This window comes from Mobula hypostoma, chromosome 7 (genome assembly GCF_963921235.1).
Source record: "Mobula hypostoma chromosome 7, sMobHyp1.1, whole genome shotgun sequence".
In the NCBI taxonomy this organism is placed as follows: Eukaryota; Metazoa; Chordata; class Chondrichthyes; order Myliobatiformes; family Myliobatidae; genus Mobula; species Mobula hypostoma.
The window spans coordinates 134,136,460-134,280,638 of record NC_086103.1 but is presented as its reverse complement, the minus strand read 5'-3'; the positions used below and the strand labels follow the sequence as shown (position 1 = coordinate 134,280,638).

At 41.6% G+C, this 144,179-nt stretch overlaps 2 protein-coding genes across 2 annotated transcripts; both read right to left on the bottom strand.

The window, feature by feature from the left end:
* Positions 1-1,634: 1,634 nt before the first annotated feature.
* Positions 1,635-9,327, bottom strand: LOC134349952 (high-affinity choline transporter 1). Its single transcript, XM_063054904.1, has 8 exons — positions 9,144-9,327; positions 8,116-8,229; positions 6,753-6,908; positions 6,362-6,510; positions 6,087-6,230; positions 5,657-5,810; positions 4,440-4,657; positions 1,635-2,270 (listed from the first exon to the last, which is right to left on the bottom strand). The coding sequence occupies exons 1-8, from the start codon at positions 9,325-9,327 to the stop codon at positions 1,635-1,637; spliced, it is 1,755 nt and encodes a 584-aa protein (XP_062910974.1).
* Positions 9,328-44,223: 34,896 nt separating this feature from the next.
* On the bottom strand, positions 44,224-95,153 carry LOC134349951 (high-affinity choline transporter 1-like). The gene is made up of 8 exons (XM_063054903.1): positions 94,970-95,153; positions 93,614-93,727; positions 81,125-81,280; positions 78,565-78,713; positions 78,314-78,457; positions 52,730-52,883; positions 50,984-51,201; positions 44,224-44,856 (listed from the first exon to the last, which is right to left on the bottom strand). Exons 1-8 carry the CDS (start codon positions 95,151-95,153, stop codon positions 44,224-44,226), a joined length of 1,752 nt encoding a protein of 583 aa, XP_062910973.1.
* Between the last annotated feature and the right edge of the window lie 49,026 nt (positions 95,154-144,179).

Genomic DNA, 144,179 nt, shown 5'->3' with positions numbered 1-144,179 from the left:
TCTGTTCAGGGTGGAGATTTCCACTGTCAGATCCAGACTCCAACTTCTCGACAACAGTTACCACTTAAAAAGAAGTTGTAAACTTCTGGAATTAAGTCTACACCAATTTTTACTAATGCTGGATTGTTTTCCAAGGTGTCCAATTGTTTCCCTCTAAAGCAGGTATAGAGGTCTGCTGCAGATCCTGAGGAATTTAGCCCCATGTGGCAGAGAGAAAGGAAAGTAATACTGCAAAAAAAAATATGATCACCTACCAGGTGAAAAACACATCTACATTCTGTTACCTGCTCCAGGTGGCCAAAAGACAAAACATTATTTCCATTAAGCTTTAACAGATTATAAAAATATATGAAAGTCCAAATCCTGCATTACATTTACAGCACTTGATCTGAAATATTTTATTTAAATCTCATGATAGAGTGTGAAGTAGAAAAACAAATTTAAATAAATAGTCTATGTATTCAATTCCCTTAGCCTCAGAAAAAAACATGTTAATAATGTCTTAGAAGAAATTTCCTGCCCCTCAGTTTTTAAAATATCTCTAGGATTGCTCTTTAATTGAACAGTGGCCTTCACAATTAGAACAATAAATGTAATCTAAATTATAGTTTGATTGGTACTGCAGATCTCAAAGATGCAGATAGTATTGAAATCTATCTAGTTTCATAAATAAATTGCTATTCTAATCCTAAAGATTAATGACAGTTCATTGTTATAGTCATGTCATAATGTAGATCCTTATGTCACTTGTACGAATATCACTTTGGTTATTGTAAATGAGAAATAAATTTGCATGATTCGCTTTTAACAAACTATCCAAATGTGATGAAAGAGAATCTAAGTTATCAATTCAATGATTAATTAAAAGAGTACTATGGGGGAGTATCATTAAATATTTTGATACTTTATTAGTTACAAACAGCCAAATACTAACTGACTTCTCAGCGCTCATTATTTATGTATTCACATTGATTATTGTTGTTGTTCCTTTCCGTGTCTTGTGGCGCATCGGGTGGCTATTGCTATTCCTTTAGAATTTGTCTGTTTTTTTATGAGGCCGAGTTGCTAGCTGGGTGCTCAACCCAGCACATGCAAGAAGCCGCCAGATTCAAACCCAGGACCATTCGCCTCGAAGTCCGGTGCAGATGCCACTACACCACCGGCCAGCTACATTGACGTATACTCAAACCTACTTTGTATATAAAAATGTATAGGGTGCATGGAGGTGGGGAAATAAATGGACAAATAAATTGCATCTGTAAAGATTGAGATAATTATTTCGATGGATAAAATGCAGGGGGAATGAATTCATGATTCCGCGTATATAAAGCCACACGACACCGCTCTATCCACATAAATGATGGTACTATGTATCTGCACTATAGCAACATAAAGTTGCTAGAGTCCATGATCTAACTAGATTTAACATTTATAGCTCAACTTGATTTCACATGTATGAATTAAAACAATACTGTACAACAGTATTTAAGGGAATAATTATCAGTAAAGCACTGATATAAACAACCTTCCTTGCTAAAAATACCAATGCCTGCTAAAATGCTAATTTAGTTTATATTATTGTCTTTGATTGCCTATAATTGCACTGAACACTGAACACATGAAAGGGTGTAGTGTCAATCAATGTCTGACTTAGAAAATTCAGGAGTTGTCACAGTGTCTTCAAATGCTGCCTTATTGGTGAAAGCAGCATTAAGTGAAGCACTGTTCTTTGCATTAACACGTACCAGCTCTGACAAAGTAATATTGTCATGGTTCACCAACAAGGTTTTGTCCATGTTTTCCTTACTGTGTTGTGACACAACGCTGTCAAGGAAGTCTAATTTTTGCGGCAATATTCCACTTTCGAACAGGTGCTTGGCCAGATATGAAACAGCAACGTTGCCCAGGAAGGAGAATAACATGGCCATAGTTTTAAAGGGAAATCTTTGAACATAAACAGGATCAGCTCCAAATGTATGCTCTAAGTAACATCCAGGGTAACAAATAAATGGCTGCATATGTAAATACGGTTCACCACCACTAATTCGAAGCAAGAAGCCAATGATATATCCAGCAATGGAGCCGTAAGTGTTTGTTCCCTTGATGAAGAGCACTGATATTAACTGAGGGAAGATAATAACGTAGACAAGATCTGAGCTCAGATACCAGAGGCCATAGATTGACTGGGCCAACAGTGCCATAGATGTTGCAGCTCCTCCAAATAGGAATATGGTGATTCGCATTACCCACACTATTTCTTTGTCTGTGGCCTGCAATAAATAATTATTTTGAGAAAAGAATATTAATTACCATGACATGACTGTAAGAAATTAAAGTAATCTGGGTTTCCCAGAACTGAATTCACAGAGAATACAAATGAGGTGAGTATATTGCACCATTCTCTTTACCAACCTAACATCACTGAGGATTACAAGTCCCTCCCTTAATCTCTGTGAGGAATAGGATTTAACCTAAAAAACAATAATTGTTGTACCATTTCCTATTTTATTGTACAACTTCATGTTTAGCTACTTTGTACAAAAGAATCATAACGTGATGTAGCATAGCAATAAGCCTTTCGCCTTTGGGAGCTCTTTAAAATAATTATTTATACAACGGGGCCCTGTAATTTATTTCACTGAAACTATTTATTCACTCTCTTCCTGCAAGTTATTAATAAAGTTGCTTCCACCATTTTCAGGTAATGCATTCCAAAAATTTACGTCACATGGTTTTTTCTTTTGCTAATTTTATTAAGTTTGTGATTCATTTCATTTGATGTTTGGCACTCGATCATCTACAGTATTTTTCTTTTCTAGATTCAAGATGGTTTACTGTCATTCCCTATACACAAGTGTAAGGAAAATGAGATAATTGTTACTCCAGACCTGATGGAGCACAAAAATCCACAAAAGATAAAGAACACAATAATACTCCAAAAAAAGTGTTTGCACCTCCATGACATGATGCTAGTTTGTATATAAGGTGACCGATGAGAATTAATAAAGTTGTGGTGGAGTTAGTGGGTGGAGGCATTGATCAGTCTTATTGCTCGGGGAAAGTAAATGTTTTTGAGTCTGATGGTCCTGGCATGGATGCTACGTAGCCTCCTCCCTGATGTGAGTGGGACAAATACTTCATGAGCAGGGCGTGTGGGATCCTTCATGATGTTACTGGCCCTTTTCTGGCACTTCTGTATGTATATATATATTCTTGTTGGCAGATAGGTTGGTGCTAGTGATGCGTTGAAAAGTCTTGACTACCTGTTGTAGCACCTTTCCTACTTGCTGCAGTGCAATTTCTGTACCAATCAGTGATGCAGCTTGTTAGGATGCTGTCTACTGCACATCCGTAAAACGATGTGAGTATGGTTGTGTGAAGTCCAGCTGTCTTCAGTCTCCTCAGAAAGCAGAGGTTTTGGTGAGCTTTCTCGAAAGTCTAGGATGTATTCTGGGACCATGAGAGGTAGTGTGTGATGTGCACTCCCAGGAGTTTGAAACTGCTTACAGTTTCCACTGCTGTGCCACTGATGTAAAGAGGGGGTGTGTGTGACGTGAGCTCTCCTGAAGTCGATAACCATTTCCTTTGTCTTTGACATTAAGGAAGAGGTTATTTGTCTGGCACCAGGCCTTAAGCTCTTGCACCTGCTCTCTGTAGGCCATCATTATCATTGTTGGTGGTGAGCCCCAGCACTGTCTTGTCATCAGAAAACTTGATGATGTGATTGCCTGGGCGTTTTGGCCATGGGTGAGCAGAGTGTACAGCAGTCTGCTCAGCACACAATCCTGGCCGGGGGGTGCGGGGGGCACCCGTATTGAGGATGATGGGGAAGGAGAGGCCGTTGTGCCTCCTGACCGTCTGAGCTCTGTTTGTTATAAAGTCCAACACTCAGTTGTACAGTGGTGTATTTAGACCAGGGAGTAGGGGTCTGGTTACCAAGGTCAGTGGGACGGTCGTGTTGAATGCCAAACTGAAATCCAGAAACAGCATTATGACGTAAGTGCAAACAAGAGAGAATCTGCAGATGCAGGAAATCCAAGCAACACACCTGGAGGAGCTCAGCAGGCCAGGCAGCATCTTTGGAAAAGAGTAACAGTCGACATTTCGGGCTGAGACTCTGTGTATTATGACATAAGTGTCCTTGTTTTTTAGGTGTGTCAGGGCCAGGTGAATGACAGATGCCATAGCATCTATTGAAGAGTGGTTCTGTCAGTGAGCAGATTGGTCATTTCTGACTTTGAATATCTTTTTTCTTAAATCTCTTTCCCCTCCCCCCCCACAGAAACCCATTTCATTCATTTTGGAGAAAATATTGTTTAAATAGAAAGAATATGATGCAAGAATGTATTATGTTTTTCTAAATCTTAAAAGCACAAAATAATCAGCGATTCCTTGCTTGTAAGAAAATGAATTACCACTGTATTGAAATCTAAGCTTACCTCTTGTCTGAAAGCAAGATGGTAAATATTCCGAGCGAACATAGAACTTGCTGATAAGATAGAAGAATCAGCCGAAGACATCACTGCAGCAGAGACTGCACCAAGGCCAAAAAAGGACACGTAGGACGGGCACAGATGCTGCAGCACTATGGGCAAAATCATGTCAGTCTCGTTCCTGCTCTTAGGATCTGGCAAGCCATAGGAAGTTTGATTCCAGTCTAAAAAAAAAGGAAGATCTTCATATAAATGACACACAATCCATAAATATCTGTGGGCAAAAAGGAATGCATTCAAATATTTGATTCATATAAATTGTAGCAAGAAGAATCTTCGTGATTTGTAGTTTAGATAAACCTTTAATTTGTCGTCATGTAGTAGCAACATGGAAATAATATGTGTTCAAAACATGAAGTTGATAGCCTTTCAGTATAATCAGTGAGGAAATAAAGACTGTAAAACTTGGTTTACTGTTGTATTTTAAATGACTACATCCTTTGACAGATAATTCCTGCTAAATATAACTGATACAAGCTAGTAAAAGATAGTGCTTTGCAAATGGTTTAAAAGATTCATCTATTACAATTAGACCGTGTGGTTAACTAGACAATGAAGGAGTAAATGCTCCAATTAATCAGTTGCATAGCTTGACTGACGCTGTATGTGGAGGGCTCCCATTTGGTTGTCCTTCGGTATCATGAAAATGTTTGAATTTTCAAAAAGATATATATTTAAAATATAGCTATATATATATATATATATATAGCTTTTTCACCCATTAACCGGTTATAAATAATGACCAAGTTCAATCCTTTTTAGGCTCTTTGTAGGCTAGCTGTGAGTTCCAAAAATGCCTTTCAGTGATTTGCCTTTGTAGATCCATAAGACGCTGGCATACAGTGGTGGGACACTTAAATGTGCTGGACAAACATGGACATATTGCTTGATGTTTTGAATGTTCAGGGAGCAGTGAAAACTTTAAATTCGAAGACCGATTCGTCATACAAAATACATGTATTCAACTTCAATAAAATAAGCAACGTACAATAATTGCAATAAAATGAAACAGAATGGCAACATTCTTAAAATCTCTCAAAGGATACAGATGGCAATATTATGGGGAAGAGATTAAAGAAAGCGATTTACTGCAGTTATTCAATGGATTGAATGGTTCAGATGTAATGGGTCAAAGTGATACAGTGCGAATGAATCTGCTTTACCAGTAGATGCTCCTATTGCTCCGATTAGTACGGACGGGATGGCCATTACTACGCAACCGAAGGCAGCCAGAAAGGAGAGGACTTGTGCATAGGTAGCAGAAGAAGCAGAAAGGACTCTCTGAAAATATACCTGCCATGGGATTCCACCCAGCATCTGAAAAGATTAAAATATATCATAAAACAGAATAAATTATTCACCAAGCCAGTCAACATCAATGGGATAGTGCTGTGTAATTCCAGCATCTTCCGTTAATTCTGATTTCTGGCATTCAAAGGAAATGCGTCTTTTGATATAGATTAACAATGAGCAATTTAATCACTTTAGCACATACTTTCTCATTTACTTTCCTCGCCGATATTCAATACACTGAATATGGCCCTCACCAGGATAAAGACCGTTATGAAGCGCTCGATTATAAAAAGGCCATACCAGTAACAGGAAGTTGTCTATCCAGTTTAAAATGTCCTTAGGAATGATCGTTCCCATCCAAGGCTCCTGATGAACTTCATGGCTTGCGGTCGTGGTAATATCTGTAACTGCGGGATTTAACATGGCGAACGGTATACTGATCCACTGAAATAAAGAATTAATGTGTTGAAACGCTGGCGTACTTATCTCAAGTTTAAGATTACTGTATATTCGCGCTCCCATTCGTTTGGATTCCGATTGAAACTCGTACAGCGTGTTTTCGCCTTAAAGCTTACCAAACCCAAGAAGATGCAAAACAACTGGACCACATCTGTGTATGCGACCGAGTACAGTCCACCGACCAGAGTGTAGAATATCGCGATCAGCGCCGAAATAATCACTGACAGGTTTATATCGATGTCCACAATGACGCTTAAAGTTGCACCTGAAAAAACGGAAGTTCAGTGCCTTAATATTGTATTTTTAAAGACTGTATTCTTTCCACCAAGTACTTGCTCCACCATAGAACAACATCTCGCACTTTGAACATCGAAACGACCCGTTTGCTTATTTCGCTATATAACCCAAGTGGTATCTTTTCCTTTGAAATGTAAATGAAAAACGCATTGACTTTGCAGCTATTCAAACTGCGATTGCCCTCAACGAGAAAGCACTTTGTGGAGTTACCTAGCGCGGAGAGTACGGCTGCAGACCAGAAGATTTCTCCCAGGAGAGCGGGGATGAAGAGCAATCCCCCCATTCGTTTGCCGTAGATCTGTTGAAAAGGGTCCAACATGGTCACGTAACCCCGTGAACGCATGGGTTTGGCGAAAAACAAGCCGCCTGCAAGACACAGAAATCTTCGGATCTAAATCAGAACATAAACAGCAGCCTCAGTTATTACAATGAAAGAATGCATTTAACTTCCTGCTCTCTGGATTCTGTTAATGTGACGTCCAGCCACCGTTCATGCTAGAATCGGAAGCCCAGTGTTTATTTCAACCAAGCACACAAAAAAATTCTGTGATACTGGAGTTCAGAAATAAATCATGAAATGCTGCAAATGTTTGTGGACCAGACAGAGAGAGACGAGGCTTTGTGTCAGATCAACACTGACCTGAAACGGCCACAGACTCAATCTGACCAGCGGTGCTTTTACTATTTGTAGTTGACTACGTATTGTCCTATAAATACATATGTTATATTAGAATCTGGACGAAATTTCTCTACGTAATATCATAATATCCACGTAATTTATATACTATTTAGAAGTCGCTTCGTACTTAGTAGGTTTAGTTGGACATGCTTTGCCAATTTATATTTTAATGCCTATGAATGTTCTTTCTCGTTAGCTTGCCAGTCGTAAAGGTTGCTGACTATTACATCCCAGCTTGAATGCTATACGAGTCGTTACGGTAAGAATAAAGCGCTGGCTTGACATTCCTTCAGGTGACACAATCCACCAGTGATAAAAGTACAACGAATGAAAGTTATGCTCAAGTGTTAAGAATGGAGAGTTAAACCCAGATTATTATTTTCTCATTATTGCAAAAACCCCTCTCTAAAATGATTACATTTTGTAGCATGAAATTATAAGCGGGTTTACGCGATGCAGATTTTCTGGCAATTGAAATATTACCGATTTTCCGGCAAATGGATTAACTCGACATCCGTTCTCATACCAATCTCCCACAGACTGGCGTACGACTTGTACATTTGAGTAATGCACAGAATCCTCCAGTAAGCATCAATCAAATCTATATCAATATCTTCAAAACTGATTTGGAAATTTTAATTATTGAATTAAGACAATAGTTAAATTATTGTTGCGTGTTAACCAGCTCTACACTAGTTTGTATTGAAGGACTACGTGATGAGTTTTGAATGAATCGCTTTCTGGAACTGATAGCTTCTCAGCGATTGTGTTCGTTAAATTTAGTGATTACGGACAGCCTGCTGAATAGGCGTGGGCTGGCTGTGTTGATTGCTGAAATAGCGGAAGCCTACAATTCTTTTAAATTGTACAGTCCCTTGTAGTGTCAGTTCATACCTACAACCAGGCTGAGTGCGTATCCGAAGGGAGCCTGTGCCCAGGCTAAGCCGTAGCCAGGGACATAAACCGCCTCTGCTGTGCCATTGATATAACCACCGCCAACCCAGGTCGCTGCCATGGGAAAAAGAAGGGTTTGGTTAATGAAATAAATATACAGCGGCAGTCCGACCCAGCGGTAGCATTCTAGGCTACCACTTCCAATTGTTGTTCCAACATTAACAGATTCGAGGGATCTTGCTAAGAGGAAGGCATTGCAGAGTATTTCTAATCCGCCCGCCATTAAATTCTGCACGTGGAGCGTGATTTACTAATACATTCTGGGAACTGTTTGTGAATAAACTACAATTATGGTGAGTAATGTATTTAGAAAGACCAGTGCCGTGACTATAGTTAGATACCGGCTTCCTTTTTTGTGAAGCGGCAGCTGTTTTCAATGTTGGACCGTTCCCACTTCGACCAATTTTTAATGGCGGGATGTGACTTTGATGGACAGCAAGCCATTCTTTTTAATTTATGCTTTATTTAAACTTTTTGAAGATTTTAGAGCTTTGTGATAAGAAATACAGCAGCCGAACACTTGGCAGTTCCTCTTCCTGTGGGTTTAGAAGGTGCCAAAGCCTCGATGTAGTTGAGAGCGTACCCAACACTATTTGTATTTGACGACGACGGCACAGCTTAGACGACCCGGAGAAAAGGAGCCGACGTCTTTCAATTAATCGCGCCTGCTCAGACTGAGCAATAGCGGAACTATCCCCGACAACTTGAAATCGGAGCAAATTTTAAAGAACAAAAGTCCTGTGTGGGGTGGGGGTGGGGGTGGGGGCGGTCAGCGTGGTCGGGCAGCATCTGCGAAGGCAGGGGGATGTGATAGTCGACGTTTCAGATCCTGCCGCAGGATCTCGACCCCAAACGTCGACAATCCCTCTACCTCCACAAGATGTTGCTGACCCACTGAGTTCCTCCAATAGTTTTTTATTGCTCCGAGTTACAAAATGAAAACGGGATGACAAGCCAGCAACACTCACCGGTCATGGTGAACCCACCAACCAATAAACCGATATCCCTTTCCCCGATCATTATGGCTTCACTCCGATCGATTGCTCCATCCGAAACTGAGTTCTTACTTTTCCAAGCTGCCCATAATCCAACAAATAAGATTAACAGGTAAAACAGAACGATCGCCACGATCCCATCGACGTGAACGGTCATTTTCCTCTTGTAATGAAGCGAGCAGAAACCTGCAATAGGAAGAAACATCCACATCCCTGTTACTTGGAGTACTGTACATGGATTAGTAATAAAGAACAAACACATAAAGCACTCCTTAAGGACACGTAACCTGCTGCAATGGTTGTCGTCTGCGCTTTAATTAATTGCCAATGCAGACAGCAATAAAAAGGTTTCTTTTTCAATAAGCCGTGGTCATTATCATTCGGGTGTGGCCAATTTCCCCGATGGGTGCAATTCTCGGAAATCCGCCGCTAAAACACCGCGGTTAGTGCGTCCTCACGGTGTGTAGGTTGAACGATCCAGACAAGCAGGCGAATGGGGCATGGGCGGTTTGCGAAGACTGCCTGTCTGAACATCTGCGGCCACCCAGCAAATCTTTCATTGCTGGGAAGGGTGCACACATCACCAATTCCCTCGTTTGGTTTATGAGAATTAAGATCTACTTTCCTGTTGCCACTCCCCGTGATTGCCGTTTCTTTACGAACCGTGCCTACTTCTTAGACATGCCGGCGACGCAGATAACAGCCGCGTAGCGATTAAACAATGCCTTCTCAGTAACGAAAGTTAAATCTCACGGTTACACCCTAGGCTGGTCAGTTTACTTTCACGCAAATTGGACCATATTTAACTTTTTTATTCTGCACACAGTGAGCAGATAAGGCAACAGGGATTGACAACTGTCAACGGGGATTGACAGCTAACCTGTACGGACTCTTCCTCAGAACTGGATCCATAAATGAAGTTTGTTCCCCCCCACAAAGCCAACTAACTCGACAGCATCGTTTAGTTTTGTGTCAAATGCCCTATACCTGCAGTTACGAGTCCACGATATTTCAGTTGGACCGGAATGGTGAAGAGGCAAAGAACTGTTAGGACGTTAAAGCATTTATCGTCTTACAAGCGTACAAGGATGCCCACGACGAAGTAATGCTGATACTTTCCCCATCGCGGCATTTTGTTGGGAAGCTAATATTAAAACGGGCTGCCCAAGCACAGGCACTTTCTCAGCCCGGTCTTCATTTGTACTTTAAAGATGCGGGGCCGGAGGAAACAACCTATCAATTCTTAACACGTACACAGGCATGCATTATTATCTTCACAAAGTAATACAACGAACCTCCTTCTGTAACCGTGGCTTTCAGTCCATCGACCTACCTTGCCTTAAGACTGCGAACGCAACGTGCTACGTGTGACTCCAGTCCGGAGAAGGGTTTATGAGGATCAACGCGACCACAGACTGTGGATGCCTGGATCGTCCTTAGACACTTTTCACATTCGTTTATAGAGGCGAGGTTTTCGTCAGCAGCTCCGGATGAGGAAAGAGACGAACGTCATCTGGATCGGAAAGAAAGCCCCCTATGAATAATTTGGATTTGTCAGTTTTGATCTGAAATCCGTTAAACTCAGAGGGCGGCGGGCGGGCAACACTGGAAATAGCTTGACACAATATATAGTTTAATTAGTTTAATTAAGTAAAGATAAAATATATTATTCTACGTGATGTCTTTCATTTTCCCAGCATATGTATAACTTTGAGTCTATTTATGTTGTACACGTACTTCCTGAAAACCCAGGAGGATAAAATGACTTCCAAGAAGAATAAATCATTGGACATTGGCTTATCCATGGGCTGCTGGTAGTTCACCTTCGAAGCTTTGTTATTTTTGAATACAAAAGACTATTTGCAGAATGTCTAAGAAATGGTTAATGAAAAGGTTGTTGGTGTAAAAGGCCATCAATACCAATCACCATTGGACCGAAGGCAACGAAATTCAATTTCCAAACAATGTAATAACTTCGACCGTAGCAGAAATTCCTGAACATCACTGGCTCTTGTGAAAATGAGAGGAAGTAAGTGCAGTGATGTATTAGAAGAAATTTTTAAAAAAACAAAGTGGCTACTTCCCGCCGGGTTGCGTTTAGGGCGCGGAGCCAAATGTGAGTCTTGGTCAGATAATCAAAGGAATTATCCTCGGATCCCTCACTATATTTGTTCTTCAGACTTCAAGAAATTGTGGAATAAGTTTAAAGGTGCCTCGAAGACTAACATTCCTGAATTATTCCTAGTTCCATGCAGAATGATGAAGACAAGGACCAATGGGTGATTGGAGAGCAAATACAAGAGAGCTCCAATTCTTGGTACTTTGGGACAATTTCTTGGACCAGAGGTAACTCTTCAGAAATGACAGTTTGTACCTTAACTGGGAAGGGATCAAAGGCCTCCTGGAGAGGCACAATAAGTGGCTTTAAGCCAAATTAGGATCATCTTGGGTACCAGCATATAAAAGTAGGAATAAAGGAACAAAGTGCATAAAGATGCAATAATATCCTCAGTGCTAAAGAAGGAACCAGTACTATGTTTAATTGGGTAGACCTGAAAGGGTTTCAATGAATCCAAAAGCAGGTTTAAATCTATGTGTGCAGATCCACAAACTATGGCGAATAACAATCACACCTAGCCACAAGGAAACATGTACTGTAACAATGAAAAATTGATTAACAATGATGAAGCACTTAATGTTTATTGTACACAAGTGTTCAGAAAAGGTGTCAATGTTGGTTAGGGAACAAATGCAGTAATGGAAAGAGATTGTGTCCTTGAGGGGATAGGGACAAACTCCATTTGATTAGCTCTGAGAAGCAAAATGGTTTGATCACAATACCTGGTATTTTATAAACTTCTGAATTCTGTGTGTGTGTGTGTGTGTGTGTGTGTGTGTGTGAGAGAGAGAGAGAGAGAGAGAGAGAGAGAGAAATGTACTGTAATTCTGCAAGGAAATCACGTAAATATCCAGGTGTAGTTACAGTGAGGGACTTTTGATCGTTTGTATAATGATTGGTGCAATGCTAAAGTAAAGGAAACAACAGTGAAAAATTTCCAAAATGTGTTTTAATGAACATCATTGACCAGTATGTCCTTAATCCAACTTGGAAGAAGACCTTGATGGACCTTATGCTACAGAATGAACCAGCATCCATGGAATAACACTTAAGCAAAAGTAATATTCGTATGAAAAAGTTTGTTAGTACTATGAACAATCTGAATCAGAGGCTTTTAATGGAAGAGTGATATCTTCCATGGAATAAGATGGCATCTAGCCAAGAAACTGTGGAACCAAAATATCAAAGGCAAAACATGTGACAAGACAGGAGATGTTCTTGTAAAGGCAATGTACCTCCTCAAAATAGGAACTGATTTCAGGACATATTGGATGATTAGAGATTTTAGATGTATTTAGACTGGAGAAGCTTTGCATTTTCTCTTTAGGGCAACTGAAGATTAGGGAAGGCTTGACAGATACACAGGATTATGGCAGTCTGTGTAAATCAAAGTTGCTTGTACTTTATACTTTATTGTCACCAAACAATTGATACTAGAACGTACAATCATCATAGCGATATTTGATTCTGCGCTTCCCACTCCCTGGATTACAAATCGATAGTAAATATTAAAAATTTAAATTATAAATCATAAATAGAAAATAGAAAAATGGAAAGTAAGGTAGATGCAGGTCTGGATATTTGTAATAAGGGAAAATAATGCTAAGAGGACTAGGGGACACAGATTTCAGGTTTTGGGTAAGAGATGCAGGGGATGTGTGAGAAAGAATCCTTTTAGAATATGGTAACATGTACATACTTTGATAATAAATTTACTTTGAACTTTAAACCAATAACTTGCTGCCTATCAGGATGATGAAAGTGGAGATTATCAATAATTTCACTAGGAATCTCAATACACTGAAAAGAAATAGATTTGCAGGATTGTAGGGAGAATGAGACTTATTGGAATGCTCTACAAAGAACATGCAAGGTGTTAGTTGACCATATTGCCTCCTTCTGTGCCATGATGACTCCTTGACTGAGTAGCAAATGAGTGGTTTATTGGTGAAGGAAATTATAGGCAGTTGAGGAGAAACATCACTACTTCAACCTCACCATTATCAGCTACAGATGTGTCTGTGACACACAATTTTGGCTCCAAGCGCTAATTTTAGTTGAAAGCATTGCTGTGTGCTGCAACACTGGTAGATTTTCTTCACATGTGCTTCTACTCAAGAAACATGTCACTAATTATTAACCATAGAAATAAAGAAATAGATTTTTGTTGATTATTTAACAATAGTTACTCACAGAGGTTTAAGTCTATATGCATGTATCCATATGAGATGTGTTGAACAGATTTTTATTTAATGTTCAGAAAAATGTATCAGGCCACACGTGGATTCCATTACCAGATGTGTTTAGTGGCCAGCAGTAATTCCAGAGCAGCAGACAAAGGGATGAGGAATGCATGGAGAGTAGTGTGGAGGGTTCAATATCTTAACCACTTCACTTTTGTGAGTGGGAATATGTAGTTGCTGCATATACTTTTAAATAACTACCTAAAATAGAGTCATAGCACAAAAGGCCCATCTAGTCTGTGCCTTGTGATCTGTTAACATTGAATTAATGTTATTCAGCTCAGTTAGTGCAAAAATAATTCCAATGCAGTGGTATAAATCTAGTAACATGATTCCACACAGTTCCACATGGAAGGTTAGTTAGGAAGGTTCAATCATTAGGTATTAATATTGAAGTAGTAAGATGGATTCAGCAGTGGCTGAATGGGAGATGCCAGAGAGTGGTGGTGGATAACTGTTTGTCAGGTTGGAGGCCAGTGACTAGTGGTGTGCCTCAGGGATCTGTACTGGGTCCATTGTTGTTTGTCATATACAATAATGATCTGGATGATGGGGTGGTAAATTGGATTAGTAAGTGTGCAGATGATACTAAGATAGGTGGTGTTGTGGATAATGAAGTAGGTTTTCAAAGCTTACAGAGAGATTTAGGTCAGTTAGAAGAGTGGGCTGAAAGATGGCAGATGAAGTTTAGTGCTGATAAGTGTGAGGTGCTACATTTTAGGACATACATGGTAAATGGTAGGGCATTGAAGAATGCAGTAGAACAGAGTGATCTAAGAATAATGGTGCATAGTTCCCTGAAGGTGGAATCTCATGTGGGTAGGGTGGTGAAGAAAGCTTTTGGTATGCTGGACTTTATAAATCAGAGCATTGAGTATTGGAGTTGGGATGTAATGTTGAAATTGTACAAGGCATTGGTGAGGCCAAATTTGGAGTATTGTGGACAGATTTGGTCAGCGAATTATACGAAAGATGTCAACAAATTAGGGAGAGTACAGAGAAGATTTACTAGAATGTTACTTGGGTTTCATCACCTAGGTTACAGAGAAAGGTTGAACAAGTTGGGTCTTTATTTTTTGGAGTGTAGAAGGTTGAGGGGGGACTTGATAGAGGTATTTAAAATTATGAGGGGGATAGATAGAGTTAACGTGGATAGGCTTTTTCCATTGAGAGTGGGGGAGATTCAAACAAGAGGACATGAGTTGAGAGTTAAAGGGCAAAAGTTTAGGGGTAACATGAGGGGGAACTTCTTTACTCAGAGAGTCGTAGCTGTGTGGAACGGGCTTCCAGCAGAAGTGGTTGAGGCAGGTTCAATGTTGTCGTTTAAAGTTAAATTGGATAGATATATGGACAGGAAAGGAATGGAGGGTTATGGGCTGAGTGCAGGTCGGTGGGACTAGGTGAGAGTAAGAGTTCGGCACAGACTAGAAGGGCCAAGATGGCCTGTTTCCATGCTGTAATTATTATATGGTTATTTTGGTAGGACTAATCAAAATAGGACATACATGGTAAATGGTAGGGCATTGAAGAATGCTGTAGAACAGAGGGATCCGGGAATAATGGTGCATAGTTCCCTGAAGGTGGAATCTCATGTGGATAGGGTGGTGAAGAAAGCTTTTGGTATGCTGGCCTTTATAAATCAGAGCATTGAGTATAGGAGTTGGGATGTAATGTTAAAATTGTACAAGGCATTGGTGAGGCCAAATTTGGAGTATTGCATATAGTTCTGGTCACTGAATTATGGGAAAGATGTCAACAAAATAGAGAGAGTACAGAGGAGATTTAATTGAATGTTACCTGGGTTTCAGCACCTAAGTTACAGAGAAAGGTTGAACAAGTTGGGTCTTTATTCTTTGGAGTGTAGAAGGTTGAGGGGGGACTTGATAGAGGTAGTGAAAATTATGAGGGGGATAGATAGAGTTGACATAGATAGGCTTTTTCCATTGAGAGTAGGGGAGATTCAAACAAGACGACATGAGTTGAGAGTTAAGCGGCAAAAGTTTAGGGCTAACACGAGGGGATCTTCTTTACTCAGAGAGTGGTAGCTGTGTGGAACGAGCTTCCAGTAGAGGTGGTAGAGGCAGGTTTGATATTGTCTTTTAAAGTTAAATTGGATAGATATATGGACAGGAAGGGAATGGAGGGTTATGGACCGAGGGCAGGTCGGTGGGACTAGGTGAGAGTAAGAGTTCCGCACAGACTAGAAGGGCTGAGATGGCCTGTTTCCGTGCTCTAATTGTTATATGGTTATATGATCTACTCCAAAGTCTCCTCCTCTATGGCCAGTTTCCTCTAGCGCTCAATTCCACAATCTTTCAAAACATTTATCTACTTGCACCTCAAATACTTAAGCAGCTTCAAAGCCATAGAAAATTCCAAAGAATCAGCATCATCAGTGAAAAGATAGGAAAATGGTGAACCACAGTGATGTGTTGTGGGCAGCTTACAAAACTTCTAAATATATTTCTTCCAAATTACTCTCACTGCAATCGGCAGCCTGCAATTTCTCTTTAAGTAAACTACTTTTGGACCTTCTTAATGAACTATAGATTTCTTTTAAGTGGATGAAGGTACATCACCACAGCTAAAAGAGAGGGAGGAGAGAAGGACTCCAAGTCAGACTGAAGTGCCGAGGTATGAAACTTACTCTGCCCAGCATCTTGTTAGCAAATCTACAGTCACTGGAGAACAAGATTTAGGACCTCAGGGCAAGATTGCTGTATCGGAGGGAATTGCTGCGTTCTCTCTCTTTCACGGAGACAAGCTTACTCCAGACATGGCAGATACGTTGGTAAGACCCGAGGGCTGAAAGAGATGAACTGGATGGCTGAATTGGAGAAAGCAAAAGGTGGGGTCTGTGTCTCATGATAAACTTTTTGTGATGCTCGGAGACAGCGCTCTTGTCTTACTCTTGTTCCCCTGGCCTGGAACATCTAATGATTAAGTGGCGAGCTTTCTACGTACCAAGAGAATTCACCTCCATGATCCCGACCACAGCTTACATACTGCCAAAGGCCGATGTTAAGCAGGCACTTGAGGTACAGAGTGCTGCCATCAGGCCATCAACAAACAAGAAACAGTCTGCCCAGATGCCTTTCAAATCATTGTTAGGGCCTTCAGTCAGGCTTGTTTGAAGAAATCTGAGCCAAATTATCATCAACTTGTCACCTGCAGCATCCAGAGTCCAAACACACTTGATCACTGCGATTCTGCAATTTGGGGAAGTCCAGAACGAGGGGTCACAGTTTGAGGATAGAGGGGAAGCCTTTTAGGACCGAGATTAGGAAAAACTTCTTCACACAGAGAGTGGTGAATCTGTGGAATTCTCTGCCACAGCAAACTGTTGAGGCCAGTTCATTGGCTATGTTTAAGAGGGAGTTAGATATGGCCCTTGTGGCTACAGGGGTCAGGGGGTATGGAGGGAAGGCTGGATTTTGAGTTGGATGATCAGCCATGATCATAATAAATGGCGGTGCAGGCTCGAAGGGCCGAATGGCCTACTCCTGCACCTATTTTCTATGTTTCTATGTTTCTATGAAATAGCTACCGTTCTATGCCTAGACTGCATTTCAGGAAGTTAGCTGTTTTCCTATCTGAATACAGGCAGAGGCTAAAGGTCAAGGCTCCAGAGAAAAGGACAACAAAGAGGTGGTGATGGAAGGCAGAGGAGTGGCTACGGGATTGCTTTGAGTTGGTGGACAGGGCAGTGATAAATGACTCATCATGGGATCTGAGCGAATACACCACCATTATCATGGACTTTATAAAAACAGACGTAGATGAGTATGTCCCCACATAATTATTCAGAGTCTTCCCCAACAGAAGGCCTGGATGAACCATGTGATCTGCAATCTGCTGAGGGGCAGAGAAGTGGCATTCAGGTCTGGCACCAAGTAAGATACAAGAAGTCCTGGTAGATCTCCAGAAAGCCATCTCACATGTGGACTAGCAATTCCAGACCAAGCTTGAATCACTGCAGGATGTTTGATAACAGTGACAGTGTTTGAATACTATCACCTCCTACAGACTGAAACCAAGTGACATAGATGACAACATGGCTTTGCTCCCAGATGAGTTCAATGACCATCAAAACATGGAGGAATCTTCATAAACTCTCACAGCCTCCTATGATCCTGTGACTTCAGTCTCTGAGGCTGACGTGAGAGCATCAAGTTCAAGCTCAAGTTTAATTGACATTTCAGCCAGTGATGAATACCCATGAACGCAGCCCAATGAAACAGAGTTACTTCAGGGTCAAGGTGCAAAACACTGTAGCAACAGTCACACACAGCACAAGGCACATGTCACACTTATAAAGTAGTAAGCAGGTATAAGATATCAGTAAAATACAGTCACGCAAAAGAACATGGTCCAAGGTACTGAATCAATGAATGTTGTGGAAATCAGCCATCGACCACAGTACAGCTCGTCTAACGCTGAGCGAACACTGGAGCTGAACATCGAATCTGGTTTGGATGCCGCACCACAGCACCTCCAGTGGAGTGCTCCGACTCCGAGACTTTTCTTTTTGGTGGATGTGAACAGGCAACGCCCTGGTTTGAAGCCTAATCCTCACTACAACAGAGGCGCCTCACCCTCCTGCCGTCCGCCAATAAAACTGTGAATGGGACTTGCAGCCTTCCACATGAACAATGTCCAACAGGGTCTTGCGATCACAAGAAAAGCAACTGAACCAATCACTCGCTGTTAGGCTGCACACCACCTTCGTGCACAGACTCCTCTGATGCCTCTCTGACACAGCACTATCTGCACCGTCCTGATCCTTCAGTTTCTTCACCAACGAGCAACTCGCCGATGGGGCAGACCTGCAGTACTTTAAGTTCTTAATGTCCAACAGGGTCTTGAGAGGAGGGTGAATCCACTGAAAGCATCCAGCCCAGACGGGGTTCCTGACAGAGTACTAAAGACCTCCGTGCTTTGGGAAGCTGGTGATGAAACTCCTGTCTGAGAAGCAAATTGGATCCACTCCAGTTTTCCTGCCATCACAACAGGTCCACAACGGTTACCATTTCATTGGCTCTTCACTCAAGCCTTGAACATCTGGACATCAATGATGCCTACATCAGGAAGTTCTTCATTGACTACAGCTCAGTATTCAATACTATCACACCCTCAAGTCAATAAGCTCCAAAACCTTGGCCTCAACACCTCCTTGTGCAAATGGATCCCCGTAATTTCAGATTGGCAACAACATCTCCTCCACAATCACCATCAGCACAGGTGCACCACGATGCCGTGTGCTTAGCCCCTCCTCGACTTGTTTTATACTGATGACTGTGAGGCTAAGCACCGCTCCAATGCAATATTTAGGCTTGCTGACAACATCACTGTCATTAGTCAAATCAAAGGAGGCGACGAATCAGCATATAGGAGAAAGACTGAAAATTTGGCTGAGTGGTGCCACAACACCAGCTACTTAATCAATGTCAGCATGATCAAGGAGCTGATTATTGATGTCAGTAGTAGGAAAGCGGAAGTCCTTGAGCCAGTCCTCATCAGGGGATCAAAGGCAGAGAGGGTTTGCAACTTTAAATTCCCAGGTGTTATCATTTCAGAGGATCTGTCCTGGGTCCAGCATGAAAAAATCATGGTAGTGCCCCTACTTTCTTAGAAATTTTCAAAGAATTGGCATGCCACTTAAAACTTTAACAAACTTCTATGGATGTGTGGTGGGGAGTAAGCTGACTGGTTGCATCAAAGCCTGATATGGAAACACCAACGCCCTTGAACATAAGAGCCTATAAAAAGCAGTGGATATGGCCCAGTTTGTTATGAGTAAAGCTCTCTCCTGCCATTAAGCACACCTGCATGGAACACAGTCACAGGAGAACAGCATCCATCATCAAGGATCCCCACCACCCGGGTCATGCTCTCTTCTTGCTGCTGCCATCAGGAAGAAGATACAGGGGCTTCAGAATCCTCACCATCATGTTCAGGAACAGTTATTACCCCACAACCATCAGGCTCTTGAACCAGAGGGGTTAACATCACTCTACACTCCTCCATTACTGAACTGTTCAAACAACTGATGTACTTACTTTCAAGGACTTTTCATCTCACGTTCTTGATATTTATTTATTTGTTGTTTTATTTACTACTTTTTGTATTTCCACAGTTCGGTGTCTTGCGGATTATCCTTTCAGGGATGGTCTTTCATTGATTCTATTGTGTTTTTTGTATTTACTGTGAATGTCCACAAGAAAGTGAATGTCAGGGTCGTATATGGTGACATATATGTAATTTGTTAATAAATTTATTTTGAGTTTTGAATACATTTCAATGCACCTCTATTTGAAATGACCATACCCTTATCTTGAAACAACATTACCTTGTTCGAGATTCCGAGAAGTGAAAACATTTCAAGATCCCGCTATAATGCCCTCTCAGGACCTTGTCTCAACAAGGTCTCTCTCTGTCTCTATATCTCTCATTTTCTCCGCCACCCCCACCCATCCTCCTACCACCAGCCAACCCAACTTCTGGACTCTAAGATCAGAAAGCCTCTATCCCTGTTTTCCCTTCGTGGCATGTTTACCTACTTATTGTTCAAAGGCAATGCTCTGAAAGTTTATGATTTTCAAAATTTTCAGCATGAAACTGTCAAAAGCTAAAACCAATACAGACGTAAGTGAAAAGGAACTTAAACACACTGCAGGTCAGACAAAATCTGTAAGATGAGTTAATGGTTCATACCTACACTCTTTGTCAGATTGATACCAGCTCTACCCAAAATGTTAATGTATGGAGGGTTATGGACTGAGTGCTGTCAGATGGGTATAGGTGAGAGTAAGCGTTCGGCACGGACTGGAAGGGCCGAGATGGCCTGTTTCCATGCAGTAATTGTTATATGGTTATATGTTATATGGTTATATAGTAACATTGACATTAAAAACACTGGTTTTGAGACCAATGAAAGTTGCCAATGATAAATAGCAGTTTGCAGTGGTTGACTTCAGCTGCAGAAGTAACTTTTACTCAGGTTCAGAATGGTTTGATGATTTGCATGATCACAGAAATAATGGCTCCACCAGAACTTGAAAGCTCAAGAGAATGGGGCATGTTAATTAAAGTCACTAGCATCAAAATGGAGCAAAGTGAATCTGCAACCTTCTTTATGTTGTGCCGAACTATCCTCTTTATCCTTAATTTGTCTTACTTAAAGCTTTGCGTAGAAGATTATAAGGGAAGAAGTACTGCCTGAGCAGTACACGGTGTCGGACTCCAGCCTGGCTGTCTCCAGCAGTCAGTACCTTCTTCTGGCAGCAAGGTTGAAAACTGTCTCTGCCGGTGATATCAGTATCTCTGTGAAGGAAGATCTGTTCTTGTTCTTGTGTAGAAGTTTCTCCCAAGACTGGATACATGTTACCATATGTCCTGCAGGAGTGTCTAAGATGTAGACATATGTAGATAATGCTTAATGTTCAGCTATCTTTTCCAGTTGGGAATTCTTTCAGGGTACTGAAAGGGAGAAAGGGACCTCTGCTGTTACTAGCTTGGTTTATCAGTCCTGTATCCTCAATATGTGAGAATTTGTATCCTTCGTTGCTATTAATTTTCCTGCTACTCAAAAATATTAGAGTCTTCTATATACAAGTGCCTATCCATTTAAAATGTTGTGATTTTAACTCAGTCTCCCTTTAAAGCTTCTTAACCTCTTAATTGGTGAGATATTTATTAAGAATGGAATTATTACTGGCAAATTCCACTGAAAGGCCCTGGATCATGATCTATCTGACTAACAGCACAAGTGCCACCTCTGCTAGAAGGATATAAACTATCTACCTCTCTCTGTAATTGTAATTGATGCAAAGAACACTAGACATCCATTAGCCCTGACTAGACTGACAATGAGCACCTTATTTAGAAAGATGATGCCTGCTGGACCGTTTGAGCTCTCATGACCTATTACTGCAGTTATACATTAACTTCATTGTCTATTTACAAGAGATTAACAGTGTATTTTCTACTTTTACAGCTAGGAATTGGAAGAACTCTAATCCATCGATACTGTTACTAAGAGAAGTAAAAGATTTCATAAATACCAACTCCATCTCCCAACAATGACCCTACAGAAGATTTCATTCACTATAAATACTATCTATGTTTCAATGTCAATGGAAAATAATGATGCTCATCAGGTGATAAGCCTTCCTGTCATGGTCCAAGTCCATTGCTGCCAGCTAATTAAGACCAACATATCTCCTCACAGTGGCTTTGTTCCGAGGCTCATTTCAGCCCATTGGAGTGCACGACAGTGCGCTTTCCAGTACAAAACATGAAAATGAAATCTAAGAAACGAATCAATTACAAAATCAGAGCCCACCTGATGCAAACATTATATAAAAACACATTATTATACTTATTTTATTTTACAAACTTCACTGCATGAAATGTTAAGGTTGATATGGGAGAAGGAGGTTTGAACTTGTGTGACATTGACACCAGTAATGTGGAAGGAAGGAACTGATATGATGGGATGGGCTGTACCCGAACCTGAACCATGCAGGGATCAGAACCCTGGTGAATAGCCGAACTACGTCCATGGATAGGGCTTTAAATTAAATAGTAGAGGCAACAGCTTGGAAAAATATGGATAAGTAAAATGGAAGGAGAGTGCAGGTGAGGTTACTGAAGTCTCCAGAATAAATAATAAGACAAAAAGTTTAGAAAGAGATATGAATTTAACTTAAGCAACATAGAGGCAAAATTGAAAAGAATGCAGGACTGAAGATGTTCTGTTTAAACACATGTAGTATATGAAATAAAGCAGATGATCTTGTAGAAATTGGCAGGTATGATTTTGTGGGCATCACAGAGTTGTGGTTGAAAGAAAACCTTAACGTCCAAGCATACACATTATATCAAAAGGACAGGCAGGTGGGCAGAGAGGGTGGGATGGCTTAGTGGTAAAAATCAAATTCTTAAAAAGAGGTGACATAGGATCAGAAGAAGTAGAATCTTCATGGGTGGAGTTAAGAATCTGCAAGGGTAAATAGATTCTGTTACAAGTTATATACAGGCGAACAGGCAGTAGCTGAGATGTAGGGTTTAAACTACAATGGGAGATTTTAAAAAGGTAGGTAAAAAGGGCAATCTTATGATAGTCATGGGTGGTTTCAATATGCAAGTAGATTGGGAAAATCCAGTTGGTGCTGGATTCCAAGAGAGGAATTTGTAGAAAATCTCTGAGATGTTTTTTAGAGTAGCTTGTGGTTGAGCCCACTAGGGAAAAGGCAATTCTACATTAGGTATTGTGTAATTAACCAGATTTGATTAGGAAGCTTAAGGTAAAGGAACCCTCAAGAGGCAGTGATCATAATATAACAGATTTCACCCTGCAGTTTTAACAGGAGATAAAACTGTATATATTATTGTTGAGTAAAGGTGACGACAGAGAGAGGATCTGGCCAAAACTGAATGGAAAAGGACACAAGTAGGGATGACAGCAAAGTAGCAATGGCTAGAGTATCTGGGAGTAATTTCAAAGATGCAGGATCTGTTCATCCTAAAGAAGAAGAAACATTCTAAAGGGAGGATGAGGCAACCATGACTGACATCATAAATACAGCATAAAAGCAAAAGGACAAAGGGCTTAATTAGGAAAGGGAAAAAAGATTATGAGAGAAAGCTGGCAGGGAACATAAAAACTGACTGTAAAAGCTTCTATAGATATGTGAAAAGAAAAAGATTGGTTAAGACAAATGTAGGTCCCTTATAGTCAGAAACAGTTGAATTGATCATGGGGAACAAGGACATGGCAGACCAATTGAATAACTATTTTGGTTCTGTCTTCACTAAGGAGGACATAAATAATCTTCCAGAAATAGTAGGGGACAGAGGGTCTAGTGAGATGGAGGAACTGAGGGAAATACATGTTAGTAGGTAAGTGGTGTTAGGTAAATTGAAGGGATTAAAGGCAGATAAATTCCCAGGGCCAGATGGTCTGCATCCCAGAATGCTTAAGGAAGTAGCCCAAGAAATAGTGGATGCATTAGTGATAATTTTTTAAAACTCTTTAGATTCAGGATTAGTTCCTGAGGATTGGAGGGTGGCTAATGTAACCCTGCTTTTTAAAAAAGGAGGGAGAGAGAAACCGGGGAATTATAGACCGGTAAGCCTGACATCGATGGTGGGGAAAATACTAGAATCAGTTATCAAAGATGTGATAACAGCACATTGGAAAGCGGTGAAATCATCGGACAAAGTCAGCATGGATTTGTGAAAGGAAAATCATGTCTGACGAATCTCATAGAATTTTTTGAGGATGTAACTAGTAGAGTGGATAGGGGAGAACCAGTGGATGTGGTATATTTGGATTTTCAAAAGGCTTTTGACAAGGTCCCACGCAGGAGATTAGTGTGCAAGCTTAAAGCACACGGTATTGGGGGTATAGTATTGATGTGGATAGAGAATTGGCTGGCAGACAGGAAGCAAAGAGTGGGAATAAGTGGGATCTTTTCAGAATGGCAGGCAATGACTAGTGGGGTACCACAAGGCTAAGTGCTGGGACACCAGTTGTTTACAATATATATTAATGACTTAGACGGGGAAATTAAATGCAGCATCTCCAAGTTTGCGGATGACATGAAGCTGGGCAGCAGTGTTAGCTGTGAGGAAGATGCTAAGAGGATGCAGGGTGACTTGGATAGGTTGGGTGAGTGGGCAAATTCATGGCAGATGCAATTTAATGTGGATAAATGTGAGGTTATCCACTTTGGTGGCAAGAATAGGAAAACAGATTATTATCTGAATGGTGGCCGATTAGGAAAAGGGGAGGTGCAACGAGACCTGGGTGTCATTGTACACCAGTCATTGAAAGTGGGCATGCAGGTACAGCAGACGGTGAAAAAGGCGAATGGTATGCTGGCATTCATAGCAAGAGGATTCGGGTACAGGAGCAGGGAGGTTCTATTGCAGTTGTACAAGGCCTTGGTGAGACCACACCTGGAGTATTGTGTGCAGTTTTGGTCCCCTAATCTGAGGAAAGACATTCTTGCCATGGAGGGAGTACAAAGAAGGTTCACCAGATTGACTCCTCGGATGGCAGGACTTTCATATGATGAAAGACTGGATTGACTAGGCTTATACTCGCTGGAATTTAGAAGATTGAGAGAGGATCTTAGGAGCAGGAAATATTCATATGTGTTCTTCACTCTCCTTTTTGTATTTTTAGTTGCCTACTGTTGTGTTTTAAAAGCTTCCCAATCCTCTACCTTTGCACCAATTTTTGTTGTATTGTATGCCTTCTCTTTTAGATACATACAAAATTGGTGCAGGAGTAGGCCATTCGGCCCTTCGAGCCTGCACCGCCATTCAGTATGATCATGGCTGATCATCCAACTCAGAACCCTGTACCTACCCTCTCTCCATACGCCCTGATCCCTTTAGCCTCAAGGGCCATATCTAACTCCTTCTTAAATATAGCCAATGAACTGGCCTCAACTGTTTCCTGTGGCAGAGAATTCCACAGCTTCACCACTCTCTGTGTGAGGAAGTTTTTCCTCATCTCAGTCCTAAAAGGCTTCACCTTTATCTTTAATTTTATGCTTTGGCAACAGATGCTGTATGAACTGCTGAGTAGTTTTAATTTTTTTCACAATTCATTTTCCATTGATATGTTTAAATTCGAGACAGACCACTCACCTACTCTAGCTTCACAAATAAATTCATGCACTTCATCATCTAGATTGAAACAAAAGGAAGTGGTAGAGAAATGCAGCATTTTATTAGTAAATAATTAGTTATGGAGAAAATAATGGGATTGAAAAGCAATAAGTTCCTAGGATATGATAAATTCCATCTTAGAGTTTTGAAGGTAGGAACAGTTGAGCTGATTAATGCACTAATTGTTATCTGCAAACTTCCATAGATTTGAGATTTGAGAGTAGTTCTCACAAATCCAAATGTAGCAAATAGAGTATAACCCTTATTATTGAAGATAAAGAAAACAGGGAGAAAACAGGAAACTGTGGCCCAGTTAGCCTGACACCAATGGTTGTGAAAATGTTGGAACCTATTCATAGGATTTTACAGAGTCATATTTGACGAATCTGTTTTGGAGATTGTATCTATCAAAATGGATAACAGTGAACCAGTTGATTGTGTATTTGGTCTTTCAGGAAGCATTCAGTGAGATGTCACGAGAGAATTTTGCACAAATGTAGCACCAGCAACCTGAGTTTGATTCTATTGCTGTCTGTAAGGAAACTGCATGTTCTTCCACATTCCAAAGAGTACAGGTTAATAGGTTATTTGGTCACATGGGGGTAATTGAACAGCACGGGCTCATTGAACTGGAAGGGCTTGTTACTGTGCTGTATCTAGATACAAAACTAAAATGCACAGTAGTGGTGTAACATTATTTTATGAAGGTTGGTTAACCGATAAAAAGCATGGGGTATATGAGTAGATGGATTATTTTTAGCTTGGAGTGGTGGTTTATGATTGGTCAGGTGTTTCAGAAATCAGGGTCTCCTGTTGTTTACTATCATGTACAGAAAGTTCATGTAATATATTCAACTTATCTAATTATGCAAATCTAGGTGATTTTGTGGGTTATGAATTGGATGCAGAGAAACTTTAGGCAGATTTAGATAGGTTAAATGAATAGTCAAGAACATAAAAGATGGAATATAATATGGAAAAATGTGGGTTCATCCACTTTAGTTGAAAGAAATACAGAAATATATTGTTTTTATTTATGAAAGCTAGAAATGTGTTGGCATTCACAGGGACCTGGGTATCTGCACATGAATCACAAAATGCCAATGTGTCAGTAAGGCAAACCATTTGAAAGGCAAATGATATTGCAAGAAAATCTGAGTCTGTACGAATTCTTTTTTTAAAAATTATGATGGGACATAGCGATACTGCACGTGGAATATGATGTGCATGTCAAGTCTTAATATTTATAAAAAAGGAAGTATAGTGAAGTTTCACCAGATTGATTCTTGAGATGGTGGTTTTATTGTATGAAAAGACATTAGACTGTTTGGGTCTGTACACTCTGGAATTTTGAAGAATTAGAAATGTTTTTTTTATATACAAAGGGGTCTTACCCAACAGTGTTTCCTCCAACATGTCTAGAACGGGGTCACAATCTCAAATAAGTATTGGTCTTTCAGAAATTTCATTACCCAGACAGTGATTAATATTTGGAATACTCCAGCTGAGTATAATCAAAACGAAAATTAACAGTCTTTGAGATAGTGTCAGAAGTCCAAGAGTAATACAGGATGGAAACAGCCCAACTTGTCCTTGTGGACCAAGATTCCAATCTAAGCTAGTTCCATGTGCCAGCACTTGACTTATATCTCTAAACCTTTTCCTAGCCCTGTACAAGTATATTTTAAATGTTGCATATTTAGACAATCAACAGAATATGAGGACAGTGCAAGAAAGTCACATTCAGCTAAGTGATCACCATGATCTTATTGAATAAGGTCAGGTATAAGGGGCCATATGGCCTATTTCTGATGTTTTTGTTTTCATCTTAAAGTTGACTTCTCATATGATGGCACTCAGAAGAGTCAGCTTCGGGTTTGAACTTGGGCACAAGGTCAATGCTGACACTCCAGTGCTAATGGAGAAGAATTACTAAATGATGTATTCTCATGACCAATGTTGGAATGTGATGCTTAGTAGATATATGATAGGCTAAGCTGGAGTTCTTCAGTCATAAGCTAATGTTTTGATGACTGTCATTATGCATCTTTTTCATTAAGCATATTTAAATTACTATCATAACATTAAAATGAAAGTAACTAACTATATATTAGACACCGTAATAAAATTAACTAACACTTAACCAGAGCATCTTTTAAAACTTCAAATATGAATTTTGTGTTTTAATGTAATGCCAGTCACACTGAAAATGCTTTATTGCTTGATGATTTGTAAGATGACATGATGTACTGTATCTTTTTTTTCTCACAGTTCCATTAGCTCTAATTCATATGAATTTCTGATTGGTTTTTGACTTTCAAACAAGTGAAAGACACTGAGTACCTTCCTACTTGATCGGGTAATGTTATAACCTATGACTCATGTATTACTTTGCTTTGCTCAGCCATATTTCTCAAATGGGAAGAATAGCTATAAGAGGAAAAGCAATTCTTCTTATTACATTACCCTTGCTCTTTTCCAAGCAATTACTAAATTTCTTACCCTTACAATATTCATCTCTTCAACCCCTATATAGGTCATCTGGACTGCTTCCAAATGCTTTTCTATTTAACCATTGCGGATAAGCAAGGCAAATGTCAAATTCGTGTGTAAAGCTTATCAAGTGCACCTAGTAAAATGAATATTTGTGGAATCCACAGTCATCACGAAGAAAAAAAATTCTGCTTACCAACATTTTACAATTAGAATATTCAGAATATTAGAAGATGTTACTTCAATCTGTGAATGGTACATTAGAATTCCCAACCTCACAACCTCTACCAAAAAGGAGAAATGTAGCAAAGTCATGGGAATGTCATGATTTGTGTGGTTCTCTCTAACTGCGCATCATTGTGACTTGAATATATGCACACACATTCCTATAGTGCTGCTGAATCAAGGGCTTGACTTTTCTGGTCAGCAACAAAAGGATGGCACTATGACAATCCTCATAGAGGGATCAGAAGTGGAGAGAGTGAGCACTTACAACTTCCTGGGTGTGAAGATCTCTGAGGATCTAACCTGGTCCCAACAAATCGATGTGTAGTTATAAAGAAGGCAAGACAGCGGCCATACTTCATCAGGAGTTTTAAGAGATTCAGTATGCCAACAAATAGGCTTGAAAATTTCTATAGATATACCATGGAGAGCATTCTGACAGGTTGTATCACTGTCTGGTATGGGGGGGAGGCTACTGCACAGGACTGAAAGAAGCTGCAGGGAGTTGTAAGTCTAGTCAGCTCCATCTTGGGTACTAGCCTACAAAGTACCCAGGACATCTTCAGGGAGCGGTGTCTCAGAAAGCGGTGTGGGAAAGCTGTTGGAAAAGATTCTTAGAGATAGGATCTATGGGCTTTTAGAGAATCATGGTCTGATCAGGGACAGTCAGCATGGCTTTGTGAAGGGCAGATCGTGTCTAACAAGCCTGATAGAATTCTTTGAGGAGGTGACCAGGCATATAGATGAGGGTAGTGCAGTGGATGTGATCTATATGGATTTTAGTAAGGCATTTGACAAGGTTCCACACGGTAGGCTTATTCAGAAAGTCAAAGGCATGGGATCCAGGGAAGTTTGGCCAGGTGGATTCAGAAGCTTGCCTGCAGAAGGCAGAGGATCGTGGTGGAGGGAGTACATTCAGATTGGAGGGTTGTGACTAGTGGTATCCCACAAGGATCTGTTCTGGGACCTCTACTTTTCATGATTTTTATTAACGACCAGGATGTTGGGGTAGAAGGGTGGGTTGGTAAGTTTGCAGATGACACAAAGGTTGGTGGTGTTGCAGATAGTGTAGAGGATTGTCAAAGATTGCAGAGAGACATTGATAGGATGCAGAAGTGGGCTGAGAAGTGGCAGATGGAGTTCAACCCGGAGAAGTGTGAGGTGGTACACTTTGGAAGGACAAACTCCAAGGCAGAGTAAAGTAAATGGCAGGATACTTGGTAGTGTGGAGGAGCAGAGGGATCTGGGGGTACGTGTCCACAGATCCCTGAAAGTTGCCTCACAGGTTGATAGGGTAGTTAAGAAAGCTTATGGAGAGTTAGCTTTCATAAGTCAAGGGACAGAGTTTAAGAGTCGCGATGTAATGATGCAGCTCTATAAAACTCTGGTTAGGCCACACTTGGAGTACTGTGTCCAGTTCTGGTCACCTCACTATAGGAAGGATGTGGAAGCATTGGAAAGGGTACAGAGGAGATTTACCAGGATGCTGCCTGGTTTAGAGAGTATGCATTATGATCAGAGATTAAGGGAACTAGGGCTTTACTCTTTGGAGAGAAGGAGGATGAGAGGAGACATGATAGAGGTATACAAGATATTAAGAGGAATAGATAGAGTGGATAGCCAGCGCCTCTTCCCCAGGGCACCACTGCTCAATACAAGAGGACATGGCTTTAAGGTAAGGGGTGGGAAGTTCAAGGAGGATATTAGAGGAAGGTGTTTTACTCAGAGAGTGGTTGGTTCGTGGAATGCACTGCCTGTGTCAGTGGTGGGGGCAGATACACTAGTGAAATTTAAGAGACTACTAGACAGGTATATGGAGGAATTTAAGGTGGGGGGGCATTATATGGGAGGCAGGGTTTGAGAGTCGGCACAACATTGTGGGCCGAAGGACCTGTACTGTGCTGTACTATTTTATGTTCTATGTTCTATGTTCTAAAGGCAGCATCCATTGTTAAGGACCTCCAGCACCCAGAGCATGCCCTTTTTTCACTGTTACTATCAGGTAGGAGGTACAGAAGCCTGAAGGCACACACTCAGCGATTCAGGAACAGCTTCTTCCCCTCTGCCATCCAATTCCTAAATGGACATTGAACCCGTGAACACTACCTCATTCTTAAAATATATACTATTTCTGTTTTTGCACGATTTTTCATCTATTCAATATACAGAAACTGTAGTTTCTTTCTTTCTTTTTTCATCTATATTATGTATTGCATTGAACTGCTGCTGCTAAGTTAACAAATTTCACAATCCACATGCTGGTGATAATAAACCTAATTCTGATACTGCCTTCAAAAAAACCCACTATGTGGTAAGTTTTATTTTTTTCCCATCAGATATGCTGCCACACACTTTTTTGTAAAAGATCAATGAAGTCAATGCAATCAAAATTTGCAAGATGATTTCAAAACACATTTGCAATTATAGGCATGTTTGGCACCTCCGCATTCTGTATTTGAAGCCAATTCTGAATGTTTGAATGGAAAGTCAAGGGTTCTTGACATTGCTGGGTATGTAATATCACCTGGTCCCATGGTTTGTGCTCAGATCTGAAGAGAATACCCTTGAGCAAGATTCCAGTGCATGAAGTGTAACTTTGAACCAGTCTTGCATTTCACTACAACCTAAATACAGATAAAACACCGAAGTACATACACTACATATTACACAAAGCACTTTTTGCTGAGATTTGCATGTCAATTCTGACAGGAGTAATGTTTTGCAAAAGGTTTAAAACAAGTTTCTAAATTCAGTGAATTTGAAGTTGAGACAATATGTTAAATGAAACAGATTCCACACTCATAAGAACATAAGAAATAGGAGCAGGAGTAGGCCATCTGATCCATTGAGCCTGCCCCGCCATTCAATAAGATCATGGCTGATCGGTCCATAAACTCAGCTCCATCTACCTGCCTTTTCCCCATAAACTTTAATTCCCCTACTATGTAAAAACCTTTCTAACTGTAGCTTAAATACATCTAATGAAGAAACCTCAACTGCTTCCCTGGGCAGAGAATTCCACAGATTCACCACTCTCTGGGAAAAACAATTTCTCCTCATCTCCATCCTAAATCTTCTCCCCTGAATCTTGAGGCAAAGTCCCCTGATTCTAGTCTCACCTACCAATGGAAACAACTTTCCTACTTCTATCTTATCTATCCCTTTCAAAATTTTGTGTGTTTCTATAAGATCCCCTCTCATTCTTCTGAGTTCGAGATAGTATAGTCCCAGGCTACTCAATCTCTCCTCATAAGTTAACCCCTTCATCCCTGGAATCAACCTTGTGAACCTCCTCTGAACTGTCTTCAAAGCCAGTATATCCTTCCTCAAGTATGGAGACCAGAACTGCACACAGTCCTCCAGGTGCAGCCTCACCATTACCCCATATAGTTGCAGCATGACCTTTCTGCTCTTGAATTCAATTCCTCTAGCAATGAAGGCCAACATTCTGTTTGCCTTCTTAATAACCTGTTGTACCTGTAAGCCAACTTTTTGTGATTCATGAACAAGCATTCCCAAGTCCCTCTGCACAACAGCATGCTGCAGCCTTTCACTATTTAAATAATAATCTGCTCTTCTATTATTCCTTCCAAAGTGGATGATCTCGCATTTACCAACGTTGTATTCCATCTGCCAGACCTTGACCCACTCACTTAACCTATCTGTATACCTCTGCAGACTCCCCACATCCTCTGTACAATTTGCTTTTCCAGTCAGTTTAGTGTCATCAGCAAATTTTGCTACACTACACTCAGTCCCCTCTTCCAAATCATCAATGTAAATGGTAAACAGCTGCAGGCCCAGCACTGACCCCTGCAGCACCCCACTCACCACTGACTGCCAACCGGAGAAACACCCATTTATACCAACTCTCTGCCTTCTATTGGTTAACCAATTCACTATCAATGCCAATACACTTCCCCCGACCATGCATCTGTATCTTATGTATAAGTCTCTTGTGCGGCACCTTATCGAACGCCTTCTGGAAATCTAAGTATACAACATCCACCTGTTCCCGCTATCCACTGCACTCATTATGTCCTCAAAGAACTCCAGTAAGTTTGTCAGAAAGGACCTGCCCTTTCTGAATCCATGCTGCGTCTGTCTAACGGAACCACTCCTTTCTAAATGTTTTGCTATTTCTTCCTTAATAACAGCTTCAAGCATTTTCCCGACTACAGACGTTAAGCTAACTGGCCTATAGTTGCCCGTCTTTTGCCTACATCCTTTTTTAAAAAGTGGCGTGACATTTGCTGTCTTCCAATCGGCCAGGACCTGCCCAGAGTCTAGAGAGTTTTGATAAATGATTACCAACACGTCTACTATAACCTCCACTAGTTCCTTCAGCACCCTGTGATGCATCTCATCAGGACCCAGGGACTTATCTACCTTCAGGCCCTCCAGTTTGCTCATCGCTATCTCTTTAGTGACAGTGATTTTATCGAGGTCCTCACCTCCCATTTCGTCCATAACATCCTTCTTTGGCATATTAGACGTGTCCTCCACTGTGAAGACCGACACAAAATAGTTGTTCAATGCCTCAGCCATTTCCTTATCACCCAATATCAATTTCCCCTTCTCGTCTACCAAGGGACCTACGTTGACTTTCGCTTTATATATTTATAAAAACTTTTGCTATCTGTTTTTATATTTTGTGCTAATTTACTTTCATACTCTATCTTCCCTTTCCTTATTTCTTGTTTAGTTGTTCTTCATTGCTTTTTAAAGTTTTCCCTATCCTCCAGTCTCCCACTACTCTTTGCGATTTTGTACACATGAGCTTTTAATTTGATACTATCTTTTATTTCCTTAGTTATCCAAGGCTAGCTCTCCCTACACTTACTGACCTTACTTTTGACTGGAATATACTTTTGTTGAGCACTGTGAAAAATCTCTTTGAAAGTATTCTACTGTTCCTCAACTGTCCTACCTGGTCTATAGATGGTTTGATTTGCCACTTTGGGTGAACTGGTCACATTACTTGTGATCCCCTGTAAAACTGATTGTGTCCTTTTGAGGCAGGTAGAATCTAGAGCCTTAGAGTTGGGCCCTGAGTTATTTTTATTCCCAGGTGAGGTTTCAATCCGTTGTCCCCATTGTTGAAACTGACTTCAAAGGGTTATCTGATAGTGTATGGGAAGTAAGATCTGATGGATTGGTGCACATATTAGCATTTTAACAAGTGCGTTTCATGTATCTGGGTACTATTGTTAATTGAACTGGAGTGATGTTAAGGCAACTGTTCAGCTGTTGGTATCAACATTGCGAAGATTTTGTTGTTCCTTATTTAGCTGTTTTACCTTTTCTGGAAAACCATCGTTTGAATCTCAAAGAATAACTCCTAATCTATCACTTTAGCATGGGCTACTTGGTAGCATAGTGGTGAGTGTAACGCTTTACAGTGCCAGTGATCATGACAGGTTTCAACTCCCACCATTGTCTGTAAGGAGTTTGTACTTTCTCCCCATTACTATGTGTGTTTGCTCCCATTTATAGCATCAGCAATCATGTCAGGTTGAAAACTCCCACCATTGTCTGTAAGGAGTTTGTACCTTCTCCCAGTGACTAGTGTATTTTCTCTCACATTGCAAAGATGTACAGGTTAGGGTGGGAGGCTGCGAGAATGCTATGTTGGCTCCGGAGGCATTGTTGACACTTGCTGCCTGCTGCTAGCACATCCTCAGACCCTTTTGGTTGGTGATGCAAACAACACATTTCACTGTATGTTTTGATGTACATATAACAAATAAAGCTCCAGTAATCTTGCTTTTCATCACCATGTCACTGTAGCAGAGCCAACATTCACCTTTAAATCTTTATTAGAAACTGCCCACTGAATCTTTCTATCTGAAGAACTTAAATTTCTAATCCTTGTGTTTCAATCAAACTTTTGGCCATAGCACAACAAGGCTTATTGTCAGTCTGTGTCTGATGTTCCTCATTAGGACATTCCTGCATATTAAAGGTGGTTTACAAATGCAAATTGTATTAATTCACTGAGGAAGACATCAGCAGTATACCGGACACTCAAGAGTGGTAGGGAAGAGAAGAGAAGAGAAGTGTGCGCAGTCACAGTTATGACAGAGAAAGTACTCAGGAAGCTGAATAGTCTAAAGGTAGATAAATCTCCCGAACTAGATGGAATGCACCCTTGTGTTCTGAAGGAAGTGACTGTGGAGATTGTGGAGGCATTAGCAATGATCTTTCAAAAGTCAATAGATTTTGGCATGGTTCCGGAGGACTAAAAGATTACAAATGTCACTCCACTATTTAAGAAGGGGGCAAGGAAGCAAAATGGAAATTATAGACCTGTTAGCTTGACATCGGTGGTTGGGAAGTTGTTGGAGTCGATTGTCAAGGATGAGGTTACAGAGTACCTGGAGGCATATGACAAGATAGGCAAAACTTAGCATGGATTCCTTAAAGGAAAATTCTGCCTGACAAACCTATTACAATTTTTTGAGGAAATTACAAGTAGGCTAGACAAGGGAGATGCCGTGGATGTTGTATATTTGGATTTTCAGAAGGCCTTTGACAAGGTGCCACACATGACGCTACTTAACAAGATAAGAGCCCATGGAATTATGGGAAATTTACATACGTGGATAGAGCGTTGGCTGATTGGCAGGAAACAGAGAGTGGGAATAAAAGGATCCTATTCTGGTTGGCTGCCGGTTACCAGTGGTGTTCCACAGGGGTTCGTGCTGGGGCCGCTTCTTTTTACATTGTACATCAACGATTTGGATTATGGAATAGGTGGCTTTGTGGCTAAGTTTGCTGATGATACAAGATAGGTGGAGGGGCCGGTAGTGCTGAGGAAACAGCGAGTCTTCAGAGAGACTTGGATAGATTGGAAGAATGGGCAAAGAAGTGGCAAATGAAATACAATGTCGGAAAGTGTATGGTTATGCACTTTGACAGAACAAATAAACGGGCAGAATACTATTTAAATGGGGAAAGAAATCAAAGTTCTGAAATGCAGCGGGACTTGGGAGTCCTCGTACAGGATACCCTTAAGGTTAACCTCCAGGTTGAGTCGGTGGTGAAGAAGGCGAATGCAATGTTGGCATTCATTTCTAGAGGAATAGAGTATAGGAGCAGGGATGTGATGTTGAGGCTTTATAAGACGCTGGAGAGACCTCACTTGGAGTACTGTGGGCAGTTTTGGTCTCCTTATTTAAGAAAGGATGTGCTGACGTTGGAGAGGGTTCAGAGAAGATTCACCAGAATGATTCCGGGAATGAGAGGGTTAACATATGAGGAACGTTTGTCCGCTCTTGGACTGTATTCCTTGGAGTTTAGAAGAATGAGGGGAGACCTCATAGAAACATTTCGAATGTTGAAAGGCATGGACAGAGTGGATGTGGCAAAGTTGTTTCCCATGGTGGGGGAGTCTAGTACGAGATGGCATGACTTAAGGATTGAAGGGTGCCCATTCAGAACGGAAATGCGAAGAAATTTTTTTAGCCAGAGGGTGGTGAATCTATGGAATTTTTTGCCACGGGCAGCAGTGGAGGCTAAGTCATTGGGTGTATTTAAGGCAGAGATTGATAGGTATCTGAGTAGCCAGGGCATCAAAGGTTATGGTGAGAAGGCGGGGGAGTGGGACTAAATGGGAGAATGGATCAGCTCATGATAAAATGGCGGAGCAGACTCGATGGGCTGAATGGCCGACTTCTGCTCCTTTGTCTTATGGTCTTATGATCTAATTAGTAGCTTGCTATGTACAAATTCACTGCTGCCTTTGCCTGCATTGCTACAAAACTTATGCTGTTAGAGTACTTCAATTGTAAATTACTTTGTGATATTGCAACACTATGTAATGTGCTGTGTCAGTGCAAATACTCACCGCTTTTACAGAGATTTCTTACTATCTATTGAACTACTCGTCTCCATTAATGCCTTATTTGTAGTGTTTTCAACATTTGTGCTTCCTATCCATCTTGTCTTATCAACTGCATATTTTAAGATTTTATTGAGATTTGAGTCTATGTAATGTTGATGCCAAGGTTTTGAGCATAATGCTAACATAAAAATAACTAAAGTTAACTTTATTTCCACCATCTTAAAATATCTCATCTGCTATGTACAATTGATTCCCATCCTTCAATCAATTTCTTATCGATTCCAAGGAATAGGTTATTGCTTGAATTATCCTTAAGTTCCTGCACATATTGGCTTTCATAAACATCATTCAAACTGTGGATGATTAACACCAGTTTAACAGTAAAAATGGTGGTGTGCCTTTAGGAAGAGAGGTTTTAATATGACTTCATTCTTTATTCAGCATGGGTAGAAATGGTTATCTGGCTAGGTCAAGGAGACTGTGTGTAGAGCAATTGTTATTGGTGGTATGGGGGAGGGCTCAGCAAATTTCTTCAGTAACCACTGTGGTAAAATTACATCTCCTCCTCCTGTTTTGCCTCCAAATGCTAAATGTCTAGAGGAAAACTGGCACCTATACAAGCCTGGCCACCATCACTATATGTAAGAGATTGACAACTTTTAGTATTGTGAGTGTGAAGCAGGAAAATGACTTTTAATACAAATAAAATAAAGAAATTATTTCTTGATAATAAAACCCTATTGCTTTAAGATAGGCATTATTAAAATGATCATTTTGAATTGTCTATGCCCTACAGGGATGAGATGAGGGAGGGTAAAAAAAAATCCTTGCAACAATCTATTGCGCTCCACATGGCATGCCTCGTGCCACTTTAATAGGTACATTCTTGCCAGCAAGTAGGACTACTACAGCAGCTAGCCGAAATTCGTGTCAGAGGATGTCGATGGTATCGAGACTCTGACCACGTCTTAACGCAGAACAGCCTTGATCATTAGCTGGGCTGCAAACTTCACCAGGAGTGTAGGCTTCAGGAAGTAGCTGGTCCAAAAGCAGGCTATAGAAGTAACACATTTAATGTTTTGGATTGTTTTTTTGTGGTCAGAAATGATCTTCAAAACCCCAGAAGGAGTTTCTTGCTATCACTACTTATCAACTTGTATCCCACAGTTCAGCTTATGGTTATGTTAACCAAACTCTCATCTAGTGACAGACATTGGAACATTTAGGGCTGAGTAAGATAAATAACAATCTAGAATAATTAGAAAATAGGACCAGGATTAGCCCACTTGGACCCTTAGGGTCCCATATGATAAATGAGATTTGCCCCAGGTTTCATCTCCTCATCTGTGCCAATTGGCTATAGCTCTTAATCTCCTGTTCTTTCAAAAATTGTATTCTAGCCTCCACAACCCACTAAGAAAGAGATTTCCAGAGAATTTAGAGGATTGGGAAGTTTTCAAATACCTCAGAAGGCAACTAAAAAAGTCATTAAGAAAGTAAAGATGCAATACGAAGGAAAGCTCGCCAACAATATTATAGAGGATACCACAAGTTTCTTCAGATACATACAGTGTAAAGGAGAGATGAAAGTGGATATCTGACCACTCAAAAACGACTGCTGGAGAGTTACTAATGGGAACAATGGTCTGAAGGTAGATAGGTTACCTGGACTAGATGGTGTACACTCCAGAGTCCTGAAGAGATGACTGAAGAGATTGTGGAGGCATTAGTAATGATATTTCAAGAATCACTAGATTCTGGAATGGTTCCAAAGACTGGAAAATTGCAAATGTCACTCCACTCTTCAAGAAGTGAGGAGGCAGAAGAAAGGAAATTGTAGGCCAGTTAGTCTGACCTCAGTGGTTGGGAAGATGTTGGAGTTGTGTATTAAGGATGAGGTCTCAGGGAACTTGGAGGCACATGATAAAATAGGCCATAATCAGCGTGGTTTCCTCTAGGGAAAATCTTGCCTGACAAACCTGTTGGAAATCTTCGAAGAAACAACAAGCAGGATAGACAAAGGAGAATCAGTTGATATGGTGTAGTTGGATTTTCAGAAGGTCTTTGACAAGGTGCCACTCATAAAGCTGCTTGACAAGCTATGAGCCCATGATATTACAGGAAAGATTTTAGCATGGATAAAGCAGTGAGTGATTGGCAGAGGCAAAGAGTGGGAATAAAAGGAGGCTTTTCTGGATGGCTGCCGGTGACTAGTGGCGCTCCACACGGGTCTGTGTTGGGACCCATTCTTTTTACATTGTATGTCCCCCTTCGCCCATACCTCAGCGAGTTCCGTGTTCGCCACGATGCGGAACTTTTCTTCCGCCGTCTCCGTCTCCGAGCCTACTTCTTCAGCAAGGACTCTCCCACCCCCACCGATGACCCTTTCTCCCGTCTTCAACCCTCCTCTTCTTCATGGACACCCTGCTCTGGTCTTCTGCCTGCTCTGGATCTCTTTATCGCTAACTGCCGACGGGACATCAACGGTCTCAACTTCACCGCACCTTGTCCCTATTCCAACCTCACTCCTTCGGAACGCTCTGCTCTCCACTCCCTCCGCACTAATCCTAACATTATTAAACCCGCCGATAAGGGGAGGGTGCTGTTGTAGTCTGGCGTACTGACCTCTACCTTGCCGAGGCACAGCGACAACTCGCAGATACCTCCTCTTTTTTACCACTCGATCGTGACCCCACTAAGGAGCACCAGGCCATTGTCTCCCACACCATCACCGACTTTATTCGCTCAGGGGATCTCCCATCCACTGCTACCAACCTTATAGTTCCCACACCTCGCACTTCCCGTTTCTACCTCCTACCCAAGATCCATAAACCTGCCTGTCCTGGCAGACCTATTGTCTCAGCTTGCTCCTGCCCCACCGAACTCGTTTCTGCATACCTCGACACGGTTTTATCCCCCCTTGTTCAATCCCTTCCTACCTATGTTCGTGACACTTCTCACGCTCTTAAACTTTTCAATGATTTTAAGTTCCCTGGCCCCCACCGCTTTATTTTCACCATGGATGTCCAGTCCCTATATACTTCCATCCCCCATCAGGAAGGTCTCAAAGCTCTCCGCTTCTTTTTGGATTCCAGACCTAACAAGTTCCCCTCCACCACCACTCTGCTCCGTCTAGCGGAGTTAGTCCTTACTCTTAACAATTTCTCCTTTGGCTCCTCCCACTTCCTCCAAACTAAAGGTGTAGCTATGGGCACCTGTATGGGTCCTAGCTATGCCTGCCTTTTTGTTGGCTTTGTAGAGCAATCTATGTTCCGTACCTATTCTGGTATCTGTCCTCCACTTTTCCATCGCTACATCGGTGACTGCATTGGCGCTGCTTCCTGCACGCATGCTGAGCTCGTTGACTTTATTAACTTTGCCTCCAACTTTCACCCTGCCCTCAAGTTTACCTGGTCCATTTCCGACACCTCCCTCCCCTTTCTAGATCTTTCTGTCTCTATCTCTGGAGGCAGCTTATCCACTGATGTCTACTATAAGCCTACTGACTCTCACAGCTATCTGGACTATTCCTCTTCTCACCCTGTCTCTTGCAAAAATGCCATCCCCTTCTCGCAATTTCTCCGTCTCCGCCGCATCTGCTCTCAGAATGAGGCTTTTCATTCCAGGACGCGGGAGATGTCCTCCTTTTTTAAAGAAAGGGGCTTCCCTTCCTCCACCATCAACTCTGCTCTCAAATGCATCTCCCCCATTTCACGCACATCTGCTCTCACTCCATCCTCCCGCCACCTCACTAGAAATAGGGTTCCCCTGGTCCTCACCTACCATCCCACCAGCCTCCGAGTCCAATATATTATTCTCCGTAACTTCCGCCACCTCCAACGGGATCCCACCACTAAGCACATCTTTCCCTCCCCACCCTCTGCTTTCCGCAGGGTTCGCTCCCTTGTCCATTAGTTCCCCCTCATCCCTCCCCACTGATCTCCCTCCTGGCACTTATCTTTGTAAGCGGAACAAGTGCTACACATGCCCTTACACTTCCTCCCTTACCACCATTCAGGGCCCCAAACAGTCCTTCCAGGTGAGGCAACACTTCACCTGTGAGTCGGCTGGGGTGATATACTGCGTCCGGTGCTCCTGATGTGGCCTTCTATATATTGACGAGACCCGATGCAGACTGGGAGATTGTTTTGCTGAACATCTACGCTCTGTCTGCCAGAGAAAGCAGGATCTCCCAGTGGCCACACCTTTTAATTCCACATCCCATTCCCATTCTGACATTTCTATCCACGGCCTCCTCTACTGTAAAGATGAAGTCACATTCATGTTGGAGGAACAACACCTTATATTCCGTCTGGGTAGCCTCCAACCTGATGGCATGAACATTGACTTCTCTAACTTCCGCTGATACCCAACCTCCCCCCGTATCCCATCCGTTATTTATTTTTATACACAGATTCTTTCTCTCACTCTCCTTTTTCTCCCTCTGTCCCTCTGACTATACCCCTTGTCTTTCTCCCTGGGCCTCCTGTCCCATGATCCTCTCATATCCCCTTTGCCAATCACCTGTCCAGCTCTTGGCTCCATCCCTCCCCCTCCTGTCTTCTCCTATCATTTTGGATCTCCCCCTCCCCCTCCTACTTTCAAATCTCTTACTAACTCTTCCTTCAGTTAGTCCTGACGAAGGGTCTGGGCCTGAAACGTCGACTGTACCTCTTCCTAGAGATGCTGCCTGGCCTGCTCTGTTCACCAGCAACTTCGATGTGTGTTGCTTGAATTTCCAGCATCTGCAGAATTCCTGTTTTTGACGTAATGTTGATACATTATAAAACACTGGTGAGGCCTTCCTTGGAGAATTGCGATCAGTTTTGGACACCGTATCTATGAAAGGATGTGCTGAGAGTGTTCAAAGGAGGTTCACAAGAATGATTTCAGAATTGAATATGAAGAGTGTTTGATGGCTCTGGGCCTGTATTCACTAGAATTCAGAAGAATGAGGAGTGACTTCATTGAAACCTATCAAATGGTGAAAGGCCTTGATGGACTAGATGTAGGGAGGATGCTTCCCATGGTGGGAGAGTCTAAGACCAGAGGACACAGCTTCAAAATAGAGGGACGTCCTTGTAGAACAGAGATGAGGAGGAATTTATTTAACCAGATTGTGGTGAATCTGTGGAATTCTTTACCATAGGCAGCTGTGGAAGCCAAGTCTTTATGTATATTTAAGGCAGAGGTTGATAGATTCTTGATTGGTCAGGGTATAAAGGGATATGGAGAGAAGGCAGGAGATTGGGGCTGAGAGGAAAATTGAATCAGCCATGATAAAATGGCAGAGCAGACTCGATGGGCCAGATAGTCTAGTGCTGCTCCTACATCTTATGGTCTTAAATTCACCACCCTTTGCAAAAAAAAAGTTCCTACACACCTCAGTTTTAAATAACTTTCCACTAATCCTGAAACATTTCAACATCCACCTTGTAATGCATCCTGATGATCTTATGTCTCAATGAGATCATCCCTCAGACTTCTAAACTCTAAAAATATATACATAGATTTAATTTCTTTAGCTTCTTGTGATAGAATAATCCCCACATCCCCCGAATCAAGCCTGGTGAATCTCTGTTGGACTGGCTCCAATGCTAAGATATAATTTCTTAAGGTAGCTAAAAGAGCACACAGTACTTCTGATGTGACAACATTTCCATATTTCTAAACTCCAACCTCTTTGCAATAAGGGGCAATATGCCATTTTCTTTTTACTTCTTAACTACTTGCTGCACCTGTTTGCTAATGTTTGTAACAGAGTACAGGAACACCTACATCCCACTGTATTTTAGTCACTTGCAGTCTGCCTTTACATTCCTCTAACTGATGCATACAGTCAGAACACGGCAGCAAAGAAACATGCCCTTCAGTCCATCTAGTCTGTGCCTAGCTACTTATCTGCCTAGTCCCATCAACTAGCACTGGACTATAGCCCTCTATAACCGACCCATCCATGTACCTATCCAAATTTCTCTTAAATTTAAAATCGAGCCCACATTCACTACTTCCACTAACAGCTCAATCCACACTCGCACCACCCTCTGACTGAAGAAATTATTCCTCTTGTTCCCCTTAAACATGCCATCTTTCATCCTTAACACATGACCTCTAGTTCTAGTATCTTCTAACCTCAGTGGAAAAAACATGCCCGCATTTACCCTATCTATACCGCTCATTTTTGTATACTTTCATCAAATCTCCCCTCATTCTTCTATGCTCCAGGGAATAAAGTCCGAACCTATTCAGACTTTCCCTATAACTGAGGCCCTCAAGTCCTGGCAACATCATTGCAAATTTTCACTGCATTCTTTCAGTCTTATTGACATCTTTCCTGTAGGTAGGTGACCAAAACTGCTTACAATACTCCAAATTAGGCCTCACCAACATCTTATACAACTACAACATAACATCTAACCGTTGTACCCAATACTTTAATTTATAAAGTTCAATGTGCCAAAAGCTTTCTTTATGACCATACCTACCTGTGACACCACAGGTGTAGTCACAGACCTTCTGTACTACCACACTCCTCAATGCCCTACCACTCACTGTGTAAGTGTACTCCTATCTGTCCTCCCAAGGTGCAGCACCTCACATTTGTCCTCATTAAAATCCCATCTGCTGTTTTCCATCCCATTTTTCCAGCTGGTCCAGGTCCCGTTGCAAGCTTTGTTAGTCTTCCTTACTATCCACTACACCCCCACTCTTGGTATCATCCACAAATCCAAAAACTACATTTTCCCAGATTACACTCCATTTACCAAGGTTTCACCAACTCACTCAATACATTTTTATCTTTTTTCAGTCCTAATATCACAAGATGCTCTTCCAATTATTTTAGTGTCAAAATGTCTGAAAGATAAAGCGATCCACACCACATTGATAAGCGCTGGTGAAGTCTAGTGCAGACACATCAGTATTTTATCTGCACACCATTTACATGTACTGATGCACCCTCTATTGGTGAAATCAGGCATATTCACCAAAACATCCTTGAGAAATTTGGGAGCAGGCAATACAAATCAGAACCTGCAGAAAGAATTAGTATCCATTTTACCTCTGTACTAATTCACAAATTTAGCCACATTTAACATATAAACAAAAACAGAATGTATTGTATAGGTAAAGGAGCAGATATCACTGGCTGGATTTTTGTAGGTCCTGCACTCAGCACCATTGATAATATTGTGGTATAGCTGTATATATTATAAATCAGCCAATTTTCATCATTTTTTGACCAGTCACTTTTGGGTTACCTCGAGCAAATATTAATCCATCCGATTATTGGTGAGCGTTAATGATCAGTTGATAATAAGGATATTAAACCCTCAACAACTGCAAGTAATTTGATAGAAGAGATAATTGAAAAGTTAACATAAATTTTAAAAACATCAAGAAATATCACTTTATTGAGAGAGAATTGGTGTGGCAAAATAAATCATAAATGAGCACCCAAGAATATCAATCTTCACCTGAATTGAAGCTGAACTGAACACTTTGAAGCCTATAATGCTGATGCAGAATTTTGACCCCATTTACTTTTTATTGCAAATACTGCATATTTGTAACATCACACACCTCCGTACAAGAAGGTTAGTTATCTAACTTCTGGAACAGGTTATTCCAATGATATTCTGGTCAGTCTCTCCTTCACATAAAGCCCAGCATGGGCACTGTCCACATTGAACCATGCACCTCGTATTGGTCTATTCACTCAGCAACATGCGTTCCTCATCCTGCTTTGGCTCTTGGTCCAGCAACTTACTGTTCTTAAACATGTCATGCTCGTGTGAAATTCTACCATATTCTTGCCCCCAACTATGTCTCATCGCTATTTCCTACAGTTTTCAGTATTCCTTCAATGTTGGTTCCATCTACCGCTACTTGCTTCAATGTTTTTCAGATCTAAACCTGGAACTTCTCCTCTAAACCACTCCTTTCAGAAGCCTTTCCATCAGGAATATGTCACTAAGATCTTTGGATTAAGCTTTTGTCATTCTTCAGCGTATTAGTAATTCTATAGGTTTTTTTTTCCCTAGTGCTCTTCTGGAAAGTAGGTTGGAGCATTTTCTGAGGTTACAGGTGCTATATAAATTCAAATTATTTTTGCAAACTAAACTGAACAATAACTGGCCGAGAAACAAGAGAAATGAGGGGTCTCGGCATGAAACGTTGACTGCTTTCTCTTTTCCATAGATGCCTCCTGGCCTGCTGAGTTCCTGCAGCATATTGTGTGTGTGTTGCAATAACTAGCTGACAATGTCTAACTGGTAATAACTGACACAATTGGGATTTTTAGTCCACTAGTATAAATGTATTCCAGAGAGTTGTGTTTTATTTATTATTATAATCCTGCTAACCAAAACTACTAGGCATTTGCACCAGCTGTAATACATTTTTGTAATCCATATTTAAAGATACCTACAGCAGAGTTAACTGTTAGTTATCTGTTTTTAAAATCACTGGATCCAAAACTTCATTGGTGGCTGGCTCTTCACTTGGATAATCAGTGTCAGGATGATCATTTGCTTCTTTATCTGAAGGTTTTGCTTCGTGTACATCACTGTCATCATTTGTCAGTGGCTCTACTTTATTTTCTTTTCCTTTCACAGACTCTGTAACAAAGTTTTCAAGGAAGTCCAGCTTGGGAGGCAACATTCCATTATGAAAAAGATATTTGGTCAGATATGAAACGCTTAAATTCATCAATAAGGATAATAACATCGAGACTGTTTTGAATGGAAATTGTTGAACATAAATTGGTCCACTTGGAAACTCAATATCCAAATAGCACTTTGTGAAGCAGAAAAATGGGTTTAGACGTAGATAAGGTTCTCCCCCACAAATACGCAAGGTGAGACCAATAATGTAACCAGTGATGCAGCCATAAGAATTAGATCCTTTGATGAAAAGTACTGAGACCAGTTGTGGAAAAAGAAGAACAAAGATGAGATCTGAGCTTAGATACCACAATCCGTAGACAGAATTAGACAACCATGTCATTCCTGCTGCCGCTCCTCCAAACGTGACAATGGCTGCTCTCATGACCCATACCAGTTCATTATCCGTGGCCTGAAAAAGACACAATTAAGAAAAAATGGACTAAATGACAGATATTATTCTGCATATTGAAAATATTATTTAAAAAAGGATCATTTCAAAAAAGGTCGGTTTCAAATTTCCTTCAGCTTATGAGAGCATTGAATCCCATTGTGCTGAGCAAATTGGTCAGACCCATACTACCTTGCTCAAATAATTATTCTTCATCTGTGAGCACAGACAGCAGTTGGCAATAGACTCTTTAATTACAGACCCAAGTTGAACTTAATCATTATCTAAATACATGCAATTCCTGGCAAGTGTAATCATGGTATTAATTCTGCCACCAAGCCGCAAGTCAACTAGCTCCCCATGGAGGACCATTATACCTATGGGTTCATGAAACAGGATCCTACAGTAACTTTTCAAATGACTGGCAATCAATAAATTGCCTGATATTGAAAAAGACACAGCACTGAACAGGCCATTTGGCACAGAGTTTTGTGCCAGTCCTGATACTAATTTATACTAAGTCACCTCCTCCCACCTATCATCGATATCCCCCTATTCCCTTTATACTAATGTGTCTATCCAAAAGCTTCCTAAGCTCCATCAACTGCCTACCCTGCTACTACACTTGGCAACCCATTCCAGGTACCTACCACTGTGTAAAAAGCTTGCCTCGTGCATTGCCTTTATATTACCTTCCTCTGACCTTAAAAGCATAACCTCTGTTTGACATTTTTGCCTGGGGAAAAGATTCTGAGTGTCTAATCTATCTGTGTCTTTTATAATTAAAAGCAACTGTCATATTTCCCCCTAATCTCTGATGTCATCGGGATAGCATTGCAAGTTTGTTCATCTTTTCCTTACAACTCCTACCCTCTAATCCAGGCAGAATTCTGGGAAACTATTCTGCACCCTCTCCACAGTATCTACCTATAATGGGGTGACCATAACTTCACACAGTACTCCCAGTGTGGTCTGAATAAAGTATTATGTACCTGAAGCATGACTTCCTTACTCTTACCACTACCAATGAAGGCAAATATTCCCTATGCCTCCTTTATCCACATGTAGCTATGTTCAGTGAATCATGGACCTGGATCCCAAGATCCCTCTGTATCTCAGTGCTATTGAGGGCCTACCATTAACTGTTACCTTTTTCCTTCATTTGACCTCCCAAATTGCAACACTTCACAGTTACCCAGATTAAACTCTATATGCCGCTTCCCTAACTGATCTATATCCCTCTGTATTCATGTATAGTCCTTTACACTATCTACAACTCCACCATCATGATGTCATCCACAAAATTGCTAATCCACCTATCTACATTTTCATCCAAATCATGCATGTATATAATTTCACCGACAACAGAGGTTCCAGCATCAATTCCTGCAGAACATTACTGGTCATGGGCTTCCAGCCAGAAAAAAAGCCAGTTTCAATACAAACTTGCATTTCACCCTGGATCCCATACACCTTTATTTTCTGATCAATGTTCCATGACAGAGTGTATTGTCTACTGCCTTACCCTCTTGAAGCACATGTGTCACCTCCTCAGAAAACTCAAATCAAGTTTGTAAGGCATGATTTGTCTCACACAAAGCCATGTCAATTGTCTCTAAGACGGCCATGACTTTCCAAATATGCATAAATCCTATCCTTCAGTATCCTCTCCAATAGCTACCCTACCATTGATATGAGCCTCTCTGGCCTATAATTAACAAAATTATCCCTATTTTCTTTCTTGAACAAAAGAACAACATTTGTTGCTCTCCATTTCTCTGGGACCTCGTCCGTTGCTGATAAGGACAAAAAGATGCCTGCCAAAGCCCCAGCGATTTCCTCACTTGTTTCTTTCAATATTGTTGGATTTATATAATCTGGCCCTAGGGGCTTATCTATCTTAATATTTTTCAGAAGACCCATGGCTACCTCCTCTTTAATCTCAAAATGCCAAAAACATTCACTTGTTTTCACTAATCTCCAATCCCTTCTCCTCAAGAAATACGAAAGCAAAATATTTATTTAGAATCTTGGCCCTGCTTTATCTGGAGTGGACCTTCTCTCTCCTTAGTTATCCTCTTTTTCTTAATTATACTTGACCCTGCTCACTAAGGACATTTCATGGCCCCCTTTGGTTTTCCTAATTGCCTATATGAGCACCTTCCTGCTACCTTTATATTCCACAAGAGCCCAGTTAGAGTTTAGCTCTTTAAATTTGATTTACGCTTCCATTTTCTTCCAGACTACTGTATATTTAGAGCCTCTCGGGTCATCCAAGGTTCCTTTACCTTGCTGTCCTTGTCCTTACTCCATCCAGGAACCTGTCAATCCTGAGCTCTACTCAGTCAGACTTTAATTAACTCTCTCATGGACTTGTCTGACAGCAGCAGCTTCTGATCAGCACCCGTTATCTCCTGTCTTATCCTGTTGTAATTTGCCCTCCCCCAAATTAGTACCTTCCAGCTAAATCCAATTGTATCCTTCCCCATAACTATCTGAAAACATAATGAGTTGTGATCACTATTCCCAAAATGTTCACCCACTTTGAGATTTGTCACCTGGCCTCGCCCAACTTGTTTCAAAATAACTCTAAAAACATATAAAATGTTACTTTTGGCTGTATTGAGACTAATTTTGGCAATTATGCAGAGCATTACTATTTCATTAATATTGAAATGGAACATTCCTGGAGCAATGGCCATTTATCACGTGTGATACAGGCCGCTACTGTCCATAAGGAGTTAACTGATCACTGCTGGGACCAGTCCTCTTCTTACCTAACATTCACTTGTGCACATTGGTATTGAATAAGCAGGAGAGCAGTATCTGGCGTTCTGTCCCTCTCCAAGACCACTCAGGTCTATTGCAGAATCTTAGCATTTGGCTATCAGTCTCAAAGTAAACGATGCATAAAAGCAAAGTGCCTTTAACACTATTTGGAGCAAGAACATCCAGCATTCCAGCAGCTCCAGAGTTTTCCAGCGAATATTCCATGCTAGTCATTGCCTACATCCTGCCAAGTAGCTATCTGCACAAACTGTGGCGTTTGGGTAGATCCATTGACAATCTCAGGATTCCACAGCCAGGTATGCTTTGGCAAAATCTCACAAGTGGAACAAGGAAGCCTCAGCCAGTGGTGGCTGAATTTGCCCCAGGAACCTCTGTCACTGCCCCAGATGTTGCCTGTCACAGGCATTTTATTTCAACACATTGATGAAGACCATAGGTGCTTTATGTACATGTAGAAGTGACGGGTGGCAGGTTGGAGATAAGTTGTAATGCCCTCCACTAGCCTACAGGGTAGAACCTGCTTAGCCCCTGATCAAGGTCACGTGAAACCATGGGATGATCATATGAGCAGCTAGTTTTTACCCCAAGTCCTGGTTATATGATCACTGATGCCAGGCGGATAATCTCTAAAGAATATTGATAATGGCTGGGGTCACCTGTCTTGTAAAGACACTGCCCAGAAGAATGCAATGGCAAACCACTTCTGTAGAAAAATTTGCCAAGAACTATCATGGTCATGGAAAGACCATGATTGTTTATGTCATACGGCACAGCACATAATGATGGGACAATGTAAAAGTGAAGCTCCTGTCTACAAGCACTGACAATAGCAGAAGGGTTAAGTCTAGAGTAAATGGTCAGTGAACCTGTTCAATTTTACTTCTGGGGTCTGCCTGGTGTCTATTGGCAACAGGGAGTTAAAATTCCCACTTTGCTATCAACAATGAACGTTATTGTATCTGGTGCAGAAACAGTATTAAAACTCTCTTGTTTAATAACATTATTTCCAATGCCAAGACATGATGGAAAATACAGCAGGTTCCAGTTAATTCAGCCATTGTTAATCGAGGCAGTTCCTTATTTGGGACAACAAGAACAAAAACTATGCAAGAAAATAGTCAGGATTCCCCTTGTTTATTTGGGACACCGTGCTGCTCAATTGGGACAGGAGACTTGCCGAACTTTTCTAACTAGTGTCAGTTGTGTGCACTTGTGTGGGCTGTTAGACAAGACATCGTGCTTAGAGTGAACAGTTTTTAAATGGCATCATATCATGTGCTTCTGTTATGTTATCTGATTGGGCCAATGGGTGCTGATTCAAAAAGTGGTGATTCTTGATCATTTTGCTTTCTATTTTGACTTTAAAAGATTTCAGACCCTCATCTGGATGCCAAAAGATGACCCAACTGGAGCAAATTTAATGCTATACGCCTAACACCACTCATCATCAGCTGGCAGAGATAACTCAAGTGCTGAAATCTACAATTGCACACTCAATACATTTGTAAAGTAAACTCTGAGAAGAATGGGCGTTATGCGAGGGACAACAGGAACATCCCAAAGATGAAAGTGTGAAGTTAAGGATCCAGATATTGAAAAGGACCTCAAACAATGGTTTTCTATTGTAACTTAGAGTCAGTGGACCAATATTAAAAAAAATTAGAGAAGTTAGCTAAGAAGCTGGTCACGAAGATTTTAAAGCAACATATAGTTGTTTATCTCAATGGAAATGTAGGCACCACATTCAAGAAAGCACATTGTGAGAAAGGTAGTGCTGATGGTGTAGGTGCAGAAACATGGAAATCTACAAAACCCCCCAACTTGCTTCAAAAATTTTGAGCAGATGACATCTACAATGCCAATGAAAGGCCTTTTTTTATCATGCCACAGTGATTAGTCTCCTTGGCTGCAAAACATGTGACACTATCAGGTTCAAAGAAAGCAATGGATCGACTATCTGCACTAGGTGTCTACGATGATTTTGTTCATTTGCAATCAATCAAAAGAACACAGCAGCATACACTGGATAAATTCTTCTGTTGATAAATTTTAGAAACTAATACACAATTTTATAGTACTGTTGTAGTTTTGCTAGTGTTCTAATTATTTTGTATTTCATTTAAATTCATAATTTGTTACTTAATTGAACAGTAGTTTGTCTTTTGTATACCTTTGTAACAATTTCCATGGAACTAACTGGGGCAGCCGCTTAATTGGGCCAAAATGTACTGGCCCCAATGCGTCCCAATTAACCCGAATCCACTCTATTTTGTATTCTCATCATTTATTGTGTTATCCCCTCTAAGATCATGGGTGTTGGTGGATTGATAGAAACGTATGAATGTACTTTTATAGGCAGCAGAAGAGGATATTTTATCCTACTTGACTCCTTAGGATTTGGGAAAAAAAACTGAGAGATTTAAGTTCCTCTTCCCAGCGTAGGCTGGATGGGAATGGAGACAGAAAACTTTTCCATTTCTGTTGGGAAGCTGGCCAAGTGGTTGATGGATGTGTCCACTGGAACTCCAGTGTATATTTCTAAACACAAATAACCAGCTCCATTTGGTACTTGATTCCTCCCTTACAGCTGATTTCTCTGTTAAAGAAGAAGCAGGAGCTTTATATGGCATTTGTTAGTCAACTGTTGGACCAAGAATTACTGAATTGCTTCCATTAAGAAATCTTTTCCTCTGCTCTCTTTGTTCCCTTCCTTCTCCTAATCATAACAGTAGCCCCTTGGATTACAGCTACAAATTTCCGATCGATGTATTCACAAAAATGTCATCACACAGTCTCACACTTCCTGAGACTTCAGCCCATCAGACAAACCTACATTCAATTCATCTGCAGCACTTTTATAACTTACAAATTAAAATAAATCAAATACTTTCACTCTGAATGATGCTTCTCGAGGTCATTGCAAAAATACCACCACACACTCCTGAAGAATTGAAACTGCCTGTTCTCACTACTTGAGACTATCCTGATAGGGTGGACCGTGACCCAACTTTAACCATTTTCTGGCAGAATATTCCAATTCTTCCTTGAGTTTCAGGGTATAATCTATATTGACTGTGGCCAAATCAGGCTGGGGCTCAGTCTAGGGATGCATACCCATTGAGAATTTAATTTAAATTTTTAAAAACATAACCTATATTGATGTAGGCAGCAACAATAGTCAACGTATTTTAAAGCATGATTAAATTGAATTAATTACCCTTATTTAAAGGAAACAATTGCTGTCATTTGTTCAACTTACTGAAAATATATCACTGCATAAAATATATGTAACATCACAGAAGAAAATAAATATGTGCAATACATAAATCTGAAGACTTGTAGGTTAAGGCATGCTCACTTCATGCCTAACTGCACAATGATAAATATTCCGAGTAAACATGGAACTTGCTGATAGGATGGAAGAGTCAGCCGATGACATCACAGCAGCAGTGACAGCTCCAAGGCCAAAATATCCAATGTATCTTGGACAAAGGTATCGTAGCATTAAGGGTAAGATCATCTGAGACTGATTCCTGTGTGATGGGTCTGGAAGACCATAGGCAGTCTGATTCCAATCTGTGTTAAAATTTAAAAAAATCAAATATAACAATTAAATTACTAACAAGTTCAGTCTTCCATTTAGTGATGTCGCAAGTGTCTGATGGTCAAAGTATTACAAATTCAAACTTTTATCATATGATCTTCCAGCCTTAATAGCTGAAGACAAAAATACATGGCCAGTTCTTACTGAACTTGACCTTCAGCACAACTACAAAACTATCTGCACTAATCTCTATAACTGAGATTTAGTTGTCCAGGTGGAGTGGTCTGCACTAAATTTTAAGGCCATTCCCTAGAAGTAGCCCTGAATTAAATTTGTTTTTACTTTCTTTATTTTATAAAAGAATACCAGAATTTCAGAATACCAGAAAATTATTTTAAAAGTATTATGGAAAGTAAAATAAAGAAATAAGAGCAACCATTTTATTCGACATTTTCCTCAGGGTCAGCAATTCCATGCAAATAGATGGAACAACTGAACGGCTGTGCAAAGCACTGAACATCTCAGCTCAGAATATTGATGCTCAACTGCTTCTAGGCTCATTTATACTTGTGCATACTAGCTTACGCCGCAGCCTACGCAAGTGGGCAACGCCGTTGTGAGCATTTATACTTGTGTGTTGGTGTGTCTGCATCGCTCTGCAATTCACCGCCAAAACACTAGGCGGTAGAGTTTCTATGCCACTGTGTTGAGATTCTTCGTGAAACTCAACACGAAGAAACTCAAACTTCAAACAATTCTGACGGAAACTGAAAGAGGGTGAATTTTCTGTGCTTGTCCGGCCACTGAGAGACATGAACGAGGAAATGCATTTCAAATATTTTCAGATGTTGGCAGGTAGATTTGACGATTTAGTTCATCGTCTCCAACCATTTATTTCGCACAGTATACTCAGAGACTGGCAATCACCATTCAAGTTTTAGCTTCGGGTAGAAGTCAACAGGCTGTAGCCGCTAGCTACAAACTGGCATCAAGCAGAAGGTCCTCCATAATTTCGGAGGTCCGTAAAGCTTTATGGAAAGTATTGCAGCCAGAGTTCCTTCCCTGTCCTTCAGTCACCCAATGGCAAGTTATTGCAGCGTAGGAGGAAATGCGATGCTACCAAGCAGACCAATCACAGTTGTTGCGGTCTGCGACGCCACAACGCATAGTTACATTTTGGGAGAGGCGCACGTTAGGCTACGGCGTAGGGTTCAGCATAGATACAGCGTAGGGTTTGTGGCTACGCCGTACCTACGGCATACATTTGATGCACAAGTATAAATCAGCCTTAATGGTGGAGTAGGAGATTGGCATCTGACTTCTGACCTACCTCATTTCAATGCATGAGCTAAGCAGTCAGGAATGAATGCACAGCAAAATAGTTGGTGTTCGTCAATAGAGCTACTAGCCAGACTATAACTTGGGCCATTGCTTACCAGTAAGCAACTTAAAATTAATAAGTGCTAGATCTTTAATAATTTTTCAGTATGTAAATGTATAACTATACTGTATATTTAAATATACTTGACAAAATAGCCATTATATAAAAAATCACATTACCAGTTGATACTCCTATTGCACCAAAGATTACAGACGGGATAGCTAGTATTAGAACGAATAAAGAAGCCACAATGGACATCAGTTGTGCTCGAGCAGCTGTGGAGGAAGAAAGTACCCTCTGAAAATATGCTTGCCAGGGGATTCCTCCTAAAATCTAGACATGAAATAAAAATATCACAGTTTAGGATTAATTTAATACTCTTATTTTGCATTACTATTTTATAGTATATAAATATGTAATCTGTGAATACCTTTACTTAGAGAAATGTTTTTAAAAATAACATGATTACAGGTATATTAAGAGCAAATACAGGTATATTAAGAGCAAAAGGATTGTAAGGGATAAAATTGGTCCTCTTGAAGATCAGAATGGTCGGCTACGTGTGGAACCAAAGGAAATGGGGGAGATCTTAAATAGATTTTTTGCGTCTGTATTTACTAAGGAAACTGGCATGAAGTCTATGGAATTAAGGGAAACAAGTAGTGAGATCATGGAAACTGTACAGATTGAAAAGGAGGAGGTGCTTGCTGTCTTGAGGAAAATTAAAGTGGATAAATCCCCAGGACCTGACAGGGTATTCCCTCGGACCTTGAAGGAGACTAGTGTTGAAATTGCAAGGGCTCTGGCAGAAATATTTAAAATGTCGCTGTCTACAGGTGAGGTGCCGGAGGATTGGAGAGTGGCTCATGTTGTTCCGTTGTTTAAAAAAGGATCAAAAAGTAATCCGGGAAATTATAGGCCGGTAAGTTTAACGTCGGTAGTAGGTAAGTTATTGGAGGGAGTACTAAGAGACGGAATCTACAAGCATTTGGATAGACAGGGACTTATTAGGGAGAGTCAACACGGCTTTGTGCGTGGTAGGTCATGTTTGACTAATCTATTGGAGTTTTTTGAGGAGGTTACCAGGAATGTGGATGAAGGGAAGGCAGTGGATGTTGTCTACATGGACTTCAGTAAGGCCTTTGACAAGGTCCCGCGTGGGAGGTTAGTTAGGAAAATTCAGTCGCTAGGTATATATGGAGAGGTGGTAAATTGGATTAGACATTGGCTCAATGGAAGAAGCCAAAGAGTGGTAGTAGAGAATTGCTTCTCCGAGTGGAGGCCTGTGACTAGTGGTGTGCCACAGGGATCAGTGCTGGGTCCATTGTTATTTGTCATCTATATCAATGTATCAATTTGCTGATGATACAAAGATTGGAGGTGTAGTAGACAGTGAGGAAGGTTTTCAGAGCCTGCAGTGGGACTTGGACCAGCTGAAAAAATGGGCTGAAAAATGGCAGATGGAGTTTAATACAGACAAGTGAGAGGTATTGCACATTGGAAGGACAACCAAGGTAGAACGTACAGGGTTAAAGGTAAGGCACTGAGGAGTGCAGTAGAAGAGAGGGATCTGGGAATACAGATACAAAATTCCCTAAAAGTGGCGTCACAGGTAGACAGAGTCGTAAAGAGAGCTTTTGGTACATTGGCCTTTATTAATCAAAGTATTGAGTATAAGAGCTGGAATGTTATGATGAGGTTGTATAAGGCATTGGTGAGACCGAATCTGGAGCATTGTGTTCAGTTTTGGTCACCAAATTACAGGAAGGATATAAATAAGGTTGAAAGAGTGCAGAGAAGATTTACAAGGATGTTGCTGGGACTTGAGAAACTCAGTTACAGAGAAAGGTTGAATAGGTTAGGACTTTATTCCCTGGAGCGTAGAAGAATGAGGGGAGATTTGATAGAGGTATATAAAATTATGATGGGTATAGATAGAGTGAATGCAAGCAGGCTTTTTCCACTGAGGCAAGGGGAGAAAAAAACCAGAGGACGTGGGTTAAGGGTGAAGGGGGGAAAAGTTTAAAGGGAACATTGGGGGGGCTTCTTCACACAGAGGGTGGTGGGAGTATGGAATGAGCTGCCAGACGAGGTGGTAAATGCGGGTTCTTTTTTAACATTTAAGAATAAATTGGACAGATACATAGATGGGAGGTGTATGGAGGGATATGGTCCGTGTGTAGGTCAGTGGGACTAGGCAGAAAATAGTTTGGCACAGCCAAGAAGGGCCAAAAGGCTAGTTTCTGTGCTGTAGTTTTTCTATGGTTTCTATGGTTTCTATGATATTTATGTAATGTAAGGTTTAGTGCTTAACAATTCAATGATGGCTTACTTTTGGTTGCAGAACATGTTACATATTTATGGCTTTGTTATACTGTGGAGAGCATTCTAATTGGGAGCATTGGTGTCTGGTATGGAGGGGTGACTGCATAGGTTTGGAAAACGCTGCAGCCAGCTCCATCATGGGCACTAGCCTCCCCAGCCTCGAGGGCATCTTCAAAAGGCAATGTGTCAAAAAGGGGGCATCCTTCACTAAGGACCCCCATCATCCAGGGCATGCTTTCCTCTCATTGCTACAATTAAGGAGGAGGTGCAGAAGTATAAAGACACACACTCAACATTGTAGGAACAGCTTCTTCCCCTCTGCCATCAGATTCCTGAATGGAGCATGAACCCATATACACTACCTCAATATTTGTTTTATTTTTTGCTTTCTATTTGCACTACTTATATCATTTAATTTTTAAAAATATATTTCTTACTGTAATTTATAGTTTTTTTTATTATTATCTATTATAATGTACTGCTGCTGCAAAACAATAAATTTCATGACATATGCCAGTAATATTAAACCTGATTCTGATTCCACACTGTACAAGGTTCCTAAATGAACAGTGGATAACTAAAAATGTGCAAGTGCTATCTTCTCAATGGAAATGTAGGCTTGCAATGCATAGACAACATAGATCCTTACAGTTCATTCATTCTGAGATAAAAGCTATACTTCAATCTCATAAGAAATTCCTTCTGACCTGCTTCCTCTAATTTGATCAATCAGACCTATTTCTTTCTCCCTTGTGGTGTTATCTTGCTACCTCTCAAATGTACTTTTGTTGTTTATCACAGCTAGTCCATGCAGTAGAGAATTCCATGCTCTTGCCATTCTCTGAGCTAGATTTTGTTTTATTTAGTCATTTTTAGTATTTAGATATTGCTGGGAAGGCCACATTTATTTCCCATTCATTATTTCCTTCAAGTGCTTCAATCCTTCTGGTGAAGGTACCTTTACCATTTTGTTGGACAGGTGGTTGCAGAATTTACATCCCGTGATGACAAAAGAACAAGAAGAAACCATATGTAGAAGGTGGTGGTGGGCAAAGCAAGAAAAAGACTTCCATAGGCTCCTACCCCCTCCCCAACTTTCTCCTCAATCTATCCTGAAGGGATTACTATCTTCCTGACCTGTCCTCCCCCTGCCTATCTCTGCAGCCCATTCTTTGGGAAAGTTGCTCACCCCTCCAGTCCCATATTCTCCCCTTCTGCCAATTGCTCCTCCACCTTTCTCTTCCCATCTATCCATTGCTGCTTCTCACCTGCTTCATCCTGCTCACTCTCTCTCTCCTGTCCACCTATATCTGCTCTAACTCCCCCACACTCCTATTTATTCGGCTTCCTGATTACCTATCTTCAGTTCTGAAGAAGGGTGCTGGGGTGAAGATATGTTCATTTCTACCAAAGAACGTGTAAGGTGCTCTTTCCCTCCACTAGCCAGCAGGCCACTCCTGGGCAAGTGTAGCACCTGCTTAGCCACCGAGCAGGGTCATGTGAAGCCATGGGAGGAGGTGATGGATGGTCGTATGAGCAGCCGGTGCAGATCGCAAGTCCTAGGAATGTGACCACTGACGCCAGGCAGACAATCTATGAAGAGTTTCGAAAATGGCTGGGGTCACTCATCTTGTAAAGACACTGCCCAAAGAAGGCAATGGCAAACGACTTCTATAGAAAAATTTTCCCAGAACAATTGTGGACGTGGAAGGACTCTGATCGCCTACATTATATCACATGGCGCGTATTGAATGAATGATCCCAGCCTGAAACAATGACTTCCTGCTTTCCTCCAGAAATGCTGCATGGCCTGTGGTGTTCCTCCAACTTTTCATTTCATTTTGAATCTATTTCCAGCATTTACAGTTTTTTGTTTCTCTTATCTCTTGTCAGTTGCCTCATTACTTCCCATAGGTTCTGTCTCACAGCAAGACCCAACCAGTTACATGATGGGGATGCTACCAACTCACACTTGGTGACGAACATTGAAGGAATGGATCTAATTTAGACGATGTCCTCGATGGTCTTAGGATTTCTGAGAGTATCATTTGCATGGACAAGCATCTATGGGGTAGGAAGGAGGTGATGAAAGGCAAAAGCTGCTCTTGACCATGACCAGAGGCAAAGGATGGGGCAGTTAAAATGACAAAGTTGTTGAGGATGTTGTGTGATAGCATGAGTGTGAGAAGCTCACAATTCGTTGGTGCAAGTCTGAGTTCTAACTTGAGCATGAGGGAGTAAAGTAGCACTAACAAAATGTTCTTGATGAGATCTTGAAAATCTTTGGACCAACAGACTACAATTTTCTACAATTGGCAAAAGTTGGGACTTCAGATTAAGTAAATCTAATGGGTTATTACAATGATTGGAAACTTCATAGTGAATAGTACTGGCAGTATTTTTGTTTATTCCACATTAGTTAAATATCTAATTAAAGTTCTCCAAAAAGTGCTGAAATTTAAACTGATGCTTCTGGATTATTAGTTTAGGCCTCTGTATTAATATACAGAAAACTATCTATGTCTACATGATGTGTAGTATGTACAGCCATTAAGATTCTTTTGACAATGACAAGAAACAGCCTCGTTCTTAACTCATTTGCTATCCTACATCCTGATAAGAAATGAAAAGCTCTTTGGGGTAATTTAAAATCTAAAGTATTGTGTTGATTAAATATAATCTGTTTTCTAAAATAAATATTATTAAAATATTCTTATCTATATTTAAAACAGAAACAAGAATATGTTGATAACGCTAAATAAAATAAATACAGAACCTGCTCTTCTGATATAATTGGATGCTTGATCAGAAGTATATTTTGATTTCTATTATTCCAGTAACAAATAATCTGCCAAGCATCTGCAACCGTGACTTCATTTTGAGTTTGGTACTTGAGTCTTGGTACCATGCATCTTTCTAGCTTTGGATTCAGGAGCACCTGATGGCTGAGGCCCATGGGCTGATTCACTGGGATGAAACTGGGGCAGCAGTGATCTATGTTATTATTACAGAGTCAGGAAATTCCCTCTTCCTTCTGATCTCAGCAATAAACAAATGTGAATGGCGATTCTGTCAAATTTCTGACTGGAGTAACGGTGTATATGAATAGGTTGGGCCTGTTGAATTAGAATCAGAGTCCCAGCTGCCACGTTATGGTGATAGAGTTGCTGGCTCAGTACTGACCTCTGGTGCTGTCTATGTGGATCGGCACGTTTTGCATGAGCTTTCCTCTCGGTGCCATACTTTCCCCCTAAATCCCAAAGATATGCTGGCTTGTAGTTTAATTGTCTGCTGTAAGTTATCCCCTCCCCCACTGTATTGGTGAATGGAAAAGTCTAAAAGAAGTGAAGAAAATATGGAGAAAATTAAAAATGGGATTAATGTAACAATATTGCAAATGGTTGCTTTATTGTCAGCACGGACTTAGTGGGCCTGTTTCTGCGCTGTATGGCTCTGTGACTCTTGATGACACCACTACCCCAGATATACTGGAAGTAAGGACTTGTTGTAGGCAGCTGTTTCCTCTGTAGAAATTACAGACATGATCATGGTTAAACTGTGACTGTCAGGTTACCAATCCTGCCTTTGTTGCCTATTATCCTCCATAGACAAATTTTCTCATCAGCTCTGTATTGGTGCTCTAACCATTCATAATGGATTTGTGAGGGAGGGCAGTAGGGAGCTACCATGACAGCCTAGTTGGTGCACAACATGTGGCTGAAAGGAAAATCAGGACAGGAGGAAATTAGAGCAAAAGATTGCTAAGTTTTTCAAATACATATACACCCATTTTGCAGCTGTGCTAATGTTTATCTGTACATCTTATTATGTCATTCAGAAAATGTGAGTAATACACCACAGACCAGTCAATTATCTGTAAGAGAAACATAGGTTTACATTTTGGGTAGAGCTGGTATCAATCTGACAAAGAGTTTAGGTATGAACCATTAACTCATCTTACAGATTTTGACTGACCTGCAGTGTATTTAAGTTCCTTTTCATTTACATCTGTATTGATTTTAGCTTTTGACAGTTTCATGCTGAAAATTTTGAAAATCATAAACTTTCAGAGCATTGCCTTTGAACAATAAGTAGGTAAACATGCCACGAAGGGAAAACAGGGATAGAGGCTTTCTGATCTTAGAGTCCAGAAGTTGGGTTGGCTGGTGGTAGGAGGATGGGCGGGGGGGGGGGGTGGAGGAAATGAGAGATATAGAGACAGAGAGAGACCTTGTTGAGACAAGATCCTGAGAGGGCATTATAGTGGGATCTTGAAATGTTTTCACTTCTCGGAATCTCGAACAAGGTAATGTTGTTTCAAGATAAGGGTATGGTCATTTCAAATAGAGGTGCATTGAAATGTATTCAAAACTCTAAATAAATTTATTAACAAATTACATATACGTCACCATATACGACCCTGACATTCACTTTCTTGTGGACATTCACAGTAAATACAAAAAACACAATAGAATCAATGAAAGACCATCCCTGAAAGGATAATCCACAAGGCACCGAACTGTGGAAATACAAAAAGTAGTAAATAAAACAACAAATAAATAAGTATCAAGAACGTGAGATGAAAAGTCCTTGAAAGTAAGTACATCAGTTGTTTGAACAGTTCAGTAATGGAGGAGTGTAGAGTGATGTTAACCCCTCTGGTTCAAGAGCCTGATGGTTGTGGGGTAATAACTGTTCCTGAACATGATGGTGAGGATTCTGAGGCCCCTGTATCTTCTTCCTGATGGCAGCAGCAAGAAGAGAGCATGACCCGGGTGGTGGGGATCCTTGATGATGGATGCTGCTCTCCTGTGACTGTGTTCCATGCAGGTGCGCTTAATGGTGGGGGAGAGTTTTACTCGTAACGAACTGGGCCGTATCCACTGCTTTTTATAGGCTCTTATGTTCAAGGGCGTTGGTGTTTCCATATCAGGCTTTGATGCAACCAGTCAGCTTACTCCCCACCACACATCTATAGAAGTTTGTTAAAGTTTTAAGTGGCATGCCAATTCTTTGAAAATTTCTAAGGAAGTAGGGGCACTACCATGATTTTTTCATGCTGGACCCAGGACAGATCCTCTGAAATGATAACACCTGGGAATTTAAAGTTGCAAACCCTCTCTGCCTTTGATCCCCTGATGAGGACTGGCTCAAGGACTTCCGCTTTCCTACTACTGACATCAATAATCAGCTCCTTGATCATGCTGACATTGATTAAGTAGCTGGTGTTGTGGCACCACTCAGCCAAATTTTCAGTCTTTCTCCTATATGCTGATTCGTCGCCTCCTTTGATTTGACTAATGACAGTGATGTTGTCAGCAAGCCTAAATATTGCATTGGAGCGGTGCTTAGCCTCACAGTCATCAGTATAAAACAAGTCGAGGAGGGGCTAAGCACACGGCATCGTGGTGCACCTGTGCTGATGGTGATTGTGGAGGAGATGTTGTTGCCAATCTGAAATTACGGGGATCCATTTGCTCAAGGAGGTGTTGAGGCCAAGGTTTTGGAGCTTATTGACTTGAGGGTGTGATAGTATTGAATACTGAGCTGTAGTCAATGAAGAACTTCCTGATGTAGGCATCATTGATGTCCTGATGTTCAAGGCTTGAGTGAAGAGCCAATGAAATGGTAACCGTTGTGGACCTGTTGTGATGGCAGGAAAACTGGAGTGGATCCAATTTGCTTCTCAGACAGGAGTTTCATCACCAGCTTCCCAAAGCACGGAGGTCTTTAGTACTCTGTCAGGAACCCCGTCTGGGCTGGATGCTTTCAGTGGATTCACCCTCCTCTCAAGACCCTGTTGGACATTAAGAACTTAAAGTACTGCAGGTCTGCCCCATCAGCGAGTTGCTCGTTGGTGAAGAAACTGAAGGATCTGGACGGTGCAGATAGTGCTGTGTCAGAGAGGCATCAGAGGAGTCTGTGCACGAAGGTGGTGTGCAGCCTAACAGCGAGTGATTGTTTCAGTTGCTTTTCTTGTGATCGCAAGACCCCGTTGGACATTGTTCATGTGGAAGGCTGCAAGTCCCATTCACAGTTTTATTGGCGGACGGCAGGAGGGTGAGGCGCCTCTGTTGTAGTGAGGATTAGGCTTCAAAGCAGGGCGTTGCCTGTTCACATCCACCAAAAAGAAAATTGTCGGAGTCGGAGCACTCCACTGGAGGTGCTGTGGTGCGGCATCCAAACCAGATTCGGTGTTCAGCTCCAGTGTTCGCTCAGCGTTAGACGAGCTGTACTGTGGTCGATGGCTGATTTCCACAACATTCATTGATTCAGTACCTTGGACCATGTTCTTTTGCGTGACTGTATTTTACTGATATCTTATACCTGCTTACTACCTTATAAGTGTGACATGTGCCTTGTGCTGTGTGTGACTGTTGCTACAGTGTTTTGCACCTTGACCCTGAAGTAACTCTGTTTCATTGGGCTGCGTTCATGGGTATTCATCACTGGCTGAAATGTCAATTAAACTTGAGCTTGAACTTGATGCTCTCACGTCAGCCTCAGAGACTGAAGTCACAGGGTCATAGGAGGCTGTGGGAGTTTATGAAGATTCCTCCATGTTTTGATGGTCATTGAACTCATCTGGGAGCAAAGCCATGTTGTCATCTATGTCACTTGGTTTCAGTTTGTAGGAGGTGATACTATTCAAACACTGTCACTGTTATCAAACATCCTGCAGTGATTCAAGCTTGATCTGGAATTGCTGGTCCACATGTGAGATGGCTTTGTGGAGATCTACCAGGACTTCTTGTATCTTACTTGGTGCCAGACCTGAATGCCACTTCTCTGCCCCTCAGCAGATTGCAGATCACATGGTTCATCCAGGCCTTCTGTTGGGGAAGACTGAATAATTATGTGGAGACATACTCGTCTACGTCTGTTTTTATAAAGTCCATGATAATGGTGGTGTATTCGCTCAGATCCCATGATGAATCATTTATCACTGTCCTGTCCACCAACTCAAAGCAATCCCGTAGCCACTCCTCTGCCTTCCATCACCACCTCTTTGTTGTCCTTTTCTCTGGAGCCTTGACCTTTAGCCTCTGCCTGTATTCAGATAGGAAAACAGCTAACTTCCTGAAATGCAGTCTAGGCATAGAATGGTAGCTATTTCAAATTGTAGAATTGCAGTGGTCAAGTGTGTTTGGACTCTGGATGCTGCAGGTGACATGTTGATGATAATTTGGCTCAGATTTCTTCAAACAAGCCTGACTGAAGGCCCTAACAATGATTTGAAAGGCATCTGGGCAGACTGTTTCTTGTTTGTTGATGGCCTGATGGCAGCACTCTGTACCTCAAGCGCCTGCTTAACATCGGCCTTTGGCAGTATGTAAGCTGTGGTCGGGATCATGGAGGTGAATTCTCTTGGTACGTAGAAAGCTCGCCACTTAATCATTAGATGTTCCAGGCCGGGGGAACAAGAGTAAGACAAGAGCGCTGTCTCCGAGCATCACAAAAAGTTTATCATGAGACACAGACCCCACCTTTTGCCTTCTCCAAATCAGCCATCCAGTTCATCCTGTGTATCAAGAAGCCCTCGGGTCTTACCGACGTATCCGCCATGTCTGGAGTAAGCTTGTCTCCATGAAAGAGAGAGAACGCAGCAATTCCCTCCGATACAGCAATCTTGCCCTGAGGTCCTAAATCTTGTTCTCCAGTGTCTGTAGATTTGCTAACAAGATGCTGGGCAGAGTAAGTTTCATACCTCGGCACTTCAGTCTGACTTGGAGTCCTTCCCTCCTCCCTCTCTTTTAGCTGTGGTGATGTACCTTCATCCACTTAAAAGAAATCTATAGTTCATTAAGAAGGTCCAAAAGTACTTTACTTAAAGAGAAATTGCAGGCTGCCGATTGGAGTGAGAGTAGTTTGGAAGAAGTATATTTAGAAGTTTTGTAAGCTGCCCACAACACATCACTGTGGTTCACCATTTTCCTATCTTTTCACTGATGATGCTGATTCTTTGGAATTTTCTATGGCTTTGAAGCCGCTTAAGTATTTGAGGTGCAAGTAGATAAATGTTGTGAAAGATTGTGGAATTGAGCGCTAGAGGGAACTGGCTGTAGAGGAGGAGACTTTGGAGTAGATCATATAACCATATAACACTTATAACACAGAAACAGGCCATCTCGGCCCTTCTAGTCTGTGCTGAACTCCTACTCTCACCTAGTCCCACTGACGTGCACTCGGTCCATAACCCTCCATTCCTTTGCTGTCCATATAGCTGTCCAATTTAACTTTATACGACAACATCGAACCTGCCTCAACCACTTCTGCTAGAAGCTCGTTCCGCACAGCCACCACTCTCTGAGTAAAGAAGTTCCCCCTCATGTTACCCCTAAACTTTTGCCCTTTAACTCTCAACTCATGTCCTCTTGTTTGAATCTTCCCCACTCTCAATGGAAAAAGCCTATCCACGTCAACTTTGTCAATCCCCCTCATAATTTTAAACACCTCTATCAAGTCCCCCCTCAACCTTCTATGGTCCAAAGAATAAAGACCTAACTTGTTCAAACTTTCCCTGTAACTTAGGAGATGAAACCCGGGCAACATTTTAGTAAACCTCCTCTGTACTCTCTCAATTTTATTGACATCTTTCCTATAATTCAGTGACCAGAACTGTACACAATACTCCAAATTTGGCTTTACCAATGCCTTATACAATTTCTACATTACATCTCAACTCCTATACTCAATGCCCTGATTTATAAAGGCCAGCATACTGAAAGCTTTCTTCACCACCCTATCCACATGAGATTCCACCTTCAGGGAACTATGCACCATTATTCCTAGATCCCTCTGTTCTACTGCATTCTTCAATGCCCTACCATTTACCATGTATGTCCTATTTTGATTAGTCCTACCAAAATGTAGCGCCTCACATTTTTCAGCATTAAACTCTCTCTGCCATCTTTCAGTCCACTCTTCTAACTGGCCTAAATCTCTCTGCAAGCTTTGAAAACCTACTTCATTTTCCACAACGCCGCCTATCTTAGTATCATCTGCATACTTACTAATCCAATTTACCATCCCATCATCCAGATCATTAATATATATGACAAACATCATTGGACCTAGTACAGATCCCTGAGGCACACCACTAGACACAGTCCTCCAATCTGACACAAGTTATCCACCACTGCTCTCTGGCATCTCCCATCCAGCCACTGCTGAAACCATTTTAATACTTAGATATTAATACCTAATGACTGAACCTTCCTAACTAACCTTCCGTTTGGAACCTTGTCACAGGCCTTACTGAAGTCCATATAGACAACATCCACCACATTACTGTCATCAACTTTCCTAGTAACCTCATCAAAAACTTCAATAAGATTTGTCAAACATGACCTTCCATGCACAAATCCATGCTGACTGTTCCTAATCAGACCCTGTCTATCCAAATAATTATATATACCATCTCTAAGAATACTTTCCATCAATTTACCCACCACTGACATCAAACTCACAGGCCGATAATTGCTAGGTTTACTCTTAGAACCCTTTTTAAACAATGGAACCACATGAGCAATACGCCAATCCTCCGGCACCATCCCCGTTTCTAATAACATTTGAAATATTTCTGTCAGAGCCCCTGCTATTTCCACACTAACTTCCCTCAAGGTCCGAGGGAATATCTTGTCTGGACCCAGAGACTTATCCACTTTTATATTCCTTAAAAGCTCCAGTTCGTCCTCTTCTTTAATCATCATACTTTCCATAACTACCCTTCTTGTTTCCTTTACCTTACACAATTCAATATCTTTCTCCTTAGTGAATACCGAAGGAAAGAAATTTTTCAAAATTTCCCCCATCTCTTTTGGCTCCGCACATAGCCATCCACTCTGATTCTCTAAGGGACCAATTTTATCCCTCACTATCCTTTTGCTATTTATATAACTGTAGAAACCCTTTGGATTTATTTTCACCTTACTTACTAAAGCTGCCTCGTATCTTCTTTTAGCTTTTATAATTTCTTTCTTAAGATTCTTTTTACATTCTTTATATTCCTCGAGCACCTCATTAACTCCAAGCTGCCTATATTTATTGTAAATCCCTCTCTTTTTCCGAACCAAATTTCCTATATCCCTTGAAAACCATGGCTCTCTCAAACTTTTAACCTTTCCTTTCAATCTAACAGGGACATGAAGATCCTGTACCCTCAAAATTTCACCTTTAAATGACCTCTTCTCTGTTACATCCTTCCCATAAAACAAATTGTCCCAATCCACTCCTTCTAAGTCCTTTCGCATCTCCTCAAAGTTAGCCTTTCTCCAATCAGAAATCTCAATCCTGGGTCCAGTCCTATCCTTCTCCATAATTATATTGAAACTAATGGTATTGTGATCACTGGACCCGAAGTGCTCCCCAACACATACCTCCGTCACCTGCCCTATCTCATTCCCTAACAGAAGATCCAACTCTGCCCCTTCTCTAGTTGGTACCTCTATGTATTGCTGCAAAAAACTATCTTGCACATATTTGACAAACTCCAAACCATCCAGCCCTTTTACAGCATGGGCTTCCCAGTCTATGTGTGGAAAATTAAAATCTCCCACAATCACAACCTTGTGCTTACTACAAATATCTACTATCTCCTTACAAATTTGCTCCTCCAGTTCTCGGTCCCCATTAGGTGGTCTATAATATACCCCTATAAGCATTACTACACCTTTCCAATTCGTCAATTCCACCCAAATAGCCTCCCTGGATGAGTCCACTAATCTATCCTGCCAGAGGACAGCTGTTATATTTTCTCTGACAAGCAATGCAACACCTCCCCCTCTTGCCCCTCCTATTCTATCACACCTGAACCAACAAAATCCTGGAATATTTAATTGCCAATCACACCCCTCCTGCAACCACATTTCACTAATAGCTACAACATCATATTTCCAGGTATCAATCCATGCTCTAAGCTCATCCACCTTTCTTACAATGCTCCCAGCATTAAAATAGATGCATTTAAGAAACTCTCCACCTCATACTCTCTTTTTATCCTTAATGGAGCAAACAACTTTGTTATCTTTTTCTTCCTTGTGCCCTACATCTTTGGTCTGAGTACTCCTGATCTCTGTCCCCTGTCTAACCTCCCTCGCACACTGTCTCCTTGCTTTCTCTATTTGTGAACTAACCTCCTCTCTCCTAGTCTCTTTAATTTGATTCCCACCCCCCAACCATTCTAGTTTAAAGTCACCTCAGTAGCCCTCGCAAATCTACCCGCCAGGATATTGGTCCCCCTAGGATTCAAGTGTAACCCGTCCTTTTTGTACAGGTCACACCTGCGCCAAAAGAGGTCCCAATGATCCAAAAACTTGAATCCCTGCCCCATGCTCCAGTCCCTCAACCACGCATTTATCCTCCACCTCACTGCATTCCTACTCTCACTGTCGTGTAGCACAGGCAGTAATCCTGAGATTACTACCTTTGCGGTCCTTTTTCTCAACTCCCTTCCTAACTCCCTATATTCTCCTTTCAGGAACTCTCCGCTTTTCCTACCTATCTCATTGGTACCTATATGTACCACAACCTCTGGCTCCTCTCCCTCCCACTTCAGGATATCTTAGACGAGATCAGAAATATCCCAGACCCCAGCACCACGGAGGCAAACTACCATCTGGATCTCCGGACTGCATCCACAGAATTGCCTATCTGACCCCCTTACTATCGAGTCCCCTATTACTACTGCCCTCCTCTTCCTTTCCCTACCCTTCTGACCTACAGGGCCAGACTCTGTGCTGGAGACACGGCCACCGTTACTTCCCCCAGGTAAGCTGTCCCCCCCAGCAGTACTCAAACAGGAGTACCTATTGTCAAGGGGCACAGCCACTGGGGTACTCTCTATTATCTGACTCTTCCCCTTCCCCCTCCTAACTGTGAACCACTTGTCTGCCTCCCGTGGCCCTGGTGTGACCACCTGCCTGTAACTCTTCTCTATCAACTCCTCACTCTCCCTGACAAGATGAAGGTCATTGAGCTGCAGCTCCAGTTCCCTAATGCAGTCTCTTAGGAGCTGCATCTCGGTGCACCTGGCGCACATGTGGACGTCCGGGAGGCTGGGAGACTCCATGACCTCCCACATCCGGCACTGAGAACAGCAAGCTGCCCTCACGTTCATACTTCCCCCTCTCCTCAAATAACAACAAAAAATGAATACCAAACCCTCTTCGCCTCGCCTGTTTCTGCCTAAGCCTGTTGAACCGAAGCCCTTAAGCCTTCACTCTGCTCCCAGCTCACTCTGCAGCCCGCAAACTACGCTGCCCGCTGTATAAGGCTCTGTTCCTTTTAAATCTTCCGCGCTTCACTGCCCGACGTCACATGCCTGCGCAGTCCCGCCTCTCTGAACGCCGATAAAAAAAACCAAAAAATTCAAAAATGGCTTCCTCCGCACTCCCGCTCCGATTCTCTGACTTCCTTCTCCGAATTAGTCATGATCATAGTCAATGGAAAGGCCGAGTACCTACTCATTCTCCTGTTTTCTTGTGAAATGGATATTGTTTTCTTGGAAAGTCAGACTAGAAGGAATAGATCAAATAATTAGTTTAAAGTGGTTGAGTGAAAATGTCATAGTCATGTACACAATGAAATATATGTCTGCACAGGTGCAATGAAAAACTTACTTGTAGCTGCATCACAGGCAGAAAGCATCATATGACCAGCATTCACAAGAAAAACAAATATTAAATTTACAAAATCTTTTACGAAAAAGCACAATTAGAACAAAAAAGGTCCATTTTAGTGCAAAGTGGTTAGTGTTCATAATGTTGTTGAATTGTAATGATTAGGGGTTGCCACTTGGTTCAAGGACCAAATAGTTGCAGGGAAGTCGCTGTTCTTGAACCTGGTGGTGTGGGTCTTCAGGCTTCTGTACATCTTGCCTGATGGTAGCTGTAAAAAAGATGTCATGGCCCAAAGGGTGGGGATCTTTGATGATACACGTTCCCTTTCTGAAGCAGCATCTCCTGTAGATACAACTGGCGGTGCAGAAGGATGTGTCGGTGGTGTGCTGGGTAGAGCCCACTACTCTCTGCAGCTTATGTTCCTGCAATTTGAATTGCCACACCAGACAATGATGTAACCAGTCATGATAATTTAATGATATATTTGTAGAGCAGTGATGACAAGCCAAATCTCCTTAACCTTCTGAGAACATAAAGACACTGACATGCTTTCCTTATGAATGCAACCAATGTGCTGGGTCCAGGACAGGTCATCTGATACGCAAACACCTAGAAATTTAAAGCTGCTGACTTTCTCCACTGCTGAACCCCCATTATAGACTGGAGCATGTTCATCTTGCTTCCCCTTCCCAAGTTCAACATTCAGCTCTTTATTTTTGCTGAGGCTGGTTTTGTGGCACTGCTCAACCAGCAGACTTCCCTCACTCCAGCAAGCTCACTCATCACCACCTGTGATTCGTCCAACAACTGTCATGGTGTTTGCATATTTGAAGATGGCATTGGGACTGTGCTTGGCCTCACAGTCATGTTGTATGGAGAGTTAAGCACACAGCTTTGAGGTACCAATATGTTGATTTTCAGCAAGGAGGAGATGTTATTACCAATCCTCACTGTCGATGAGGAAGTCAAGTATCCAGTTGCAGAGAGAGGTGCAGAAGTCTGGGTGTTGAAGTTTGATGAGTTTGAATGGGATAATAGTGTTGAATGCCAAGCTGTAGTCGATATACAGCAGCCTGACAGATGAGTTGCTATTGTCCAGATGATTCAGGGTAGAGTGAAGAACTAGAGAAACCACATTTGCTGTTGATCTGTTGTGGCAGTAGGCAAATTGGAACAGATCCACATCATCCTTCAGGCAGGCGCTGATTCACACCACAAACAGACACTCAAAACACTTCACCACAGCTGCCGTAAGAGCCACTGGATGGTACTGACTGAGGCGGGTCACCATAATCTTCTTGACCACCTGGACATAGATGTCTTTCTGAAGCAGGTGGAAACTTAAAACCGCAAGTGTGTGAGGCTGAATATGTCTGTAATACTCCAGCCAGTTGGTGCATATATATCTTTAGTACTTGGCCAGGTACACCATCTGGACCGCAAAGTACAAATTTGGCATCTAAGTATGCATACTATATACAACCTTGAGGTTCATTTTCTTGTGCAGGCACTCACAAAGCAAGGAAACACAAAAGAATCCGTGAAAAACCACACACAACAAAGACCAACCAACATCCAATGTGCAAGAGAGAACAAGTTGTGCAAACAATAAAAAAAAAGAAAATAAATAATACAAGGAACTTGAGCTGCAGAGTGCACATTGAGAGTCAGTTCAGTACTGAGGCGAGTGAAGCTACAGGCCCAGTGATGCAGAGCAAGAACTGCTTCCGAACCAGGTGATGTTGGACCCAAGGCTCCTGCCCCTACTGCACGATGGTGTAGCGAAAAGAGAGGGAAATGGCTTAAATGCTGACAGATGATTCTGAACGCTAGTTCATTTTCTGCTCTCAGGCCTCAATGCTTTAATCTGGATCAACACTTTAATCGGCGTGGAGTAATGGAGCTGAGCATGGATTCATTTTCCACTCTCAGGCCTCGAAGCAGTGTCTACCCACAGTAAATGGCAACCCCAGTGATGGTTGAATCTGTGTTTCAAGAGTCAAGTTCGCTGTGTCCTTCAGGAGATTGTAAAATCGCTAGTTCATTCAGACAGCTCTGTAGTGTATTCAATATTTCAGTAATATTTGAGTAATATTGTAAATATATTGTTTAATTGAGCAATATTTGTTTGTTTACCGCAGCATAAAAGCCAGGACCAACAGGTTCCAGGACAGCTTCTTCCACCAGGCCATCAGACTGATGAACACACTGATTTGAGTGTACTCTATATTACATTGACTGTTCAATTTATTATAAATTATTATAAATTACTATGATTGCACATGGCACATTTAGATGGAGATGTAACATAAAGATTTTTACTCCTCATGTATGTGAAGGATGTAAGAAATAAAGTCAATTCAATTCAGTTCATTATGGGTTTTACGTAAGAAGTACTGTACATGAATTGCATACGCCATTACACCACCATGCCATATGTGAGCGCCTCACTAAAAGCAAAAAGATGAAAAAAACAAATAGGCAAGACATATCCTGGCTTCTGTGTTGTTCTTTTGACTAGTTCTGAAGTTACAAAACTTAATAGTGGCAATGAGGAAGTTTTAAATCAAATTTGAGGTGGCTACCTACAGATGGAGATGGAAGAAGAGTCCAAATTGTTTCTCACCATAAACATTCACAAAGAGCTTCAACACTATAAGTGGCATATTTTTGGAGCAGCATCTGCACCTGTCCTCCATCAGAAAGCTATGGGCCAGGTGTTGCAAGGCTGCCAGGCACTCAGTGTTACCTGGATGACATCATTGCTACCAAAGAGGATGAAAAACAACATCTCGAAAACCTCAAGACAGTGTTAAAAAGATTATAAGGTTATGGGCTCAGAGCATGCCGCGACAAGTGTGAATTCTTTAAACCAAGTATCACTTATTGTGGTCACACCATTGACGCACAAGAATAACACAAGTGTGCTGAGAAAATATAAGCGGTGGTAGATGCCTCAAGGCCAAAGGACATGTCACAGTTGTGGTCTTTTTCAGGATTTGTCAATTACTATAACAGGTTTCTGCCAAACTTGGCTACTATGCTCCACCACTTGAACTCATTACTACAGCTCAGGAAGAAATGGCAATGGACAAAGCAGTGTGAGGTGGCTTTCCAAAAGGCAAAAGAAATGGTGATGTTAGACACTGTACTCACACATTATAATCCATATCGTTCAGTGAAGCTGGCCTGTGACACTTTGCCTGATGGTATAGGTGCAGTCATGGCACATGTTATGAGTGATGGAAGTGAACATAGAGGAATGTAGTAGGTGACAGATGGCACATATTGTTCATAGTAGAAACAGTTCTGTGTAATTCACAAACGCTGTCATTGAGTTGTGTTCACTTTAAGAGATGGTATCTGATGTAATGATGTCTGTGTAAGGTGACTGCTTTTGGTTTTGTCTGTAATGGAAGTAAAAGGCTGCGACTTTTGATCAGCACATAAGATGACTCTCGATTGCTTTATTCACAAGATCCTACACTGGTGACTCTGATGTTCTCGGGCAACTCCAGAGATAGTCAACAACACGTCAACTAAAACACAGTTGCTTTGAAGCTGCTGGAGGGCTGGGAGCAGCACACTACCATATGGTTTGCACAGGACTGTGCTGTGAGAATAATACCAAATTTTATTATGTTGTAGCATTGCTAAGAAGTTCCACTGTAGTCAGAGTGGTGAGTCTACCAGAAGACTTCCCTGCACATGATAAATATGTCACTCTGAAAACTTACCTATCACAGACTTTTGGACTGTCTTGAGTCTGGGGGTGCCTCCTTGCCCAGACTGGTGATGCCAGCCTCTCAGAACGAATGGACCATATGATATCTCTCCTGGGCAATCACCATCCTTGTTTCATTTTTAAAGAACTCTTTATGGTATTGCCTGGTCGAGTTCACATAGCGTTTGCTAATAAACCTGTGAAGGACCACAGGGAGCTTGCTAAATTGGCAGATAGCTTACCCTCAGCCGGGCAGAGTTACATCATTCCTCCTCCTTTCCCTGTCTCAGCAGGCCCTATCAGCAGAGCCTCCAGCAGACGTGCGTCCGTGGCTCCAAACCAGACAACGCCGGGTCTATGTTTTTACCGCACTGCTTTGGCACAAACGCCCAGGAGTGCCGACAGACACACAACTTCAACTGTTGCAACGCATCGGGACATCGGAGATCTGTGAAAACCACGGGTTCCAGCTGCTAAGGTCAGGTACTGTTCATTGAGGACACCCTTTCAGGGTGACGCTTCCTGTGTGACACGGGTGCTCAGATGAATGTGTTGCCAGCATCGCCCGTTGATTATAAGGCAGAGGACAGACCCTGGAGCCCATCAACGGCAGCAAGATCTGGAGTTATGGGACACACGTGTGATACTCTGCTTCAGTGGACATCGCTGCACATGGGACTTTGCCGTGGCTAATGTTGCTCGGTCTCTTCTCGGCACGGATTTCCTACGCGCGAAAGGACCGTGAGTAGATTTTAAGAACTGTTGGCTTGTGGACGCAAAGGACTTACAGTCATTATCCTATATCCCCAGCAGGTTCTCCATGGTGACTGTTTAGTGCATGCACCACCACGTGGGAATTCACTCGCCTGCCAGATGAATTTCCAGACCTCACCAAGCCCACATTTTCCACTGCAGTCAAAAAGCATGGGGTCGGTCACCGTATTTCCACGACTGGCTCGCTGGTCCATGCCCATGCATGTAGACCGACTCAGAAAAGTTGTCCAGTGTGAAGGCTGAGTTTGCTAACATGGGAATGCTTGTCATTGTACGCAGATTAAATAACCGTTGGTTCGTAAGTCCAATGGTGGTTGCCGTCCATGCAACGATTACTGCTGTTTAATGAAGCCACCACCCCGATCATTATCCAGTGCCGCATATTCACGATTTTCTGGAACGTTTAGCCGGAAAGATAATATTTTTGAAAGTGCACTTAGTCAGGGGCTACTACAAGGCACCTGTGTGCACTGGTGATGTTCCCAAACTGCTGTTATAACCCTATTTCCCCTGTTTGAGGTTCTGTGCATGTCAATTGGACTGAAAAATGCAGCACAGACTTTCCAGTGACTAATGTACTCTGTTAAGGTACATCCAAAACCAAACATGCCAGTGTATTCAAAACTGAACACTTATCACATCTTTGCACACTTTTCAAGTGCTTGAGCCAACATGGGTTAATTATTAAACTCGTTAAATGCTAGTTCAGCATTCACGCTGAGAGCTGAAGTATTGGAGGAGCATGTACGTGTAGTCAAAATGAAAGTGTTGCCTTGAAGCTTTGCCTGATGGGCTGGGATAGACCAGCAAATCGATCAGCTTGCCATGCGCTATTTGGGATGACTACACATCCAGAAGATGCCAAGAGCAGTGCCTCTCCATCCCAGGGAAAGGCCTGCATTACCCTGGCAGGGGATAAATGTGGATTTTGCCAGACCATTCATGGGCACAAATTATTCGGTGGTCATGGTAGATGCAGCTACAAAGTAGCCAGAAGCTTTCCTAGTAACCTCCACTATAGCTTCGCACACTGTTGATGTGTTAAGAAGCAATTTCTCAAGGGCTGGTGTTCCAGAATACTTAGCAGAGACAATGGACCACAGCTTGTTGCAGAACAGTTTCAGTTATTCCTAAAAATAAATGGAATAGGGTATATTACAACTGCACCCAGCTACAAATGGCTTGGCAGAAAGATTTCTCCAGAGTCTAAAGAATGCACAGTGAGCAATGTCAGCAGAACATACTGCACTGATACTGAATCAGAAGCTTGTCAATTTCCTCCTTGCATATCGCAAGGCAGCACACTCCACAACCAACCACTCACCAGCTATGCTGTTCCTGGGTCGTCCCTTGTGCTCACGCTCGGGTCTCCTCAATCCCAACCTCAGAAGGAGTGTGCAGGACAAACAGTTGTGACAAATGGAGGGCTCCTAACTCAAAGAGGTTTGATGTTTCACTCCTGGAAAAGCAGTCCTGGTGAGGGTCTGCAGAGGTGACCGTTCTGCTACACGGATGTGGCGATTGAGTGCAATGTCACCTGGAGACAACACCTCGATCATTTGAGGAGAGCAGGATCGATTGTTAGAGAAGGAAACTGCCTAGAGCTGTCAGAACCACTTCCTGCAGTCCCAGAGTCAACTTGTACAATCACCACAGAGGAAGCCCCAGAACCTGAGGGTGTTTCACAGTCTCAAGTTCCACAGCCACAATTTTTACCTGCCAAGCAGAGTGACCGCACTCTGCACCCCCGTCAGGAAAGATGCTATTCCACAAGAGTAAGAATTCCTCCACAGTGATTAAATCTTTAGGCCTGACTAGGATAATTTCAATTTACTAGCAGTGGATGTTTATATGGTAGTTCCATTATACAGAGTAATGTGTATACAGTAGATAACTAGAGAGGCATATGTTACATATTTGAGTTAAGATGCATTTTATATTGAGTTCGAGTTTATAGCTAACCAGGGAAGAGTGTAGTGTATTTAATATTTCAGTAATATTTGAGTAATATTGTAAATACAGTATATTGTTTGATTAAGCATTCTTTGTTTATATAATCCATTATGGGTTACATGAAAGAAGTACTGTAGATGAATGGCATACAAGGCATGATTGATAAGTTCGTGGCTTAAGGCAGAAGGAGTCAATTTTAGAAAACCTAGCACATTTATTTTTCAACATAGTCCCCTCCTACATTTACACACTTAGTCCAGCGGTCGTGGAGCATACAGATCTTGGACCTCCAGAAAGTGTCCACAGATGGGTGATTGATAAGTTCGTGGCATAGGGTAGAAGGAGATGAGTTATACAGCTCTTGTTACATGCACATGCAGGTCAACTCTTTGAGTGATTATGCAGAAAGTTTGAAGTTAATAACTCATCTCCTTCTATCTTAGGCCATGAACTTATCAATCACCCCTCATATGTCATTACACCACCATGTCATATGTGAGTGCCTCACTAAAAGAAAAAAGGAAAAAAACTAAATAGACAAAACATATCCTGGCTCCTGTGCTTTTCTTTTGATTAGTTCTGGAGTTACAAAACATAACAGGTTCGAAAGTACATTTCTCAAAGGGAGACTACAGATAAAATGGCCAACACTTAACCGCTAGATGTTCCAGGTCAGGGTAGCAGGACTGAGACAGATGACCATGTTTGTGCACCACGATCAGTAAGTGAGGAAGCCAACTCACCCTTTCTACTTTTAAGTGACTTTGCTGTCCTATCCATGTAGTGGAAAGTGAAGCCCTCGGGTGGCAGTGCTGAGTCGGAATGCTGGGAGTGAGCCCTATTTCTGTGTAACAAAGTGTACAGCAGCTCCTGATATCCCTCTGGTAATGCAACTTTGCTCTGAGATCTTCAGCTTTATCTTTGACGGAGTGTTTCACTAGCCAGCAGATTGGTAAGAAGTGAGGTCCTCAGAGCGCTGTGTTTCCACCTTACTTGCAGCCAGCATACTTTCTGCATTTCTTTTCTCTTAAAGGGAAACTGCAATCCAGCAGCTGACAATTTTGAGGATCCATAGGCCTGACGTTTTTCATGGAATTACGGTCTTGAAGAAGGTCTAGACATTGGCCTCAGAATCTGAAATTACAGGGTCATCTGGAGATATGGGAGCTCCTGTAGGTGCATTATAATTCTTCCTGTCAAACTGTGCAAAGGCATTGAGCTCATGCAGGAGTGATGGATGTTGTCATTTATGCAACCTGATCTCCCTTTGTAGGAGTTATATTGTGCAAACCCTGCCTCAGCAATTGAACGTCCATCTGTGATTCTAGTCTATTCTGAAATTGCCTCTTTGTGCTCACACTGGCCTTGCAGAGGTCATGCTTGAGCTTCTTATATAACTCAGGATCACCAGCTCTAAACGCTGCAGGTCAAGTCCTGAGCAGACTATGAACCTCCTGGTTCATCCAGGGCTTCTGGAATAATGCCAGTTGATTTATTATGTCCAATTGAGAGGACTGACAATCCTTGATTAAATGCCTTAGATGATTCTCTTCAACCATGTAGTATCCCTCACACTGCACTGAGCTACTGTGAATAGCTTTTATGTTCAAGAGTTGAACTTGAAAGGTTCTAACCTGGAAGCAAGTGTGTAGGAAGGTCAGTGGTAGTTACAGACTTGCCTGCACTATTGGTACTTTGTAAAAGTATTTGGGATTGCAAGTTGATTGGTGAACAATGTGGTTTTAATACAGAAAAAAAACAGATCACTGGAAGAACTCGGCTAGTCAAGTAGAATCTGTGGATGAGAAAGATATAGGTCAATGTTTTGAGTCAAGACTCTGCATTAGGACCAAGAGGGAATGGGAAAGATTGGCAGAATGTAGCAGTGCAGATGATCAGTGATAGTGGCTGGTAGGCAATAGGTACAACTAAATGGGGAGGGCTTAATGTGCAGATAAGACAAGGGAAGAGGAAATAGGAAGGGTGATCAAAGGGAGAGAAAGACTGGGTGGACAGCTGAGAATGTGTGGGAGGAGATCATTGGGGGTGTTGGTGCCAGAGCTAGGAAAATTCATTCTTTATAATAATGATCAAAGCAGAATATGAAAATGTGTTCTTCCTGTTTCTGTTTGGCACACTGTAGCATGGAAAAGACCAAGAACAAACAGGTCAGTGTGAGAATGCAAAGCTGAGGAATTAACAACAGGAAGCTTGACATGGGTGTTGTGGACAGAGTGTAGGTTCTCCATGAAATGGTTGACTGGTCTATGTGTGGTTTCACCCAGTGTAGAACAGGCAACATCATGAGTACCAAATACAGTAGACCAGAATGGAAGAAATGCAGATGAACCTCTGCCTCACCTGGAAGTTCTTAAATGGTGGAGAGGATGAAGAGAATGGACAAGTGATACACCTCCTTCAATGTTGGGCGATGGGATGGGGTAGGTGCTAAAGGATAATTCTGCCTAGGTTCACAGATTTGTGGAGTTTGTCATGGAAACTGTCCATGCCAACCAAGTTGCCTATCAATACTAAACCAGATTGACCTTTCCTATCCATGTAACTGACTAAATGCCTTTTAAATGTGTAATTGCACCTCGTTCTACCCCTCCGCTGGTAGCTTATCCCACATTATGCATCATCTGCTGAGAGAAAAACTGATCCCCTTCACTTAAAACCTATGCCTTCTAGTTTATCTATGCTCCTCATAAATGTAAAAACTTCCGTAAGTCCACCTTTCAGCCTCCTTCACCCCAGGAAAACAGTCCTATCCTGTGTAATCTCCCCTGCCCAGTCTCACTGGAGCCCTTCAGCCCAGGAAAACAGTCCTAACCTGTCCAATCTCCCCTGCCCAGTTTCACTGAAGCCCTTCAACCCAGGCCAAATTCCTGTGAATTTTTTCTGCATCCCCTTCATCTTATTCATCTCCTTTTTATAGCAGCAACACACCAACCAAAATGCATGTCGTACTGCAAGCACAACATAACCAAATACCTGTACAACTGTCATGTGAGTTCCAACTCTCACGTTCAATGCCTTGGACAATATATGCAAATATACTGCACCCTGGCCTGGAATAACTTTCCAAAATGCATCTTCACATTTGTCCAAGGTAACTTCCATCTGCCATTCCCTTGTCTATTTTCCCAGTTCATCTAGAACTTTGACTACCTTCTTCACTGCCCACTCTACCCCCAATATTGGTGTCATCTGCAAACCTATAACTCATGCCACTTAAATTCACTTCCAAATAACTAATATGTATGATGAACAATAAAGAACTGAGCACTAGTCCTGTGATTCTCCATAGTTATAAGTGTCCAAACTGGAAAGCAAACCCCCCTCCACTACCATCTCTTTCTCTTACTAGCAAGCCAATTTTGTATCTTATTTGCTATTTCAACCTGGTTCCCATGTATTCCAACCTACAGTGTGGGATCATGCCATAGGTCAGGTGAAAGTCCACGTGGACAATTTCTACTACTCTGCCTTTGTTGTCTCTGGATCACCACTTCCTATGAATTAATTGTACCTAGGAACTGTTAGAGCATTAACTATAACTCTTTCTTTTGTTCTACAGAACCAAAATCAAATTGACATGGAACAGGAACTGGAGAATGGAAGATATGAAATTTTCACCATTGACAATCAATCTTTGTTTTGGCTATTTCATCATTTAATTTTTCATTCTCAATCATTAAAACAGGCAACCCCATCTGATAATTCTGGTGCGTTCTTCTTCAGTAATCAAAACACAATTCCTAAGGTCTGGAGCTGTCAAAGGTGAAAGCCAAGTGTAGATTCTATCAGGTACTACTGGTAGCCTTTGTACTCACAAAGGACAAGTAGCAGTTCAATGGGGAAAATGGTAGTTGTATATCTATTCTACAATGAAACTATTTTTTGTATTTAAAGTTCAGCATTTGTATGTATGTCTGTACTTCCTAGAGTTTTGAATCTGAGAGGCTGTTCAAGGATGAGTTTGCAGCTTACCATGCATATCCTGATTGAATCTATTTCCTTTTCAGCCATCAAACTAACTTTTAACTTTTAATTTTCAACGTGAATTCTGCCAAACAATTCCTAGTGCCTTCCCCCTTCGGCAGAAGTGAAGAATGTGCTCATGTTGTGTGTGTTCATGTATGTCCCACATTGCTGGTCACCCACCAAAATCTTAATAATAAGTCATAACACAATTTCTGAAATGTAATATTGGAGCATCAAATTTAAGTTTTAGACGTGCACCAAACTAAGTTACTTCTGGAAGCTGCTTGCATAACAGATTTTACATACAGTAGATTCTTGGGGGCAAGTAGCATCATTTCATCTTCCTTACGTTGATAGAACAATTGATATTGTATACATACCATCAGAACGTAGTTGTCAATCCAGACCCAGGCCTTTTTAGCAGGTATCTTTCCGATCCAGGGCTCACGGTAAACATACTGTGTAAATGTGGCACTGATACTTGTAACAGCAGGATGTGAAATAGCAAAAGGCAAGCTTAGGTACTGAATGAAGAATCAAAGAAACAAATTTCAATCTATCACTATGTGCTCTCTTTATATGCATGTATTTGAAATTTAACTACTAATAACTTAAACCTTCAAAAACTCACCATTCCCATAAAGATACAGAAAAGCTGAGCCATGTCTGTGTATGCAACAGAGTATAATCCGCCAATTAGAGTATAAATGATTGATATCGAAGCAGAAATAATAATGGAGATGTGAACATTGATCTGAAAAAGCACACTCAGCGATGAACCTGAAGCATAAAATATTTACTAATTATCAACTTGAATGTAACATGTGACAATTAGAGTAGATTCGTTAATTCAACTTTAAGTATCTATGGGATATCTAAGAAATTGATTTTCATGCAGGGTAAAACATCAAGAGTACAATAGTTTCAGTCAACAGCAATTTGGTAAGTCACTTAATGAAGGAGTATGCAAAGCAAAGGTTTAGCAATTAAAACCTAGGCTATAGGCCAGTGGCAGCAGCATTGTGTACTACCACAAGCTAAATAGAACTAAACATGAAAATGTGGTTGTCTGTGAATAGCCAGAAATTTTTTGAAAAGGCAAAAATGTGCCTCAGTTTCATCTGCTAATGATCCAAATAGACTTTGGCCTATAAAGAGCATCACTTCGCGCAGCTGACATATGACATATCCTCTTACAGATTCTGCGAGAGGATATGAGCTCCATAACATTAATGCTATAACCACTTTGCTATGTTCCCCACAAGAGAAGGTGTCCTATCACCTTAAATAAATCGAACAAGTTGTTGCTCAATCTTCTATAGTCATAGGAATGCAAACGTATCTAGACATTTTGCACATTATTTATTCCATTTAGTACCGCGTTATGCTGGTGAATCTTTGCTCTCCCACTCCAAGGCCAACATAATCTAAAGTGAATGCAAAACTCCACATGAGTTCCGCTGGATACTTAAATAACTTGCCAGAACATCTATCTTTTGCATTTTCAGGCCCTTTGAGACAAAGGCCAACATTATATTAGTCTTTTCAATTATTTTCCACCAGCTTTCATTGATATTTTTACACATATCCCTAAATCTCTCTTTTGTTAGAGGTACAATGTGTTCTTCACTCTGGATGATCCCACAGCTCTCTTCATTAGACTTGATTGCTAAAGCTCAGGTTACTCATTACTAATGTCCCTTCATAAATTTCTGCTCCCATTGAGATTTTTAAAAATCATATCATTTACCTACATCACTTACCTTGTTCATAAGACCATATGGGAGCATAATTAGGCCATCTAGCCCATTCAGACCATTCAATCATGGCTGATCATCCTATAATTATTAATCCCTTTACCAATGTAGATCCTCTACCTTGATTTGGCCTCCACAGCCCTCTGTGGCAATGAATTCCACAGATTGACAGCCTTCTGGCTGAAGAAATTCGTTCTCATCTCACTGATTTATTCTGAGGCTGTGCCAATTGCTCCCTGTTCCTTGGTCTAAACTGAGATGAAAACCTAAGGCTGGGGTCATCAACAACCACAACCCACTGGTCCGAGTACATATTCATTACTCCTTGTCTCCTACCTACCAGCCAATGTCCTATCCATGCCATTAACCTCAAATATTAAATATGGATACTGCCCGGATTGCTGAGAATTTCCAGCATTCCTTGTATTCATAGTCATAGTCATACTTTATTGATCCCGAGGGAAATTGGGTTTTGTTACAGTTGCACCAACCAAGAATAGAGTATAAATATAGCAATATAAAACCATAAATAATTAAATAATAATATGTAAATTATGCCAGATGGAAATAAGTCCAGGACCAACCTATTGGCTCAGGGTATCTGACCCTCCAAGGGAGGAGTTGTAAAGTTTGATGGCCACAGGCAGGAATGACTTCCTATGACGCTCAGTGTTGCATGTCGGTGGGATGAGTCTCATTGCTAAGTTCCATTATCTGAGGTACCTTAGTTAGGAGTCCCTGCTCATGTCAATATATTGGAGCAGAAGCTATTGTGCCTAGCCCATGTCACATGCTCACCTCTCCTGAGTCACAGTTCCTTGTGTGGTTGTGAGACACCCAGTCTCCTGCTGGTCTCAGGGCAGACTGCAAGAGACATCAAGATGCCACTTGTACAGTGTAATTTTTTTCCTCATTTCAACATACTGCTGAACCAATGCTGTATTCAGCACTGGCGTCCAGTAGTGGAGTGGGCTGTCCTATTGTGAGTCCCCATCTCACCGCCCATGCAATCTGTACTTCTGTGCTGGCATTGATGCATTGACATGTGTACTGCAGTTTGTTGGAAATTCCTTTCACAACTACAGTACTGACTTATCACCAGAGTGTTCTGATCTGTAATCTTATGGTTCTATATGCTTTAACATTCTAATAGTCAACATGTGAAGCCTTATCAAATGTAAGTGGGATGTTGGGTAATGATCTCCTCAACGTTTAGTTTCACCAGAAACTCACATGGGCAGTTCACATATATACTGTGGCTAATAAAAACAGTTTGGAAGTTGGCTACCATGTGGCAAATTACTCAAATTCTGACGGTTAGAAGTCTGGTCACCATCTATAAAGCACAAGTCAAGAGTGTGATGGAATACTATTTCTTCCTTCTTTACTTAAAAGTGTAAATCAATATTTATAATTAATGCTATATTTTCTCACCAAGGGCAGATAAAACAGCTGCTGTCCAAAAGACCTCTCCCAAAGCAGCAGGGATGAAGAACAGGCTTCCTATCCAATTACCATAGGTTTCCTGAATTGGATCCAACATGGTCACATATTTCTTTGAACGCATTGGCTTAGCGAAAAACAAACCACCTACAAAAATATCATTGAAGATCTATCTTGTTATATAAGTTTCCATTATTTTAATAGGATAATGGTTTGTATTACTGAATTTTGCAAGTATTTATGTTGCAAACACTTTTGTAATTAAGTATGCATGCAATCTCATCATCTGACATGAGATGATATCATCAAAATTAAAATTAGCAATAATAAAATAGAAACATAAAATACCACAAGTGCTGTGCAAATCAAAGATTGGTCAAACAGAATTTGTGAACTAGACCTGTGACCTTTCACCAGAATTGTAAAATACTAAAGGAAAACCAGTCTGACAATGCAAAGAAAAGGCAAGGGGGATAGAGAAGAGAACATTGATGAAAGGAGTTGATTAAGTAACAAAATGACAAAGCCATGAGGAAGAGGCGGTAGTAATAGGTAAGTAAAGAAACAAAATTGGATCTATAGTAGATGAGCTGTAAATTTGAATAGAAAAGTGATTATCAGAAATTGTTAAATTCAACCTATGTTTTACGAGGCTGCAAACATTATAGTCAAAAGTTGAGGTGACATTCCTCAAGAATACATTGAGTTTAATTGGAGCACTGCTGGAAGGAGAGGTTTGAGTGGTAGGGGCAATAAGAATGGACATTACATGGTCAGTTTACTGGAATGTTTACTGATGATGTTCACTTCCATTTCCAACACCTCAGGCTACGTCCACACTGGACCGGATAATTTTGAAAACACCAGTTTCATGTAAAAACGATAGGCGTCCACACCAGGAGTTTTTGAAAATACCTCCGTCCACATTAAAATGGGTATTTGGGCGAATCTCCTCCTACTGGGCATGCGCAGGACACCTCTACAGAAAACAAGCGAAGAGGAAACTGTATACTTGGTGCGCATTTGTCCAGTTACAGACTAGGAAAAACTTAAAAGGAAATTGCCAAACGATGGGCAGCTGTTGGCTCTCGTGCAGGAGGACTTAAAACTAAAAAAACAAATGCTGGAGCGTATGGAGGCAACCGACAGGGAGTTCACGGACAGTATGACCCGGCTGACGACAAACATTGAAAAGCCGACTAACTCTGTTGCAGAGGGATTTGTAATGATGAGGAATATAATGGCTCCCCCCCCCAGTACTTTTCACCGCCACCATACTAGCCTCACAACCACTACAATAGCTACACATATGGACACACAGACCCCTGGGTGGCCCCACCAACATAGAAACATAGAAACATAGAAAATAGGTGCAGGAGTAGGCCATTCGGCCCTTCGAGCCTGCACCGCCATTTATTATGATCATGGCTGATCATCCAACTCAGAACCCTGCCCCAGCCTTCCCTCCATACCCCCTGATCCCCGTAGCCACAAGGGCCATATCTAACTCCCTCTTAAATATAGCCAATGAACTGGCCTCAACTGTTTCCTGTGGCAGAGAATTCCACAGATTCACCACTCTTTGTGTGAAGAAGTTTTTCCTAATCTCGGTCCTAAAAGGCTTCCCCTTTATCCTCAAACTGTGACCCCTCGTTCTGGACTTCCCCAACATCGGGAACAATCTTCCTGCATCTAGCCTGTCCAATCCCTTTAGGAATTTATACGTTTCAATCAGATCCCCCCTCAATCTTCTAAATTCCAACGAGTACAAGCCCAGTTCATCCAGTCTTTCTTCATATGAAAGTCCTGCCATCCCAGGAATCAATCTGGTGAACCTTCTTTGTACTCCCTCTATGGCAAGGATGTCTTTCCTCAGATTAGGGGACCAAAACTGCACACAATACTCCAGGTGTGGTCTCACCAAGGCCTTGTACAACTGCGGTAGTACCTCCCTGCTCCTGTACTCGAATCCTCTTGCTATGAATGCCAGCATACCATTCGCCTTTTTCACCGTCTGCTGTACCTGCATGCCCACTTTCAATGACTGGTGTATAATGACAACCAGGTCTCGTTGCACCTCCCCTTTTCCTAATCGGCTACCATTCAGATAATAATCTGTTTTCCTATTTTTGCCACCAAAGTGGATAACTTCACATTTATCCACATTAAATTGCATCTGCCATGAATCTGCCCACTCACCCAACCTATCCAAGTCACTCTGCATCCTCTTAGCATCCTCCTCACAGCTAACACTGCCACCCAGCTTCGTGTCATCCGCAAACTTGGAACTTGAACATCTTCCCCACTCCCACAGAGGGGTCACCCTGGAAACATTTCCTACAGCCATAGTCTCTTCAATGATGAAAGGGACGACAGGTGTTTTAAATCCTCCAGTTACCCCCTACACACTACAATGCCCAACTGGCGTTTTCAGATTTAAACACTCTGGAGAGCATTTTAGAAAAGCTCCATTTTCGGGGGAGGAAAATGCCATTTCAGTGTGGACGGAGGGTCAAAGTGAAGAGAAAAATCTTCGGTTACAGATTTATCCGGTCTAGTGTGGACATAGCCTCTGTGGCTGCATTAGTTTGCACCTGCATGTGGCATAACATAAATAACCTAGGGTTGTTAAGTGGTAGATCACATTAGTGATGCAGAATTGCTAGACAATGACTACTTCGAATAATTGAGTGTAAACATCAATTCAATTCAATTTATGTTTCATTGTCAGACAACTATACATGAATACAGCCAAACGAGACAGTGTTACGCCGGGACCAAGGTGCACAACACAGTACCACAGTCATACACAGCACAAAGCACACATAGCATGTACAAATTTACAAGCACATAAAGTTATCGGTAAGATACAGCAACACCATAAAAGAGTCCAGACCTGAGCCATCAATGCCGCAGAAATCTATGTGTTGACTACCATAGAGCAAACAATGGGGGGGGGGGGGGAGGAAGTGGAGGAGCACCACAACAACCCTGGTGAAGTGCACCAGCTTCGATGCCTCTCTCCTGGTGGCTGTACACAGGCGACATCACAGCTTGAGGCCTAGTCCTTCCTCCGACTGAGGACGCACAGCTCCGCTGCTCTCAGCCAATAAATCAGTGAATCGAACCTATGGCTTTCCTCATTGACAATGTTGAAAAGGGTCCTGCGAACACAAGGAAAGTGACCAAGACAGTCACTTGCTGTTAGACTGTATGGCTCCCTGAGTTCAGGCAGCAGCACGATACTCCACTCCTTCATCTTCTCCATCAAGGAGCAACTGATGGAATATCCTGCAGTACTTTATGTTCTTAATGTGTAAATAAATTTGAAGAGGATAGTAGCACCTTTTGTTGACCCTGTAGAAGGTGCTGCAATCAAACGTGCTGCATCTTGCTGGAATTATCTCCCCATGATGTTCGTTTGCATCATCATTACCAAATTTTCCACCACACATCTCATGGGTCCTCAATGACCAGAGCTAATAACTGTCTATAAGCTTGATATCATCCAGAACAAAGCAGCTCACTTGATCAGTACACCATTTAACATCAAACATATCATCCCTTCATCAATGGTGTACAGTATGTGGATCGCATGCAAGATCGACAATCGCCACTCATTCGCACAACTGCATCACTGCACTAAGCTGTTAATTGTGTAGATGAAGGAGGGAGGTTAGATAGCAACACCATGCTGCAGTTTCTCCTCTAAGCCACGTACTATTGTTCTTGGAAATACATCTCTGTTCCCTCATTATTGTTGGATCTAACTCTAGGAATACTCTTACCAGTGGTATCAACATGGGTGGCCATGGGGAAATCCAGGCTTTTGTGGGTCATGGAGCAAAAGTACTTGATGAAGCAGTTCCTCAACCTATGTTAGGTCTCATTGATGTAGAGGAGGCTGCACCTTGATCATCGGATACAGAAATGACCCTGAAAGACTTGCAGGCGAAGCGTCGCCTCACCTGGAAGGGTTGTTTGGGGCTCTGAATGACAGTGAGGGAGAAAGTGTAGGTATAGTTGTAGCACTTGTTCCCTTGCAGGGATAAGTGGCAGGAGGGAGATTAGTGGGAAGGGATGAGTGGACAAGGGAGTCACATAGAGAGGAGCCCTGTGGAAAGCAGAGAATGGGGGGGACGGGGGAGGGAAAGATGTACTTAGTGGTGGGATCCCATTGAAGATGGTGAAAGTTATGGAGAATGATGTACAGAACACAAGGGTTCATGGGCTGGTAGGTAAGGACAAGGGGAACCCTATCCCTGTTATGGTGGGAGGAAGATGGGGAGAGGGCAGATGTGTGGGAAATGGAGGAGATGCAGGTGAGGGAAGCATTAATGGTAGTGGCAAGGACACACCATTCTTTGTAGAATGAGGATATCAAAGCTGTTGTGGAATTGAAAGCTTTATCCTAAGAAAGGATGCAAGTGGCCGAGTGGGAAGAGATATAGCCAAGATAGTTGTAGGAATCAGTAGGTTTATAAAACATATCAGTGGATGGTCTGTCTGCAGAGGTGAAGACCGAGAGATTGAGAAAGGGGAGAGATAAAGTGAAAATGAAGTTAGCGCCTGTGTGCGTTGGTGACTCTCTGTTGGCTGCAGAAAATTGTTCCCGTTTTCCGCTTAAATATACTTCTTTTGAATTACTTTCCCTGCAACCTGCAGCATGTAATTTTCCTCTTAACAACGGACTATGCAATTACATCAATGAGCAGAGTCATGAACTCCAGCGGGGCAGCTAAGCGCAGTGCCTTTAATGGTCAATGCCACGACCGGAAATGCGGCAGGAGAGGCAGAATTCAAACCAGGCTGATACACTGAGGAATGAGGCCTCCTCTACTCAGCATCTTCTTGGCGAATGTACAGTCACTGGAAAATAAGACTGACTATCTCAGGACAAGGCTGCTGTATCAGAGGCAGATGAGGCAGATCTAAATTGTTTGTTGCATTGGACTTGGTTAACAACGAACGCGTCATAGCTATCCGAACAGAAGGCTTTACAATTTTCAGAATGGATCAAACCGCGAACTCTGGTAAGGAAAAAGATGGCAGTGTGCGCCTTTTAATCAATTCTGTTTGGTGTTTGGATATTGGGGTTACGTCGACCTCTTGTTCCTCTGACTTAGAACGCTGAACGATTAAATGTAGACCATTCTATTTGCCTCGGAAGTTCTCATCTGTGATCCTGACTGCAGTTTATATATCACCAGCGGCTTATTACAAGCAAGCACTCGCGAAACTGCACAATGTCGCCTGCAGGCAAGAACAGCTCATCTCTACACACTTCAGATTATGAAACCATAAGACACAGGAGCAGAATTAGGCTGTTTGGCCCATCGAGTCTGCTCCACCATTAAATCATGGCTGATCCTCTTTTCCCCTCCTCGGCCCCACTTCTTAGCCTTCTCCCCGTAACTTTTGATGCTGTGTCCTTTCAAGAACCTATCATCCTTTGCCTTAAATATACCCAATAACCTGGTATCCACAGCTGCTTGTGGTAACAAATTCCACAAATTTACCACCCTCTGGCTAAAGAAATTTCTCCATATCTCTGTTTAAATGGACGCTTCTCTGTCCTGAGGCTGTGCCCTCTTGTCCCAGACTCCTCCACGATGGGAAAAAGCCTTTCCACATTCTGGGCCTTTCAGCATTCAAAAGGTTTCAATGAGGCTCCCCCTCATCAAACATTCCTCAAATGATGACCCTTTCATTCCCGGAATCATCCTTGTGAACCTCATCTGGACTCTCTCCAACGCCAGCCCATCTTTTCTAAGATGATGGGCCCAAAACTGTTCACAATACTCAAGGCGAGGCCTCACCAGTGCCTTATAAAACCTCAGCATCACATCCCTGCTCTTGTATTCTAGACCTCTTGAAATGAATGCCAACATTGCATTTGCTTTCCTCACCATGACTCAACCTGCAAGTTAATCTTTAGGTTGTTCTACACAAGGACTCCCAAGTCCCTTTGCATCTCAGATGTTTAGATTTTCTCATCATTTAGAAAATTGTCTGTACATTTATTTAGCCCCCTGCTCTACTCACTTCACACCTATGACTGTGTGGCTAAGTACAGCTCCAATACCATATACAGGTTTGCTGATGACTCCACTGTTGTGGGCTGTATCAAAGGTGGTGAAGAATCAGCATACAGGAGAGAATTTGACAATTTGGCTGAGTGGTGTAATAACAACAACCTCTCACTCAATGTCAATAAGATTGTAGACTTCAGGAGCGAGAAACCAGAGGTCCATGAGCCAGTACTCAGTGGAGGATCAGAGGTGGAGAGGGTCAGTAACTTTAAATTCAATGGTGTCACTATCTTGGAGGACCTGTCCTAGACCCATCATATAAATATAATTGCAAAGAAAGCACAACAGCGACTCTACTTCCTCAGGAGCCTGCAGAGATTCAGCATGTCATCAAAAACCTTGGCAAAATACTGTAGATGTGTGGTGGAAAGAGTATCAACTAAAGAGTATGGAAACACCAATGCCTTTGAGTGAAAATCTTACAAAAGGTAATAGATTTGGCCCAGTACATCATGGGTAAAGCCTTCCCAACCATTGAGCTCAACTACATGAAATGTCGTTATGAAGACCATAAGATATAGAAAGTAGCATCCATCATCAAAGATCCGAACCACCCAGACCATGCATGCTGTTTTCTCGCTGCTGCCATCAAGTAGAATGTACAAGTGCCTCAGGACTCACACCACCAGGTTCAAGAACAGTTATTACCCCTCAACTATCAGGCTCTTGAACAAAAGGGGATAACCACACTCATTCTAGTTCTGGTTTTCCCACAACCAATGGTCTCATTTTAAGGACTCTTTATCTTGTTATTTCATGCTCTCATTATTTATTCCTATTTATTTATACTGTATTTGCATTTGTTGTTCACTGATCCTGTTGACAGTTACTGCTCTATAGATTTGTTAAGTATGCCCGCAGGAAAAAGAATCTCAGGGTTGTATGTGGTGACATGTATGCACTCTGATAATAAATTCTACTTTGAACTTTGATGTGTTGCATTTCATTCCATGTTCTCTCCCTTTTCTTACTAATCTCTTTTCTAATATCTCATTAAATGTCTAGGAATCCCATACAGTCAACAAGCATCCACTTAAAAATTTAACATGCTAGTGCCATGTTCAAAAAGTTAACCAGATTTGGCAGACATCTACAAATTTAGGTTTGTACAGTTTGTATTGTCTAACTATTCAGACACTCATGGTACTTTCTTAAAAAAAAACAAAATTACTAAGACGCCTCATCAAGGAAATGCAGTGATTGGCTGAACTACACCAAAAGAAAATTGGCAAGTACACATTAAGTCAGCAGGTACCTCAGTTATTGTTGGAGAAAATTCCTACTCATGTGTGAAGGCTAATGAGTGAAAAAAAATTAAAATATCAATGTTAGTAAGCAGTTAATATTTCCAAGAAAATATGAAATGACTTTTGCTCAGATATTTAGCTGTATTTTATCTTTGCATGTCCATTGCACAAAGTAATTGATTGTTATCGGTAAAATGAAGCTTAACACAGGGTTAAGGAGTCAGCACATCATCTTTCAATTGGGCATGTTGTAGTTTCTGGATTCAATATTGAATTCTACAATTGCAGGTAACTTAATATCTCTCTCTGTTTCATGGCATCCATCACTCAGTCTGTTTTATTTTCTCCCCCTTTTTTCCCTTTTGTGAAATGTATGATAATGCATTTTAGTAAAAGGAACAATAATGCAGGCTATTATCTAAATGGGGAGAAAGTTCAAACATCAGAGGTGCAGAAGGACCTACCGGGTCCTCATGCAAGACTCCTAGAAGATTAATTTACAGGTTGAGTCTGTAGTAAAGAAGGCAAATGCAATGTTGGCATTTATTTCAAGGAGATAATGCTGAGTCTTATAAGACATTAGTCAGGCTGTATTTGGAATACGGTCAACAGTTTTAGGCACCATATCTCAGAAAGAATGTGTTGTCATTAGAGAGAGTCCAGAGGAGGTTCACGAGGATGATTCTGGGAATGAACAGGTTAACATATGAGGTGCATTTGGCAACTTTGGGCTTGTGCTGACTGGAATTTAGAAAAATGTGGGGGTCGGGGGGGGGGGCTGTCATTGAAACCTACCAAGTTGTTGAAAGGACTAGATAGGGTAGATGTGGAGAGGATGTTTCCTATGGTGGGGATGTCCAAAACTAGAGGGCACAGCCTCAAAACTGAGGGGGGACCCTTTAGAACAGAGGTAAGGATGATTTTTTTTTACCCAGAGAGTAGTAAATCGGTGGAATGCTTTGCCACAGACTGTGGTGGAGGCCAAGTCTGTGGGTATCCTTAATGTGGAAGTTAATAGTTTCCTGATTGGTCAGGGAATCAAAGGATATGGCAAGAAGGCAGGTGTATGGGGTTGAGTGGGATCTGAAATCAACCATAATGGAATGGTGGAGAAGACCTGATGAGCTGAATGGCCTGATTCTATTCCTGTGTCTTATGGTCTTCTTATTTTAGTCTTTGTATTAAAGCAGACTAAACTCTTACATTTTCAACTTCTAACAACTTTGTCTATGTTTTTTGTTGATATTTTTACTTGCTAACTGCTCCCATTCACTGTATAACCTTGTTTACAGTTTACCTCCAGGGTGACTCCATTTTCACCCTCCCGTCCTCGTCCTGCGGTTTACCAAGCTTCTTTTCTCTCTTTCTTAAATAGGGAAAAGGGTCTTTTATCTGAAGCATTAACTCTGTTTCTCCTCCCACAGCTGAGGCCTGATATGAATGTTTCCAACTCTTTCTGTTGTTACCATACTGTATAATGCTCCTTTGATGGACACAATGAGAACCTCGTGAGATATCCTTGGGAAGATTACGAGCAGCGCATATTTTGTTTACATACAATGTGCGTGCTCTGCCTCTTGCTGTAACCTCAGGTCAACCTTCCAGCCCATTCATTTCTTCTCTGCCACTGCGTGAACCACTGGTACCTGAAAGCTTGCGCCACCCTGACGCAATAGGTCCTCTCAATGTTATGAGGACATTCTAGCATAGCATCGCTCTACAATGTTGTGACCATGCAGGGTGTGTCTGATTGTAATGCCGCTATTTGCCGTTCAAGGAAAAGTCATCTGCATTACTGTTGGGGCTTACTTACTTTTACAACACAGAAGTAGACCAGTCAGCACAATGGGTCCTTAACAACCCTCAACAGAGCAGTCTCATCAACTACATTCCTGCTCTCCTTATTTTCCTGCAGGCTGCAACTTCTTCTCTCTCACATCCCATCAGACCCCATTAGATTCATTTGCCATCTATGAAACATAACGGGTAATTTGCATTAGCTAATTCATGGGAAAAGTGCAGCTGAACCTCACACAGTCACAGGGAAAACATGCAAACTCTGCACAGGAGACAGCACTCAAAACCAGGAATGCACCCAGGTCCCTGGAACTGAAAGTCAGCAGTGCTAACTCATATTGGAAGGAAAAACCCCAGTCAGGCGAGTTGGCAGCAACATCTCAAACTCTATCACGTTGAGCCCTGGTGTGCCCCCCCCCCCGCCAGGGTTGTATGAGCAGTCCGCTGCTGTTCCCGCTGCTGACTCACAACTGCACTGCCAGATTCAGCTCAAACTTCATTATCTGGTTCGCTGATGATACTACAGTGGTTGGCCGCATCAGTAGCAATGATGAGTTGGCATACAGGGAGGAGATAGAGAGGCTTGTCAAGTGGTGTGAGAACAGCAAGCTGAATCTCCATGCAGCCAAGACAAGAGATGATTGTGGACTTCAGGAAGGCACAGGTCAGCCGCTCTCCATTGCACATCATTGACTGAAGGGCACAAAGTTTCTTGGTATTCACATAACGGACAATCTAACCCGGACCCACAACACCCCCTCATTTGTCAAGAAGGCACAACAGTATCTACACTTTCTGAGGAGAGTGAAGCATGCAAGTCTCCTCGCCCCTATTCTAGCAACTTTCTACGGGAGCTCCATCGAGAGTGTCCTGTCTTGTGTGGTACGGATGCTACAAGGCATCGGAATGCAAGACCCCACAGAGGACAGCACAAACTGCTGAGAGGATCACTGGGGTCTCCCTCCCCCCAGTTTGTGACATTTACAAGGAGTGTTGCAAACGAAAGGCCCAGAGCATTGTTGAGGATCCCTACACCCATCCCACAATCCCTTTGACCCATTACCGTCAGGAGGTACAGGAGCATCAGGACTAGGACTGCCAGACTGGGTAACAGCTTCTTCCCTCAGGCGGTGAGACTAATGAATACTCTGCCACCACTGAGGTCTCGTCACTAGGACAGTGAGCTGTTTACCGTACTTTTTACTGTTTACCTGTGTTGCACTGTACTCCAATGTGTTTTGAATTATATTTTATTAACTTATTTATAGTGTAATATTTTGGTTTATGTGCTGTGTGTGATATACATTGTGTGGGTGCACTGTGGTCTGGAAGAACTGTTTTATTTGATGGTATCTACAGTCAGGTGACAATAAACTTGAACTTGAACTCGTGCAATACCATACAGAACAAAATGGGGCCCTAAGGTTAATTCTAATTTTAAAAAATGTTTCTAACCAATAAGATGCATTTAATTACATATTGCAAAATATTCTGTGGTCTGGAAAATAGCTCCAAAATATTTTCAGTTGTTTCTCTCCAAAACGGATGGCTAGTGAAGGAAGCCCAGAAGACCATGAGGCCATAAGATATAGGAGCATAATTAGGCCATTCGGTCCATCGTGTTTGCTCCACCATTTCATCATGGCTGATCCAATTTTCCTCTCAGCACCAATCTCCTGCCTCTCCCTGTATCCCTTCATGCCCTGACCAATCAAGAATCTATCAACCTGTGCCTTAAATATACATAAAGACTTGGCCTCCACAGCTGCCTGTGGCAAAGCATTCCACAGATTCACCACTCTCTGGCTAAAGAAATCCCTCCTAAAAGGACGCCCCCCTATGCTGAGGCTGTATCCTCTGGTCTTACATTGTCACACCACAGGAAACATCCTCTCCACATCCAGTCCATCAAGGCCTTTCACCATTCGATAGGTTTCAATGAGGTTACCCCTCATTCTTCTGAATGCGAGTGAGTGCGGGCCAAGAGCCATGCCATCCTGGAATCATTTTCGCCAAATATAAGCAATTATAGATGCAAATGTTTTACAGAATAAGGAAGAGATGAATGATCTAAATTAATGTCAAAAACACAATAAAGCTAAAATATGAACATATGTAGCACATTCAAATTTTAAAATTGTAGTATAAGTTGTGTTGTAGATATTTATTTTAGAACTAAACCCTCATATTACAGCAATAAAGGTTGGTGATGATTGTTTACCTTCATTATTTGCACTTATCCGTTATTCAATATCAGCTTAGGAATTTTTCCTTGGTTTATCTAATATAAAGATTTTCAAATTAGTGTCATAGGCATTAGGCAAAATATATGTCTGCATCCTGATCTAATACAAATAAGAATTCAAAATCTTTTTCTGTTTATTACTTGCTATATTCCAATGTTTATTTTAACCATTGATGGTACTGCATTTTGTCTGATATCTAACGTTGCCCTTGAAGGAGCAGAAAAAAGAAAATTAATGGGGGAATGTCAATACATGCACAGAAAAGCTGGAAAACTGCTGTAATAAATGTCATTATAAAGAATGATATCTATCAAGGTTACGTGTCTGACTGAAATCAAATGTTTTAAATAAAAGGAAGAGATGCATAACTTAAAACACTATTTAGAGAAACCTTTGTCTTGGCCATTTTATTTCTTTAGATAATAAAGTAAATATGTACTTTTTTAAGTGTATGCTGACCAATACTAAACTAGGCATGACAACCTGCCTCAGAGTACTGAATTGTTACGTTTATCCAATTATGTTATATGGCTCAGAATGTTGGACAATATCTAGTAACATGAGGAAATGAATTGAAACAGCAGAGATGTGTTTTTTGAGGAGGTTGCAAAGAATATCATGGACGAAACGAATATCTAATGAGGATGTCATGAACAGAGCAAGCACAAAAAGTGAAATAATGTATGAGATCATGAAAAGGCAAAGTAACTTCATTGGACATGTGATTAGGAAAGAGGAGAATGCACGGTAATTATGGGAAAGATTGAAGGGAAGAAAGAAAGAGGAAGACAGAGCCAAATAATGATGGAGACAGCAGCCAGAGAACTGGAAATGAATACCAATGAATTGATCCACTTGACCTGAAACAGGAGTGTGTGGGCCATGGCAGTCAAAGCTCAAACTGGGCACGGCACCTGATGATGATGATGATATACTACCACACATCACAATGAAAACTAAAATGTAAGGATTAACAGACAATAACATAACAGAAATAGAACCTATCTGGTTAACCAAAGCATTCACATATTGGCCCTAAGTTAAAATTTTGGGTTTTATAACAAACTACAGAGAATCTAAAAAAGTAAATCTCCTTACCGATGGTAAGACTTAATGCAAATCCTATAGGAGCCTGTGTCCATGCAAGTCCATGTTTAACAAGATAGATTGCTTCTGCTGTGCCATTTATATAAGCACCACCAACCCAAGTGGCTGTAGGACAAAGGGGCAAGTTATTTCAATGTATGTAACCAATAATAAGGAAATACACTGACTGGTCACTTTATTAGGTACACCTAAACAGCTGCTCACTAATGCAAATATCCAATCAATCAATCAATCAACGGTGTGGCAGTAACTTAATGTACAAAAGCATGCAGAGATGGTCAAGAGGTTCAGACTTCAGAATGGGGAAGAAATGTGATCTAAGTGACGTTGACCATGGAAGGATTGTTGGTACCAGACGGGGTGGTTTGAGTATCTCAGAAACTGCTGATCTCCTGAGATTTTCATGCACAACAGTCTCTAGATTTTACAGAGAATGGTGTGAAAGACATCCAGTGAGTGGCAGTTCTGTGGCTGGAAGTGCCCTGTTAATGAGAGAAATCAGAGGAGAATGGTCAGCTTCCTCAAGCTGATGGGAAGGTTGACAGTAACTCAAATAACCATACGTTACAACAGTGGTGTGCAGAAGAAGATCGCTGAATACACGACAGGTGGAACCTTCTGGTGGATGGGCTACAGCAGCAGAAGATCACCAACATAAACTCAGAAGCTACTTTATTAGTTAAAGACGGAATCTAATAAAGTGCAATTTGTTGTTTGGGATCGACATTCATGTTAATGCTTCAACTACAAACATAGCAATTTGACTGGAGAAAGATGACGCTGAGTATCTATCATCTTTAGATCAGTTGAAGGAGTCTACTCTTGCAGGTTTTCTTAGTGCCTCGTCAGCTGTACAGCAGTAAACATCACACATCATGATAAAATCCAGGTTGCTACAGCACATCTCGAGTCTACATTATTTGACTCACACTTTAATTTCCACGCTGATCGAGTTGCTGTGGTATTGCAGCAGAAGGAACAGAAATGTGCGCAGATCTTGGGATGGGTTTTAGCACCAGGGAATACAGTATGTCTGAAGCACAAGCAGTACAATGATGTGGCACTCAAGACAGGAGAAATTGAGAACTGGTAACAATAAAAGGGAAGGATGATGGTCTTTTCATACTTAGGGGAAGCATAAGTTCTTGGGGCAGACATTTATATGTAAACAATTTAATTGGCTTTTAGTCTTTGGGATGTGCAGTGTTTAATATGGACTCCAGGAGTGTGGAAATTAAGCTGTTACATTCCCCAACAAGGACAATCCTCTGTGTGATACAAAAACATCAGTAAGCAAACATCTTTAACACTGTGAAATGTAGAAGTCAGATTAAACAGGAAGCTCACCAGTCATCGTAAAAATTCCAAGCAAAAGACCAATATCTCTTCTTCCTACCATTATAATTTCATTTTGAAGTATCTCACTTCTACTTATCCTCCGTTTAGTTTTCTTGGCAGCCCATATTCCAACAGCGAGGATTAACAAATAGAATAGGATGACAGTGACAATCCCTCCAGCATCAACAGCCATTTTCAATCAAAAATATCCTTTATGCAGACCACTGTCATCATTGGCTAGATAAAAGAAACATATCCATTATTTATCATCGTTTTAAAATAAATCACAAAGTGAAGTTCTAACTGGTTTTACATATCCATCTTAAAAAAGGCAGAAAAAGCCCAAAAGTGACCAGCTATTTTTCCAACCTGCAATTTCATCTGATTTACCACAACTGTTATTGTTTTACTCTTCAATGTATCCTATCAGTAAGCCAAATAAGGTGTGTGTTTATATTTAAGACAAAAATGTTTGACTTCTAGTGTGAAAGGAGACACATCTACTCCATTTCTGACACCTCTCTCAATTGTCTCGATCTCTCTGTCTCCATCTCTGGAGATAAACTTTTAAAAACCTACTGATGATTCTCGCGGCTATCTTGATTATACCTCTTCCCACATTATCTCCTGCTATTCCTTTTTCTCAGTTCCTTTGGCTCCGCCATATCTGTTCCCAAGATGTGGCTCTAATTTCCAGAACATTAGAGATGTCCTCCTTCTTCAAAATGGGTTTCCTTTCCTCCGACATTGATGCTGCCCTCTCTCACATCTCCTCCATTTCCCAATCATCTGCGCTCACCCCATCTTCCCGCTAGCTTAACAAGGATAGAATCCCTCTTGCTCTTACCTTCCATCCCATGAGACCCTGCTTCCAACATGTCATTCTCCACAATTCCCAGCATCATCAACAGGATCCTACCACCAAATGCATCTTTACTTCTCCCCCACCCTCACTCTCCACATTCTGCAGGGTGTGCTCCCTCCATGGTTCCCTTGTCCATTCGTCCCTCCCTACTAATATCCCTTCTAGCACATATCCCTGCAAGCCAGTGAAATGTTCCACCTGCCCATTCACTTCCTCCCTCACCTCCATTCAGGGTTCCAAACAGTCCTTCCAGGTGAGGCAACACTTCACCTAAGAATCTGTTGAGGTAGCCTATTGTATCAGGTGCTCCCGATGTAGTCGTCTTCATGCTGGTGAGACTCAACGTAAATAGGGGGAACTGCTTTGTTAAGCACCTCTGCTCCTTCCACCAAAAGTAGAATTTCCTGGTGGCTAACCATTTTAATTCCTGTACAAAATGCTGAAGGAACTCAGCAGGCCAGGCAGCATCTATGGAAAAGAGTACAGTCGACGTTTCGGGCTGAGACCCTTCATCAGGAATGATGAAGGGTTTTAGCCCAAAACGTCGACTGTATTCCTTTCCATAGATGCTGCCTGGCCTGTTGAGTTCCTCCAGCATTTCGTGTGCATTGCTTGGATTTCCAGCATCTGCATATTTTTTCCTGCTTGTGACTTTAATTCCTATCCACATTTCTGTTCTGACATGTACCACGATAAGGCCACTTTCAGGGTAGAGGAGCAGCACTTCATATTTCACCTAGATAGCCTCCAACCTGATGGCACGGACATCGATTTCCCCTTCCAGCAAATTTTTTCTTATTTTTTTTCTTTTCCACTCCCCCTTCCCTCTCCTTGTATTCCCCACTCTGGCCTCTTTACTCTTCTCCTAACCTGCTTATCACCTCCCCCTAGTGCTACTCCTTTTTCCCTTTCTTCCAAGGGCTACTCCTCTTTCCCTTTCTTCCAAGGTCAACTCCCCTCTCCTATCAGATTCCTTCTTCTCCAGCCCTTTACCTTTCCCACCCACCTGTACTCACCTATTTCCTTCTAGCTTGTCCTCCTTAATCCTCCCCGCACCCCAGTGTATTATTCTGGTGTCTTCCCCCATCCTTTCCAGTTCTGAAGAGGTGTCTTGGCCTGAAATGTCAACTGGTTATTTATTTCCATAGATGCTGCCTGACCTGCTGAGTACTTCTAGCATTTTGTGTCTGTTGCTCTGGATTTCCAGCATCTGCAGAATCTCATGTGTTCATGATTATCTTTTACTTCCTTTCCACTTCATCTTATTGCAACAAGCCCTTCTACTGTGCTGGTCACTTATAGCCTCCGTAGTGGATGTTAAAGCAACTTTTTGTATGGAGCTGGTGACTGGGTAACATAGGCTATTGTGAGGAAGCTTGTTCCTGTAACTACCAGTATTGGCTAGAGAGCATTGGTCAGAAGGTAAGATGGGCAAAATTTCACACAAGGATAATAGAACATCAGGAGGAGTTCTTCCTATTCTTTAAATAGAATAGGAAAGACATATTACTTTAATTCCCACTTAAAAAGATTACCTCATATTTGGAATCTAAATTACTGGTTTAGCATATGTGCGAAGAGTTCATAACAATATTCATTCCTCAGGATTATCAATGACCAGAGGAATAAAACAGGCATCTTGACTGTAAATTTTACAATGCTTTGCCGGGGGAGGGGTGGCGGAATCTAATTGTAAGTGGATATTTTGTGAAAAACATTGAGAAAGGAATTCTCTTTAACATTGAGGAACAAGGAGGAGGAATAATCTATACATTCTAGCATGTATAAAAGCCTTAACTACAGTGCAGGCAAACCTAGACACATGCAGCCCTCTAGTGGTACTTTACTATGATTATTGACCTCCCCATTCCTGAAGTATAGAATTAAAATAACAATTATTTGGCAAAGTTCACATTTCATTAAAGTGTAATTCCTCTGCATACTTCACTGGTTTTCAAATCTGTTAGCTTATTGTTTGATCTAATTTGACTTTAGCAAACAAGCTCCATTACTTGGTTACTCTGTATCCCATTTCTGGCATACTGTGGAACAGAATCCTCATGTAAAACCCATCTTATAAAAAGTGGAATGTCTTCAGAAATGAAAGCATAGTTTGGTGTACTGTCAGAAAAAGTCAGTTATTGGAACAAATTTACTTATTGAAAGGAAAGGATGTCAGATGAGATGGGGTAAATGTGGGAAAATATGAAGTTATTCAGTTTTATAGAAAGTTTAGGAAAGATGTTTTTTAAAATGTCTGGTGCAGTCAGTGTACATAAAGGTACAACCTGATGGCACGAACATCGATTTCTCCTTCCAGCAATTGTTTTCTCATCTTTTTTTCTTTTCCACTCCCCCTTCCCTCTTCTTGTATTCCCCACTCTGGCCTCTTTAATCTTCTCCTAACCTGCTTATCACCTCCCCCAGTGCTGCTCCTCTGTTGTCGGCCCCCAATCAACACATATTCCACTCTCCCCTCCTACCCCTCGTCACGGTCCCCCACCCTGCTCTCATGACTATACCCCTTCTCCACACGAAACCATCACAGTGGGCTTCACAGCTGAACAGGTGAGAAGACAGCTGAAACGTCTCAACCCAAGCAAGGCTGCAGGACCGGATGGTGTCAGTACCAGGGTGCTCAAAGTCTGTGCCCCTCAGCTATGTGGAGTACTTCGCCATGTATTCAACTTGAGCCTGAGGCTCCGGAGGGTTCCTGTGCTGTGGAAGACGTCCTGCCTCGTCCCTGTGCTGAAGACGCCGCGCCCCAGTGGCCTCAATGACTACAGACCGGTGGCATTGACCTCCCACATCATGAAGACCCTGGAGAGACTTGTTCTGGAGCTGCTCCGGCCTCTGGTTAGGCCACACTTAGATCCCCTCCAGTTCGCCTACCAGCCCCGACTAGGAGTTGAGGACGCCATCGTCTACCTGCTGAACCGTGTCTATGCCCACCTGGACAAGCCAGCGAGCACTGTGAGGGTCACGTTTTTTGACTTCTCCAGTGCGTTCAACACCGTCTGCCCTGCTCTGCTGGGGGAGAAGCTGACAGTGATGCAGGTGGATGCTCCCCTGGTGTCATGGATTCTTGACTACCTGACTGGCAGACCACAGTACGTGTGCTTGCAACACTGTGTGTCCAACAGAGTGATCAGCAGCACTGGGGCTCCACAGGGGACTGTCTTGTCTCCCTTTCTCTTCACCATTTACACCTCGGACTTCAACTACTGCACAGAGTCTTGGCATCTTCAGAAGTTTTCGGATGACTCTGCCATAGTTGGACGCATCAGCAAGGGAGATGAGGCTGAGTACAGGGCTACGGTAGGAAACTTTGTCACATGGTATGAGCAGAATTATCTGCAGTTTAATGTGAAAAAGACTAAGGAGCTGGTGGTAGACCTGAGGAGAGCTAAGGTACCAGTGACCCCTGTTTCCATCAAGGGGGTCAGTGTGGACATGGTGGAGGATTACAAATACCTGGGGATATGAATTGAAATAAACTGGACTGGTCAAAGAACACTGAGCCTGTCTACAAGAAGGGTCAGAGCCGTCTCTATTTCCTGAGGAGACTGAGGTCCTTTAACATCTGCCGGACGATGCTGAGGATGTTCTACGAGTCTGTGGTGGCCAGTGCTATCATGTTTGCTGTTGTGTGCTGGGGCAGCAGGCTGAGGGTAGCAGACACCAACAGAATCAACAAACTCATTCGTAAGGCCAGTGATGTTGTCGGGATGGAACTGGACTCTCTCACGGTGGTGTCTGAAAAGAGTTTGCTGTCTAAGTTGCATGCCATCTTGGACAATGTCTCCCATCCACTACATAATGTACTGGTTGGGCACAGGAGTACATTCAACCAGAGACTCATTCCACCGAGATGCAACACAGAGTGTCATAGGAAGTCATTCCTGCCTGTGGCCATCAAACTTTACAACTCCTCCCTTGGAGGGTCAGACACCCTGAGCCAATAGGCTGGTCCTGGACATTTCATAATTTACTGGCATAATGTACATATTCCTATTTAACTATTTATAGTTTTATTGCTATTTATTATTTATGGTGCAACTGTAACGAAAACCAATTTCCCCCGGGATCAATAAAGTATGACTATGACTATGCTGTGACTAATAAACAACAAGGAAGGCAAGTGCTATGTTGGTCTTTACTACGGTGTGGTTTGTGTATGAAAGATCTCTTTAAGTGCTAGAAGTTTAGATGAAACCATAAATAAAGAATCAGAATCAGGTTTAATATCACTGGCATTTGTTGTGAAATTTGTTAACTTAGTGGCAGCAGTACAATGCAATACATGATAATATAGAAAAATAAATAAGTAAATCAATTGCAGTAAGTATATGTATGTATATTAAATAATTACATTAAAATAGTGCAAAAACAGAAGTAATAAAAAAAGTGAGGTAGTGTTCATGGCTTCAATGTCCATTTAGGAATCGGATGGCAGAGGGGAAGAAGCTGTTCCTGAACCGCTGGGTGTGTGCCTTCAGGCTTCTGTACCTCCTGCCCGACAGTAACAATGGGAAGGGGGCGTGTCCTGGGTGATGGGGGTCCTTAATAATGGATACCGTTTTTCTGAAGTTCTACTCCTTGAAGGAGTCTTGGATACTACAGAGGCGAGTACCCAAGATGGAGCTGACTTATTTTACTACTTTCTGTAGCTTCTTTAGATCTTATTTTGAATATAATTTTGACCTTCATACCAAGAAAGGATATACTTGATGTCAGTGCAATGTGGATTCACTAGGTTGAGTAACAGGATGTGGGTATCACCCTATAAAAGGGAATTTAAAAATGTGATTTCTTTTTTTTTTAAATTTTTTATCTAGGAATTTTATTTAGGAGATTAGAGGAATGAGGGGGTCTCTTTGGGATATAAAAGATTCTGAGAGGGAGTGTAATGATACTGAGAAGTTGATTCCTCAATCAAAGCAACCCAGAAATGGAAGTTAGAAAGAGGAATTAGGTATGTCTTGAGACGAAGGTAAGTAGATATTGGGTACCCTCCAATCTGACGGCATGAATATTGATTTCTCTTTCCAGTAAACAATTTTAATACCCTCCCTTCCCTATTCCCCACTCTGATCTTTCACATCTTCTCGCCTGTCTATTACTTTCTCCTGGATCCACTCCTCCTTCCCTTTCTCCTATTGTCCACTCCCCTCTCATCATATTCTCTCTTCTCCAGCCCTTGACCTTTCCCATCCACCTGGCTTCACCTATCACTTTCCAGCTCCCTTCTTTTCCTACCCCACCCCCACCTTTTTCTTACTGGCATCTCCCCCATTCCTTCTCAGTCCTGAAGAAGGGTCTTAGACCGAACCTTGGCTGATACTGATTAACTTCTGGGCATAAACTGAATCAAGTGGAGCTGGTTCAGCAAAAGACGCTTGATCATCCATGTCTGCATTAAACAGCAGAGCAGGACCTGAGGGAAGCTCCAGGGAGAATGCAGATGCTAGAAATTTAGATCAACACACACAAATGCCAGGGGAACTCAATATCTATGGAGCATGATCTTCACGAGAAATGTCAACTGTTCTAAGCCTAAGGACTTCTTTTTGATTCTTTTATTTTTATTATTATTTATTATCTATTTTCATTCCTTTTTTTTAGGCTTTATGTTCATAGTTGCCTTGATTGTGAGGCAAGTTTGAAGGACAACTTGTTATTTCCTCCCCGTATTTTCATTAGCTCAAAAGTAAGATACCATTTCTACTAAAATAAAGGAAGAAATCAGAGGCATGCTAGATAGAATATTTCTCATCTGGAATAAAACTTCTGTGTGGTAAATTTAATCGATAATATATTCATGTTTAGGAGTTGTCTTTTCTAGAAGTCAAGCTTGTTCTGAGCCCTCCATGTATATGTCCAGCTTATGCAGCAAAGGATGAACAGTGACTCAGTGTGTACCTGTGGCTCGGAATAATAGAGGAAATGTTTTGGCATTATGCATTATAAAATGCTTTATCATGAGGAGGTCTCATGCAAAACTGGCAGGGAACTCTTGCAGAGGGACACTTTAATATGCTGTTTTTTTTAAATACTGAAGAATTTTCATGCCAGATGACAACACTAATATTGTGCAGTATAGTTTTGGTACATGAGATTTTGTTTGGCAGATACACAAATGTCACTCCACTCTTCAAGAAGGGGGAGAGGCAGAAGAATGGAGAAGAATAGGGCAGTTAGTCTGACCTCAGTGATTGGGTAGATGTTGGAGTTAATTAATAAGGATGAGGTCACAGGGTACTTGGAGGCATATGATAAAATAGACCATGGTCAGCATGGTTTTCTCAAGGGAAAAACTTGTCTGACAAATCTGTTGGAATTCTTTGAAGAAATAAAAAGCAGGATAGACAATGGAGACTTGGTTGATGTTGATTTTCAGAAGACACTTGATAAGGTGCCACACATGAGGCTGCTTAACAAGCTATGAGCCCATGGTATTACAAGGAAGATTCTAGCATCAATAAAACAGTGGTTGATTGGCCGAGAGCAAAGATTGGGAATAAAGGGAGCCTCTTCTGGATGGCTGCCAGTGACTAGTGTTGTTCCAAAGGTGTCTGTGTTGGGACAAATTATTTTTATGTTATATGTCAATGATTTGGATGATGGAATTGATGGCTTTGTTGCAAAGTTTGCAGATGATATGAAGATAAGTGGAGAGGCAGGTAGTTGTGAGGAAGTAGAGAGGATACAGAAGGTCTTAGATGAATTAGGAGAATGTGTAAAGAAATGGCAGGTGAAATACACTGTCAGGAAGTGTCTGGTCATGCACTTTGGTAGAAGAAATAAAAGGGTTGACTATTTTCTAAATGGAGAGAAAATACAAAAAAAAACTGTGGTTTAAAGGGACTTCTGCAGGATTCCCTAAATGTTAATATGCAGTCTGAGTTTGTGGTGAGGAAAGCAAATGCAATGTTAGCATTCATTTCAAGAGGAATAGAATATAAAAGCAAGGCTGTAATGTTAAGACTTTATAAAGCACTGGTAAGGCCTCACTTGGAGTATTGTGAGCAATTTTGGGCTTCTTATCTTAGAAAGGATGTGCTGAAACTGGAGAGGTTTCAAATGAAGTTAACAAAATTGATTCCAGGATTGAATGGCTTGTCATATGAAGAGCATTTGATTGCTCCAGGTTCCCTAGAATTCAGAAAAATGAAGGGTTACCTCATTGAAACCTATCGAAGGGTAAATAGCCTTGATAGAGTGGATGTGGAGAGGATGCTTCCTATGGTAGGAGAATCTGAGATCAGAGGACACAGCTTCAGAATAGAGGGATGTCCTTTTAGAATGGAGATGAGGAGGAATTTCTTTAGCTAGAATTCTTTGCCGCAGGCAGTTATGGAGGTCAAGTCTTTATTTATATTTAAGGTAAAGATTGATAGATTCTTGATTGGTCAGGGCATGAAGGGATACGGGGAGAAGGCAAGTGATTGGGGCTGAGAGGAATATTTGATCAGCCATGATGAAATGGTGGAGCAGACGATGAGACAATTGGCCTAATTCTGCTCCTATATCTTATGGTCTTATGATCTAACTCCATCAATATGTCTTATTACCTTATGCACATATATCAAGTCACCTCTCATCTTCAAACACTTCAAAGTGAAAAGCTCTAGCTCACTCAACCTATCCGCATAAGGCATGCTCTCTAATTCAGGCAGCATCCTGGTAAATCTCCCCTGCACCCTCTTTAAATTTTCTGCATCCTTCCTATAATGAGGCAACCAGAACAGAGCTTAATATTCCATGTGTGGTCTAACTAGGGTTTTATTAAGCTGCAACTTTACATCGCAGCTCTTGAAGCAAGCTAATGGAGCGATAATTCCCTAAGTTTACTCTCTTCCTTTAGTAAATAATGGTGTTACATTTCCTTTCTTTCACCTGCAAAATTGTGATTAATACAGTTTTACACAAAACTTACCAAAACAATACTACAAAGCTGGGCTTCAAAACTTTCCAGTGGAGAATGATAAAAGTAACAAATGTTCAAGAATAAGTGCTGTAGGAATTGTAAAAGGTCCATGAAACACAGAGGGTAAAAGTGAAAATGGGATCTTTGGTGAAGAATTCAAAAAGTATGAGTAAGTGAGTTGTGGACCAACAAAGAGGTTCCCCTTTTACAGTGAAAAGTTGTGTAATGCTTCAGAAAAAAAGGAAAACAATGGGACTAGGTCCAGGACAGGAAAGAATTGAAGACTGAGAAAGCAGCAGAGATATTGTTTCAATTGTTAAGATTCAGGGGACATTTCCAAAATCATCCAAATTGATCTAAAATCCCATTTAGTAACAGTGGTGTCCATAGCATTGATACCATCTCCTGTGTATACTTAGAGGCAAAGAAACAAGAATACAATAGGAATGGGCTATTTACTTATTGTTCTAATAGGTCTTGGGTAGTCACCCAAATACATTTGTGCTTAATGTTTCCCCAAGCTCACCAAAATACAAAGCCTCATTATACCTCTGCCACATTTTCAATAAATTCCCATATTTCCTTTTTATAATAGAAGAATGAACACCTCCCCAACTCCAGAAGTCCTTAATTCAATCATGTATCATAAACGCTTGTATTTTTGCAAATGGTTGGGTGCAGAGACTGTTACTTTTGGTCCGATCAGGGAGAAAATAAATTGCTTCTCTGAGAATCTCCTCTGTGAGGAATGGTACAGGTGACCTATTTGGGGCAGAAGCAGCTACCAGTCAGGGAAATTTATGCCTTGAAATGTCTGGATTCTGTTTTAAATCCCTGACCTTTGATGGACACCCAGGATGAAGAGTAAAGTGGCAGAAAACTCAAGATTTGAGGCCACAATTTAATAATACAACAAAAAAGATTCCTTCAATTCAAACCACAATTTACAATTGGTCTCATTCCTTCTTGTCTGTTCTAATATCCCTTACAGTTAATTTTCACTTACATTTATGTACCTCTCATTTCTTCTTGCTTTTTGTTTCTTTGTATCTTTCAAAATATTTCTGTTTGATTTCATTCTTTCATGGATTCCATTTCCATGACAACCTTCACTAAACTGTTCCAAACTAGATTCCATCACCGAGGACATCTCAACAACTTAAAATATTCTCCTGAGTAACAGCCGGCATATATAATTTTGGTGTTGCTCAGTTACAGACACTGCTGTCAGCTTGCTTCAGTCAAAAATTATACAAGATTTCTGAATGTAAATGGACTAATATGGCTATTGTCAATTACCAGAAAACTTGTGTAAAAACACCATACCTTAATGCAAGAGGTGAAAGTACACACACAGACACCAAAAAAGGGGAAACATAAAATAAGCAGAAGAAGATAGATATTAACACAGGGGATGGAAAACTGGAGACTAAGGCTTAAATCATGAATTATAAACTAAAATTTAGAAGGAATGATTAGATTGTGAATGTTGTGTATCAGATGCTGTGATAATCCTACAAGTAAGTTTTTCATTGTACCTGTGCATTCATGTACTTGTGTGTATGACAATAAACGCTACCTTAACCTTGGCTATGTTTGTTAGCGAAGATATCGAGGAAGGTTGTCTAAGGCTGCAGCAGGATATTGGCCAGATGGAAAGTTGGGCAGAGCATTTGTTGATGGAAGTTTATGTTGATAAGTGAGAGGTGATGCATTTGTGAAGTCAAATAAGAATAGGACACATACAGTAAATAGTAAGGAATATTTCTGTACAGATAGACCTCGGAATTCAAGTCTGTTGTTCCCTGAAAGAGGCCACATGGCTCAAAAGGGTGGTTAAAAAGACATAGACAGACTTGCCTTCATAAGTCTAGATATAAAACGTAGAAGTTAGAATGTCATGTTGCGACTTTACAGAACACTGCCTTGAGCACCCTTGTAGTATTGTGTATAGTTCTGATTGTCATATTATAGAAAAGATGAGTTTGTGCTGGAGGCATTGCAGAGGAGTTTCACCAGGATCATGGTATAATCAATCTGAATCCAAGATACAATGAGCTTTCATACCCTTTAAGCACAAAGACAAGAGCACTTGATTGAATACAACACAGGTTAAAACTGCAGAGTTTACTTCACTATTTTGGGTTTAGGAAAATAGTTCTATAGACTTGTATATTTGCAATGGAACACATGTGGACCAAACTGAACATTCATGCACTTTTGTTGTGAGCAAGTGATTCACATGGATGGTCTAAAAGCTTCTTGAGATGAAAGACAAGAACATATAAATGTGGCAAAGTTTGATGCATAAGTAGCAAAATAATCAAAGTTTAAAGTTCAACATTCAACATAAATGTCTTATCAAAGTGCATATATATAGGCATCCGTTAGTCTTGTGAGACCATGGATTTGCGCCTTGGAAGATTTCCAGGGTGCAGGCCCGGGCAAGGTTGAATGGAAGACCAGCAGTTGCCTATGCTGCAAGTCTCCCCTCTCCACGCCACTGATGTTGTACAGGGGAAGGGCATTAGGACCCATACAGCTTGGCACCGGTGTCGTCACAGAGCGATGTGTGGTTAAGTGCCTTGCTCAAGGACACAACACGCTGCCTCAGCCAAGGTTTGAACTAACGAACTTCAGATCACTAGATGAACACCTTAACCACCTGGCCACACGCTAACACAAAGTACATATAAATCACCATATACTACCCTGAGATATCATTTTCTTGTGTGCATTCACAGTAAGTAACCTGAGCAAGAAAGTTAAGAGAAAAACTAAGCATGTACTAAGAAAATATAAGTCCACACAAGCTATGATCAACCTAATACAAGCATTTTGGAATTTGTAGCTATATTAAAAGAAAAGTTTGGTGCATACGAAGCCAGACTAAATAGATACATGAAATGTTCCAGATGAAGAAAATCCAAAATTATTAGTGCAGGAAAAATGAAGAATGTTTATACAGGACATTGAAACTAAATTCAGTGCACCAAAATGTCACCGACCCTAGTACAGAATTACTAACAAACACAGAGATAATGAACATCTGATATTTTTGAACTTTTGGTCAAACAGGGTGACACACAATCAAGAAGCAAGCTGGATTAGGGAGGAAAAAAAGAATACACACTTGGTTGTATAAAAATACCCACAACTGGAAAAGTACTGGCAGTGATAATGTTCATAATTATTGGTATAAAAATGTACTTGCCTTTGTCTGTTCCTATTGACACATATCAACAATTTTCTAAAAATCTTGAAAAAGTGCCCGAATTTTTGACAGGTAGAACTTACCTCTTACCAAAATGACCCATCAAAATATTGTCCTATTACTTGTTTACGAACTATATATAAAACTGTAACATCATGCATCTCGCAACTAATCACAACCCACTTAGATAACCACAATATCACTCAGAGAGCAGAAGAGCTGAATGAGTATGAGTAAGAGTATGAAAGGATGTAAAGAACAACTGATAATTCTACATCAAGCCTGGAGGAAAAACAAAAATTTTTCATGTTGTTGTATTGACCACCAAAAAGCATTTGATTCTGTCCCATGCTTAATAGAAGCTCTTAATATACATAAACTACCCCCAATACTTGTAAAATTTCAATAACATTTGAGGAAGCTTTGGAGTACTATAATCACCCCATCAATTAACAACCAAAAAAGAATAACCACAGTTATCAAAATAAATCAAGGCATTTTCCAAAGCAACTCTCTAAGCCCACACACAAGGACATCTCAAGATGTTGGAAATTCAAGCAACACACATAAAAGTTGCTGGTGAACGCAGCAGGCCAGGCAGCATCTCTAGGAAGAGGTACAGTCAACGTTTCGGGCTGAGACCCTTTGTCAGGACGAAGCCCACTATCGTTTTATTTAGCTTTATACCCGCTCTCTAATTTACTGAAATGGACAAAAATAGGCTATCAAATCAGAGACAATCGAGCGAATTATACCTTCTATAAATGGACAATTTGAAATTATACACTCCTTCATTAGTAAAGCTAAAGCAATTAATTCAAATTGCAGACTAGATAAGTGCAAAACTTTAAACATAAAAAAAGGTGCAATAGAGCTAGTAGAGTATAAAACAGAGCAGCAGGATACAATAGAACTGATGGATTCATATGAAACATATAAGCATCTAGGGTATCAACAAGCAAAGAAAATAGATCATAGTGTGATAAAGGGAAAACATTCGACAGAATTTACTTCAAGGCTTAAGAAAATCTGCCAAAAAGAGCTCAATAATAAAGATATAACAAAAGCAATAAACATTCTCACTATACCCATATTTATGTATTTCTTTGGCAGAAACTGATCTGGAAAATGTACAAAGAAAAATAAGAAATAAAATGACAAATGTTTGAAAACATTATGTGCACTCAAACGCATTTAGATTAACACTACCTAGGACAGAAGGAGCAAGAGGAATAACAGACATAAAACATTTACACATTTCAGATGAAACTTCACGACCATCCTAAACTTCTAAGGATATATTTTCATCAACAAAAACAGGATTCAGCACTCTCCATGAGAATATGCAGTTCTGATAAGAAGTACACACCGCTAAACTGGTAAAATGAAGAAATCGTCACTACAGAAGAAAATGGAGGAGCATGACCCTCCGTGGAAGACATCGCCACAATCTGAGCAGACGAGATGTTGATAAGGAAGCCTCGAATGCCTGGCTCAGAGTTGGAGACTCTTCCCAGAAACAGAGGGGTTGCTTGTGGCAATACAGACTAGGTGGTTAACACAAAAAAATCAAAAATACATGATAAAAGACCAACAAATTCAAAGCAATAAATGCAGAAAGTGTTGAGAGAAACCAGAAACAATCCAACACGTTACAGGATCCTGCTGTAGTTTAACTCATTCCGATTATTTGCACAGGCACAATCAAGTGGCAAACATCATTCACCAAAATCTTGCTTTAAAATACAAACTTATAAAAGGCACCATACCTTACTATAAATACAAGGCTGCTCCAGTTTTAGAGTCAGAGATATACAAATTATATTCCAACACATTCATTATTACAGATAGAACTAGCTATTAAAAACTGTCGGGATATAATATTACAAGATAAACAAGCAAGAATCTCTACTTAATACATATGACCATTCCAAAAACACCTAACAGATTGTGGAATAAGTTCAGTGTTGGGATGAGTGACGTTATCCCCTCTGGTTCAAGAGCCTTATGGCTGCGGGGTAATAACTGTTCCTGAACCCGGTGGTGTGGGACTTCAGTCTCTTGTACCTCCTTCCTGATGGCAGCAGTGAGTAGAAAGCATGGCCTGGATAGTGGGGGTACGTGATGATAGATGTTGCTTTCCTGCAACAGGGCTCTTTGTAAATGTGCTCAAAGGTGGGAAGGCTTTACCAGTGATGGACTGAGCTGTACCCACTACTTCTTGTAGTTTTTCTGTTCAAAGACACTGATGTTCTCATACCAGGCTATGATGCAACCAGTCAGGATACTCTCCACCATGCATCCATAGAAGCTTGTCAAAGATTTATATGACATGCAGAATCTGCACAAGCTTCTGAGAAAGCTGCTGTGCCTTCTCTGTAATGGAAATTATGTGCTGGACCCTGAACAGCTCCTCTGAGATGATATCGCTGAGGAATTTAAAGCTGCTCATCCTCTCCACTTCTGATCTCCTGATTAGGACTGGTTCATGGACCTCCAGTTTTGTCCTCCTGTAATCAAAAATTAACAGTTTGGTTTTGTTGACATCCAGTCTGGAACCATCCTCAATCTCTAGGACAAGGGTGCAAAACATTGTTGATGAAAATGTCTGACAGCTCATCCTTGTAGAGCCATTAATATCACTCTATTGCCTACATTAGTTTCCAAATCATACCATTGGAACATTAGTTCCATTAATGCTCATTAATGGAACATTAATCACACTATTGGAACATTAGTTTCCAAATCATACCTGGTACACCTGAGTACTCCCAGGCCTCTGTACCTCCCTCTGCAACTGAATTCTCAGCTTCCAAGCTGGAAGACCACAATCTGTGCGGATTGACAATAACATCTCCACCTCACTGACATTCAACACTGGTGCACCTCAGGGCTGTGTGCTTAGCCCACTGCTCTACTCTCTTTACACCCATGACTGTGTGGTTAGGCACAGCTCAAATGTCATTTATAAATTTGCTGCTGGTAGAATCTCAGATGGTGATGAAAGGGTGTACAGGGGTGAGATTTACCAGCTAGCTGAATGGAGCTGCAGCAAGAACTTTGCACTCACTATCAATTACTCCAAAAGACTGGAAGTAGAGTAAGTACTGAAAGGCTTTTATTAGCAGTAAATGGACCCACGTCCATGCTGAGTATCTGCCCCGGACTGAGGGAGCAGCAGTGGCACAATCACCTTTATTCAGGGGTCTGTGGGAGGAGCCACAGGAGCAGTCAGCAGAGGGGCATGTCCAGGCAGGTAACCCAGTTACAACATATATATATATATATGTTTTACCACAATTGGTAAGAGCAAAAGAACAGATTGCTGTCTTCAGAAAGGGTAAGTTGTGGGAATGCACACCGGGGATCAGAAGTGGAGAGAGTGAGTAATTTCAAGTTCCCGGGTGTCAATATCTCTGAGGACCTAACCTGGACCTAACATATCAATGCAGCTATTGAGAAAGCAAGACAGCAGCTATATTTCATTAGGAGTTTGAGGAGATTTGGTATGTCACAAAAAACACTCATAAATTTGTACAGATGTACTGTGGAGAGCATTCTAACTGGCTGCATCACTGTCTGGTATGGTGAGGGGGGAGGCGAAAGAAATACTGCACAAGATCAAAGCAAGCTGCAGAGAACTGTAAAATTAGTAAGCTCCATCATGGGCACTAGCCTCCATAGTATCCAAGACATCTTCAAGGAGCAGTGTCTCAGAAAGGCCGTATCCATCATTAAGGATCCCCACCACCCAGGACATGCCCTCTTCTCATTACTACCATCAGGAAAGAGGTACAGAAACCTGAAGGCACACACTCAACAATTCACAAATAGTTTCTTCCCCTCTGCCATCCAGTTTCTGAATGGACATTGAACCCATGAACACTACCTCACTACTTTTTTATATTTTTTTTCCACACTAATTACTTGATTTAAATATTAAAATATTATATATGTGTGTGTGTGTGTATACATATATGTATATATATATTGTAATTCAGTTTTCTTTTTTCTCCCTATTCTCATGTTTTGCATTGTATTGTTGCCGCAAAATTAACAAATTTCATGGCATATGCCAGTGATATTAAACCTGATTCTGATTCAGATTTGAGTATTGTATTAGTAGCCTCCTGTTGCGATCCAGCATTCCACTCCTCACAGACAGTGGTGTTTATTCATGCAGTAGTCCTTGTAATTAAAAAAAAAACTGATTACTGCTTGCAAAGGTTACATATGAATAGTTTGAACGCTAATAGAATGCTTGATGCTGTTTTCTTAATGGAGTTGCGGATGAGGCCGCTGTCGTAGAACATTCTGAACGCATTGCCCTCCACTCTCTCTGCACCAGTCCAAATTTTACTGTCATGTATTGAAATGGTAATGTCAGTTCATGCAGTTTGACACTTGTCAAGTTCAGTGATGATGTCATCAGTCTGGGACAGAACAACACGTGATGTGAGGGAGCATGGAAACGAGAATGAGAGACAAAGACACGTTCAGAGCATGAAGTGTCGAGTATTGATATTTGCACTATCTAACTAAACACTAAGATAGGTTGCAAATACACAACAGTGGTGATGAGGATACGGACTTTGAAAGCAAGTTTAATGATTGTTGATGAGAATGGAGAAATCCAGGATCCAACACTTCCAATGTCTTACGGACCCAGCTACGCTAGGCCCGAAATGGACGTGGCAGCTCAACTCATTTGAACTTAATGCCGATGGCAAAAGGACTGATAGTGGACGATAACACACCAGATAATACAAAACAAAGAAGGAGAGCACTACTTTTGCACCTTGCAGGACCAGACGTGCAGGATATATTCTCAACATTTCCAAACATGGGACAAGTCACAGACTACGGGGCAGCGGTGGATGTGCTGAATGCTTACTACATTCCCCAAGTCAACACTACATTTGCCCGGCAGCATTTTCATCAGCTTGCCCAAAAAACAAGGTGAGATGGTTCAACGGTTCTCTACTCGCCTTCGGCAGGCAGCAAAGGACTGTGATTTTCAAATGGACACAGACAACCAAATAAGGGATGCCATAGTGGGAAAATGTAACTCAGTCTATGTGCAGAGAAAACTACTGGAGAATATGCAGGGCTTAGCGCTTTCCTGCATACTGGAAATATGCCTTAAAGTTCTCCGCTTCTTTCGCAATTGCAAAAAAACAGGCAGTTCACCTCCACCACCACACTCCTCCATCTGGCAGATCAGCTCTTCATCCTTAACAATTTTTCCTTGGCTCCTCCCACTTTCTCCAGACTTAAGGGGTAGCTGTGGGCACTGGCATGGGACCCAGCAATGCCTGCCTTTTTTTTGGCTACGTAGAACAGTCCATGTCTCAAGTCTTCCCTAGTAATGCTCCCCAACTCTTCTTCCGCTATATTGATGATTGCATTCATGCTGCTCCCTGCACCCAAGCTGAGCTCATCAGTTTCATCAACTTTGCCTCCAACCTCTACGCTGCCTTTAAGTTCATTTGGTCCATTTTTGACTCCTCCCTCCCCTTTCTTGATCTCTCTGTCTCCATTTCTGGAGACAAACTGTTGACTGACATCTTTTATGAACCTACCGATTCCCACGGTTATCACGACTATAACTCTCCCCATCTTGCTCTTGAAAGATGCCATTCCCTTTTCTCGTTTCCCTCATCATCACCTCAATTGTTCCCAGGATGCGGCTTTCCTTTCCAGGATACCAGAGATATTCTCCTTCTTCAAAAATGGAGATTCCTTTCCTCTACCATTAGGTTGCCCTCAAGGGCTCAGAAAGGTTCAAAGGTTGATTTATTATCAAAGCATGTATGCAGTATACAACTCTGATATTCGTCTTCTCCAGATAGCCACGAGAAAAAGAAAACCATGAAAGTTATTCAAAAATCATCTGACTCCTCACCCGCACAAACGAACTTACAAACCACTCCAAAATAAATCACACATGGCAACAAGAGCATCTAATCGCACCCCGCCCCCACATGCAGAAAAACAAACTGGCAAACTGTGAGATCATTGAACTCCAACTCCACACCCAGCACAAGCAAGAACCCATAAATTGAATTGTTCAGATGCCAACAAGAAACATTGGGTGGAAACAGAATATAAAAGACAAAATGAAAAGATGTCCAGTCCAATCCATAAATCATAGAACTTTGGTAACATCCTCAGACTGCTTCGAGCAAGAGGGGGACTACACGAACACAGAGGCACAACAGGGAAGAAATAAGCTGTCACACACCCACACCTTATCCGGCAGTAATGAATCATAGACAGTCACTCACAGACACTTTGTCTGGCAGCAGCGAGCGATAGGCCGTCACCTTATCCACAGTAATGAATCATAGACAGTCACTCACATACACCTCGTCCAGCAGCAGCCAAAGTCAGGTAGTCACGCTGAACACTCGCTCGCCTTCTGCATTTCGGCTCAATGTTTCAATCTTCTTCGATGCTTTAATTGATGAAATGGAGCTGATCATGGGCTCGCACAACATTTCTAAGCTTCACCACGAGGCAGCCCACGCTCATCTCCTGGAATATTTTCGGAGACAGCAAAGTGCTAGATCAGTCACTCGATCTCCAAATTGTAAATCGCAGACTCCAACAGTTCCAGAAACACATTTAAGATAAAAATAAGATGTACAAGAAGTGAAACAAAAAGTTTCATGGGCTATCCAGAAGACATCGTCCGAGGAATCATTGTTCGCAGGCACCATCTTGACTGGAAGCTGCACCTGCATCTTCAACCTCCATTTCCCGAACATCCACGCTCACTCCTTCTTCCCACCACCTTAACAGTAATAAAGTTCCTCTCGTCCTTACCTACCACCCCATCAGTCTCTGCATCCAACATCATTCTTTGCAACTTCCACCATTTCCAATTGGATTCTACCACCAAACATATCTTTACTTCCATCGCCCCCCCCCCCCCCCGCTTTCCACAGGGATTTCTCCCTATGTGATTCCCTCATCAATTTGTGCCTCTGCACTAATCTCCCTCCAGGCACTTCTCCCTGCAAGCGGCCAAAGTGCCCACTCACCTCCACCATCACCTCCATTCAGGGCGTCAAACAGTCCTTGCAGATGAGGAATCACTTGACCTGCAAATCTGTGGGGTTGTCTATTGTGTCTGGTGCTCCCGATGCGGCCTCCTGTACATTGGTGAGACCCATTGTAAATTGGGAGACTGCTCCTTTAAGCACCAGTGCCCCATCCACCAAAGTCAGAATTGTCTGGTGTCTAAATATTTTAATTCCACTTCCCATTCCCATTCCAACATGTCAGTCCATGGCCTTCTCTTGTGCCATGATGAAGCCACCCTCAGGGTGGAGAACAACACCTTATATACCCTACATTCTGTCTGGGTAGCCTCCAACCTGATGGCATGAATATCAATTTCTCCTTCCTTAAAAAAATTTCCTCCTCGCCTCTCTTATATCCCCCACTGTGGCCTCTTAGCTCTTCTCACCTGCCTATCACCTCCTCCTGCCTACCCTCCTCCTTCCCTTTCTCCTATGGTCCACTCTCCTTCCTCTCCGGTGTTTTACCTTTCCTATCCACCTGGTGTCACCTATCACCTTCTAGCCATCCTCTCTCTCCTCCTCCCACCTTTGTATTCTGCTATCTTCCCCTTTCCTTCCCAGTCCTGATGAAGGCTCTCAGCATGAAGTGCCGATAGTTTATTCACTTCCACTGATGCTGCCTGACCTGCTGAGTTCCTCCAGCATATTGTGTGTTTTGCTGTTGTAGAATCATTATTGAGTTGCTGAAGAGGATTATTAATAGTTTAATTATTTGCTGCATCAATCAAGTAAGCAGTTTTGTCCTGGGTATGGTTAATCTTCTAGAGTATTGTTGGATCTGCATTCATCTGGGCACATGGAGGTTATCCTTCATGTGTTTGGTAGATGATAGAAAGGCTTTGGGGTCAGGAGGTGAAACACTTGCTGCAGGAGGTGAAACACTTGCTGCAGGACGTGTAGCATCAAAGTTATTCCTGCAGGCAGGTCTCTTTGTGCAGCTGACTCAGTGAAGTTTCTGCCAATGGTGAGATGAAAGCAGAGGAATGGTAGGGTCACAGGTTCAAGGCAAATGAATGGGGTCTCTTGTAGAATCAGATTGCTTTGCTCTTGTGATTTGACTTTCAGCCTTCCAAGTATGTACATGTCCACATTCTGCTGAAACAGGAGCTTCTTTTTCTGAGCAGCAGCAAATGGAATACTCCTGAGACCCGCTCATTTCAATGTTAGTCAGGATTCTTGATGTCATTCTTGGTTGAATGAACCCCTAATTCATGTGACATCTACAGTTTATTTCTGATTTTGCCAAAGGCTGAAATCAAAGGTGGTCCCCCAGAACCCATGCTGAGTATAGGTGTGAAGTTTATCAGTGGGAAGCCCCACTCGATAGCATCGCTGGAAACTTTGTCTACCATCTTACTGATTGAGAGTAGGCAAGAAGGACCTTATTTGGCTGAATTAGATTTATCCTGCTTTTCCTGGAATGGGGACTTTCTCAGGTTAATGCCAGTGTATAAAGGTACTTAGCTTAGTTAGGGTTCAGCTATTCCTTGAAATGAAGTGGATTGTTTTGGGGTTATTGGAAAAGGATTTGTGATGGAAGCCTAATAAAAGTATTTGTTAGTTCATTTGTGTGTTGAATCTATTCAATTTCCATACCTCAGCGCAAACAAGCATTAAGAATCCGGAATCAAGTTCTCTTGTCACTTATACGACATGACACTTGTTGTTTAGCAGCTGCAGTACAGTACCAGGATGTAAAATTACTATTAATTACAAAATAATTAAATAGTGCAAAGAAGGGAAAAATGATGTAGGTTGTTCATTGATACACAGACCATTCAGAAATCTGATGGCAGAAAGGAAGAAGCTGCTTCCTGAATCATTGAATGTGGGTCGTCAAGCTCCTCTTCCTCCGACCTGATGGAAGTAATGAGAAGAGCAATGTAGGAAGTACTTAATGATGGGTGAAGCCTTCTCGAGGCTCCACGTCTTGAGGATATCCTTGATAGTGGGGAGGGGCGTCCACCCCGCGATGGATCTGGCTGACTCCACAAGCCTCTGCATCCCTTTTCAATCCTGTAAGTTGGCACTTTCATGCCACGCTGTGATACTACCAGTCAGTGTTCCCCACCATATAGAAATTTGCAAAAATCTTTGGTAATGTACCAGATCTCCTCAAACTTCTAACAAAGTAGAGCCACTGGCATGCCTTTTTCATTACTGTATCATTACTGTTGGGCCCAGGACAGACCCTTGCCCAGTTGCTCTTATTCTCAGGGAACAGCCACTTCAAATGGAACTTACAAATCCAGCAGAGAATTCCGTGGTAGAATTTGGAGTGAGTCGGTGGGAATTTAGGGAAAATAAAATGGGATGTATGTAGCAGTACTGTTACTGAATCCTTGATATTCAGATGTACTCAGTAGACTGAAGAGCCAGATTCTGTGCTGTGCGAGTCTATGACTAGTAAGGCAACAGTAGGCAACCGCTTGAGCTACTAGTGATTAGAAATGGATGGCTATTCACAGTGACTCTTCAGAAAACAGTTAACTGTTCATAACATTGCTGCGATACTGGAGTAATATACAGGACAGGGTGAAAAGAAAATCAAACTTCTTTCCTTATAGATTATTACTGGGCCATTTGGGGCCTTAACCATAATTTAGCAGCTCATATCATTTTCAATGATACCAGTTTTTTGTGCTAAATGGTGGACAATTTTTCAAACAGAATGGTAATCACTTTAAAAAGCAAATTAACAAAAAGAATATTGAGCCTTTGTGAAGAAAGTTGTTTATTCTTTAATGGGCTTCTTCAGGACCAAGTATTCACCACCCTCTCTTACCAGCTGCATTTTTGTCAACTGGGTTCTCAACGTTTTCATCCAATGACAGACATTACCTTTGTTTCTCCACCTTAAAACACACTCGTTATCTCAATTTTCCAGTTTTGATGAGAGGATTCTTCCACAAACTAAATCGGATCAAATCCAGCAATGAGGCATAGCTTTGTGAACTGCTTGGAATTATTAATTTTTTTGAGCAATTGTTAGTGTCAAATAGTTGATTTATTGTCCCCTCAAGCCCATTCTCTTGCCTTCTCCATGTAACCTTTGATGCTCTTACTAATCAAAAGCCTATCAACATTCGCTTCAAATGTACCCAGCTGTCTGTGGCAATGAATTCCACAGATTCTCCACTTCTGGCTCAAGAAATCCCTCCTCATCTCCATTCTAAAGGGATTTCCTTTAATTCTGAGGTTGTGCCCTCTGGTCCTGGACTTCCCCAGTAAGGAAAGATTCTCTCCACATCTATTTAATCGAGGTCTTTCAATATTTGGTGGGTTTCAATGATTTCCTCCCCTCCCCCCCCACTCATTCTTCCAACTCCAGTGAGAACACCCTTAGAGTCCTCATGTCTTAACCCTTTAATTCATGGAATAAACCTTCTCTGGACCTTTTGCAATGCCAGCACATCCTTTCTTAGATATGTGGCCCAAAGCGGCTCACAGTACTTCAAATGCAGTTTGAAAAGTCTCAGCCTTACACCTTGCTTTTCTATTCTAGTCCTCACAAAATGCATGCTAGCATTGCATTCACCTTCCTTACTACGGACTCAACCTTCAAAGCATCTTGCACTAGGATTCCCAAATCCCCTTGCACTTAGAACTCTCAAGTTCCGCCAGCATTTTGTACGTATTGTTCATGCAGATACAAATTTGTTTTTGGCTTTTTGACTTCTTGTGGTGAAAGTGTTCCCAAAACAATCAAATGTGTAGTACAATTACACGTAGTCTTATGAATTCACTCACTGGTTTAGAGTTGAGATGCAATGGGTATTGTTAAAGGTTTTTCCTCTCAACATGAATGTGCCTAAATCAAACATTGCATTGATTTACAAATGTTCTCTTGCACCCTTGATTGATTGCACTGACAAATATAGTTAAAATCATGCAACATTCAGGGTTATCAAATTTTTGGTGTTCTTTGCATTGGCATCAACACTTTCTACATGCTTTAATGAGTTCTGTTGCAACGGGATTCCCAAATGAAAGTTTCCACAAAATGATTAATTTTTTTACAATACGTACTCTTCCTCAATAAGACATTCTGCATATAGGAGTAGCTACCACCATTAAAATCACACCCGGAGTTTATCATAGTCAGTGATTCTGTCAATGTTTTCAACAGAAGTTTCTGCCCTGGTATTTCCTTTCTCCTTTGACTCTATTTGAGCCAGTAAGTATCTTGTGAACTCTTCACATGAACTGCTCAATTCGTTGAAAGTGACAATGATCTGGTTCACTCAAGTGGCTCAGACAGCTTGATATTCTTTTCAAGGAATTTACACTGAAGTCACTTTGACATACATTTCTGTCATTCAAAAATCAGAGAATTCACCTAGTTGCAGTGAGTTTTATGTAATATCGATGAATTGTTTCCTTTACTTTTTGCCTTGTAGGACAGATCATAATTGCGTCATTTACTTCATTATGTTATGTACTAAATACAGTTATAGTCAGTAAAGCTTTTTCTCTATTTAGTCATTAGTCACAGATGATAATGCTTAATGGACAGCCTGGAGTTCTACAGTTCATACGGAAATGGAATGCTTGACTTTCACCATGTCAACTGTAAAATCCAATTTCTATTATTGCTCTTCAAACCTTTGAAACTATTATTTCCAGTGGAACAATACCATGATGGTCTGGAATAGATATAGAATGGCATGCATTACACCATCTTTATTGATGTCAGTGCTGCATGTACAACAGGATATGACTGTTGCGTCATTTTAGATATTTTTGATTTTGGTTGGCCTGCAGAGATTTCGGTTAATTAGATTCGTTTGGTGAACTTGTTGTCTTTTCAGTAGTTGCAGGTTAGCTGACATCTGGCTCAGCAGCAGACAGAGCTGCAAGGAATCTGACAAACTGGATCAAGAACTGACAAGAGCTCACTGAGGTTTTCAAAGTGATGACAGATGGATTATTTTTATCTTTGATGTCCATGTAAACCATGACACCTCAAGCTTGTTGTCAGTTCTCAATTATACAAATTGACTGGAGTATATGATGTAAACAACAGCTGCTTTTTGCTTGCTTCACCTAAGATTGGAATGTTTTTCTTGGCATAATAATTATTTTGTATAATAGCACAATAGATATTATTTCTCTGGCGTATTCATTTAGGATAACATGGTCTTAATGCCCCTGCAAAAAATAGGGAACCTTTCACAGGGATATTAGATTAGATTAGATTAAGAGGACACGCAGTCCTTTTTTATTGTCATTTACTAATGCATGTATTAAGAAATGATACAAAGTTCCTCCAGTGTGATATCACAGAAACACAAGACAAACCAAGACTAAAAAAACTGACAAAAACCACATAATTATGACATATAGTTACAACAGTGCAAAGCAATACCACAATTTGATAAAGAACAGACCATGGGCAGGGTAAAAAAAAGTCTCAAAGTCTCTCGAAAGTCCCATCATCTCACGCAAACGGTAGAAGGAAGAAAAACTCTCCCTGCCATGAACCTCCAGCGCTGCAAACTTGCCGATGCAGCATTCTGGAAGTACCCAACCACAGCTGACTCGTGAGTCCGTCCAAAAACTTTGAGCCTCCGACCAGCCCTCTGACACCAAGCACCGAGCACCATCTCTGCCGAGCGCTTCGACCCCAGCCCCAGCAATAGGCAAAGCCGAGGATTTGGGGCCTTCCCCTCCAGAGATTCTCGATCACACAGTAGCAGCAGCAGCGAAGCAGGCATTTCTGAAGTTTCTCCAGATGTTCCTCCGTGCTTCTCACGTCTGTCTCCATCAAATCACGATTGTGCACTGTACCTACTTAACAAATACCGATATCATTTTGGAGCAGCCCCGCGCGCTGTGTCACACTGCCATCTTCTCCTCCCCTCCCCTATGAGATAGCTAGCTAAATTCTTGCCTTCCCTGAATTAAATCAACTCCTATGGGTATCTCTAGGATACCTCAGCTCCAAATCTCTATCGTTCTGAACCCTGCAATTTCCACCCAAACCCATTTCCTGGCCTCTGGTGCCAACCCCTAACCCCATTTCAGTACCACAGCATTCAGGATCCCTTCCTAACACACCACAAAGAATAATGCCAAATCCTTCCCACCACATGCCAGGAAGTCCCCTTTCATTTAACTGCACCCACCTATTTTTAATAAACTACTGCACATGGATTATTTAGGTTGTCGTTGGCAGGCAGACCAGATGCAGTTTGTCATCGCAGTTGTAAAGTCAGCTGTTATTGCTCATCAGTTAACCAACAGACCAGTTCTGATCCGAAGGTAATCACTGGTACACACATTCCAGTTACCTCAGTATAGCTGGGACTACCTCAAATAATGCAATGATGTTTGCCCTTGCTCTTTATCTCTATGTCTGTCAGCTTCGGAAATAATAGCAGAGGATGAATCACACCTTCTATATATGTTTCATTAGAGAAAGCACAGCAATATTATCTTCAATCTAGAAATATTCTGGATAGAAATGGAAGCTCTAAAGTCTACGTTAGAGTGCATCTAAAAGTGGAGACACGCCATATGCATCTAATTGTTGTGACCCTGTTTGAAAGGATAGACAAGTAATATGCTTGCTTTGTAACTTTATAACAATGATGCTAACATGAACTTTGGAATCTGTGACAGGGGTTTCAACTGATATGTTTATACAGTTGAACTGACGTGTTCTGGCTTGTAAGTGAACTACAATTTCTTTTGATGTATGTAAGCTTTGTCTTGACGTTTTTGTGAAGACAGGTATTTCCTTTCAGGACAGCTGAAGAACATTGATAACTTGCTTGGGGGGTTTATGTGAATTAGTTTCCTGCAGTGCTTTCCTGCAAGTACTTACATGTTCTTAAGGTCTTAGGAATGTTAGGGCAAATGGGGCCTTCAAGACAGTACAACAGATAGAAGTGCAGCTACTGATTATTATAGCAAACTGTTCTGTATTTAATATTTTGGTAAAATTTGAGGAATCTTGTATATATAGCTTTATTAAGCATTCTTGTTCACTTAAATAATTAATTATGGATTATATGTAAAATATGTGAATTGCATATGTCATCATGCTACCATGTGATACGCTGAGAGTATCGCTTAGAATAAACTTCAGTTACATGTGGCTTTTTGGACTCCTATGTCCTCCTTTGAATTAGTTTAACGTTTTGATGTTACACAACATAACATTGGCAATGAGGTATCTTTAGCAGAAACCCATGATGGCTACAGAAATGTTAAAGTGGAGTTAGGCATTCAAACTAAAAACAAATGCTGTGAGGAACAATTGAATTTAAAAGAAACAGCCCAGCGTGTGCAGAGACATCGAGTTTAAAAAAAGGCTATAAACGGAAAAATAAGGAGTGAGAACTTGGTGATAATAATCATAAAAAGGCAGAATTGGCTGGATACATTGGAAAGATTAACAAGTTCGATTACCCAACATGTGATTGGCTCATGTATGCTGAGCTATTGGGACAGTATTTTGAAACAAGTGAAATAGCCAATGTGTCATGGTCAGGTGTGAAGTCTGCATTCCGGTTCACAGTCCAGTCCGTAGATTCCGGACTCCGGGTCTTCTGGCTGTCCCTGGTTTCAGTTGGTTTTAACCATAAGCACCTGATGCTCATCTTGGGGCTGGGAATATAAGTGGCCCTGGGATTGAGTGTGGGTGCTGGCTGGCATGGTGAACGTGGCTGGGAGAGTGAAGGGACAGGTGCTGTTTCTTCCAGTTGGAGGGGTGACCAAGTGAACTGCTGGGGTGTTGTGGGGGACAATCTGTGGGAATATTGACCGATGGCCTGTATAGGTCTGTAATAATATTTGTACATGGTTCCTTGCAAACTGTGATAGGATGGCAAGGAGGGAGACTGATGGTGACAGTAGTAGCATGGAGTTAGAGTGGGAAGAGGTGGGGAGAGGGACTAAGAACAGGAAGGTGAAGGGTTGGAAGAGAAAGAAAGGAGGTGGTCTAGTGTAGGTGGATCAGAAAGTGAGGAAAGAGAAGTTGAGGAGAAGGGCCTGAGGGCAAAATTGCTAAATGTAGTGGTAAGATTTGAAGGGGAAGGGGGAGTAAAGAAAATCAATCTGCTTAAGCTAACAAAAATCATCAGAGGGCAAGTAGGGGAAGTGAACCAGGTGAGAATTTTAGGAGATGGAAACCTGCTGATAGGATGTAAAATCGAAGAGCAGATGGAGAAGGCAATGAAGGTGACCAATGTTGGGAAAGTCAAAGTGTGCAGGGTTGTAAGAGTTGGAGCACAAAACGTCAATGGTTGCAAGGGGGTAATATCTGGGGTTCCCCTCAGTGTTAATATGAAGGAGCTAATGGAGAACTTGAGAGTGAGGAATGGTTCAGTGAAGAGAGTGAAAAGAATGACAAGGGGAGCAGAGAAAAGGGAGACAGAAACCGTTCTGGTAGAATTTGAGGATAAGGTGCCTCCAAAGGAGTTATATTTTGGATTTCTAAGATACAGTGTAAGAGAATATATGTCAAAACCTATGAGGTGTTTCAATTGCCAGGAGTTTGGGCATGTGGCCAAAGTGTGCAAAGGAAAGAGAAGATGTGCAAAGTGTGGTGGGAAGCATGAATGCAGAAAATGTGGAGAGGGAGTGAGACCAAAGTGCTGTAATTGTGGAGGTAACCATAGTGTAGCGTAGTGGGGATGTGAAGTGTTGAAAAAAGAGGTGGAGGTGCAGCAGATAAGGGTGAAGGAAAAAGTCTCATATGCTGAGGCAGTCAAGTTAGCAGGACAGAAGAAAATGAATGAGGGAGGATGTAGCAAAGAGCAAGCAGCAGCTAAAGAAAGGCAAGATAAGAAGAATGCATGGATAGAGAAGAAGAAATTGGTGACCTTTATAGCAGGAGTGGTAAACGCAACTTATGAGATCAAATCTAAAACTGAAAGGATTCAGATTATTGTGAAAGATGCAGAGCACCATTCGGGTATGATAGGATTAAAATGGGAAGAAGTAAACGATGAACTCAGGCTACAGTCAAGTCAAGAGACAGTATGTGTGGGTTGATAATACTAATAATTTTACTACTTCAATGGAATGCAAGAAGCCTGACTGCTAATGGATAAGATTTCAAGCAGTTTATGGCTCGTGTCAGATATTGTGTGTATCCAGGAGACCTGGTTAATACCTAATTTGGATTTTGTTTTATATGGTTATGTGGCAGTAAGGCGAGACAGGAGAGAGAGGGGAAGAGGAGGATGTGCAGCTTATGTAAAGCAAGGTATTCCTTATAGAATATTAGGTGTAGGAAGTGAACAAGAGTATGTGGTAGTAAAAGTATGGGCTGTAAGGAAAGAGTTGGTGATTGTGAATTATTATAATCCATACAAAAGACTGGAGTTAAACAAGCTTGAGGAGATAGAAGGGCAGAATAGTAGTAACGTTGTTTGGTGTGGTGATTTTACTGGACATAATGTATTATGGGGGAGTGACACAACAGACATCAATGGTCAGGTAATAGAGGAGTTGCGAGATGAGAAGTATTTAGTGTGCCTAAATGATGGCAGTAGTACTAGAATTGATGTTAATACGGGTAAAGAGTCTGTGCTTGATATTACATTAGTATCAAACTCCATTGCATCAGTGTGTGATTGGTTAGTGTATCAAGAAGGAACTGTAGGGAGTGATCATTACGCAATCTGGTGCAAGATAAATATTTCTGCTTCATTGATCACAGAGAATACAGGTGGGAAATGGATCCTTGAGAAAGCCAATTGGGAGAAATTTCTGGAAAAAAGTGATAGATATCTAAGTCAGGTCAGTGATGGAATGGACATAGAAACACTTGACAGCTTATTAAAACAAGGTATAATATCAGCTGCTTTAGAATCCATTCCTAAAAGTAAAGGAAGAATAAAGAAGAGAATAATACCATGGTGGGATGATAATTGTAAGGAAGCAGTGAGAAATAGAAATAGGGCATTTAAACTGGTTAAAAGAACTCAAACTTCCAACATATGATTCAGTACAAACAAGCTCAGGCAGTAGTAAGAAAGACAATAAGACATGCTAAAAGGATGCACTGGAGAAAGTATTGTGATTCAATTGGAAATACAACTCAAGTAGGAGAGGTGTGGGGGATGATAAAAAGGATGGGAGGGGACAGGAGAGAGTGGAGGTACCCAGTTCTGGATGATGGAAATGTGACTGCAGTAACAAATAAGGAAAAGGCAGGGATGTTGGCAAACACTTTTGTTATGGTACATATTTCCAATAATTTGTCTGAGAAGGGAAGGAGAGGTAGAGAGACAACAAAAGCTGAAAATATGGAGACTTTATGTAGGAAAACTAACCTTGATGGTGTGCAAGATGTCCCTTTTAGCATAGGAGAATTAAGAAAGGCACTAGATAAAACAGGAAAGACTGAGCCGGGTAAAGATGAAATATGTTATAGTATGATAAAACACTTGAGTGAAGGAAGTCTGGAGAAACTACTGCTTCTGTATAACAAAGTCTGGGATGAAGGAAGAATACCAGGGAGCTGGAAAGAGGCAATAATTATTCCAATAAGGGAACCTGGAAAAGATGCCAGCAGGCCAGGAAACTACAGGCCAATTGCCTTGATGTCACATGTATGTAAACTTATGGAACATATGATAAATGAGAGGCTAGTGTACTTGGAAAGTAGAGGTATGGTGGCTACGTATCAAAGCGGGTTCAGGAAAGGAAGGAATACTACGGATCCAGTGTTGTATCTAGAGGACGAAATAAGAAAAGCTCAAGTAAATAAAGAGACAATGGTTGCAGTTTTTTTTGATGTTGAGGAAGCTTATGATGTGTTATGGAAACAGGGACTCCCAATCAAGCTGCATTTAATGGGAATCGGGGGGGGGGGGTTGGGGCGCACTCTTCAATTGGGTTAAGGACTTTCTAAACGGGAGAACTATTCAGGTGAAGATAGGATCAGAGCTATCAAGCCAGTATATTGTAGAAAATGGGACACCTCAGGGGAGTGTAGTGAGTCCAACTTTATTCTCCATTTTGATAAATGATATATTTGTAAATATTCCAACGGAAATGGGGAGGTCATTGTTTGCAGATGACGGGGCTTTGTGGAAAAGAGGGAGAAATATTGAACAACAGGAATTCTGCAGATGCTGGAAATTCAAGCAACATACATCAAAGTTGCTGGTGAACGCAGCAGGCCAGGCAGCATCTCTAGGAAGAGGTACGGTCGACGTTTCAGGCCGAGACCCTTCGTCAGGACTAACTGAAGGAAGAGTTAGTAAGAGATTTGAAATCTCTTAGTCCTGATGGAGGGTCTCGGCCTGAAACGTCGACTATACCTCTTCCTAGAGATGCTGCCTGGCCAGAAATATTGAACATATAGTTACGGAAATGCAAGATGGAATTAATCAAGTTGAAGAGTCGGGGGATAAAGTGGGGTGTTAAATTTTCAGTGGAGAAGACAAAAGCCATGTTCTTTACAAGGAAAAAGCTCAGGGGACTTAATTTGAATCTCTATGGAAGTAGCCTGGAGAGAGTTGAAAGTTTTCGAGAGTGCACTTTGACTTGAGATTAACATGGCAAGAACATGTTAGATATGTAGTTACTAAATGTAAAAATGTGATAAATGTCATGAGGTGTCTTGCTGGATTGGAATGGGGTGCTGATTTTGCATCACTGAAGTATATTTATGTAGCATTAATAAGATCGAGATTAGACTATGGAAGTATTGTATATGGGTCAGCAGCAAAATCTGTTCTGGCAGAACTGGATATCGTGCAAGCTCAGGCTCTAAGGGTGTGCTTGGGAGCGGTTAGAACTTCCCTAGTGTGTGCACTCCAAGTTGAAGCAAATGAAATGCCATTGGGGCTGCGGTGTAAACAGCTGGAGGCCAATTACTGGATTAATTTAAGGGGGCATGGTGATAGCCATCCTACAAAAAGGATGTTGCAGACATGCTGGGAGAAGGAGAGAAAAAGAAAGTTTTGGCTGGACAGGAGAGCAAACAGCAAAAGATATGGGTGTATACGATAAAGAGTTTTGTCCAAGTGTGGTGTGGCCTGTCAGACCTTTTTGAGTATTAGAAAATCCCTCTGTAGATTTGGAATTGCTTAAGATTAAACACAGTAATAAGATGGCTGATATACTCAGTGAATATCATAGTTATAGGGAATGTAAGTATAAAGACATACAGATTTTTACAGATGGATCAAATGATCCAGAAACAGGTGCAACAGGGTCTGCAATTGCTGTGCCAAGTTATCAAGTGGAAATTAGCAAGAGAACACCTGATTGCTTGAGTGTATATGCAGTTGAAATGTTTGCCATATTGTTAGCACTAGAATGGAGTGAGCAGGTTGATTGAAATAATGTGATATGTAGTGAATCTGTATTGGCTCTTGCAAGCATTAAGGCGGGTACAGCTAGAGGTCACCAGGATCTGCTTTATGAAATCCTGTTTGCAAATTCAAGACTGGCTCGACAAGGCAAAAATATCGCATTCATGTGGGTTCCAGCACATTTGGGTGTTATGGGAAATGACAGCAGATAAGCTGGCAAAAACAGCAAAAAAGGATCTATAGAGGTCAATATTAAACTATCAAAATCAGAGGGGACGAGCATAGTGTGGAGAAGGATAAATCAACAGTGGCAGCAGCATTGGGATAGAGCAATAAAAGGAAGACATTTACATTCAATTCAGAACAGAATAGATATGGGAAGAAGTAGGGGAGTAAAGTGGAAGGAGCAAGTAATTACAGTAGACTGAGAATTGGGCACAGCAACCATAATGGTACTCTGGCCATCATGAATAAACATCCAACAGGTTTTTGCGATCAATGTCAGGAGACTGAAACAGTAGAGCATATCTTCATGCAGGAAATTTACACAGGAAAGACAACAAATGTTACAACAATTACGCAAAATAGGACTGGTATAGAACAGTGTTAAAGGTTTATTGGAATTTGGGGAGAGTGATCAGGGGAGGAAATAGTTGTTTAGTTTTTTAAGGGCGACGGGACTGGAAAGACGGCTTTAAAGCGAATGGACAATGAGGGACAATAAATCCTGAAGATGGCAGGAATGCAACAGTGTGGATGCCAACTGCCGTAAAAACTCAAGAAAGAAGAAGACGACTGGGTACTGGTTCATCTCATCAGTCTCCCCTTGGAGCAACCCACTGGTGGAAGGCTAGTGCAGTCATCGAGATGGATTTGGCTGTTCCGTAGCCAGCCGAGTTACTGGCCGCCTCGCGTCTTGGAGCCATCCCGAATCTAGCTCCCTTCCTGTCCCTTGCCTCGGTCGGGTAAGCCAGGCTGTTTGCCGTTACCCTGCAGTTGGGTCTAACCTCCCTGTCCTTGCCTCCGTGGGGTGGAGTCCCTTGTCCTGCCCAGGTGTTGTCTCAAAGTACCCTTGCCCTGTCACGTCTTCGCCTGGTCTCCAAGAACCCGAGCCTCGTCACGTCTTCGCCTGGTCTCCAAGAACCCGAGCCTCGTCACGTCTTCGCCTGGTCTCCAAGAACCCGAGCCTCGTCACGTCTTCGCCTGGTCTCCAAGAACCCGAGCCTCGTCACGTCTTCGCCTGGTCTCCAAGAACCCGAGCCTCGTCACGTCTTCGCCTGGTCTCCAAGAACCCGAGCCTCGTCACGTCTTCGCCTGGTCTCCAAGAACCCGAGCCTCGTCACGTCTTCGCCTGGTCTCCAAGAACCCGAGCCTCGTCACGTCTTCGCCTGGTCTCCAAGAACCCGAGCCTCGTCACGTCTTCGCCTGGTCTTGGGGTCCGAGTCCAGTCTCTGGCTCGGAGTCCCTGCCCAGGCTTCTTGTTCCCAGTCCCTCGTCCTGGTCCTGCTTCCCTAGCCTAGTCTGTGCTCCTGTCCCTACTCCTTGTCTGCGTCCTGTCCCGTCATTTAGTTTTGTCCATTCCTGTTCCTAGTACTTCAGTGTCTGTGTCTTGCATTTGGGTCCATTCCCAACACCCCCCCTTATGACACAATGAGAACTGAGTGCTAATTACGCTGAGTTCATTGGGTTTAAAGGCATACAGTTTACTTCGAAGTTTAACTGCTCCAACCAAACCATCAGAAATGAGTTTGGCTGCTATTGTAAAAGTAATGCAGGAACATTTAGAAACATTAGGTTTTGTAAGCGGAATCAAAAAGGAGAATCCATTTCAGCGTACATAGTTGAATTGAAGGGATTGTATGAGTATTGACAGTTCGGTGATGGTCTTAATGGCGCATTGAGAGATCATTTAATTTGTGGAATCTTAAAACAAAGCATTCAAAAACGGCTTCTAACTTGCATTCAAAAGTGCCATTGAAATTGCTGTTTCAATGGAAACTGCAGGCAGAGATGTAATTGAATTGCAGGCAGGAGTAAAAGTAAGGGTGAATAAAATTGCTGCGTCTAAGCAGAAACTGGCCTGGCGAAACAATTTGTTTTACCATTGTGGCAGGGGTTCCAATATGCCAAACAAGTGCGGTATTAAAAGCAAAACTTACAGAATATGCAACAAAGTAGGACACATACAAAGAGCATGTCAGGCAAACAAAAATAGATGGACTGAACAGGGAAGAGAAAATGCTAATAAGTCAACTTGCACTTTCAAAAAGAGAACTAATCTGCATACTGCTGATGAAAAATGTGATAATGATGAGAGTGTAGACTTGAGATTTACAGTGTGAAAATTAGCAACAGACAAGCAATATGGCTTACACTAGAAGTGAACAGCAAGTTAATTAAATTGGAATTAGACACTGGTTCAGTTGTGTCAGTCATTCCACAAAATGAGTTTGAACTGCACTTGAAAGATATTAAACTGACGTCTGCAAATATCTGACTAAGAGATTGTATTGGAGAAAGGATAACTCCTGTGAGAATGACATCCGTAACAGTGAAATAAAACATTGAACTAGCCACATTGAGTTTGTATTTGGTAAAAACAGAAGGACCAGAATTGTGGGGGTGAGATTGGCTGAGGCATCTACCACTTGATTAGAGATCCATCCACAACTTGCATGCCACATTCCCTGCAATGAAGCCAATTGAAAGTGAATTAAGAAATGTACTGGATGACGTTACTACTGTCTCCATGCCAAACAGCATGAACCATTGCCCAACAGAGGGAAAACAAGTGTTGGGGCCAACCTCTGTGCCCCTAGTTGGAAAGCTTCTTGGACCGAGGAAGGACCATGCTGCTCAGAGGAAATGTGAAAGTGAGGAAAGCAATGGTCTGACTACAACAGCCTTTCTAGGCAACATATCTGAGAAAGCTTCTGATATGTTAATCAGGCAGTTACTTGTGAAATGTGACTTGGTTTTAAGCTGGAAGAGAGTTCAAGAAACTTCATTAAAGTTACAAGCATTCGCATTTGGTGAATATGAAGAACCAGAATCTATTCTGCATGCATTAAGGTTATTGCATGAACTTCAAGTGGGAGACAAAAAGCTGCTTGTAAATGTAGATGCAAAGACCATAACCCAGCTAGATGAATGGAAGGTCAAAAATAAAGGAGTCAATGGAGATACAAAAAGAGAGGATTCATCAGATGATGCTGCGGATGAGGAAACTAAGGGGTGAGATCAGATTGCAAGGGGAGCCACAGAAGGATTAGTAAGAGAATAATCCAATGAACCAAATGCAGCTTCCCGGGATCTAGATGCACAAAGTGGAGGAATAAAAGGATGGAAGAGATGGAGAGAGAGACAGAGAAAGAGAAAGGTGTGAAAGAGAGGACTGTGAGAAAGAAAAATAAATGGATCAAAGTAGATATAAAAAGAGAAAAGAAAGATGCCCAGAGCTGTCAGAACCATTTCCTACAGCCTCAGAGCCAATTCCTACAACCACCCCAGAGGAGGCCTCAGAACCTGAGATTGTTTTCACAGCCACTAGCCTCACCTGCCAAGTGAAGGGATCCCACAAGAGTAAGAAAGCCTCCAGAGCTAGAAAATCTTTCGGCCTGAATGGGACAATTTAAAATTTACTCTGCTGTGGATGTCTGGACCTAGCAGTTGTATTATATAATATAATATGTATATAGTTGAGATGCATTCACTATTGAGTTGAAGTTAAAGCTAAGCAGGGAGGAGTGGTGTGTATTTAATATTACAGTAATATTTGAGTAATCTTGTAGATATTCATAGTTTGATTAACCATTCTTGTTTGTTTAAATAATTATTTATGAGTTATATGTAAAATACATGAATTGCGTATGTCATCATGCTACCAAGTAATACATGCATGCCTTGCTTAATGTAAGCTCCAACTTACACCTGCATTTTGGACTCCCATGTCTTCCTTTGAACTAGTTTAAAGTTTTGAAGTGACGAAACATAACCCAAACCATCTGAACAGACCAACTTAAATGCAGCAGGACTGGATGAGAAAAACCAAGCCAATTTGGAAGAAAGCTTGCAGTCCAATGTCTTAGCACATCATTGGAAATGTATAGCAATCTGTTCAAATATAGCTGCACTGACTTATCAGGACAGATGAAAAGCAAGCCAGTCAGAGGAAATATCAGACGGGGTGCCAAGATGAGCAACCCAGGTGCTGACGAACGCCCAAGTCATATCTGCAGCTGTCGTCAGTGCTAGAGGGATGACCTCTGGCCAGCTGGGGTATGGTCCATCATGGTAAGGAGATGTGTGAAGCCACGGAGTGGGGGAAGAGGGCCTACCAGGTCCACATTGACATGTCGCTCAGGGATCTCGAAAGGTGCCATTGGTGCCCAAACTTGATGATCAATTTTCGCCCACTGGCACTCTACAATGGCTGCATTCCAACCATGCACATCCTTTCTAAGGCCATGCCACACAAACTTTAATGGAACCAGTTTCTGTGAGGCAACCTGGCCCGGATGTGAGAGACCGTGAATGGAGTTAAAACAGTACGTCGCCAGATTGCGGGCACTTGGGGGCAAGGGCGACCGACTGAGACATTGCACAGGAGAGAAATCCCAGCTTCCCGAGTTTATTATCAGCCAACCCCAGGCCCATGAGTGCCATTCGTTAAGCCTGGGCCTCTGGGTCAGTAGCTTGTTTGGTTACCACGGCAGCGTAGTCAGCCCCAGTGTGTACAGCCTCAACAGCGGCCATGCGAGGCAATCAGCTACGGCATTTTTTTTTCCCCTGATGTGGTGTCAGTCGTGAACTCTGACATGTAGATCAAGTGGCAGAGCTGTCGTGCAGATCAAGTGTCTGATTTTGGCTATCGCATACACACAGGTTCCAATTGCAAGTAGCCTAGTAATAGAAACGTATTTGAAAGAAGAAGAAGTTAAAGAAGTCGTTTTGTGAACAGTCACAGGATGTTGTCATTGGTCAACAGCATTGTTCGCTGGTGCCACCTTTTGTACCCAAATTCTTAAATAAAGTCCAACACGCTATTTAATTTCCTAATTACCTGTTGTACCTTCATGTTAGTTATCAGTGATTGGTGAACAAGGACACGGAGGAGTCTTCAAACATGTACATTTCCCAATCCCTCACAATTAATATCAACGAAAATATTTCTGGATAGTTGACATATATGTTGCCATTACAAATTTGCATAGAATTGGACCAATTGTCAGAAAAATAATATGATGTTTGACCCTTGAAAATCCTCATAAGCTCTTTAAATAGCAGTTTTGGGGGTTGGGTGGGAAGGAGAGTTAAAAGCTGCAATTTGGAACCTGACACCATAATTGCACATTGTTTGATGTGGTGATTTGCCTGCTCTGCAAGAATTTGACACTCACAAGGTCATATGCAAAAACTTACTTTACAGGTACAATGTCTGGCTCACCTCATACTGTGAATGTGCACACACCATAGAAACACCATTAAAGCTCATTTTCTCCCCATAAGGCACCTGAATGTAATGCCAAAAACACAAAGCATCTACCTACTCTGAGGTAATCTTTCACTGTGTTTCTGAAGATTTTACTGAATGTGCTTTTCTTTAGTCTTCTGCAGTTTTGTTTCTGTGCATTTATTTACATCAATGCATAAAATGGTTTTGCACTTGAAGTAGAACATGCAAAATAAAACTCTCAGTCAGAGAAACTGACAGCAATTTCTATTTCCACAGAACAAACCACTTGTTTAGTCAGATTGTGTAGGCTTCATTAATTCCCAATCAGCTCAGTTACCAAAGCAGATGTCTACTGCATGACTCTTCTGCTAGTCATCTCAATCCTCCACAATCAGAAGTACAGCCAGTGAGACATTCCACAAGCTCTGCTGGGCAGACTCAGTTACAGTTACCTAAGTTATTGACAAGTGGGATGTGGGTAATTTTAACGGGGTCATTAATTATGTGGCACCTGCTTTATGTCATTATGCTCATCTAGCAGGGTGGTTTAGATTTCAAATCAGCCCAGGCTATTAAGAATATTTACGTGTCCTTAATGACCCTGGGTCCACTAGGCATGTATATACTTCATATCGCAAGTATGTTCCCAGCTCATCTTTATAATCTATTGGATAATTAGTAACATATGAATGCCATTGTTCATCAGCTTAAATGCAAATCTTCCGTTTCGGATTATTTACTTTTTATTGCAGATTCAGTTTTTCTTTAACCTGCAGGAAGAAGCAGAAGAAAGAAAACAGGTTTATTCCCAAATGAAAAATAACTATTTGTATTCAGAGGAAATATTGTAGGTTTTAAAATACTGGAAGCATTGAAAGTTTCATACAGTAACGTATCTCCATCAACTTAAAAGCAAAATCTAAGCAGTAGACTAAGTTAAAAACTGTAGATGTCTGCTTTAAGGGAGAATATAATTTATGTACAGGCACCAATGATTTTATGACAAAATTCTACGTGTAACATTAAATTGACTGTAATATTTCATCCAAACCTTTCCAGTAATTCATCTCCCTGAAAGGAAAACAGCTTTCAGCAGTTCTAGCCCCATTCAGACTTCAACATACTTTAAACTTTCCTGTTCCCAACATATAATGGAATATTACATGCTGGATTTGCCTGAGTAATAGAATCCTTGCCTCTGTCAGAAAAGAGCTTTTAAACCACTAATCTGAAGATTTATACAACAGTTCACAAAACCAAGGATGTAATGCAGAGGCTTTATAAGGCACTAGTGAGGCCTCACTTGGAGTATCGTGAGCAGTTTTGTGCCCTTTATCTAAGAATTTGCTGACATTGGAGAGGATTCAGAGAGGAATCACAAAAATGGTTTCTGGGAATGAAAGGGTTAGCGTACGAGGAGTGTTTGATGGCTCTGGGTCTGTATTCAATGCAATTTAGAAGAATGAGGGATGATCTCATTGAAACCTATTGAATGTTGAAAGGGCTAGACAGAGTTTATGTGGAAAGGATGGTTCCTATAGTGGGGGAGATTAGGACCGGAGGGCACAGCCTCAGAATAGAGGGAAAGAGATTTAAAACAGAGTTTAGGAGGAATTTCTTTAGCCAGAGGGAAGTGAATCTGTGGTATTCATTGCCACAGATGGCTGTGGAGACCAAGTCATTGGGTGTATTTAAGACAGCGGTTGATGGGTGCTTGATTAGTCAGGGTGTGAAAGGTTAAGGGGAGAAGGCAGGACAATGGGGTTGAAAGGGAAAATGGATCAGCCATGATGGAATGGGGGAGCAGACTGAATGGGCCAAATGGCCTAACTCTGCTCTTATGTCTTATGGTCTAATTTAGGCCATTGTTCAGTGACAGAGTGTTGCACCATCACAGGTGCTGATTTTCAGATAAGATGCTAAATGGAAAACCTGCTTACTATGTCAGGGATGTAAAAGAGATTCTATACACTTTGCATGTATGTTCTCTATAACCAGTTTCAAGTTAAATAATCAATTAAAAAGGGCACATAACAGTCAAGCTACGGTAGTTTCCTTTGTTCAAGTAAAATGTTGATACCTTGGCGTAATCTAATGAAATTAAATATTAACTTCAGGGCAATATCCTGACTCCTTTTCCTACTATTTAGGGAAAAAGAAATGATAGAATGAACACACTAGGCATTTAGCCAGAGCATATGCAAAGAAATTTGATTAGCTTCTGTGAAGCTCATAAAGTAAATTACTTTGCATTATATTTTTGGCCTCTAGCTATTTGAGACTCTAGACAATCTGCTGCTATTTAGCATCAAACAGAATACTGAGGGAGGGATATTACAGCCCAAAGAGTTTCTGGAATTTTCCTGGATTATAAGATGATTTGGACACAGTATATGAGCCTGGCCTGCACAAGCAGGCACCTCTCACTCAACAGGAGTCACCTGCCACTCGCTTCTAACTCATTACCTGCAGCCTATTTAAACCCTGCTCTCATCCACAGTCCTTGTTCATCCATCAAACCAGCCAGCCTCAACCAGCTTCTCCTAGCCTCCAATTACGTATCTTGCTTTCTCTTGCTTTATGACTTCTAGTGGCTTGTTGGTTTACAGTTTATCATTAAAGTGACATCTCACCGCTAAATCATCTTCACTACTTTGCATTTGGGTCAAGCCTCGTCTACATGTCCTGACACGATAAACTTTATGAAAACAGAACTAATTTTGGATGTTCCCTTATATGAAGTGGTTTATATCCTCAATATATGACTGTGCAGTCATAAATTTTATAATGTTAATTTAATGTGCAATAATAGCTTTACTTATTTTAAATTCAGACTTTCTATTTGCATATTTGATTGTCTTTTCCACCAGTTGTCCACTAATATTCTGTCATTCTCCTCTCCTTTGATGAAGCCATTTATTTCTTCCAGGTACACAGTTTTATGCCTGTTATTTCTTTGTAGCATGATAACTATACTAATATGCTTCCAGATGGTTTTGACAGCCTGCATGATTACCGGAGGCATTGGATCCAAGCTATATCAGAAAAAGATCATGCAATGGTATCCAGGTCAATTTTCATTTGTGAGCCTGGAGGCTTTATGAATAATTGCTACACTCCAGCTCCATCTCCGCTAACTTGTCCAAGAGAAGAGATTGAAGCTTGGGCTCGTTCCTGTCTAAGAGGTCTAAATATTTAGTGGGCCACCAGGGCTGCTAGCTTATTTATTCTTCAGTGCATTGATCTGTTCATCACAGCATACACAATTATAATAATCAAATTGAAAGATTAGTAAAATGAAAATTATATGTGGACAATTGTTCCCCTTGAACCTTATTGTCCCAGGCTGCTTAGGTAGATCCCCCCAAGAATTGCCTAAACTGGATCTCTCTATTTTCTCCTGTAAGATCAAAATTCTGTTTGTCTTCTGTAGCTCACTAATTCGGCACATTACCTGAACACAAATTGAAAATCAAGGGGTTGTGCTGAGCTCCTCCAGCAGATTGTTTGCTGCTCTAGCATCTGCAGGCTCTCATGTTTTAAACATCAGATATTGCATAGTTGTAAAACTTTAGTATTAATTACATCATTACAGCTGGATGATGAAAAAGACTTAGCTGTAGCACATATGTCTGGAATGGTTGCTGTACTCTGCTATCAATGTCAATGAAATAATATTTCAGAAGTAGAATATTTAGTTGAGGTTGGACTTCTCTGTTGATATTATCAACATCTATCCATTTTCACAAGGGAGGACACAAGGAGTAACAATTGTGATGTTTTGCCTAGATGATACAGAATTCATTCCAAACTAGCCGGACTCCAAAATGATAAAGTAGAGAACAGCAGGATTGTTGTTCTGGAAGGTAGTGAGAGAAAAGCCATTTTTTAAAGCTTTCCTCTGAATATCTATTGGTCTTTGACTTTTGTTTCTGCAGAATGTCGAATGCTGGAAATACTGAGCCGGTCAGACACATCAGTAAGAGAGAAAGTGATCAACCTGAAACATCAGCTGTTTCTCGCAAATGTTAACAACAGGAAATCTGCAGATGCTGGAAATTCAAGCAACACACATAAAAGTTGCTGGTGAACGCAGCAGGCCAGGCAGCATCTCTAGGAAGAGGTACAGTCGACGTTTCAGGCCGAGACCCTTCGTCAGGACTAACTGAAGGAAGAGTGAGTAAGGGATTCCCCTTATGAAACGTCGACTGCACCTCTTCCTAGAGATGCTGCCTGGCCTGCTGCGTTCACCAGCAACTTTTATGTGTCTCGCAAATGTTGTTTTGTTTCTGAATCTCTCCTGCGTTATCTGTTTTTGATCCAGTTGACCATTCTTTAGTTTTGGTTCAGCACTGAGACTGGAAGAGTGGGAAGTGTAGCTAATTCAGAATTTGAGAGATCTCTTGATGGCACGTGGAAACACATGCATAGAATAAAAGCACAATTTTGCAAATCAATGTTGTTTCTTTACACACTCTCACAATTAAGCTGAAATTGAACATATCAACATAGAGAATTACCAAACTTAAGGCACAGATTATAGGAGTATATTAACTTTCAATAAACTTGCTCTGGGACTTTGCCCCACTTAGTTAGTTTTTCATTGCGAGCCCCTATTTAAAGTCATTCATTCTTTTGATTATTATATTGAGAACATGGGCATGTTTTAGAAGTTATTAGATACTATGTCTACTTGTGTCTAGCTATTGCATCAGCAATGTCCTCCTCATTGGTCAGCTTAGCTCTGATTGTAATTGTAATGTAGAGCTCAGAGACTGCTAGAGCTCAGATGCCAGAGCAAATTTGATTGAAAAGGTAATTGTAGATAAATTGATCATTAATTTTTCTTTATACTTATGTTTTAGTTAATTGTTATTGCTTCTAAGTATTCTAAATGAAATTATTATTAATTATTTATATCATTTTAAAATGGTTTAAAATGTTAATTTTTGTCAGAGGTACTTAAAGAAAGGTCAATTATATTCTATTAATACCCAGAGTTCAAGCAATCTGTCTCCTGAATATATTCAGTGACTGTGACCTCTTAGTCAGTGCTCATGACCTGTCCCAGGAAGCAATATGGCCTTGGCAGGTAGGGCTCCAGCTTGCATAATACTGATGGACAGTGAACAGTGCCACAGGGATAGAAGTGAGGGAAATGGAAGGGGGACAAAATGCTTGGGCTCAGTAAAGATGCTTAAGACAAGGTATTGGTAGTGAACATCAATGGAATTGATATATGGTGTGTTATATTTTTGAAGGGATTTGAAATCAACTCACTGCTGATGAGTCGTGTTAAGATGCCTTAAATTCACTTCCAGCTCTAATAATGAGAAGTTAATCTTCCCAAACCCATTGAGAATTTTTTTAATCTAAGGAAAAATAACTAAACAGTTGTAACCTGTTATTTAGCTGGGCTGATTTGTGAAAGGTCTTATATCTGTGCTTATGCAGAAAGGATGCCACAGTAGTATAACGGTAATGCATCACTATTACCACTCAGAGAATCAGAGTTCAAAGTTCAATCCCGCTGTCCTCTGTAAGGAGTTTCATACATCCTCCCTGTGGAATGCTTGGGTTTTCTCCGAGTGCTCTGGTTTCCTCCCACAGTCCAAAGACATATCAGGTAGTTAATGGGCAGTGAAAAATAATTCATGGTGATGTTGCCAGGGTTGTCAGAATATTACTGTGAAAAAGAAGTTGAAGATCCTGGAGTGGTGTTCTTTGGAATAGAGGAGGATGAGAGGAGGATGAGGGGAGGATTATTTGAAGAGCTCTGTCAGAGTAATTGAGAAGGATATATTTTCCTTCAGCAGAGAGGTTTCTGTCATTGGTACACTGATCAGTAAAGAGAAATAAGAAACAGAGTGGGTGTTTGAAAGCATTTCCTGAACGGATAGTATTGGCAGAAATCATCCTTGCACTTAAGCAGTAGTTCAAAGAAGGACCATGACAACAAGGCCAAGTTCAGTTACGAACAAGAGAAAATCTGCAGGTGCTGGAAATCCAAGCAATGCACAAAAAGTGCTGGAGGAACTCAGCAGGCCAGGCAGCATCTATGGAAAAAAGCACAGCCGCCATTTCAGGCCGAAACCCTTCAGCAGGACAGGAGAAAAAAAGCTGAGGAGCAGATTTGAAAGCTGGCGGGAGGGGAGAGAGAAACGCCAGGTGATAGGTGAAACTTGGAGGGGGAGGCAAAGAGCTAGGAAGTTGATTGGTGAAAGAGACAGAAGGCCATGGAAGAAAGAATAAAGTGGGGGAGGAGCACCAGAAGGAGGCAATGGGCAGGCAGGGAGATAACATGAGAGAGGGAAAGGGGATGGAAAATCGTGATGTGGGGGGGGTAGGGTGGGGTATTACTGGAAGTTTGAGAAATCGATGTTCATGCCATCAGTTTGGAGGCTACCCAAACAGAATATAAGATGTTGTTCCTCCAACCTAAGTGTGGCCTTATCACAACAGCAGAGGAGGACATGGATGGACATATCAGAATGGGAATGGGAAGTGGAATGAAAATGGGTGTTAATTATCATTTGACTGTGCACATGTAAACCACCAAACAAATCAATGTTCCTCCGCACCAAGGTGCACAACACAGGACCTATAACCCACACATGCACATAACACATAACGTAATGTTACAACAAATAACAGATAAAAAGAAGCATTTTTTTACATTATGAGAACACTCAGTCCTCTTTTTATTGTCATTTAGAAATGCATACATGCATTAAGAGATGATACAATGTTTCTCCAGAGTGATATCACAGAAAACAGGACAAACCAAAGACTAACACTGACAGAACCACATAATTATAACATATAGTTACAGCAGTGCAAAGCAATACCGTAATTTGATGAAGAACAAACCATGGGCATGGTAAATAAAGTCTCAAAAGTCCCGGAGTCAATCGACTCCTGAGTCCCCGATAGCAGGCGGCAAAAGGGAGAAACTCCCTGCCATAAACCTCCAGGCACCATCAACTTGCCAATGCCTTGGAAGCAGCTGACACTAAGTCCATCCGTCCGAAAACTTCGAGCTTCCGACCAGCCGCTCTGATACAGCCTCCCGAGCGCTATCCTCTGCCAAGCGCCTTCGACCTCTCCCCGGCCTCTGAAAGAGGCAAAGCCAAGGATTTTGGGGCCTTCAGCTCCAGAGATTCTGGTTACCACACAGTAGCAGCAGCAGCTTGTAACATTTACGACACAAGTTAGAAAGTAAAACGCATAGTACTACTGGCACTTCATGCATGTTGAGACCTGGTTGGTGGTGGGGAGTTCAGTAATCTTACGGCCTGAACAAAGGAGCTGCTTCCCATTCAAACAGTTCTTGTCCTAAAGCCATGGTACCTGCGGCCGAACGTGGGTTCAAAGGGATTGCTGGCCCCCAAAGAGATGGGAGGATCACTGACATTGCTAAGGACCCTGGTTACCACGCTGCCCATCCACTTCAAGGTTCAACATGTTGTGTACTCAGAAATGCTTAAGTCTCAAGTCTCTGATGTTTGGTCTGAACAACAGCTGAATCTCTTGAACATGTCTGCATGCTTTTATGCATTGAGTTGCTGCCACATGAATAGCTGATTAGATATCTGCTCTGGAAAAACATCTCAGATGGGCGAAAGAGAGACCCCGACGATCCTCTCGGCAGCTCTCACAATCCTTTGTAGGAACCTGCGGTCAGATGCCAGACAGTGACGCTGCTGGTAGGACGCTGAAAAAAATAGGTTAGAATGTGAGGGTAGCCTCACTTGCCTCAGTCTTCTCAGGAAGTGGAGACACTGCTGTGCTCATGTTGGCACTTGTCCCAATGCTAGCAGGCTAAGTTGCACTCATTTGTCTGCATACACACAACGGGCTGAAGAGATTTCATTTGTGTGGTAAAGTTCCCAGCTTGAAACCCAAACCTTCATTTCCTTGCCTAGTTGCATTGACTTGTCTATTCTAGAGATACGTAATTTGGTGAGTCAGTGCTTAGAAAGGAATGGTTATTTTGTGATACTGAGATACTCAGAAGCTCTTAAATTCTGATAGCTTTGACAGCTTGTTCAGCCTTGGGGTGTGGCTTGGTGGTTGTCAAAGTGGTTTATGAGCAGGCAATGCTGTACTACACACACAAAATGCTGGAGGAACTCAGCAGGCCAGGCAGCATCGATGGAAAAAAGTACAGTTCAAGGTTCAACATGTTGTGCATTCAGAGATGTTTAAGTCTCATGTCTCCGATATTTGGTCTGAACAACAGAGGAACCTCTTAAACCTCTCTGCGTGCTTTTATGCATTGAGTTGCTGCCAGCTGCTGATTAGATATTTGCATCAACAAGCAGGTGTATAGGTGTGCCTAATAATGTGGTCACCGAGTGTATGTTACAATTAAATCTACATCTACCACTTCTGTTGGCAGCACCTTCTGCACTCACAACTCCTTCTGAGTGTAGTTCTCTCTCAGATCCCCCTTAAATATTTCATCTTTCATCCTAAACCTATGATCTCGAGTTGTAGTTTCACCCAGCCTGAGGGGAAAAGCCCTGCATGTCTTCACCTTATCGATACCTTTCATCATTTTGGGCATCTTCTGCCATCTCTAATGGGATCCCACTTTCTGCTTTCTGCAGAGTTCGCCGCCTAAGTGACTCCCTTTTGCATTTGTCTCTCCCCACTGATCTCCCTCCTGGTACTTATTCTTGCAAGCAGAACAAGTGCTACACCCGCCTCTACACCTCCTCCCTCAATACCATTCAGGGCCCCAAACAGTCCTTCCAGGTGAGGCAACACTTCACCTGTCAGTCTGTTGGGTGTTATCTACTGTAGGCGGTGCTCCCATCGTGGCCCCCTGTATGTTGGTGAGACCCGATGTAGATTAGGTGACCACTTCGCTGAGCACCAACACTCCAACAGTCAGGAAAAGCGGGATCTCCCAGCGGCCACCCACTTTAATTCCACTTCCCATTCCCATTCTGGCATGTCAGTCCATGGCCTCCTCTACTGTCGCCATGAGGCCACACTCAGGTTGAAGGAGCATCATCTTATATTCTGTCTGGGTAGCCTCCAACCTGATGGCATGAACATTAATCTCTCAAACTTCTGGTAATGCCCCCTCCCCCCCCTTCACCATTCCCCATTCCCATTTCCCTCTCACCTTCTCTCCTTACCTGCCCATCGCCTCCTCTGGTTCTCCTTCCCTTTCTTCCCTGGCCTTCTCTCCTCTCCTGTCAGATTCCCCCTTCTCCAGCCCTGTATCTCCTTCACCAATCAACATCCCAGCTCTCTACTTCACCCCTCTCCCCTCCCTGTTTCACCTATCACCTTGTGTTTCTTCCTCTCCTCCCCCCACCTTCTTATCCTGACTACTCATCTATTTCTCTCCAGTCCTGATGGAGGGTCCCGGCCTGAAATGTTGACTGTACGCTTTTCCATAGATGCAGCCTGGCCTGCTGAGTTCCTCCAGCATTTTATGTTGCTTTAACGGATTGTGAGGCAGATTTTGAAAACCTGCAAAAACAACAGGGTTGTTATCATGGGGTGACTTCAACTTTCCTAATATTTAGACCTTAAGACCAAAAGACATAGAAGCAGAATCGGGCCATTCAGCCCATCGAGTCTGTAATGCAAAAGATTTAGATAGGGCAGAATTTGTTTAGCATTTCCAAGGAGGATTCCTGACTCAATATTGGAGACAGGCCAACTAGAGGGGAGGACTTGCTGGATCTGGTGCTGGGTGGTAAACCAGGTCAGGTGTCAGATCTCTCAGTGGGTGAGTATTTCAAAGACAAAGACAGCAGCTCTCCGATCTTTATCATAGCCTTGGAGAAGGATAGGAGGAGAGGGTACAGGAAAGCATTTAAATGGAGGAAGGGGAATTATGATGCGATTAAACAGAAACTTGGGGGCATAAGTTAAGAACGGATATGTTCTGGGAAAAGCACAAAGGAAATGTGGAGGCTGCTTAGGGAGCACTTCCATGGGGTCCTGGATAGGTTTGTCCAGGGAAAGAATGGTAGGGTGAAGGAACCATGGTTGACAAGAGCTGTGGGACATCTAGTCAAGAGGAAGAAAGAAGCTTACTTAAGATTTAGGAAGCAAGGATCAGACTAGGTGCCAGGAAGGAGCTAACGAATGGACTTAGGAGAACTTGAAGGGGAGATGAGAAGCCCTTGGTGAATTGAACTAAAGAAAACCCAAGGTTTGAAGAACAGTCAGATGACAAGGGTGAGGGTAGGACTGATCAGGGATAGACGAGGAAACACAATCCTGGAATTGGAGGAAGTACTGTAGGTAAAGTCCTTAATGAATACATTGCTTCAGTGTTCACCAGTGAGAGGCACCTTGACATTTCTGGGAACAACTGTCTATTGTCCCCATTTATTTTTCTCTATATTCAATGGAATTTGAAACTTATTTGTTTTAAATTTGAGGATTCACTCATAAAGCTCTCAAAAAAACTGTTTACCTTTCTTATGAAAGCATTCCCTTTCCCCCTCTTTTCAGGCCGTAGTGTAGGCACTGCAAACCCTGGTAACCATTTCCCACAACAGGTCCTCCTCAAGTTATGACTGTCTAATTTATAGACAGCCTGTACACAGGATTGAGCATCTGGGTGACTTGCCGGTGGATTTTTTGACTGCTGTGGAGCTAAAGGCATCTTCTGCCTCCTGGGAACTCATTTCACAGCAATGTCATTGTATCTGAATGTTTGAGTTAAGTGCCCTTGGTTTGCCAATGTTTTTATGTAAATATGTTGCCGGGTGTCTGCTGTTCTGACTGGTGAATTGTTTAGGCTACAAACAACTCTCCAAAACAGAATTCTGCCTTAACCTAGGGAGGGCCCGTATCATGAATATGTATCATTTGGACATGGGATAGATTTGCATGCATGATACCTCGGTGTTAAAGACAAACATATTAAGAACGATTGATTGCTCTTGCAGATTAAACTGAATTTTAATCCCATATTTTAGGTTTGATATTGTTCCCAGTATCTTCCTTGGCAAATTTTCCATTATATGCTCCAAAGACATGAACATAAACTAAAAATGTGAAAATTGTTTTCAAAGATTCACATTGAATTCTGTTGTCAAAAGGTAAACCTGTCTTTTCCCAATTCGCATTCTAGAAATTGGCCTAACTTTAACGTCTTTTTAAAGCTTAGTTTACCTTACATTTTGTTCACAGCAGCAAATGACTGGGTAGAGAAAACTGGTTGAAATGCATTTAATTTATGACAGCATCTGACAAAACTATTTTCTAAATCTTTTATGTGGAAAATTGTTCAAAACTTTCCAAAAAAATTGATATAATTATCAGCTCCAGCTCATGGACTTCCCTGGTTTCTCCAATTTCAAATCATCTCCAGCCTTATTCTTTGATACCAACTGATATTAAATCTGATATTTTGATTCACTGGCCCTCCTCACTCTGCTTTTCATTTTCTGCTGAACTTGCTCTTCCCCTCGCTCACAGTTTCTTTCTAGCCTCTAAAATTATCAGCTATCAATCTATGCAAGGGCCAATCCTTATTGGTTACTCCAACGTCTTTCTCTTGGATCCAAGGATTTCCCAAACTTTGCTGTTCAATTTCTCCTCTCTCTCTTTTGACATTGGTTCTCTTTTGATTTTGGATTAATCGCAATTCATGATGTTAACCCAGGTTTGCAATATATCATGGTAGTTGCAGAATCTGGGAAACTTCCAATGTGCTTCATAAGCATGGAATTATTCTGAAATGAGGGTATTACTTTATGCATTCAAATGTTGTAATCAACTTGCACGTAACTGAAATAAAATGTAAGATCCCACATACAGATACTGTATTTGACATATTTGTGTGATGTTCCTGTTAAGTTTTTATGTTATGGTGACCCCCATCCGGGTGCTTGATGAGGGACTCAGTGATTGTAATCCTGTTGAAAGCTCAGAGGAGATGGTTGGCCTCTATCATTTTAAAGAATTGTTATCGTCTGTGACTTGCATGATTCACATTTGCTGGAAGAACTCAATGAATCAGGCAGCATCTGTGGAGTAGAATGGACAATCGATGTTTTGTGAGAAGGCCCTTCAGCAAGACTGGAAAGCAAAAGAGGAGACAGTCAGTACAAAAAAGTGGGGGAAAGAGTTGAAGCAAGAGCTGGCAGGAGATAGGTCAATCCAGGTGAGAGGTGGATGGTAGGCAGGTGAGGGAGGGAGACAGTAGGAGTGATATAGGAAGCTGGGAGATGATAAGTGGAAGTAACAAAGAGCTGAGGAAGATGAAATCTGATAGGAGAGGACAGTTGACCATTGTATAAGGCGAAGGAGTTGAGGAGGGGAACTGGAATGGGAAATGTGTGGGTGTTGGGCAGATTAAGAGAGCAGAGGAGAGGAAGAGGAAGGGATTTGGGCCAGTGGCATAA

What these genes read in the sequence shown, in the direction of transcription:
- LOC134349952 (XM_063054904.1), bottom strand. Translation starts at nt 9,327, where the DNA reads ATGACCGTTCACGTCGATGGGATCGTGGCGATCGTTCTGTTTTACCTG. An exon ending in AGCAATAGGAGCATCTACTG is followed by an intron (nt 4,658 to 5,656) that starts GTAAAGCAGATT and finishes CTTTTTTTTTAG; the next exon opens with ACTGGAATCAAACTTCCTAT. An exon ending in ATCTTGCTTTCAGACAAGAG is followed by an intron (nt 2,271 to 4,439) that starts GTAAGCTTAGAT and finishes TATTTATTGCAG; the next exon opens with GCCACAGACAAAGAAATAGT.
- LOC134349951 (XM_063054903.1), bottom strand. Translation starts at nt 95,153, where the DNA reads ATGGCTGTTGATGCTGGAGGGATTGTCACTGTCATCCTATTCTATTTG. An exon ending in TGCATTAAGTCTTACCATCG is followed by an intron (nt 81,281 to 93,613) that starts GTAAGGAGATTT and finishes ATATTTTTGTAG; the next exon opens with GTGGTTTGTTTTTCGCTAAG. An exon ending in TGCAATAGGAGTATCAACTG is followed by an intron (nt 51,202 to 52,729) that starts GTAATGTGATTT and finishes ATTTTAACACAG; the next exon opens with ATTGGAATCAGACTGCCTAT.